This window comes from Pteropus medius, unplaced genomic scaffold (assembly GCF_902729225.1).
Source record: "Pteropus medius unplaced genomic scaffold, Ma_sr-lr_union100, whole genome shotgun sequence".
Classification (NCBI taxonomy): domain Eukaryota; kingdom Metazoa; phylum Chordata; class Mammalia; order Chiroptera; family Pteropodidae; genus Pteropus; species Pteropus medius.
This window is the reverse complement of record NW_024349227.1, coordinates 2463593-2605340: the sequence shown is the minus strand read 5'-3', so window position 1 is coordinate 2605340 and position 141748 is coordinate 2463593. Positions and strand designations below refer to the sequence as shown.

General features: G+C 48.5%; 2 protein-coding genes, 1 long non-coding RNA gene, 1 other non-coding gene and 1 pseudogene across 11 annotated transcripts; 4 read left to right on the top strand and 1 right to left on the bottom strand.

Moving 5' to 3' along the window:
- The window catches only part of LOC120617995 (AP-1 complex subunit mu-2-like), a 4241-nt pseudogene extending 2052 nt beyond the window's left edge, over positions 1-2189 (top strand).
- A 29489-nt stretch (positions 2190-31678) lies between these two features.
- Positions 31679-31797, top strand: LOC120618009 (5S ribosomal RNA). The gene has a single exon (XR_005657123.1). It is a non-coding gene; the product is annotated as a 5S ribosomal RNA (ribosomal RNA).
- Positions 31798-60316: 28519 nt separating this feature from the next.
- On the top strand, positions 60317-105915 carry SOX13 (SRY-box transcription factor 13). Of its 7 annotated transcripts, XM_039881843.1 has the most exons (15): positions 60317-60915; positions 61416-61554; positions 92559-92757; positions 93899-94010; positions 94097-94183; positions 97430-97602; positions 97978-98046; positions 98348-98462; positions 100808-100893; positions 101044-101206; positions 101617-101726; positions 101876-101972; positions 102237-102380; positions 103241-103457; positions 104123-105915. In XM_039881843.1, exons 2-15 carry the CDS (start codon positions 61541-61543, stop codon positions 104382-104384), a joined length of 1848 nt encoding a protein of 615 aa, XP_039737777.1. In that variant the 5' UTR covers positions 60317-60915; positions 61416-61540; the 3' UTR covers positions 104385-105915. The 7 variants fall into 7 exon arrangements, with proteins under 7 accessions (XP_039737777.1, XP_039737779.1, XP_039737782.1 ...); XM_039881845.1 differs by lacking the exon at positions 61416-61554 and having other exon boundaries at positions 60318-60915; XM_039881848.1 differs by lacking the exon at positions 61416-61554 and having other exon boundaries at positions 60341-60425.
- Positions 105916-109273: 3358 nt separating this feature from the next.
- ETNK2 (ethanolamine kinase 2) lies at positions 109274-127108 on the bottom strand. 2 transcript variants are annotated; one of them, XM_039881849.1, is made up of 8 exons: positions 126560-127101; positions 124674-124933; positions 121896-122018; positions 116956-117098; positions 116282-116365; positions 113678-113823; positions 112069-112142; positions 109274-110456 (listed from the first exon to the last, which is right to left on the bottom strand). In XM_039881849.1, the coding sequence occupies exons 1-8, from the start codon at positions 126815-126817 to the stop codon at positions 110384-110386; spliced, it is 1161 nt and encodes a 386-aa protein (XP_039737783.1). In that variant the 5' UTR covers positions 126818-127101; the 3' UTR covers positions 109274-110383. The 2 variants fall into 2 exon arrangements, with proteins under 2 accessions (XP_039737783.1, XP_039737784.1); XM_039881850.1 differs by lacking the exon at positions 121896-122018 and having other exon boundaries at positions 126560-127108.
- Positions 127109-127307: 199 nt separating this feature from the next.
- Positions 127308-136054, top strand: LOC120617980 (uncharacterized). Its single transcript, XR_005657117.1, has 2 exons — positions 127308-128910; positions 129053-136054. It is a non-coding gene; the product is annotated as an uncharacterized LOC120617980 (long non-coding RNA).
- Positions 136055-141748: the final 5694 nt, after the last annotated feature.

The following is a 141748-nucleotide window of genomic DNA, read 5'->3' as shown; positions in this document are numbered from 1 at the left end:
CCTACAAAGCTAGAGTAATTAAGACAGTATGATACTGGAATAAACATTGACCTATTTATCAATGGAATAAAGTGGAGAATCTAGAAATAAACCCATGTGTATATGACCAACTGAGTTTTAATAAGGGTGCCAAGATCATTCAATGGGAAAAGAATAATTTTTTTAACAAGTGCCTTTGTGTGTCAGTTCCAGCCTATTGTTAATGATACTGTTGGCTAGGAGTGCCTAAGATACTTGCCTGGGCTCATATTACTCATAGAAAGCCCCCACAGACATTTCCCCCACTGGGCCAATGTTGTGGATGGAATGACCCTTGTGGTTGTTATGATTTCAGGATGCACTTTAGCAAAAGCCATCAGAGAATTTTGATGAACAAGATTTATTGTTCCCATGTGCTGGAGTATACCACATGCCTGAGGGGCATACAGCAGGGCTGCAGGTAGAGAGAGAGCATGCAGACCTGGGGCTCTACCTCTATTAGAGTCCAAGGGTGGAATGTCTAGTGTTTTGTGGATTCAGCTTATTAGCTAATTTAAAGTATAAGAGCAGGAACTAGGTCATAGGAAAGAAGAAGCAGGGACACCCAAATGGTCAGTTACCTAAGTTACCCAGGGCTTTCTGAAAGAGGAAACTTTATAGGTTGAAGCAACCTAATTCTTTATCTAGTTGTTTTGCTAGTAGTTGTGTCATACAGCTAGCAATATGTTTATTCAAGATGGATGTATTTTGAAATGGATGCCTCAGCAATCGAAATCTTAATGTCAGGTACTTACACTACAGTGATGCTGGGACAAATAGAGAGCCACATACAAAACAATGCATACAAAACAATGCATTTGGACCTCTACCTCACACCGTATACAAAAATTAAGTTAAAGGGCCCTCGCCACCTCCTAAGTCCACTGGCTGCCACCATGTCTGCTTCGGCTGCTTCATCCTCGATGTCAAGGGTAAGGCCCTGATCGGCTGCACTACAAGGGCAACGTGGCCATGAGTGAGATAGAGCACTTTCATGCCTCTGCTCATGCAGCGGGAGGAGGAGGACACCTGGCTCCACTGCTGAGCCACGCTCGGGTCCACTTCCTGTGGACCAAACACAGCAACCTCTACTTGGTGGCCACCACACTGAAGAATGCCAATGCCTCACTCGTGTACTCCTTCCTCTACAAGACAGTGGAGGTATTCTCCGAATACTTCAAGGAGCTGGAGGAGAGCATCCGGGACACCTGGATAAGCTCGTAGACTTTGGTTTCCCCCAGATCACCAACAGCAAGATTCTGCAGGAGCATATCACACAGCAGGGCAACAAGCTGGAGACAGGCAAGTCATGGGTGCCACCCACCATCACCAATGCTGTGCCCTGGCGTGCTGAGGGCATGAAGCACCAGAAGAATGAGGTCTTCATCGACATCATGATCTGTCGATCTGCTGGTCAATGCCAATGGCAGCGTCCTGCTGAGTGAGATCGTGGGCACCATCAAGCTCAAGGCGTTTCTGTCCGGAACGATGGAGCTTCTGCTCGGCCTCAACGACCGCGTGCTCTTTGAGCTCACTGGTCGGAGCAAGAACAAGTCCGTGGAATTGGAGGTTGTGAAATTTCACCAGTGTGTGCGACTCTCTTGTTTTGACAATGACTGCACCATCTCTTTCATCCCGCCGGTTGCGACTTTGAGCTCATGTCCTATGACCTCAGCACACAGGTCAAGCAGTTATATGGATTGAGTCCGTCATTGAGAAGTTCTCCCACAGCCGTGAGGAGATCATGGTCAAGGCCAAGGGGCAGTTTAAGAAGCAGTCAGTGGCCAATGGCTGGAGATATCTGTGCCGGTGCCCAGCGATGCCAACTCCCCATGCTTGAAGACCAGCGTGGGCAGTGCCAAGTTCGTGCCTGAGAAGAACATTGTGATTTGGAGTATTAAGTCTTTCTTGCTGGGAGAGGCAAGGGGTACCTGATGAGTGCCCACTTTGACCCGCTCCCCACCGCAGCATGGAGAAGGAGGAGGAGGGCTGGCCCCCCCACTGGGGTCAAGTTTGAGATTCCCTATTTCACCGTCTCTGGGATCCAGGTCGAATACATGAAGATCATTGAGAAATGTGTTTACCAGGCCCTGCTCTGGATCTGCTACATCACCCAGAGTGGTGAATATCTACTTTGGACCAACTACAAGGGAGAAGAGGTAGGGGCTTGAATTTGAGCCTCCTCCCGCCCCAGGCCCTGATTGCGGACTTTAGAGGGAAGGAGGGAAGGTTAGAAGGGCGTGTGTGAGCAGGCCCTGTTGGCTTAGCAGTTTCTTACTTCCTGCTCCCAGCACCTGGCCCCTTCCTCACCTTGTCCTCTACCCATTGACTGAGAGGGATGGTCTCCCTGCCTCCCTCTGCCTCCAGGCTCCCCCTTCCATTTTTATGTGAAGAAAGAGCAGAGGGGCATGAAAGCCCCCTCCTGAGTGCCTTCTTGCAGTGACCTGCCTTAGGGGGTGTAAGGGGCCCCTCCTCCTTCATCGCTGCTGAGCCCAGAGCCTCCCCACCCCTGGCCCACCCACTCTTCTGCATTATGGGTTGGCATTAAAAAGAATTTTTAAAAAATTTAGCTAAAGGGATCATAGATAAATAGAAATTCTAAGTCATCAAAGGCTTCAGTTAACTTTGTGGCCCTACCTACAAAGAGTGCAGGTTTTTGCTACAGGGTCAAGTGAGAGGCCAAAATAAGCTTTTAATTCGGAACCCCAAAACTGGTACTAATCTTTCATGTATACATAGAAAGGTTTATAGTAATTAGGGAATTCGAGGATAGGAAGATTTTTACGGGAATCCTTTGTGCTCGCTTCGACAGCATATATACTAAAATTGAAGGGAATCCAGTTACAGAAAGCTGGATAAGTTGGTTAAGACTGCTCTTATCAGAACAGACTTATAAAGGGGCAGCCATTCCAAAAAGTTAAAAGTCCAATATCTATAGTATCCTATGAGACTGAGAAATCCCTGATGTTATCTTTTGGTAATTGAACGGGGACAAGCCCTAAATAGCTTGCAGTGTATGAGGAGAAAAGGACTTTTTACTTTGTGTGATGTCATGACCTAGGTAATGCACTTGGATCTGATAAAATTGGAGTTAATGTCCTTTATACATCAATGCTGTCTGCAAATGGAGAAAATCAATTTTGCAAGGCTCTCCATCTGGAGAGCATAACAAAAGTTCATCTTATCGTATAAGAATAGGATATTCTAAGGTTATGGTTGAGTATTTGGGAAAAATAAGAGGGTGCTTCACAAGCCCCTGGGGCAAAAACTGTCCATATGTATTGTTGGTTTGACCAAATGAATACAAATAAATACATGTTAGATTGAACATGTTCTAATGAATATGAGGTCTAGACCTACCACTGTAGAGTAAGTACCTGTCTCAGAGATTGAGGATAGAATGGAATTGAGATTTGAAATTACAGGGAAGCAAGGAAGCACAATCTTGTTAATGGTTCTTATATATTATACAAAGTGGCTGCTGAGTCTATTGGCCTTTTGATGGACAGAATAAGGGATAATTCAAGGAATAATGAGTCTTTTAGGCGGTATACAAAATACAATGGCTAAAGACTTTCAATATCTCTTTTTTATAGAAAGTTTTATAGCAAGTTTTGGGTCAATTCTGGAAGAGCATAGCTGGAAAGATAGAGACCTTTAAGGATTTAGCCTCCTTTATGTGTCTCACATGTGAACTCTTAATAGCCAAAGGCTATTAGGGTTCTCTTCAAGGTCTGAGGTGTTAGTAAGGAAAGTATTAGACTGTTTGTGCCATTATTAAATTATTGCCCAAATTATGGTATTCCAGTTACAACAAATTCACTGGAGTGAAATTATTAAGCAGAAAAATGTTTGACTAGTAAAAGGCCCAAAGAGATAGGAAGTGGATGAGACAAAGGCAGAATCTAAAGCATACTTAAGATACATACTACTGAAAACTTTTTGTTACTCCAAGAAAAGGAATTATAGAAAGGTTGTAGTATTTATGTAGAAATGAAGCATTCTGCTTTTGCAATTGCATGGAAATCTCTCCCCTTTGTGTTAAGGGCAATTGTGGGCAGACCAGAGTAGCTGCTTCTACAGAGGAGTGTCATTTTGGCAGCCAAACCTTTTCCTTTGTCATTTTAGATCCTATTTTCCAAACTAAAGCTGAGAAGTTGTTCTTCTAGTGTCTCTTTTCCTTACAGTATTGACAGATATATTTGTCTAGACTGGACAGAGAGGTGTCCTTGTTCTAGTTCTTCTTAGTTATTTAATCTAAAGAGCTATTAATTTGGTCTATGTATGTTTTTCTAAGTCAAACTATCTTCACAGTTTCTGAAAGATCTTGCGATTTAGAGAAGGGGGCAATATTATCTTCTATTTTTAAACTAAATCTGGCAGGGTTTTTAACCAGATCTTAGAGAAATAAAACAAGAACTGATATAATTACATACAGTACATAATAATTGACAATGATAATAAACAATAAACTATGTTGTTGGTTTATATACTTACTGTACTATACTTTTTATGGTTAATTTAGAGTATACTCTTTCTACTTATAAAAAAAGTTTACTATAAAACAGTATGCTGTGTTATGCCAGCAGCAGACTCATGCATCTCATGTTTACTGTGTCTCTTGATTGCATCATTTTCTCTTGTACTTGATTTAATCTTGTTTTGTACAGTAACATGAGGTGCAGGCTTGTAGCCTAGGAGCTATAGGCTATATCATGTAGCCTAGGTATGTAGTAGGCTATACTATCTAGGCGTGTGTAAGTGCACTCTACGTTGTTCACACAATGACAAAATCGCCTAACAACACATTTCTCAGAAAGTATCCTTGTCGTTAAGTGATTCGTGACTGTATTTAATGTTTAAGATTACTGAAAGTGTAAATTTGTTTTAACCAGATGGAATAATTACTCTGACAAACTTTATTTTAGCAATAATTATTTTGAAGTTAGCTTCAAAGATCTTAGGGAAATAAAACCAGGAACTGATCATTATATTGAGTTAATTAGACACCTGGATCACTTCTAAGATAGAATACTGCAATACTAATTACCAGGTATAATTTTAAGTTTATATGCTTCTTATTTTTATATGCTACAGAAAGACTGTATATTTGAGTTTTTAATGAATGTGTTTATTTCAGCCACCTTGAGAAGTCTACAAATGCTGGTGTGTGACAGAGAGTATACAGTTATCCACTTCTTACTTTTCACTGTCAAAAAAGTTACTGTGATTAATTGCCCCACACATTTTGTCTTCCACACTCCAAAATATCTGATATCTCTTGAACCCATTCACGTCTTTTTATTTTCATCTCAGCCACTGCCTCATCTGCCCAAGCCGTGATTATCTTTCATGTGAACTCTTGACTAGTTTTTAAATTGTCCTTACAATTTAGAGTACTATTTATAGAATTAAAATCAGAATATTATCATATCCACTTCTTTATAACTATGGGTGTCTGCCCATTGCATGGTCTGACCCTATTCTCTCTTTCCAGCTTCATTTTCTATTCCTTTTCTACTCACTCTCACTACTCTTGAGCCACATAAGTTTCCTCTGGCCTGCTGTTCTTTCTACCTGAATGTTTTTTTGCATGACCGGATCCTTTCCCTTATCTAGGTCTCAGATGAAACGTTCCCTTCTCAGAGATCCTGCCTAATCACCCTGTCTAAAGCAGCCAAGCCCCCATCACATTTTTATTTTTATTTTCTTCTCAGTGCCTACCAAGTACCATGATCTAAAATCATCTTAGTCATTTTTCACTTGGTTATTTTGTTTCCCCAGCCAGAATATAAGCTCCATGAAAGCAGGGATCCTATATTACCACTATTTCCTCCAGGCTAAGAATGTGTCTGATGCATAATAGGAGCTCAATAAGTGGAAGAATGTTAGTAACATTGCTGGATCTTTCCATGTGTACCGCCATGCCTACTGAGCTGAAAATTCAGCTCAGTAGGCATGGCGGTACAGGCCTTGGCTAGGACTGCTGGTCTTCCATTTCTTAGCATCACCAATTGTTTTTCTGTTTAATGGCTTTAGCCTCCAGGCTTAGACCCAGAACAAAGAGGTAGAAAAGAGGTTGCAATGAACATATATCTAATCTCCCCAGGAATGTTGCCCTTGCCCCCTAACTGCATTCCATTTCTAGCCTTGGAATGGGAGCCCTCTTTCAAGAAAGGCATGCATGAAAAGAGGCTTGTAGGGGGCCAGGGTCAGGGTTCCAGCAATCCATGATGTTTTCCCCATATTCCGGTGAGGTTTTCAGGACCCCACATTTTCCCAATCAAGTGTATCAGCCAATCTCAAACAAACAAAAAAAGAGAGCAAATCAGAACATTTGGTTGGCTGCATTTGAGCCCGGCGAGTAATTGATTTCTTGATCTGGATTTCAGAATTCGAATTGTGATTCTGCTTTGCTTTTCCACTTCCACTTTGGTCAGCTTGAACTAGAGTTTGTCTTATTGCACCTTGTGAGAATAATCAACCTACTCTGATTAGCCTAATGTTCATTCAACAGATATGTATTGAGTGTCTATCATGTGCCAGACACTATTGTAAGCTCTTGGAATGCATCCGGAAACAAAAGACACAAGTTCCTTGTCCCAGAGGAGCTTCCATTCTAGTGGTATGGACAGTGGGTAGGATAATACTAAACAATAAATATAATAAATTGTATTATATTTATTGTATAGGATACTGGAAAGTGATAAGTAAGTAGTTTATTTTATTATTTATTTATTCACTTACTTACTTACTTACTTACTTACTTACTTACTTACTTACTTACTTATTTTGATAAGTAGGTACTTTAGAAAAAAGAAAACCTAGACGGGAGCAAAGAGATTGGGACAGGGAGGTAGATGGCAATTTTAAACAGATCAGTCTCCTTTAGAATGTGACAGCTGAACCTCCTTTAGAATCTGAACAAAAAGTTGAAGAAGGTAAATTAGATATTCAGCCATATGAATATCTAAGATTTTCAGGTATGTGAATATGGAAGATTTTCAATCATGTAAATCTTCGAGAACAGGGCATTCCAGGCAGAGGAAGCAGCTAATACTAAGGCCTTAAGGTCGGAGCGTGCTTAGCATGTTGAGAATAGCCGTGTGTCTGGAGCAGGGGGAATGGGAGTGGTAGGAGATGAGATCAGAGAAGTGATGGGGGTCAGATCATGTAGGCCTCTAGCCAGTGTAAGCCGTTTGGTTTCTATTCTGAGTGACGCGGGGAATCATGGCAGGGTTTTTAACAAAAGAGTGACAGCACTCATTTAAGTTTTACAAGGGTCCCTCAGGCACTATGTTGAGAATAGACTGTATAGAGTAGAAGCTGGGAGACCTGTTAGAATAGAATAGGGAGATCTGTTACTATCTCAGTAATCCAGGTAAGAAATGATGGTGGTAGCAGGGAAAGTGGTTGTAGGGAAGGAAAAAGTTTCCTTGACTCTTTTAGGGTGACTAGGTGGGTCTGTAAATTAAACGATAAAGATTAATAGGAGGAAAGCATATGTATTTATTTTACATGACACAAGAGCCTTCATAAGGAAATGAAGAACTGAAAATATGGTTAAACCTGAGTGTTTTTAATGTCAGGTTTGATGAAAAGCAGAAAGTCATGGAAAGATACGATAGGGCAAAGAGTATGAGCTAAGTATAGTAAACCGGGGAAAATTTAGCAAGGCCTGTTCATTCAGATTCTTCTTCATGTCTGTGTCCCTTCTCTTGGAGATAAGGATGTTCCTTTCCTCCGGGTATAGGGAGGGCACATCTAACATAAGGGTCTTAGAACCTGCTTCAGAAGAGAAGTGGGGGAGGGGAAAGCCAGAGTAACCTTCCTGCTTCTGCGTTTTCTCAGACTCCTTCGGCTTAAAATATTCCATGTACCTAGGTGTCCTAAGCCCCATTATAGTGAAAAATAATTAGATTCTGGATATAATTTGAATATAAGCCCACAGGAAGAAATGACTGTGGCATCTGAAAGATTGAAAGAAAGGAGTCAAAGATGACTCCAAGGCTATCTCTTAAAAAAACTAGACAGGAGATGGGGGAGGCCAAGGGGAGAGCCAGTATGAGATGCATGTTAGGCTTCCAAGCGGAGAAATTGAGCAAACCATTAGATACACACGTCAGAAACTCAGGAAAGAGTCTAGTGTATGTGTTGGCATATATCAACTGTTTAAAGCCGTAAAACTGAATGAGAGAGCAAGAGTAGAGAAAGAATGGAGGATCAAAGACTGAGCCCAGGAGATGACAACATTTAGAGCAGTGCTGACAATAGAAATATAGTACGAGCCACATTAATTTTAAGTTGTCTAGTAGCCACATTTTAAAAAAAGAAAAGGAACAGGTCAACTTAATTTTAAACTGTGTTTTATTTATCCTAAGATATCCAAAATGTTATCATTTCAACACGTGATTACTAAAAAAATATTTTATATTCCTTTCTCCTAGTAAATCTTTGAAGACTTGCATGCCTTGCGTACTTACAGCCCTTTCACTCAGGCTAGCCACGGTTCTAGCGCTCTGTAGCCATGTGAGGCTAGTGGCTAACAAGTTGGACAACTCAGATTTAGAAGTTTAGGAGAAGAGAGACTAGCAAAGGAGGCTGAGAATAAAGCACCTGTGAGGTAGAAAAGAAATTAATACATCATGACATCTTAGAAGCTGTGTCAGTGGGAGTGATTACAATCTGTGGAAATTATAATAGTTTTAGCTTCCTTGGTGAAGAAGCAAGCTAGGTTTACTATCCAGGATGCCGATATGGGGGAGGTATTGTGAGTATGAGGAGAAAGGAGAGAGTGGGAGAGGGAATAGATTAGGGAGGGAACGGACGATTGCTGGACAGCATGAAGATTCACTGAGACTGATGAACGTGAGTTTAAGGTGAGAACGAGCCAGTGAAGTGAGGTGTTTTCCTCCAGGCACAACGATCCAGGCAGGGTGGGCAGAGCCTGGAGTTTAACCTGGGGAATGGCTTTATGGCCTTCTTGATGCCACTTTGTTTCGATTAATGTGATTCTGATGGCAAATAACGGAAATCAGCTCACATCAGGTAAATCAGAAAAGAAAATTTATTGTAGACATTCTGGATAAGTTCAGAATATTGAAGGCTGCCAGTAGAGCCAGGAAGCAGGCAGCAAGCAGGAATGGAGCTCTGGGCTAGTCTGCCTCTCCCTCCTTCAACATGCTTCCTCCCCTGCTTTTCTAGCCTCCATCCCACAGAAGATGGTGGACCCAGCACCGCCAAGTTAATATCACCTCACCCCCAGCCCGAGAACTGGCAATTGTCTTCGAATTTATATTATCAAGAGAGAAAATTTGATGAAACAAGCTTGAGTCAAATGGTACGTGAGTCAAGGAAAAATTCATGGGGAAATGGCAACAGCTAATAATTTAAAACATTGTCTCACAACATATGTTTGCAAAAACATAACATTGAAAGCTGACTTCTAATAAGTGTTCATAATAAATGAAGTTTTATGGAATAAGGGTATTTAAAAGGGTATTATGGAATAAAGGGTAATTTAAAAAAATAAATGAAATCATGACGCCCTTACAAATGTAAAATGAACACGTCAAAGATTTTAACTCATTAATTAATGAAGCAATAAGTAAGATGTTTTGACCAGTTCAAAAGATAATTCAAAGACCAGACATATATGTAGGCCATAAAATGAATCCACAAATAGATGCACAACTAGCATTTGGGGTTAGTGGGGAGGTAGTAGGAGAGAGAAATAAATTGTCCCTTCACTGGACAAGATTATTTGCATATATATGAAACAGAATTATTTGCACTGCTATGTTATCTATAACTTACAATGTTGTAAAATAGCTCAAAGACAATGAAAGGTACAAACCCCAGAAAATCAGATAACCTAGAAGGGTGTGCTCTAAAAAATGCATAGTTTTCCATTGAAGATATCCGGCAATTCTTTGATCCATTTCAAAACCTTTCGGAATTTTTCATGATAACCGAAAATACCTGAGTTGTTGGTTAGTACATTTCTTCATGATTCTCTTACTGTCCAATACTTCTTGCTAAATATTATTTCAATTTTCATTTTTAAAAATAAAGTTTTATATTTAATTATTTAAAGTTATATGGCATTCGGAGTCATAATTACACACAACAAAACATCAGAAAGCCAGATTCCTTGAGAAATGAGCATTAATTTTACCCTTTAAGCCCCAAAGTTCTATTATCTCATTTATTTTTGTTTTTTCTCAATTGTATTACATCTCTGCTTCTTTAAAAATGTAAATGGGGAGGACTGTTAGTGATACGAGCAAATAAATGCTCCTCTAGGAGATCAGAATATGCCACCCCAGAATATGCCACTTTGGTATAAAGATTATTTTGAGCTGGAAGCAAATGAGAATCAACAGATGAAGAAAGAAGGCTTCTGAGAGCTTTCCCTACCTGACTAAAAGTAGAAACTTCTGAGAACTGAGGACTGCCGTAAATTTCCTCTCCTGGGGGAGTTTTATGGCCATGAAGATGGAAAGCACTGAGATGGATCTGCAAACAAACCTTACTGAAAAACACCCTTATCTTCCATTAGTTTCCTCAGATACTTACCTTCCCACAGTTTGCCACCCCTAAAACCTACACTCATTTTCCTTTGTCTTGCCACTTCTCTACAAATATATTGTTCTTTATTAAGATGCTGTATAAGCCCTGAGTTCATTTTATGTATTCAGAGAAGGAGGAGGAAGTTTCAGCATCCACCCCACCTGCTGTCTTGACCCAGAATTTGGCTCCTGCATTACTAAACAGAGCTGACTTATTTTGATAACATGCACTCATCATTTTGAATCATCCGTTTTTATATAATATTGCAAAAGCCTGATGCCCCTCAGGTATCTGATGAAGTTTATAAAACTATTTGGATTTATCCTAAGTATAATTAATATTAATAAAATTATTATTATTTTTTTAGTTCTTACATCTTCTTTTAGAGATTCCCCCTCTCTTCTTTCAGGTTATCAACTGCCTCTTCATTCTAACACCCAATTACTCATCCATAGCCATCTTCTGCATGTTGCTGGGCCTCTCACTGCTCCCCAGCCACCTCAGAATGATTCCTCCTGCTTTACTGTGCAGAGCAATCGTGCTTTCTCTAGCCCGTGCCTCCAAAATCAGCTTGCAACATCACTTTGAAAACCCACAAGATTATTCACATGCTCTAGTACACAATGGGATATCTCTCCTGACTCCTTTTATTTTTTCAACCGGTTCAGCAAGCAGAAAGAAATGGTAAGAAATTTATTTCCTCATTGATATAAATCCTACTACTGTGTTAGTGAGACTTGTGTTTGACTCCTAATAATGAAGGCCCAAGTACGAGGGCTTAATTTAATAAAAACTCTTTTTTTCTTTTACCCCACTTAAATAAACTTCATAGGTAGGCAGTTCGAAGCTAATATTGTGGCTCTTCAGTCATCAGAGACCCAAGGACTTTTCTAGCTTTCTGTTTAGCCTTCCTTAACATGATGCTTTCAAACTCAATGTCCCTTCGTGGTCTCAAGATGGCTGCTAGATCTCCAGTCATCACAATCACATTCCAGTAGGACAAAGAAGAAAGTAAGAAGGACAAAAAAGGTATAATTCCCACCTGAGTCAGTTTCCTTTAGGAGAAGTTCCCAGACATCTCACCACTTATATTTCATTGGTCATCTCTAGCTACAAGGGAACAATTTTGTTTTCTCAAATAAATTGAATATATTGCCTTTATGCCATCATTTTTGGTTACTCTACAGTGAGTCTTAGTTTACTTTCTGGTTCTCAATTATATTCTAATTAGATGGGATATATCTCAGTTTTTAAAATAAATAAAATATGGCTTTTAGTTCCTTTCGAAGATCAAATCAATAGCTATAAAATGAATAAAACATTGTCAAAAATCATCGCCTATACCAAACTTGCAATACCAACCAGGGAGCACTGTAGAATCGGAAAAATTAACTCAGACAATTGCCAGTTAATTCAGTTTCAGGTTTACTGAGTGGTTTCAGAGCTGACTAGGGGCCAGTTGCCTGTGGAGGGTACAGGGAACAATCAGGACTGTCCTGTCCTTGAGGAATTCCAATTTCAAAGACTCACAGGTGCCTAGAGGCAGGAGGAAGCCACCAAATAGTTTTACACAGAGGAGAGATGCGATCACTTCTATATATTTGAAAGATAGCTCAGACTATGTAGGATGAACTGGAAAAAAGGCCCAAAGCAGGGGATTTCATTCTAGAAGGCAAATATCATTCTGCATTGCTGTGCCTTTGCTGTCCAAAGCACATTCACCTCACATTCTGCACCATGTACCTAAACTATCCTCAAATCCTCATGATCCCCGCCTTTAGGTTTTTCTCACCTCAGACTTCACTTCTATGTCTACCCTCCTGGAAGTCCTGGAAAGTCAAAGGGAGTTTCTGGGGTCAGGAGTCTATGCTGTCTCTGTTTATTCATTCTTCACACATTTCCTGAGCCTGTATCATGCTCTGGGCTCTGGGCTCTGGGCTCTGGGCTCTGTGCTATGGGCTAGGGTTGCAGGTGAATCAGACTCAGTTCTCGCCTTCAAGGCAGGGATAAATTATTTTTGCTTCTTTTTATGCTTAAGAGTATTAAAATCTAGAGTTAATTTTGGCTGAAGGAGGGGGATAGGGCCGAAGGGCAGGCAAAAATCAGAAGAAAATTTAGCAGTCTGGGATTGAGAGCAGTGAAACTGGAGGCCAGACCTATCCTCGGGGCCCAGGACTAGTTTCCCCTAACCTCAGACTGCCCCCTCCCCTTCCTTTTCCCCTTCCTCCTCCTTTTCCTCCTCCTCCTGTCTCCTCTCAGCCAAGCCTGGCTTCCATTCAAACTTTCCGGAAATCCCCTACCCAATTTCCAGCTTTTGAAACAATGACTCTCTGGAGACTATTTCCAATGTCCTTGGAACTGGAACAATGAGAGAGTAGAGCCTCCTCTCTGGTTTCAGGCTACATCCCTGCTCCCAGCCTTCCCCCACCCCAAAGTAAAAGCTTCCTCAGGTCTCCAATCATTGTCCCGTCTGCATAGAGGCAGGAAGTTGTGGGAGGTAGAAGAAAAGCGCTTTCTATTAACTGCTCCTGAAACCTCGAGTCAGCCCCAGCCCCTGAAGTGCTACCTGGAGCCTATCCTCTCTCAGCTAGAACTAAGGAGGAATCTCTCCACAGGACTGCAGCTGGACACCTGAGTGTGCTGGGGGCTGGCAGGCAAGCTCAGGCCTTGATTCCTGTGTTTTTTAAATCTCTTTTGATGCCTTCGTTTCCCCCAGCCACGTTGAGGTGAGAGGACCAGAAGCCATTCTAGAGAGATTGGAGGTCTCGTTCTTTTTCCTCACTGAGCAGCTCCTCTTCCACTTTCAACTCTGACCCCAGGACACCACTGTTGCCTTCTTCCACCAGTTTTGCCAAAAGGGTTGTTGATGGGGGAGGGGGTGCAGGCGGGGCTTTTCTTGCCCCATCCTGGCGCCTGACTGGATCGGGTTACTGGAGGCAGTCTGGATTTGAATGTGCAAATAAACAGAAGTCGCTTTGATCCACGAGGCTGAGAGGGAGGGGAGGAGAGCTGAGTGCCCTGGTCAGAGAAGTGTCGGCTTGGTTCTTTTGAAACAGGGTTTGGGGATGTGGAGTGTGAGCGTGTCCTTATTCCTTTGACTGGACCGAAAACCTATATATGTGTAAAAAAAAGAAGAGCGAGATCCAGAAAAAGGCAGGGACCCATTCCAGGCATTTCAGACTTCCTCTGGGAACCAAATATTCTACTGGCCTTTCCTTCTGTTACCAAGAGGGGAGTGGGCAGCTGGGAGCCCACCCTCCCTGAAGGCTCTTCCAGCTTTGGGACGTCTTGGGTGCACTTGGGCGAGAGAGAAGGAGTGGAACCATGCATTGTGTGTAGTTCACCACGGTTCGGGGTGAGGTGGCAGGTTGGGAGGGGGTAGGGCCTATTGTCTCCCTGGGCACCAATCCACAGCCACAGGCGGGCTTAGAGAGGGAGAGACAAAGGAGGGGATGGGAGAGCACAAAGAGAGCAGGAATGAAATGGTAAGTAAAGGCAAACAAAAGTGAACCGGGGGAGACAAAAGCTGGGAACAATATTCCCCAGGCAATAGGCTCTGGAACAATAGGGACACTGACAGCCCCACAAAGACACCAGTGTCTCCAAGTAGACGTTATCTCAGGCAGTGGTTGGCAGCCCCGCTCTGGCTGCAGCTATTTTCAGTGCCGCTTTTGTGCCATGCTGAACAATATTCCTTGCATGGCTGCTGATAGAAAGATGAGAAGGTTTCTGTTTGATTCTCCTCTTCCTTCCCTCCCCCTCTTCTGTTTCCAACCCCCACCAGCTCCAGGCATGCGGAGCTCAAGTCGCAGGCCTGGTTAGGGCTGTGTGTGTGTGTGTGTGTGTGTGTGTGTGTGTGTGTGAGGGGACCAAACAGGGAGGGTCTCTATCAGGCCTCCTTCCAGTCGCCCTCAATCTTACGAGGATCTCCAAGGAAAAAAGAAAGTGGAGATTCGGGCTGGAGAATTGGGCTGGTGCATAGGGAGACTCAAAAATATTGAGGGAGGATCGTTCAAGGAAGTGTATTCTGCCATCACCAGCAATCACAAGCCTAACCCGAGCTATTCACTATAAAAAGGCCTACTTGGCAAGTGGTTTGCCTCTTGTGGCCAGCTGTTCATTTAATAGCCACGGCCATAAGGGTCCCATCCTGCCCTTCTGACCCTTTCCTTCTCTGTGCCAGCAAGTGCTCCCCATGCCACCCTCAGAGCCACTGCTTTCTCCCATCTTTGTTCAGTTCCTGACTAGCTCTCAAGCTCCTTGCCCTCACCTCTCCCACTCCAAGTTGAGCCTAAGAGTTCAGGATGACTAAACCTCGCTCGGGGAAAGACTGGTAGCACTGGCCTTTCTGAAGGCCCGATGGCCATTCCCATTGGAGCACACATGACCCCCGTCCACAGCGTTAGCCAGTCCCCACTAAGTATTTCTTCTTCCTAGAGAAACTCCGACTTTAGACTATTGGGTCAAAGGTGTCCTTTTCCAGGGCTACCTTGTTCACAAGGCCATGTGCTCTTAGTTTCCCCAGGGTTGTAGCCCACTACAGCTGCCCCCATGGGATTAGAAAGAACCCTATACTTTTTCATCTAACTGATCTTGTTCTTATTCTTATTCTTCTGTTCAGGTTATTTTTCTAAGTGGCTAAACTCATTTCAGATCCCTGGCTTCCTCAGAAATATTGAGACCAAACTCTTCGGGAAGGCATTGATATAAAAATGTCAGGGAGAATGCCTTCCTAAGAGACTAGATAGATACTCAGAGCTTGAGCCGTCACTTAATTTGTGGGATGTGTGACCATCTGTTCAACTTTCTCCATATAAGCAGCTCTCAGAAGGTAGGAAACACATTTTATACCTCTATTGGCTACCTCATGGCATCATTGCATATAATAAGTTCTCAATGAACACTTGCTGAATTAGACCAAATTTGGAGAATCAGCAGGGACCTTAAAGCTCATCTAGTACCTTGCTACTCAAAGTGTGGTCCCTGGACCAGCAGCAGTAGCATCACCTGGGAGTTCGTTAGAAATGCACAGTCCAAGACTTCACGCCATAGCTTCTGAATCAGAATCTGTATTTTAACAAGCTCCCCGAGTAATTCATAGAGTCCTTGAGACTAGTACAGCTTCTCCCTCCCTGCCTCCCCACAACTCCTGCCCATTTCATAACAGTATTGCCATCGAGAACCTAGAGTCATAGAAACTGTGAGCCAGACCAGGCCATCCAGATGGCATCTACAGGAATACCTCTGTAAAGATGGGCTCACCATCTGCGGTAACAAGCTATTCCACAGTTGGAATCAAGTCAGATTGAACAGAATTAAACTGGCACTCGAAGAGCCTCAGGAGTGGGACCTTGCACCTGGTATATGCACCATCAAAGCTTGTTGAGGAAAAGGATTAAGTCATCCATTATGACCCCCACCTTCCCCCGGATGATTCCTGTGATGGGCAATTTAGGGATCAACTGGACTGGGACACAGATACTAAGACATTTGGTCAAACATTATTCTGGGTGTGTCTGTGAAGGTATTTCTAGATGAAAATACATTTGAAGTGGTAGACTGAGTAAAAAACTGCCCTCCGCAATGTAGGTGGGCCTCGTCCAATGAAGAAGACCTGACTAGAACAAAGAGCCTGAGTAAGAGGACACTTTGCCTGCCTGACTGCTGAGCTGGGACATTGATCTCCTATCTTACGACTCGAACTGAAACGTCAGCTCTTCCTGGGTCTCAGGCCTGCCAGTTTTTGGACTAAATATACCATCCACTCTCCTGGGTCTCAGGCCTTCAAACTTGGACTAGAGCTACACCATTGGCTCTCCTGGATCTCCAGCTCAATGACTGCAGCAGACATTAAGACTTATAAACATTAAGCCAATTCCTTATGCTCAATCTCTCTATATAGTTCTGTTCTTCTGGAGAACCCTGACTAATATAGATTTTAATACCAAGAAATGAGGTGCTGCTATAACAAATACCTAAACTTATGGAAGTGGCTTTGGAACTGGGAACCAGGTAGAGGCTGACAGATTTTTAATATGTGCGCTAGAAATATGAATCTTAAGGGTGAATCTGGTGAGATCTCAGATGGAAATGAGGAACATGTTACTAGAAACTGGAGGAAAGATGAACCTTATTATAAAGTGGCAAAGAACTTTGCTGAACTGTGTTCTAGTATTTTGTGGAAGGTAGAAATTGTGAGCAATAAAATTGGATATTTAGGTGAAGAGATTTCCAAGTGAAGTATTGAAGGAGTGGCTTGGTTCCTCCTGATTCTCACAATATAATGTGAAAGCAAAGAAAAAGATTAAAGAAAGAGTTCTTAAGCAAAAAAGAACCAGAATTGGAAGATTTAGAAAATTATCAGCCTACTCATATTGGAAAAAAATGAGAAAGCTTGATCTAATGAGAACCCTAAGGGTATGGCTAAACAACCACTTGATTAAGAGATCATAGGTGCAATTCGTAGTCTTAATCAGCCATCTCAGTAGAGGCCAGGAATGTAGATGTGGTTATATCAGCAAAGACACTGCCAGTGTGAACTAAGGCGACAGAGAAAACAAGGTGAAATAAAGGAGGAATGTTGAACTTTTTAGATCCTATAAAACAGGACCATAGAACTATTCAGCTGTAAATATGTGCTATTCTTCAAGAAAAAAGAAGAAAGACCCCTCCAGTAATTCAGAGATCATCAGGGCTGTCTCCTTGGTTTCAAAGGGTGGAACCATTGCCTTGGTTTCAACCTGACTGAAGCCTTGGGGGCAGGACTTCCCAGAGCCTTAGGGGCAGGACTCCCCCAGCTGGCAGAACTCTGGGTGGGACCACTGCTTCAGTGGGTCCTGAAGGCAGGGCACCGAACCAAAGAGGATTATTCTCCAGCCTTAAGATCTAACGGAATTTGCCTCTCTAAGGTTTTGGACTTACTTGGGACCCATCGCCCATTTCTTCCTTTGGATTTCTCCCACTTGGAGTGGGACTATCTAGCCTACGCCAGTCCACTATTGTATTTTGGAAGTGCGCAACTTGTCTGGTTTCACAGGTTCACAACTGGAGAGGAATTTTGCCTCAGAATAAATGTATCTCAAGTGTCATACATACACGATTAGATGATATTCAGGCGAGATCTTAGACTTGAGTGTTGACACTGGATTAAGACTTTTGGGGGCTGTTAAAGTGGAGTGAATGTATTTCGCATGCAATAGGGCATAAATCAGGGTTGGGAGGGAGGCAGTACAAGAATGCTATGTATGGATTAAATTATGTCCCCCCAAAGTCATATGTTGAAGCCCTAACTCCCAATGTGATTGTATTTGGAGTAAGGAAATAATCAACTTAGTGTCCTATAAGAGGAGACACCAGAAAGCTCACTCTCTCCCCCCACCATGTGAGGATACAGTGAGATGGTAGCCATCTACAAGCCAGAAAGAGAAGTCTTACCAGACTGACCCTACCGGACCTTAACCTGGAACGTCACAGCCTCCGGAACTGTGAGATAGTAAATTCTGTCTAAGCCACCCAGTCTACAGTATTTTGTTATGGAGGCTCAAGCTGATTAAAACGATCCTTAATGATGGGAGAGCAAGAGAGGCCTCTAGGCCTGCACAGGGTAGGCTGAAGGGCTTGGAAGGGCCTCACAGCAGAGGACACACGGAATCGCATTATTCTTTCCAAGTAGAGATGGTAACATCTCTTCTTTTCCTCTGATGTCCTTAGTGCAAACAGGACAACAGCAGTGAGCCCTGTGGGGCTGCTGCATGTTCTACAACTCAATGTAATTCCCGGACCGGGATGGGTACTCAAGATCATTATGATTATCCCAACTCAAAATTCTTTTCTTAGACTGAAAGACTTTGCTGTTGTTGTTCACACAACGGTGCGTCTTCCCAATGTGGAGGGCGGGGGTCAGGGGGGATGTGAAACTTACAAATGAATAAGGTCAAATTTTTATGACTAAAATTAAATTCTTTTTTTTCCTGTAGGTTAGAGAAAAAAACAAAACACCTTTGTTGGTGCCTACTTATTAAAAGCATTATTCAAGTGGTTCTTTTAATCCTAATATGTTAAGTTTCATCATCTTGTGTAAAGAGTATCTTGACTCCTGTGTACTCAACCAATCTGAACAGATTTACAAACTGTTGCAGAGTGTTTATTTGACTGTCTTCCTCTGTCGAAGCACTCAATTCCCCTCAATGAAATGAACAGCAGTGTAATTTCTGATCTGTGGGCAGTCATGTTTTTGGAGGAGGGGAGAGTGGCTGGGGCTTGCAATTTACTGACCAGTCAAACTGGAAAATCAGCTTTTCAGAAATTTCCTTCTGACTCCTCCCAGGCAATTTATCTCGGATATCTTCCACCCTCACTCCCAAAATTTGGGGAAGGCAGAGAAGAGAAGAAATACTAAAGTTTGGGATGTACAATCATTCAGCATATTTATAATTTGTCCTGAATTCTCAGCAACAGAAGATAGAGATAAAGGTGTTATCATTGTTTTTGTAACACTCAACACAGGGCTCTTAGCTCTCCTACTCCACATAGCAGCAGCCATTGGGCAATTCTGGGATAACAAGAGCCTCATATGTTCTCTCACCCCTTCGGTCTATGGCACGTTCATGTGTGTTTTCTGACACGACCTAATCATCCCAGACCAGTTATCTCTGATACATGGCAAGGTCCTCTGGCCAACACACACAGGGTGTCAGTGGGCACAGAGGATGGCATAGTCTTCCAGAGTCTGGGAACGATCCTGTAGGATAAAGGCAGCTAGTCCCATGCAATGGCTCCAAGTTCCCAAGGAAGTTCCACAAAGTGGAAATTGAGTCGCTGCAGGGATAAGCTGGGATGGAAGTCAGGTGGCCTACTCACAGAATGTTAGTGAAAGTAGCAGAATATGCCACCCTGAAATACGCCACTTTGGCAAAAGGATTATTCTGAGTTGAAGACAATTGAGAAGAAGCAGACACAAAAGAAGCTCTCTGCCCTCCCCCTATTTGCCTAAAAGCAGGATGTAAATTTATAAGTGTCCCTCCTCCCTGCTCTATCTGGAAGGACGGGGGTAAATCACTGGAGACAACTCTGAACCCTCAGCTCAGAGATTGAACTGAAGGAATCTACATAACAAACTACTGAAACGAGCCCTACTGTCCATTAGTTTCCCATGTATTTACCTTTCCACCAGTTGCTGCCTTAGAACCTCAGTCCTTTTCCTTTGTCTTGTTACCTCTCTAAAAATTTATTGTTAAGATGCCAAATAAGCCCAAGTTCTAACCACCCATTTGAGTTACCCATCACTGAGTGCTCCCATGTGTATGTGGCTCCACATGTTAATCAACTTCTTTTGTTAATTTTTTATCAGTCTAATTTACAGGGCCCAGCCAATTAACCTAAGAAGAGTAGAGGAAAACAGTTTTTCCTCCCCTATATTAGGAAAATGCAGGGGCCTTTGGACTATTGAGGGAGGTGAGCGTGAGAGTCTTATGAATTGTGGAAGGTGGAGAAGGGATTTCAGCTCCTGTGATGAATATGTAAGGCACACATAAAATAGCTATAAACTTGAGTCTTATTTTAGAGTTAATAATGCAGGGTTTTATTTGTTTGCCATAGACCCTAATTAAACTAGAGTTCTAGCATTATGCACTATCTGCACCACTCCCTGCCCCCACATCCTCCTCCTCATCTGATGGGCAGCTGGAAGCAGGTGGGTTGTCTGTTTCCCTTCTAAAGACTCATTTCCAGGGAGCATACGGGAGGTTCAGGGAGACTGCCGTCTGAACGATGCCTCCTGGAATGAGCAATGTGTGGCCAGAGCCATATGCTTCTCAGATCGATGCGCCATCATTGAGGCACCAAAGTTGCTCTACTCCCTTCCTTAACCCTTAACTTTTGTGCCTAAATCATTCTTATCATGTATTTTGTGACTCTGCCTGCTAGTAATTTAGGAGGTAGTAATTTAGGCTGTGATAGTAGACTAGGTGTCCAATACCAAGGACACCTAGGTAGGAAGTTTTAAATTCTGAGTCGAAATTATCTTTCCCTTCTTTAAAATTCTTTTTAAAACTCAGGCACTCTAGGATTAAGTCCCTGATTAAACTGATTAAGCTCTGGTCATCGAACTCTGCCCCTTTCACGAAACTCATTACCTGTTTGGCACCATATTTATCCACACTCTCAGGTCTTGGTTTCTTTTACTCATTCCTGGTCTGAGTTTTTTCCGTGAGTGACTTGTTACCTTTATTAGGCACCCAGCTTTGACGTGAAAGAGTCCTCATCTACTCCTGCCTCAGAGTGAAAAGCAAATCAACCAATAATTTTTCAGCAGGCATTGTATGCAAGACACAATCCTAGGATGAGTACTGGGAGATCGCAAGGAGATGCAGCAGGTGGAGGCTACCCCTGCCTCAAGTAGTTTACAGCTAGTTGGAGAGATCAACATAATCACATGTTGTGGAGCAAACTGATAGTATGAGATATCAAGACGACAATAAAACAGAAGTGAGGAGGAAGCATAGAATGTTCCAAGAAGATAAAGTCTATGTAGGTAATAAAAGAGGCAATGGAAGTTAGACCTTGAAGCAAAGGTGGCATTGGCCAGACAAATAAGATAAAGACAAATTATAGTCTTAGGAAATGATATAAACAAAGATACGGCAGTTCTGCTGTAAGACTTTTTTTGAAAAACATGAATTTGTTTCATATATTCGGGAGCAATCTGAGTTAAGCATAATGTAAATTCTGCATTTGCTTATGCTTGATATTGCCCTAAGAAACACTAGGTGAATGGGAAAAAAATGCACTAGAGAGAGTAGGACTCTGTGAAATCTACACAAGCACACCCCTCAGATTTCCACCCTTACCTAAGTTCAGAGTGTTATAATCACAGCTATCCATATCTGCTGTTGTAACGTCCTTTCCAATCTCATAACCCTACTTCCACCTCTCTGCAGTAACTCATACGCTGCACCCTTCGAGGTCCACTTCCACATGTAAAATTCAGGCCCAATTCAAGGTATGGTGCCATATTTATTGTAGTACCTATTTATTTTTTAACCATTTAACCTGTGTGAACTCTGCTACCATTTTATAAAGTTCCTGTCTCATGTTGTTGTTACTGATGAAGTTGTTGAGGATTGTGACCTTTAACCCCATTTTTTGCATAAGCCCTATGGTTTTTATTGTGTGACTTTTGCATAGTGTGGTGACCTTTAGGAGCACATATATCATGTTATAGCAGAACTGACTATACAGGTTTTAGAATAAAAATAATACTTGGAGAACTGTGTATAAATGCCTAGAATTATAACTGAATTTATGTAGGAGAATTTCAGACAGAAGGCTGAAATCAGATTCATTAATTCATTTATACATTCATTTGACAAATATTTGTTGAGTGCCCACTATACGCCAGACTCTGCGTGCTGGGGGTATGGATGGCAATAAAGAAAAGAGGCAAAAATCCCTGTCCACCAGAAGTTTTCATCCTAATTGAGGAGAGAGAAAAATAAAATATATAGTATATTAGATTGTAGTCAATGCTAAGAAGGAAAAAATAAAGCAGAAAAGTTGATGTGATCTGTTTGGGAATGGGTTTAGATATGATGTCAGTAGTATTTATTACTGTATACCAAATTATTCAAAAATTTAATGGCTGAGGACAATACTATCTCACGGAGTTTCTGAGGATAAAGAAAACAAAGTGGCTTCACTGGAGTGGTTCTGGCTCCGGATCTTTCATAAAATTATAGTCAGTATCTTGGCTATGAACTTCCAAGGTCAACTCACATGGCTCTTGGTAAGAGGCCTCAGTCTCTTGCCTCTCCACAGGACTGCTCATGACATGGCAATTTGCTTTCCCCAGAGAGGACGATTCAAACTGGAAGCTTTTATAACCTAATCTCAGAAGCGGCATACATACCATCACGTCTGCCATCACATGAACCGACCCTGGTACAGTGTGGGAGAGGACAACAGGAAACCCCGAGACTGTGAATAGCAGGACATGGGGATCATCAGGGGCCATTTTGGAGGCCAGCTACCACAATGACCAGGAAAATCTTCATTAAGAAAATTACCTTTGGACTAACCCTTGACAGAAGTAAGGGAAGTAGCTACTAGGATTTCTGGGGGAAGATCGTTTGCTCATGGAACAACATGAGCAAATACACATGGCTGGTGGGTTTGAAGGACAGCAGGTGCAATAAGCTGGAGCAGAGTACATGAGAGGGAGAGGAAGAGAAGATGTCAAAAAGGTAATGGGGGAGGCAGACACTTTTATCTTTACCCCGACTAAGTAAAATACAAGTTTTGAGCTAAGAAGTGACATGACATGATTGAGGATTTAACAGAATGTATCTGATTGCTATGCTGAGAATAAACCAAAGGGAAGTAAGGGCAGGAACAGGAAGACAGGAGGTGAGAGATGGTAAGAGGTGATGGTTAGGAGGTGAGAGATGATGGTGGTCTAATTCTGAAAACATTTTGAAGGTACAACAGATAGGATTTGCTGATAGATTGGCTGTGGGATGTGAGAGGAAGAGGAGTCAAAGATAACATCAAGATTTTTCTGTCCAAGTAACTGTAAGAATGGCGCTGTCATTTATCTGTGTTCGGTAAGACTGAAGAAGGAGCGGTGTTGGGGTAAATATCAGGCATTCAGTTTGGGGCGTGTTAAATTTGAAATGTCTATTAGAGATCCAGGTGGAGATGTTGAGTAAACAATTAGATAACCAAGGCTAGAGTTCTAGAAAGAGATTCAAGTCAGAGGTACAAATTGGGGAATCATCAGATATAGATGGAATTTAAAGCTCTGAGTTTAGATAAAGTCCCCTAAGGAGTGAGTGCAAATAGAAAGCTGTGTGGCCCAGGTACTGAGCCCCAGGGCACTGCAACATTTGGGACTGGGGGTGGGGACCAACAAACAGGACTATGAAAGGGTGGCCAGAGAAGTAGCATCCAAGCCGAGTGAGGGCATTGTCCTACAAGCCAAGTGAAGATGTCTTTCAAGGAAGACTTACAGAGACCCCCATTGTCAAATGCTGCTGAGAGGGTGGGAAATGTCAACTGGATGTAGCATGTGGGATTCATTAGCTACCATGACAGGAGCAGTGTGGGTGGAGTAAATGAAGACAAAATCCTCATCCAAGTGGATTGAAGATAAAATGAAAGGAGAGAAATTGCAGACTGAATGTTCTTCCAAATAATTTTGTGTGAAGGCACTAGGAGTCACATGGGAGGGGAAAATGGAGTCAAGAGAGGATTTCTTTTTAAAGATGGGAGATACAACAGCATGTTTGTGTACTAAAAAAATGATGAGAGGAAAACGTCAATAAAGCAGAGGAGGCAGAAGGGAGAGCTGCTGGGGTAAAACCTTGAGTGGATGAGAGTAGAGCAGATGCATCTGTAAGTGGAGGGGCTGCTCTCAGCAAGGAGCATGGGCAGAGTCTCCAGCATAGCAGGAGAGGAGGCAGAGCACATGGGCCCAGGAGCAGGGAGCTAGGTAGATGGAGTAAGGACTTCAACTCAGAGTGAAGATGGAGAAGGGAGTGAAGTTTTGGAGGAGATGTGAAAGTGCCCACGAGAGGGGGAAATATGGCACGATTGCTCTGCAGCATTAAGGGTTACAAGAGATAAGCGGTCATCAGTTTAAAGCAGACCAGTCCGCATAGCTGTGTGTTGTTCCAAGCTGTGTTCAGCTGTACGGGAGTAGATGCCGAGTGAGTAGTAGGAGAGTAGTGTTCAGACAAAGTTGTAGTTTAGCTAAGTGAGTATGAAAAAGAATAAGAGGTGTTATGGTTCTCCTTATATATGCTTCTGTAGCTATGGAGACCATGCATGCTGGTTTGCCTGGGGTAGTCCTAGTTCACGCCTGGTTTTCCAAGGTGCTTAGTAATGGTGCCCCTTTCACTTTTAAAACTGTTTTAATTTGTATAATAAATGAAATGGTCATTCTACTTAGCACCAACATGGAGTCACTGACGTTTCCCAAACAGAGCATTCATCACTGTTTAACTTTTTAAAAAACACTAGATTGTAAATACCTTACGGTCAGTGTCATGTTTTGTCCCCTGTATCTGACATAACTTTTACATGTACTCTTCTCATCTCTCCATTAACCTAGCAAAACACAGGTGGCTCAAGACTAGAAGAGCCATCAGAGATCATTCCAGCTTTCGCCAAACTCTCCTAAATCTCAAAACAAAGGAAGGGAACTGAGGCAACTTACATGCCAAGAGGACCTGTCCTAACTCCTGCTTAGAAGGATTACAGGGGCAAAGTCTTGAGCAGGTAAGAGTAGAAGGGAGGCCAGTCAAGACTGAGGACCCTGTAGGGAGCAGGATTTCAAACTCAGACGTTCCAGGTATCTGTTACTGCATAGCGGATCACCTTAAAATTTAATGATTTAAAACAACAGCAATTTTTCAGTATCCCTCACTCTTTCTGTGGCTCAGGAATTTGAGTAGGGGTTGGCTGGACACTTGTGGCTTGGGATCTCTTATATGACTGCAGTCAACTGGCTAGAGTTGGAACAGTGGGGGATCTGAACAGTTCGGGGCTGGCAGGGTAAGTCGCTCTCTTCATGTAGTCACAGGACCACTCCCTGTGCTCTCCTGCTTGCCCTGATTCAAGTTGCTCCTGGCATGGAGGCCTCAGGGTAACCAGACCGCTGACATTCTGGCTGAAAACTTCAAGGATGAATGTGCTGGTGACAGCCTTGGAAGTCACAGCATTACTTCTGTCACAAGTCTGCCCGATGTCAAAGGAAAAAGACATGGAAATCACTTCTCAATGGGAGGAGTGTCAAAGTCTCGTTATAAGATGATCGCATGGGATGGGCAATATCGTTTTGCCCATTTTTGGAAAACATAATTGTGATGCCAGGTTTGGGTTCTTCTACCTCCCTTCCTTCCAAGGAGTCTCGTTGGAAGGCTCAAGACCACATGTTTTTGTACTTTTGGTAACTGTAATCATTTTTATGTTAAAGATCCTTCCCCAAATGAAACTTCTTCCTTGGCACTCCTTCTTGATATGTGGTCATGTGTATTGCCCTGTGTCCAAAGGGTTTAGGATGGAAATTATAGGCTATACCCCCTCAGAAAGAAACTTGTCAGTGTGATATGAACAAACAGCTCCATTTTAGCAGTTCAAAAAGTTATGCGTATGATATTAATGATGGATTAGTTTTTTATTGCCGTGTAACAAATTACCACAAGTTTAGTGGCTTAAAACAACACACAGTTGTTATCTCACAGTTTCTGTGGGTCACGAGTCTGGCATATTTTAGCTAGGTCTCTGCTCACAGTGTCACAAGGCTGAAACCAGTGTCAGCTGATTTGTCTTCACCTGGAGGCTTAGCTACAGGAAGGCCCATTTCCTCCGGTCGTTGTAGAGTTCATTTCCTTGTACTTGTGTGACTGAGGTCCTTATTTTTTTGCTAGCTCTTAGCTGTGGACTGCTTTTAGCAATGAGAGGCTACTCTCAGGTCCTGACCATGTAGCCTTCTCCACAGGCCCTTTAAACATGGCACCAGCATCTTCAAGGCCAACAGTACGAGCTCTGACTTTAGGACAGACCCTGTTCTTTTTAAAGGCTCACCTAATTAAGTCAGGTTCATCCAGCATAATCTTCCTTTTGATTAAAGTCAACTGATCTGGAACCTTAATTACACCTGCAAAATCCCTCCAGCTTTGTCAGATAACATACTAATCTTGGGAGTGAAATCAATCCTATTCACAGGTCCCACCACTCTCAAGGGGAGGGGAATACATAGAACACAGATTCCAGGAGATGGGAATCTGAGGGGCCAGTTTCGAATTCTGCCTACTGCACGTGGTCTTGGGAAGCTTCTGGCCAGTGGGTCTCCTACATCAACCGGGTTGAAGTTTTTTGGATGGAAGGGATGCCCATTAAAGGAAGCAGGAAGGGTGAACTAGAGGGGGAAAACTCCTCCAGCCTCCTTAGCTTATGGTGTGGGTCACGCATACTATAGCTCACCTTAGAATGGTGATTATGACCCCCATTTAATAAACTAACCAAAAGGAAGTTATTTTTTAAAAAGCAATTCATAAAGAGATAAAGAGAGATTAAAATAAATGGAAAATTAAAACTGTAATCAAAGACAAGATAAAAAGAGAACCATAAAGTTAAAAGAAATAAGAAGGAACAAAAAATATGATTAAGAACAAAAGTTTAAGTAAATAAAAGAGTTATAAAATAGTAAGAAAAGGCAGCACATTAAGAACAATTAAACTATGCCAAATCAGTCTACGGTAAAAAGTGAATGATTAAAAGAACCAAATAACTTTTAAAAACTAAAATAATGAAAGTAAATAAAATGTAAGAAACAAAGAAGTAAGGAATTAAAGTTAAGTGTCTAAATATGGAGCAACAACAAATTCAAAAGCTTAGTAATCTCATGCTAGTCAACCAGAATTCTTCAGGCTGAAGCAACCATAAATCCAACATACTTACGTGAGTGTCTTTCTCAACCAGGATTCCTCACCCGAACCACAAAACACAGAAAATTACTTGAGTGACTATTTTCTCAATTCTCCCAAGGATGGTACATCACTAGTACCATTAAAATGCAGTTGAGAAAAATTAATTCACTGAACACAGTGGATGCCTAGAGTATTAGGGCTTAGTTCTCTCACAGAACTGGCTGATCTATGTCAAAACGTATGTAAAAGAGAAAGGATCAGTCTATTTGGCATAAGAGTTCCGTGATGCTTTTGAGAGACTAGTATTGGTGAGAGGTGGAAAATAAAGCCAGATTGCTGGGACATTTTTCCCCTTAAGAGCTGTTCACTCAGGTGATGATTGACTAAAGTACAAGTCACTTTGGATTGATTGTTACTGAAAATAATAAAGCCATCAATAGATTTCTTGACTTCACCCAGAATACTTCAGAGAGGTAGCAGAAGACATTTATTTATTTGATTTTATTCCATCAGCCTCTTTCCTGGCCAAAGGCACAGGGGTTACTCATAAATTGGTATTTTAAAAAAAATAAATAAATGAGGCCTTTCCAAACTCACATTGAGATGGGCCAAAACCGAAGCCAGACCAACCCTTGAGGCTCCTTTCCTTTTTTCCTCTCCAGCATTAAATAAGTGAACAAAAGAATGCTAGTTTCCCACAGTTGGACTTCTCCTGGCCAAGGAACCCTTACAAAAGCCTGGTTAGACTTCCTCAATGCCAGAACAGTCCAACAGGACTCGGTGCCCATCAGAAGGTAATTATGGCACAACTTGCTAAATTCTGCTTGACTTCTTAGCTTCACGGACATGGTTGATCACTCATCCCTTGAAATACTTTCTTATTTTATTAGTTATCTGTGTTGTGTAACAAATTACTCTGAAATTTTAGTCACCTAAAACAATAAGTCTTTATTGTTTCGCAGTTTCCGTAGGGTGGGAATTTCAGAGCATCTTGGTTGGGTGGTTTTGGTCAAAGTCCCTCATGTTGTTGCCGTTGGGATGTTCTCCAAGGCTGCAATCATTCGAAGGCTTGACTAGGCGGGGGACCAACCAAGATGGCTCATTCACATGACTTTGGGCAGGAGGCCCCAGTTCCCCTCTGGTTCTCAGCAGGAAGCCTCAGGCCCTCGTCATATGGATGTCTCATAGGATGTTTGTGAGTCCTCACAATGCCACATAACTTCCCCTAGAAAGAAAAAGGAGGAACTTGCAGTCTTTTTATGACTGAGTCTCCAAATTCACATATTATCACTTCCACTTTAGTCTATTTCTTAGAAGTGAGTCAATAAGTCTAGCCTACACTCAAGGAGAGGAGAATTAGACTCTGCCTTTTAAAGGGAGAGGTATTGTATGGGAGGATCAAACCTATTTCCTCTATCCTGTTAGGTTCATTGGCTGGGGCCTTGCCAATTAAATTGATTAATGACTGATAAACAAGAGAAAAACAGTTTATTAACACATGCAGAAGAAACAGTGATGAGTAACTCAAAGGGGTGATTAGAATTTAGGCTTGTAGCATCTTAACAAAAACCAATAAATTTGCAGAGAAGTGATAAGCCAAAGAAAAAGCGTTTAGATTTCCAAGAGTGGCAAACTTACATATGAGGAAAACTAATGGAAGATAAGGGTTGTTTTGGTAAAGTTTGTTATATGGAATCCTCTCAGTACTGTCTCTGGTGATTACGAGTTTTTATGGGGGAGAGCAAGACTTTTTTGATATTTGTTGTTTCTCAATTGTCTTCAGCTCAAAATAATCCTTATGTCAAAGTGGCATATTTTGAGGTGGCATATTCTGATCCCCTACAGTATCAAAGAATTTGTGGACATATTTTAAAACTGCCACACTTATCTTCTGCAGCAAGACAACCCTCCTGGTTGTCTTCCTGTGTCTCTGACATCTTAATATTCATTTATGGTTCCTTATATTATTCCTATTCTTTGAATGCTGGGTTTCTCGAGCATTCTGTTCTTCTCACTCCACGTTTTCTCTGGACCATCCTACACTCTTATATACCAGCTTTGGGCTAATGATTCTCCAACCTAGGAGTTTTGAGAATATGTTTTGAGAAAGGGCCACATGGCTTTGTGGGACAAATGATCTCTAGTGCAAATATTCTACTCTGCGGCTGTAGTGCAGAAGCAGCCGTAGACAATGCATAGATGAATGTGTTGATAATACTTTATTTGCAAAACAGGCTGCCAACCTGCTGGCTATAATTTTCTGACCTCTACTCTAACTCATATCACCCTCTCAGACCTTTCTCCTGGACTCCAGATACATACCCACGTGTCCTGTGGGCATTTCTTTTTGGATGTCTCAGAGATAGCTCAAACTCTTCTCCCCCTGTTTTGGACTCGCCACATCCAGTTTTCCTCTAGTCTCTCTCTTGTAAGTGATATTCCTATCTGGTCAGTTACTGGATCCTGAAAGCTTGAAATGATCCCTGCTCATCCCTCTCCCTCACCTCCCACGACCTATCAGTCAGCTTCCTAAAATCATCTCAAATCTATCCCCTTGGCTCCATCTTCACTGCTACTACTCAGTTAAGCTATCATTATGTCCTGCCTGAAATACCATAATAGCATCCCATGGTGGGCAGGACAATGGCCCTTAAATATGTCCATGTCCTAACTCCCAGAATTTGTGAATGTGCCACCTTTCATGGCAAAGGGATTTTGCCATTTGTGACTTAGTTAAAAACCTTGAGATGAGAAGATTATCCTGGATTATCTGACTAGACCCAGTGTAGTCACAAGGGTCCTTATGAGCTGAGGCAGGAAGGTCAGACATAGACAAAGGATGTGATGATGGAAGCAGAGATTGATGTGATGCCCTTTGAAGATGAAGGGTGGGGCCATGACCCAAAGAATGCAGGTGGCCTCTGGAAGCTGGAAAAGACAAGGAAATAGATTTTCCACTCAAACCTCCAGAAGGAGCCAGTCCTGCCAACATCTTAACTTCAGCCCAGTGAATCCAACTTTGGACTTTTGACCTCTAGAACTGTAAGGTAATACATTTATATTGTTTTAGGCCACCAAATTTGTGATAATTTGTTATATCTGCAATAGGAAGCAGACACATGTCATAACCCTTCCTCCAGTCTTGCTCTATTCTAGTCTATTCTCCACACTACCCGAAACACAAATATGATCTGTCACATCCCCTTCTGAAACATTTCTGTGACTTCCCTGCATTCTTACGAAAAATTCCAAGCTCCTTTCAAGACTCCTTCAACTGGCCCCCAGCAGTTATGCTTCATAAATTTATGTCATGAATTTTATGCCCTGCTCTCTCCCCCATAAGACGGAATGCTCTCGTTTAGGGGTAGGCTTCCTTCCTTCCTCTCCCCTGATCGATTTCCCAGTTTAGGCATCACTTTCTCATTGATGGCCCCACCCCCATTCTGAGTGTGGTCCCTCAGCTGGAGACATTATTGCAATTTCTCTCTCACAGCCCTGGGCCACTTTATTGCTATGACTTGTGACTTTATAGATGGCACATCTCTCCTGTTCACTGCTCTGTACCCAGCAGCTGGCATGATGGCTGGCACACATCCGTGCGCAGCGAATACCGAAATGGACAAGTGGTGAGGGGCCCCGGGCTGCCCATGGGGAAGAGAGGTCTGGAGCTGACTGCGGGACAGGTGGGAGTCTGAATTGCCCTCATTTCTCTTCCTGCTCAGCCTGGTGGGGAAGACTCTGGGAAGGGGAACTGGGAGTCACTGCCCTCCTGCTACAATTAGCAAGCCTTTCATTCTCCCTCTACAAAGAGGAGAGAGCAAATCAAAGAGAGATAAAAGTGCACGTCCCACAAAGGACATCGAGAAGAGGGGGAAGGAAGGGAGGGTGGTGGGAGAGAGAGGCAGAAGCAGAGAGAAAGCCCTGCGGCCCAAACAAAAGCCTAAAACCAGCCAATCCCAAGGATCAGACAGTGGAGACACAAGCACAGGAAGAGAGCAGGCCGCATGGGGATCGGCAGCCAGGCAGCCAAGAAGGAGAGGGCATGAAGGAAGATGAAACGCCCATGCGAGCGGCCAGGGAGAGGGTGGAGAAGACCCCAAATGGAGATGGGACAAAAGCATAAAAAGACAAGATTGCCACCATCCCATGAGCCACTCCACCCGGGGAAAGCAAAGAGGAGCTGAAAACAAAGGCGGAGCGAGGGAGGCAGAAAGGGAGGGAGCACGGCACCCTGGCCTTCCACCGGCCACAGAGCTGTAAGCATCGGGGTCAGCAGTGCGTTCTCCGAGGCGGCCTATATTTGATGAAAGACATTTGCTTGATTAGTTTTCTTGTGTTTGAATTTTATATATAGATTTTAAGAGATGAACAAACAAAAGCAAGTTGGTCTGGAGCCTCTCAACAGTGTGCTTTTGTGTCCGGCTTCTTTCTCTTGACATTTTGCTGTATGTAGTGGAGATAAGTCATTGTCATTGCTGTATAATATTCCACTATGTGAATGTGCTACGACTTTTACATCCATTTTTATATCTGGTAGAGGATCATAATTCAGGTCAACAATCTCTTATTTGAAAACTTGGGACCAGATATGTTTCAGAATTTTAGAGAGATGATTAAGGTGCATGCAGCTCCCTATGTGGGTCTGTGTTAGAACCCTGTAATCTTACGGCCATGCCGCCCTGAACACACCCAATCCCGTCTGATCTCGGAAGCTAAGCAGGGTCGGGCCTGGTTAGTACTTGGATGGGAGACCACCTAGGAAGACCAGGTGCTGTAGGTTTTAGGAAAAAAAAAAAGAACCCTGTAATCAAACATATCAACGTTTCTGCAAGGAAATGCACAAGTCTTCATCCTATAAATAGCTTCACTCCAGGTCAGGTCAGGTTTTGCCGCCAAACGAGTACAGGCCAGATCGGGTTATATCTCCAAATAAGGGCTGACAACATTTTTGGCTTTCAGGGCTTTTAGATTTCAGAATTGAGAGCTAGGCATAATGTACCTGTACTTTATTAGTCAAATTTGCTTTGGGAAATCTTAGCAGAAAGATGAATTGGATACCACCCTACAGATACCAGCCAAAATCAGAAACAAAAGTCCCGTGTTTAAGCAGTGACACGTGGTTTAGCAGGAAGGTTGGAGCCGGCTAAGTCCGGGCTCAAACCCTGACTCCGAGAGGTGGGGAAGACCCGGAGGTGCTGGCTGCTGCCGCTTCTGAGATTGCCAGTTGCCTCAGTCTATTTGAACATTGTAAACCTTTGTTTTTATAACCGCAGCTCCTAATCTTATAAGTTGTTGATTATATTTTTCTCTTTTATCCTTTTAATCTGTTAGTCCTTTAGTTCTTTTACTTATCTTGATCATTCCTTATCTCTATTTTGTCCTTTATAATTTTATATTACATTCTTTTATCTCATCTCATCTTCTTGTTTTTATCGTTATTGTGCTATCTTTTTAGCAACTGGGCGAAGACTCAGGATTTGGAGGAGCAAGCAGAGCTAATTTGTCCTTCGCCTCTCCCTCAGAGCCAGATTGCTTCGAACTCGGGAAAGTTTTCTTCCTTGAGGAGATTTCTGGGGTGTGGGAGCCCTCAAAATTTAAGCTGAAGCCTTAACCAAGAATTGGTTCTAGAACTTTTGAAGCCTTGGAAAACACTGAGTGTCAAAGTAGGAAACTATTCTAAGCGGTGGGGATTTATTTCTGGGCAAAGATTTCTTTGTTCTGGGAGACCAGACCCTGGGTGCCTAAACTCTTCCTTGTCCCCATGTATAAGTGCTCATCACCCTTTCACAAGCTCAGGAATACTCTGTGGTAAGGAGGCAGCAAGTGTGTTTAATCCTTCTCCTCATGACAGATGTCTCTTTTCTGTAGGGATGTAGAAGATATTGTTCCTGGAAGTCACAGAGACAAGTGAGGTTGTGGTCTTGTTCGAGCTGCTGCTACATGAGGCACAGAGAGGAAGCTGCCAGAAGGAAGGCCAGCCACTAATTCTCCCCGGCCTGGCAGAGATGTCCTTTAACACCCACCTGGGGGAATGCTGACATCTCCTCATGGGGTTATAGAAGAAGACTGAAGAAATCCAACTTTGGGAAGTGTATTGAATGGAGAGAGGCTGGTTAAATCTCTACTCAGAATTGGGCCAATTCCTAGACAATCCCTTCTGTCCAAGGCTTTGCACATTCTGTCAATTGCCCTACGACGAGGCAGACCCCAAGAGGGAGGGAAACCTGAGAGACTAGGCCTGACAGTGCTTTGGGGCTCTGATGATCCCCTAGAAGAAAGTCTGGATATCTTCCCTGCCTCTCCAATCCTGCTCTTTGAGGAAGGAGAAGGCAGGCCTGGGGAGCAGATGAGCAGGCTGGGGACTCAGAGAGCACACCTGGTCCTAACTCATTTTTCCCACATCCCCAGCTTTCGTCTGAACAGTTGCACCAGATTCCAAGTGAGCTGTGAGCAGTTAGGGAGCAGCCTGTGCCCTCGTTTAGGACAGGGTGGTAGAGGGGGGACCTGCCTGCCCAGCCCATCCACCTAGGTCACCGCAGTCAGGACAACAGGGACTTCATGGGGACCAGTCTTTGTGCTGGGCAACATCAGGGCTGACTACTGGAGAGCTGAGGGCTGAGTTGGGGGTTATTTTTAGTGCATTTTTTCATTTAGTTTCATACCACTTTTTACATCATTTTAATAATCTTTTTATTTCTTTTAATTTACTTTATCTTTTTAATGAACTATTATATTATTTATTTTTATCTTCTATTATATTATATTATTTTTATCTTCCTATTTTCTATTTCTTCGCCTTAATAAACTGGGTGCTGGGGGCCCAGTTCTCAGGGAAGAGGTGTGAAGCCACCTAAGCAAAGAAAGCTGGATGCTCTGCCCTCTTGGATTGGACTCCCAAATCCCCTTACAAGGTGAGTCTCGTCCCTAGTGACCCCTCCCAAGTCTTTAAAACTTCAGTCTGTGGAATTCAGGGGTTCCCAGGCCAGAATTCTCCCCTAGGTTGATAGTATATTTACCTATACTGATAACACATTTGAACCAGGCAGATGATGGTCACACATCCTATTTTTATAATTAGAAAGGTAACACACACTCATCATCAAGAAAAGCAAATATAAAAGTGTATGAGGTAAAAAAGTATATGTCTCCCAATTCCCCCAAGTCCTACTCCAAGCTCAGAATAACCTTGGTAACATGATATGTGTGTGGAAATAATCTGCAGCAGAGATATACACATGCCTATTTGAAATTTGGTAAGTAAAGCCAAATTGTCCTCCAAAAATCTTAAGCCAATTTTATCCTTACCAACAGTTTCTAAGAGGGTCCCTTTTCTCCTTTGCCCACACCCTCACCCGCACAGCAGAGGGTCCAAACCAGACCTTTTGAAATCTTTTCTGGATTAGCCCACCCCTGCCCTGCGCCCCTCCCCGCAGCCCAGACAGTTCAGATTCAAGGAAGGAGTCAATGTGAGGTGACCCTTGTCCATTAATCACTAGGAGATGCAGTGTCTTTGCTGGGCTAGGCTCCTGCTCTGGCTTTGCCCCCAGGCAGGCTGGGTGCTGGCATCAGGAAGATTCAGCAACTAAAACACATGCTAAGGGGCTTCCTTCAGCCCAGCCAAAGCAGAAACTTACCTGCTCACTCAGGAGACCGCCAGGTGTGACTGAGAGGGGGCGGGTACCTGACTTCGTGTTCACGTGGGCAGACACCCATGGAACATCAAGTGTGAGCCATGCCTGAAGCTCCGTCTGGACTTTTCCCAAATCCCGATCCTCTCCCAGAGGGAATGGGCCAAGCCTTCCCTCCACGCCCTTCCACCACATCTAAGAGCATCGCATCGCTTTGGGGAATCTTCTCAATATCATGTGTGCGCCTGGCATGGGTCTGTGGTAAGGGAGGTGGGTCTCCCCACCAGCCTGCTGCAGTGGGGTGGGTAGTATGTGGGTGGGCAGGGAGGAGGTGGGTGTCAACATAGTCAGCTTCAGAGATGCTCCATCTGCATATGAGATGAATGGGAGGGCAGCTCAAGCTAGGGGTAAACAGGTGTGGCTGTCAGGTGAGACCAGATGAAGAAGAGCCAGATGAGTAGAGAAGGAAAGTTGCCTATAAGGAGGCCCTCATGGCCCCTGGACCTGGTACCAGCTCTCTTGCCAAGGCCTAGCAGCTGGTTGAAAGGTGGGAACAAGTCACCATCTCAGGCAACTGGTTTGACTTCTTCCTGAGTTAACTAAACAGCTATCTTTGGCCTCAAAAAACACCTCTCAGTTTTATTACTTGGAAGTTAAGACATGTCATCTTTTTCATCTCCTTCAGCAGTTTGGTTCTATTAGATAGGAACCCCAGAGGGGGAAGAGATTAGGGGGCTGTAGTCCGTGGTGCCAAGTGCCTGGATATCATCTAGGGTCCGCCTGGTTGTGGCGGGTGAGGTGTCCCTGACAGGGGTAAAAGGTCTGTTATACTGTAGTTGCCCTCAAATGGAACAAAACCACTCTTTGCAGGAGAGGCTATTTGAATCGACAAACTTTCCTTTAGTTATAGACTGGCTTACCCTACACCAGGGGTCTCCAGTCCCCGGGCTGCGGACCAGTACCAGTCTGTGGCCTGTTAGGAACCGGGCCACATACCAGAAGGTAAGCGGCGGGCAAGTGACAGAGCTTCATCTGTGTTTGCAGCCGCTCCCTAGCGTTAGCATCACCGCCTCAGCTCCACCTCAGATCATCAGGCATTAGATTCTCATAGGAGCACTGGTCCCTGGTGCCAAAAAGGTTGGGGACTGCTGCCCTACACCCATTCCAAACCTCTTTTCCTTTATCATTCTCTACCCTAGAGGCTGGAAAAAATAAAGCCATCTTTTTTGTCTTCTGTAGCTGCAGGAGACCTTTGACAGTATCTTGGACAATTAGACATAAGCAAAACCCTTTTTGGCTTTTAAAAAAATGAGACATGTATCTGGCATCACCCCTTCTCCTTGTTGCCACCCTCCCTTAAATGGGGACGTGAGGCCTGGAGCTATGGCATCCATATTGTGACTCTGAGAGAAGGCCAAGAAAAATAGAAGATGTTTTCTTTAATATTATAATGTCCTAAACCAATGTCAGCTACTGACAACCTCTAAAATTTTTGTTATGTAAAGAAAATAAACCACAATTTATCTAAGCCTTTGTTAGTTGGCTTTTCTCTTTCTTTCTTTCTTTCTTTCTTTCTTTCTTTCTTTCTTTCTTTCTTTCTTTCTTTCTTTCTTTCTTTCTTTCTTTTTTTTAAAATTTTTTTCCCAGCTTTATTGATATATAATAGACAATTAGTTGTTGGCTTTTCTCTTTCTCATCATTGAAAAGCATTCGTAAGTGATAAACTTGCATGTAGATGTTTTCATAAGGAAGGAAGCTTAAAGGAACCCTTAGTCTCTACAGTTGAACAGGGAAGATGAATCACTAAGGCCTCCATCTAGAAGGGAAATACTCGAAAAGGAGTTCTCTCCCTCCCTAGCATGACCTGGACCTCTTGGCTCTGCTCAGGTCCCCCCTGTTGGCCTCACCTTGCCCCCAGATGAAGGGCTCTGTATTGTTCACTCAGTGCAGGATAAATCTAGGCCCCTGGGCTAAGTGCCACAGAACTGAAAAAAGACAGCTTCACCATGATGGTCCCTCTGCCCCTCTATTCCATGAGGATCCCACGATGTGCACCTGAGACGTGAGCCAGGTCTTGGGCCTCACTCCCAGGGCAATGGTACGGCTGCTACAGAGGCATATTTGGCTGTTCTTCCCCCAACCGCTCCTCCCTGGGTTCCTGGGAGCATGAGACCCCATCTCACGAGGCTTGCCAGACAAACTGGGGATTCAGGGAACCTGGAACATAAAGAGCAGACCCCAGGGGATAAGTGAAATGAAAGTACCTAATATGTCCTCATGTTACCACCTCTGTTAGGGGATGTGAATCCCCTAGTTAATCCTCACTAATTGTCCCTCCTCTCTCTCCTTCAAAGGTGCCTCTGCTTCTCCTTCTTGGCCTGCCCTCCAAGGATCCTCTGTCCTTCCCCTTTTCTCACTCTCATCTTTCATTCATTTTCATGGCTTCTATAGCTCCTGGAATCCTAGGTCTCTTTCTCCAGCCCAGGCATCCCTCTTGAGCTCCAGCCTCAAGTACCTATTTCTTGCACATTTATGCTTGGGCTCCATAAATTCAATATGTTCAAAATGTATATCTTGTCTCCAAATCTTCTACCTGTTCATATCTTAAATGGCACCGGTACCCCCCATATTCATTTCCTGTTGCTGTTATAACAAATCACCACAAACTTAGCAGCTTATAACACCACGTATTTATTATCTTACACTTCAGGATGTCAGAAATACAAAATGGCGCTCACTAGGCTAAAATCGAGGAGTTGGCAGGGCTGCATTCCTTCTAGAGGCTCTGGGGACAATCCATTTCCTTGCTTATTTAGGCTTCTAGAGGGTGCCTGCATTCTTTGGCTCATGACTGTGTTCCTCCATCTTGAATGCCAACAATCACATCACTCTATGCATGACTCTGCATCTGTCATCAGATCTTCCTTTTCCAAATATCTTGCCTCCCTCTTCCACATATAAGAATTCTTATGATTACATTGGGCAAAACAGGATAATCCAAGATTATCTCCCTATCACCAGATCCTTAATTTAATCACATCAGCCAAATCCCTTTTGTTGTATAGGTAACACATTCATAATTTTCAGGGATTAGGCTGTGAACATCTTTAGGGGGCCATTATGATGTCTACCACATCCACCTGACTCTTCCCTTTAATAATAATTGCTACCGTTTCCCAAACAGATTTTGTAGTTTAGGCTCTGAGTTGTCTTTTTTCACCCCTAAGTATTTTCATACACTACAGAGACCATACGAAATGAAAAGAGGGCTTTGGACTCCCAAAATTCTACTAGCAGGAAGCAAAGTGAGAAAAACCACTCAGCTGCAAACACGTGCTAGCTTTCAAGAAAAAGGAAGGATGACATTGAGGTCAGAACCAAGAGTGCAGAGGGGAAAGCCAAGAACCATGGAGAACTATTCCATGTGCCTGGCTGGATTTCAGAATTGCTATGGACCATTTCCCGTCTTTTTGAAGAGGAATATATATAGCAGCTATCTTACGCAGCTCCCACATTGTACATAGGGTGTGTTGGGGAGCGCCAGATAACATCTCCTTGTTTAACTGGCTGAGAGGAACATTTATGGGAGCTGGACCTGAGGGTTCTTTTCTGCACCTGGGCTTGATTTAGATAATGATGCTATAATGAAGCAAGATTTTTGGCTCTTTGTGAAAGGGTGAGTATATTTTGCGTGAGGGAGGGATGCGAACATTAGAGCCCAGAGGGCAGAGGTAGCCAGCCTCCAGGATGGCACCACAGTGATCCCTGTTGCCTGATAGTCAGGCCTTTGTGTAGTCCCTCTCACAGTGCACCAATAGCATACAGCCAAAGTGATGGGATGCCACTTCTGAGATAGCTTGTCAGAGACCTTGGCCATTGTTTGGGGTGTGTTATCTGTGTCTCTCTCTTGGATTACTCCTTGTGGGGGAAGCAAGGTGCCATGCTGTGAGTAGCCCTATGGAGAAGCCCACATGGCAAGGAGGAGAGACACTAAGCTAGAAACATTCCACTCAGCCCCTTCCAGAATCCCGATGCTCGGAAACTGCATGAAATAATGTGTTCATCTCATGTTACTGAATTTGGGGGTAACTTGTTATGCAGCAATAGCTATTTGAAGGCGCTAGAGAAATATGAGTAAGGGGATTCCTGAAAGCAATTCCACACTTCAAATGTCCCCGGGCAGAGGAAAGAAACACGGCTGTTGACTGGGGACTCTTTCGTAGTTCTTTCCTCTGCCCGGGGAGCATGATGTTGATATGGCCAACTTTCTCGTCTTTCAGCTCTCTCAGAAAGGCTCTTCCAGCTCCCCAGCCCGAAGTGGTGCCTGTCATTTGTTTTCATGCTTCCTGCAGTAATTCTCTGCTTAGCATTTATCACTCTGATATCTTTGGTTGGTTTTACTATCTGTCTCCATGAGATCAGGGAACTTGTCTCTTGCTCAGCACCCAAAACAGTGCTTGATATAAATAAATGAGTCCAACCAGCTCTCATTTCCTGTCATCACTTCCCTACAGCCATCTCTCCTGTCTGACTGAACTACTGGAAGTTGCTTTTGAATCATTCTGTTTCACACATTGCGATTTCTCCTAGAATGCCTTTCTCCTTTTGTCTTTTGTTCTCAGTTGATGAAAACCTACACATCTTACTGAGAAAGTTCAGCTGCCTGAGTCAGGTGCTCCCATAACACCCAGAGCTTTCCTCACCATAACATTTACCACTCGTTGTTGCAATCTGTTGTCCAGGTGTATGTACCCTGCAAGATGTTGAACTCTGGGGGTTCTGGGCTATTGCGATCACCATTGCATCCCCAGGGACCTGGCGGAGTGCTGGGCCTGTGGTAGTACGCAGTAGGCACTTGGTAAGTAGAGAGATAAATCACAAGAAAGGCGAAGGCCCTGTGAGAGGTGGCTGGGATTGGCTTGTACCCACATTGTGTTACCTCCCTCCCCAGGGCCTTGCTCCCTGCTGGCTGAGAAAGGGGTGGGATCCATTCTGCACCTCTTTATACATTAGTGTTTCCATCTATGTGAAACTCACTGTGTGAAGTGACCCTTGACAGAGCCAGGCGAATTGTAGGCACTGGAAATAGCCCTAGGGGTTGGGCGAAGGGGTGACCTCCATGGCCAGGCACTCGCACCCCAGAACAGCTTTCTATTAATCTCTAGAGACATGCTGCTGTTTCTTCAGCTCCTCCCACGGCGTCTGAAGGGCTCTGTGGAGTTTCCAGCGGTCGTGGGACCTCCGCTCCTCCGCAGGGGGACGAAAACTGCCTTACTGTTCGCCCTGCTTTTCCACCACATATGGTGGGAAGGCCAAGTGGTGGGTGACAGTATGGGTGCTAGAAGGGAACAAATGAATTCGAAGCAGAAACAGAGTGGGGGAGAAGGAGAGGAAGAAGGGGGGCCATTGCTGGCTTGCACTATTGAAGACTCTCCTGTTTTGAAACTCCCAGCACAGCCCCCTGGACGCACAGCATCCCCCATCCCAACATAAAAAGCCCTCTCTCAGAACAAAAGGCCTGTCACCAAAAGCACTTATTTAACAACAATAACAGCAAAACATACAAGGTACAAAAAACATTTTTCTCAAAAATTTTTCCAATTCAATTCAACAAATATTTATTTTCCTGAAAAAGCAGAGATATATAAAGAAATAGAAACATGTGGATTTTTTTCTTGTTTTTGATTGAAAAGCCTATCGGCACAACCAGAAGAACAGCATTGCCCCAGTGAGCCAAAGCACAATAGGAAAGCCTTTTTAAAATAGAAAAGAACACTAATATATAAATATACCAAGGTAATTTAAAACACAGTAGAGCCTCAGTTCTAGAGTGGGGGATGGGTCCCAGGCTCACAGGCAACTAACTTGTGCTCTGTCTTCTGTGTGGGCTGCTTGGGGCAACAGTTTCATCCAGGGTGAGCCTCCACCGTCCTGTTAACAACATGCGATATGGGGGGACTTGTAGAACTATTATCAATAAAGATACACCTAACTAGGAAAAAAAATTAAGAAAGCAAATGGGAGTCCAGGAGCCAGCTTTGGGTAAGGAAAGAACACTCGATTTCCTCATCTGGAAAATGGATTCGATGACCTGTACTGTTCTGTTAGACACTAATAGGCTGTGATTCTAACGGGGTTACTAAGGAATCCAGGGGCAAATATGGTGGAGGAGATAGGAAAAATCCCATTAGGGACCTTATAGGTACCTCTGTTAGAAACGAAGGACCAGGCCAAATGAATTGCAACCCAAAACTCCTCTAAGGACAGCCCATTGGTTCAGTCCAGGTCCTAGCAGGGTGTGTAATCCGTGTGCTATACGTGCATCCTTCGCAGGTTTTGATCACGTGTGAAATTGATCTTTGCCTCCTCTGTGCATATTCATTTATTTTAGTCATGTGTGTCATACAGAACGTGGACTTGGGCAAGTCGTGTGAGATGGTACCAAGTAAGGTACAACTTGCTGCCAGGTAGAGGCGAGAGGCATTGCTGAGCACACAAGACTTTGCCAGGATGGCGTCAGAGAGAGAGAGCTTTACCCCAATGGTGACAAGTCCAGGTGAGTAGGAGACAACTTCTTGGACTCTAGGAGTGGGTTACATGACCTTCAGCCATGACAATAAAGATCAGTGGTGACGTGTACTGTAGCGGCGAGTACATCAACTGTGCTGACTTGTTTAATATTGTTTTGAGCTCTCTGAGTCCCTCCAAGGGTACTGCCAACAATGGTACTGGTTGAAAAGGTGCCACAAAACTGGAGGGAAGGCCTTGGTAAGACGGATCCTCAGAGGGCAGCTTTCCCCAAGGGCTGCCTTCCCGGGCAGAGGTGAGGACTCTCGGGGCTCATCGTTTTCTTCCTGGTCCTAGAGCCCTTGTCTGCCTCTGCTGCCTCTCTTCTCTGCAGCGGTTCTCTGCCCCACCCTTACCCAACCCACACAGATGCACTGAGCGGGGACCTGCCGTATTCTCTGTCCCCACCCCACGCCCACAGACACTTCATTCGTGAAAGCCATTCCATGGCTTAATTATTTGCAGATCTTTCTCTTTTGAGTCTCCCAAAGTCCGAAGACAGTGTGGATAATTAAATCTGGAGGGACCAGGGGAAGAGGCCCACCCCCTGGGGCTTTGGAATTGGGGATGGTGATGAGGTCACCACTGATCTTTATTATTATAGCTGAAGGTTATTTAGCCCACTCCCAGAGGAGCTATGTCAGCTACCCGTCCCACCGCCAGCCTGCTGAAGCTGAAGCTGACCTGCCAGGGACCTGGAGGCCTGTTTTCAGTTGGCTTGAGGTGGACCAGGGATAGCGGCTGGGCTGTTTACTCATTTGCACTCCTTGGGGGCCTCAGCAGCTTTATCTCCCATGCCTAGACTTCACTGCATTTCTCACTCTCCTTGCCAGGGCCACATCTTTTGTCTTTGTGGCCATCTCCATCCCGGGGCCTCCTACCTGATCAGCCATCCCGGGAACCAAAGCCCAGGGTCAGAAAGGAGCCCGTTCCTGCAGGTCCCTGCAGTAGCCTCCGCTCAGTGTTGAGAGCTTTCCCAGGCATGCCCTGGAAAGGAAACTGGGGCGGGAGGAATGAGGTTCCCTAAAAATACCTTTAGATTTCCCAGTGGAGGGGCAAGTGGGAGAGTGGAAGCCAGGACTGTGAACTAACTACCCTGGACATTGAGCTTGGCTCTGTCTCCGAGGTACGAAGGCTTCTGCTGGAAAAATCATCCCTGGAAGAGAATGGGAAAGAGAAAAAATTCTTTTACCCACAAATAAATCTCTAAGGGCTGTCCTGGGTCATGGAGATTAAGTATATTGTTGTTTGCGATAATAATACATTTTATAGTGTACGCTAAAATATTCTGATTTTATTTTGCTCATCAGCATAACCTCGCCTGTCCCGGGCGATAAGGCAGAGGTGAGTCCATTGTCGAAACAAGGGAAATGGGAACAGGAGAAGCTAAATGACTTGCCCAAGTCAAAACCACACCAGGGCCCTGCCCCTCCACCTCAGATCAATTACTCAAGTTTCCTTGTGACAATATGGGGGCGCTCCTCAGGGAGGTCGTGACTTTCACCTGCTGGGTTGAAATTCCCTGGTAAAACCACCTGGAGATTCATCACCTCCCTTGATAGGGAAGTCAAGCTCTCTCACTTCTTTTAAGCAGCAGGTCTTTCCTGGGTCCACCCATGTCATCTTGCTCTAGAGAGCAATGTCCCTTAGAATGAAGGAATGAAGGACTGACCACAGCTGCCATAGCTGCACACCACGGAGTGCCAGGTCTGTGCCAAGAGTCTACATGGATTGTCCCATGTACTTCTTCCAATAACCCTGGGGAAAGAGCTCTCTGATTACTCCTATTTCTCAGATGAGGTGACAGGATCAGAGATGTCAACCTGCCCTAGGTCACACAGCTAGTAAGGACTTCCTGGAGCAAATGTCCTTAACTGTGAAAGATGTGCTCTGCCACGAGCAGAAATTCCCTGGAGGGGATGGGGGAGCACATTTCCCGCTTGTGCCACCCCGTTAGAGTAGGGACATTGATAAGAGAAACCAAAGTACAGTAAAGATGAACGCTGTGCCAGAAAATGTGCATGCAGCTAGGCCCCCTAGAGATCACCTCCTGATGAATGCAGAGTACAGGTGAGGAAACAGAGGCCACAAAGGGGCCGATTCGGCCCGGGTCAAACGGCAGAGCCAGGACTAGAACTCGGGTTCCCTGGCCCAGGCCCATAGCTGCCTCTTGCCCCACCCCAGGTCCTTGTCGGCTATCTCCTTCAGCTTCATGATTTTATCTCCCACTGCTTGCCATGTCAGAGGAGGTCTGCAGCAGGATCTGTGAGCATTGCTTCTTTCCGGCCTATAGAGAAACTTCTTGGATTAGAAACAACCCCCTCCCCCAACACAAGCAAGCAAACAAACAGTTCCTCAAATAATGTGATCTCTAAGCTATGCACCTACAAGAGTGTCCTCGTAGGTGCCTGATACGTTCGACTCATGTGGCCTCCCAAACCCATTCCTTCATCCCCATCCCCATGCCCATCGCCATCCCAATTGTTATCCTTATCCCTTCATCCCTCCATCCCCACACCCTGTCGTTTGAACCAGTGCAAAGAGACACCCAGAGCCTCAGTGGTCCCCAGCACACCACTGGAGTTTTGGTTTGGTTCCCAGACTCTTAAACTCGGTGTGGTGCACAAGAGACAACTCTTCTAGCTCTGGCACTGGAGTCCAGTAACCTCCATCTCACGGGCCACTCCTGCTCCACTACTGCCTGGACTTGGGCCATTTTCTTAACTGCTCAGGCCTCCAGTCTCTGGGGGTTTGTGTCCAAAGGGTAGACATGCCATACCTGGGCTGAGACTGCTTGGTGAGATCTGGGTGGGGTTAGGGCAGCCCAGGAGCCTCCACAGATCCTGCCTGGGAAACCAGCTCTACAAGAGAAAAGAAAAGAAAAAGCCCTAATTTGTAGAGATTGCTGATTATCATGGTGTACGAATCTCTACAATGGCCTATCGCAAGCTACCTAACATTCTCAAACATTTAGCACGCTCTTGAGAACTGGCGTGAGCTAGCTCTGGCACACGTCTCATGCTGCCCACCCTTGGCTCCCAAGATATCCTGGTGCAGGGGCAGTTTTTAATTTTGTCTCAGTCCCTGGCAGGTGTCTGACAGTCTAGGAAAACCAAGTCCCAGACAGTACATCTCCCCAAGCTCCCAGATCCCAGCCACAGGGTAAAGAAGCAAACAGTACAAAGCCTTGATGTCTAAAAGGTTTTTTCTTCCAAGAAGTTCAAAGCAGTTGCTGTGTCTGATCTTACCTTATCCGCCCAGCAGCCTGGGGAAGTGAGGAGATAGCAGGAAGGATTTTTGTATCTCAGTGTCCTCGAAAGATGGGGACACTGAGGCCCAGAAAGCTTAGAAAGATTGGTCAAGGCCACCGGCAGTTTGGAGCAGAAGCCAAAATGAGAAGCCCAATTATGGCTCTTATTCTCAACATCAGGCCCCTTCCCTCACTATGCCTTTTCATGACCTCCCTGCAGGAGGTGGATGGAGATGGAGAAGCATGAGATCTCCCTGTGGTTTTCCCAGACAGAACCCAGGTCTCTACTTCCCAGCTCTCCCGGCTCAGACCACACACCCTTAGCACCTCCAGGGGAGCTGGCCCGACAGGCTTCCCTTGGGGGCATGCCAGCTCTGTCTCTGCTCATTAGCAGGTCTGTTTCCAGGTGGATCCACGTGGGGTCATTAAAGCAATAAACAAGTTCCAGGATTGTCGGTGGGCTGGACCTGGCACCCACGGCTCCCTGCATTGTGTGGAGTTCCAGCGGGCCCACACAGCCCCTGAAACAATGCCTCACTTCCTCCCAGGAAGCTGCAGACCTGAGCCAGTCTCCTGGGCTCGCCCACATGCTCTGGCCAAGCCATTGTCTACAAGTTAGACGGGTCCAGCCATTCCCATGACCAAGGTAATCGCATCCTATTTGCCATGTAAAAGTAGGAGGACCAGCCCTCCGAAGGATGCTGTCCCTGATGGGAGACCTGTGGTCCCACTCCCATCTGCATTCCGTGCCTCTGCCTTTCCCTGGAACAGGGTGCAAAGAAACCCTAATCAAGCCTTTCAGCCCTTTTGGCACCCCTTTCTTCCTATGTTTGCCTACGATTTCTCCCTATACTCCCAAAGAGTTGTATATATCTCCCCAGATAGTGGCTGAATGGTGGCAGGAAATAGGGTCCATCAGTAATGTGAGCAACAGGGAGGTCATCCAGCCCTACATGGTCACTGGCCTGGCAGGGAGGAACACTGGCCAGCCCAGGGTGTTCTTTCTCAAGAAATTCTAAGGTGTCTTTAGTGGGGCCTTTACCACAGCCACTGTCCACCTGGAACTTCATGCACAGGCCAGAGACCCTGGTCCTCAGGATGAGAGGTACTGAAGTCTGAAGGCAAAGGTTCCAGAGGCTCTGTGTGCAGTCTCTTGTCCTTGCCAAGACCCAGCAAAAGCTGGGGAGGCTGATGTGTTTATTTGAACACAATTTGCGAAGATTGTTCAGCTTTGTTCCAAGCCCTTACCTGGGGAAGCACAGACACTCTGGATGAAGAAAGGTCGTGACTGGGAGTGGCAGGTGGGAAGACGTGCTGGGAAAGGAACCTTCCACAGAGAAAAGAGTCCTGCTATGGCTTTGGGTAAAGATGTTGGAAATATGCTGAAGAGAGATGGGAATGAGACTGAGACCAGCTTCGAACCACATTCCTTCAATGCAGGACATGGCAATATTGCCCTTTTTTTACCCTTTTAAAATTAACTTCATTGAGATATAATTAACTTAAAGTAAAATACACCATTTGAAATGTACAGTTCACTGAGTTTTGACAAATTTACAAACCGACGTAACCACCACCATGATCAAAATACAAAATATTTCCATCGCCCCCGGAAGATTCCCTCTTGCTGCTTTGTAGCTGGCCTACCCCAGCCACCGGCCCGGGCAACCACTAGTCTGGTTTCCATCACTATAGAATAGTTTTGCAAATTTCGAGATTTTCATATAAACAAAGGCATAGAGGAGTATGGGCGCTTATGTGTCTGACTTCACTCGGCTGTTGCGTGTATTGGTAGTTTTTTTTTCCTTTTTATTGCTGAGTAATAGTCCAAGTGTGACTTTACCACAATTTGTTTATCCATACTTGTTAACAAACATTTGGATTGTTTCCAGTTTGGAACTGGAACTTCTTTCATTATTAGTGTAAAAGTTTCTGTGAATATATATTTTCATTTCTCTTGGGTTTATATCTAGTAGGAGAATTGTTGGGTTGGATGGTTAGTGTATGTTAACTTTATAAGAAATTGCTAAACTATTCTCCAAAATGATTAGAGTGGTGTATGTGGCCACCAGCAATAATGAGCGTTCTGGTTGCCCTGCACCCTTGTTTACACTTGGCGTAGTCTATCTTCTTTCCTTTAGCCATTCTAATAGAAATTAGTAAAATCTCATTACGGTTTTAATTTGTATTTTCTTGATAACTAATGATGTGGAAAGTGCCTGTTGGTCATTCATATATTTTCTTTGATGAAGTGATTGTTCAAATCTGTTGTCCATTTTTTAAAAATTGTGTTGTCTTCTTATTATCGAATGTAAGAGTTCTTTATATATTCTGAATATGTCCTTTGTCAGAAATATATACTGTAAATACTTTATTCCAAGCTGTTACGTGTGACTTTCTTTTTCATTTTCTAAAAGTCTCTTTCGAAGAACAGAAGTTTCTAATTTCAATGGAGTCAAATTTGTTTCATTTTTGGTGTCCTAGAAATCTTTTCTAACCCGCAAGGGTCACTAAGATTTTCTCCTATGTTTTCTTTTGGAATTTTATCATTTTCGCTCTTATGTTTAGGTCTATGATCAACTTCTAGTTTATTTTTTAAGTATTATGAGTGTTGAGATCAAGGTATTTTTTTCCCATAAGACTACATAGTTGTCCTAGCATCATTTATTGAAAAGATATCTTTTCCTTTTTAAGTTACTGTGGCAGCCTCGTCAAAATCAATTGACAAAACATGTGTGGGTCTATTTCTAAACTTTCTACTTTGTTCATTTATCTATATGTCCATCCAATACTACTAAACTGACTTGATTACTATAGTTTTATAGTAGCTCTTGAAGTTAAGTAATATAAATCTTACTTTGCTCTTCTTTTTTCCAGATAACTCAGGATATTCTAGATCCTTTGAATTTCCACATAAATTTTAGAATAAGCCTGTTGATTTCAGGAAAAATTACTGGGTGATTGTCTTAGTCCCCTCAGGTTGCTGTTACAGAATACCATCAACTTACGAAAGGCTTAAACAACAGAAATGTATTTCTCATAGTGCAGATTCAGTGTCTGGTGAGAGTCTGCTTCCTGGTTCATAGATGGCCATCTTTTCTCTGTGCTGTCACTTGGTAGAAGGGGCCAGGGATCTCTCTGGGAACTTTTTAATATCCTATTTGTGAGGGCTCTGTTCTCATGACTTAATCACCTCCCAAAGGCCCCACCTTCTAATATAATGTTTTGAGGGGGACACAAATATTCAGTCTATAATAGTGATTATGACTGGGATTACATTAAATCTACAGATGAATTTTGGGAGAATTAACATTTTAACAATATTGAGTCTTTTCATCCATGAACATGGCATTAATTTCTCTCCACAGATTTTGTAGTTTTTCATGTAAACGTCTTACAAATCTTTCATGAAATTTATCTCTATGTCACGTTTGTCGATGCTACTATAAATGGCAACTTTTCATTTCATTTTCCAATAGTTTGTTACAAATATATAGAAATACAACTGATTTTTGTATGTTGACTTGTATTCTGCAACCCTGCTCAACTGACTTATTAGTTCTAGTAGTTTTTTTGTAAATTGCTTAGAGTTTTCCACATACATATCATTTTAGCTGTGAATAAAAGCAGTTTTATTTCTTCCTTTATTGTCTGTATGCCTTGCATTCCTGGACTATCACACTTGGTCTTGATGTATTCTTCTTTTTATATATTGCTGGTATCTACTTGCAATCCAGCAGTATACTTCTCTATTTCTTTCCTTATTATATCTTTATTTGTGGCATCAGGATAATACTAGACTCATAAAATGAGTTAAGAAGTGTTCCTTTCTCCCCTGTTTTATAAAACAATTATGGTTAGTATTATTTCATCCTTAAATTTTAATTGATAGAATTTTGCCAGTTTTTAAAAAAATTATAAATTCAAGTCTTCAATAGAGAGAAGGCTATTCGATTTTTCTATTTCTTCTCGGGCTAATTTGTTTAATATATGTGTTTCGAGTAATTTGTCCATTTCACATAAGTTGCCAAATGTATTCATAAAGTTAATAATACTCCCTTCTTACATTTTTAATGTCTGTAGGATCTGAAGTGATGCTCCCTCCCTTTCATTTCTGATATTGGTAATTTGTGTCTTTCCTCTTTTGTTGTTGACCAATCTAGCTAGAGGTTTATCAATTTTATTGACCTGTTCAAAAAACCAGCCTTTGCTTTCATTGATTTTCTCCATTATGATAGAAGATAGGAGTGGGAACCCGTGCCCTCCTATTTCACTGATTTCCATTCTTATTTTTATTATTTTTTTCTTCACATTACTTTTTGAAGGCCATAGGAGGGCACGGGTTCCCACTCCTATCTTCTATCATAAGTAATGGAACATCTGAATGGAAAGGGGTCTTAGACATAATCTTGTCCAATCTCTTTCATTTTATAAGGGAACAGAAATCCTAGGGGGACGGAATTTTTCTCAGGCAACTTAGTTTTCTTCCAAGGCCAACTCATTTATTCATTTATTTAATCCTTCCTTTATTAATATATTCTTATTCGTTCATTAAGACATATTGGTTGAGCTTATACTATGGGCCAGAGACTCTGTTCTGTTCCAAAACCAAAGATGAGTAAGTCATAGTCTCAGCTTTCAAAGACTTCCAGCCTAATAAGGGAGACAGCAAGTAACAGACGATCACAATGCAGTGCCAAGAGCAATACCAGAGGTGCTCTCAGGGTTCCATAAATGCATTGAGGACAGATGACAACGTCTGATGGCTAGAGTGAAGACGAGGGTGGAGGAGACTTTTAAAATGGATTCAACAGGCAAAATGGACTCCCTCTTTTTCTGTCCAGAAAGAATTTTGTGAAGCTACTAAATATTTGTTTAAAAAGGCAAATAGAAAACAATACAAGTCTCAATAAACAGTCATTGATTAATCAATTAGCTAATTTTGTGTCCAGTGTCATGCTAGGAGGTTCAGGAGAATACAGATTACGCAGATAACTCAATCATGCTTTCCAGAGAATAAATATTCTCTCCGATTTCTATTTACTAATTCTTTTGCAGGTGGCCAATCCCATTTGAAATATATTTCAAATCTGTAGAGTTATCAATATTGACATTCTTACCTATTATGTCTTTACCTATTGTTGCAAATAAATTACCCTGACTTAGCAACTTTATTGTCATATTACACAGTTTCTGAAGGTCAAGAACCCAGCAGTGGCTTAGCTGAGTGTTTCCGGCTCAGGGTCTTGTAGGTGGTCACTCACGAAGTTAGTGGCCGGGGCTACAGTCTCTGAACACTTGACTGGGGCTGGAGGGTCTGCTTCTAAGTCAGTCACATGTCTGCAGGCAGGTGGCTTCAGTTCCTCACAATGTGGGTCTTTCTACAGGGCCACTGGACATGGCAGGTGGCTTCCCCCAGAGCGAATAATCCAAATGCCACTCTGTCTTTTATGACCTCTTCTCCAAATCACACATTGTCACTTCTGCCTTATACTGTGCATTAGAAGTGAGTCACTAAGTCCATCTTACACTCAGTAGGAAGGAGATCACAGCATGGCAAATTTGCACACCAAGAGGTGGGGATCATTGGGGGCCATCTCAGGTGTCTACTCACCACAGATACTCTCATAGACTGACCACAGTTTTAGAGACCTGGAAGCTTAGTGACATTAATATTGAAATAGCCAATTCACCTTTGCCTCATTTTCCACATAGAAATGTAAAGAAAAGGGCCTAATTCTTAGAAGTAAACTTACTTTGTAGAATCTACTCCTCTTTATAGATATTATACAATTACATCTTAAAGTAAGAAGTAATAGGGGTTTTTACTGATAACCAAATTCAGCCCCGTGTCGGGAGAAATACCTTAGCTATCAGGAGGTAACTTCAAGGAATCTTCTGGAAGGATGTTACCATTATCCTTTGGCAATTTAGGATTATGCAGGATTATGATTCAATTTATTTATTTTAGAGATTGGAGATGCAGCAGTAAACAAGACAGAGAGCAGTGGGGATGAGAGGTGTTATGGACTGAATGTTTATGTCTCCCCCAAAACCATATGTTGAAGTCTTAATCCCCAAATATGATGGTATTTGGAAGTGGGACCTTTGGGAGATAATTAGGTTTAGATGAGGCCACGAAAGTGGAAACAGCTCTCTTCACCACGTGAGGATATAGGTGGTCATCTACCAGCCAGGAAGAGAGCTCTCATGAGGAACTCAGTTGGCTGGAACCTTGATCTTGGATTTCTAGTCTGCAGAACTGTGAGAAATGAATTCCTTTGTTAAGCCATCCAGTCTATAGTATCTTGTTATAATATCTCAAGCAGCCTAATATAAGGGGTTACTGTAACCTGATTAAGTAGAAGCAAGCCTAAATTCACAGCATCAGGATGCTGCAGTTATCAGTAATGAAGGAATCTGTAGGCTTTTGCGACAGTCTCTGTGTGCAGAGGGGCAGGGCTGATAGAACAGAGCTTTGACCACTGGAGAAGTTACTGAAAATGTGACTGGAGAGCATGGAAGTAAACATTTTAAGGGCCAACTTGGAGTTCTAAGCCAATAGAAAATTTGGAGAAGAATCACATTGTTGGCGGAGGAGTGGGGTCAGGGTCATGGTGTAGATTCCACTGATGAAAGGTGGGGATTTTTTTCTTAACAGAATAGGTTCTTCGGCTTGCATAAATAGTTTGTCATGAAAAAGATTTAAAGTTGGAACAAGTGCTAAGACCTACCATACTTTTCCAGGACTCAAGAGAACAGGAAACAGTGAGGAGGATTGTGTAGACTCAGAGGTCCAGCCATGAAATAAGGGAGATCCCACCCCCTCATGCACCCTGGTGACAAGGAAGAGCTCTCGTTCTTGCCTCCAGAAGTAATCCAGGAGGGATATATCTAATTCTTCTCTAAAAGTTCTTAGAAAGATATGATTTCAGGCTCATCTCAAAATAAAGAAAAGTTTTAGGGGAGACTATATGCTAAATTAGGGAATTAATTCAGCTGTTGTAACAAACACCGGTGTCACAGTAGCTTATAGAAGATAGCAGTTTATTAGTCTCTTCTGTAATTATCCAAGAATAAGCAGTGCAGAGTGTTATGGGGGCTGCATAGTCAGAGAACCAGACTCCTTTTTCAATGCCCTTCTTTTATCTGATGGCTTGGAATAGCTGCCACAGCTCCTGCCACCATGCTCACATTCCATCCAGCAGAAGGGAGAAAGACAGAATGGGAAGAATATACCTTTTCTTGCTAAGAACATGATCTGGAAGTACCTATATAACTTTGTGCAGGTTCTATAGAGCAGAACAAGGAAGTTGTATGTATCACTTCTGCTTAGGTCCTATAGGGCAGAACCTAGGCACGTGGCCGTACTTAGCTGCAAGGAAGACTAGGAAATGAGGTCGTTTGATTGGTTGTCATTTTCTCAGCTAAAAGTTGTATTACTCTAGATGGGAAAAACAGATACTTGGGGGACAGCTAGCAGCCTCTGACATGATAATCTTCCTGTAATCTTGCCTAAAAGGAAGACCAAGCAAATAAGTCACAGTCAGGTAAATATTCTCTCATTAGACTATAAACTTTATAACAGCAAAGACCCTAGTTCCTTTTTCTCTTCACTTTATTGTCATTGCCTACCGCAATTCATAGCACACAGTAGGTTCTCAATGTGTATTTATCAAATAAATAAATAAAAGAGTTTTAGAAGACCCTCTTGTGCCTTTTCCCAGGGACTTTTGTTGCAAGGATCAAGACTAGCTGGATTCTCATTAAAATTAAACCCAAGGAAGTACGTTGAGAGCCAAAGTGAAATTTCCTACCGAATGCCCCAACCCTGGCAAGTAGTTTGGTTTCTTTATAGCCTTGGTCTAATGTCTAGTGATGGCGAATTTTAGATGACATGGTGCACACAGAGCAGTTCGATGGCAAACGATGTGAGAAAGCCAGGCTCTTCCGGCCTTTCTAATGTGTTATCACTATAAGCAAACCTGGTATCTTCCTGAGAGAATTTTATCCCAAGATCTCCTGTACTGCATCAATTAATTATTTTAGATGAGAGGGGCCTGCTTTGGATGAATGGCTCATCTACTGGGAAGTGCTGAAGGGCCATCTCAAGCAGGCAAAGCCTTCAGCCTCAGGTTGGGCCTGGGTTAGCCTCACAGCTCTTCCCTGAGGGCTCTGTGTTCAGCCTTCACATTCAATAAGCTGAAAGAATCAAAAACAGTAAAATGTGGAAGATAATACAACAGTCGATAAAACAGATAAAGTAAATTAAGAAGAAATAAAAGGATGGTAAAAACAGTAAAAAAAAAAAAAAGGCAGCAGGCAAGTTGATATGACCTAAAAATAAACCAAATAAACTTAAAAGAAATGAAAAGATAAAACAAAGACACAATAAGGCAAAGGTTAGAAATAAAAGATGGAGAATAAAAAGATAATACAATAACAATAAATCTAAAAGATAAGATGGGATAGAAGAAAATAGTATAAAACAGCTAGAAGAAAGACAAAACGGAGATTAAAAATGACTGAGATAAGTAAAATCATTAAAACCAGAAAAATAAAAGACTAAGAGATTAAAACAATAAAATGTAGTAAACCAATACCAAAAGAAATAAACAATGTAAAAGAGTGGGCTATGGGGGAAGACAGTAAAAGATTAATTTTGTTTCAAGATAAAGTAATGCTACAATGCAAGTACAAAAGCCTGCTCCCCGTGCAGATGCAGTCTGAGTCCAGGCAGCCTCAAGGTTGTGCAGACTTCCCACCCTCTAAGCATCCATGTTAATTTGTTAGGGCTGCCCTACCAAAGTACCACAGACCGGGAGGCTTAAACAGCAGAAATTTATTATCTCACAGTTCTGGAGACTGGAAGTCCACGATCAAGGTGTTGACAGGGTTGGTTTCTCTCAATGCCGTGAGGAAAGGATTTGTCCCAGGTCCCTCTGCTTGACTTGTAGATAGCCATCTTCTCCCCTGTCTTCCCTTTGTCGTGTCTCTGGGCAAATTTCTTCTTATAAGGACACCAGTCACATTGGACTAGGGTTCACCCTAATAACCCCATTTAAACTCATTTACCTCTGTAAAGACCCTGTCTCCAGATACGGTCACATTCTGAGGTCCTGGGGGTTAGAACATGAATTTGGGGAAGGGGGTGGACACAATTCAGCCCATAACAGCATCCTTGCAAGGAACCCCTGGGAGGAGACCCTCTAGGCAGAGAGATGAAGACAGAGAGCAAGACCTTTGACCTCTTGCCTGGTTTTGGGTCTCTGATGAAATTAACTTTTTTTCCTCCTTGATTTCAGTTTCTGATTAATATTTTTCATTTTACTTAGACCCATAGGGCAGAAAGGCTGAGCTCTAGACGGATAAGGCTCTGGAGTCCCTAACCCATTTTCTGTCCTGATGTTACGGTTTTGGGGAGCAAGAAACATCCCTGCAGCCAGTGTCCTATGGCTAATGGAGAGGCCCACCCATGAAGTTAGGCTGGTATGCTTAGCTTCTCAGGCCACAAAAACATTTGTTCTGGCTGGAAACATTTGTGAGATCATAGGTGCCTTCTAATTACCCAGCTTAGCATATACTTCATCGTCTTCTGCCTTTTTCTAGCAGGGAAGCCCAGGAAAGCTGGCCACCAGAACACCTCGCTCATAGGACTGAATTTTCTGTACTTGGTTTCTTTCTTGCTCCAAAGATGGAGCTCAGAGCTGTGTGTGGTAGAGAAAAGCCTGAGAAGTCTTCCTCCCCTCTTCCTGGAGAAAGAAGCACAGAACCACAGAAGAAGCAAGCCAGAGATCGCCTAGCTCAGTCTCCTTGTTAATAGTTGAGGAAATAGAAATCTAGGAAGGAAAGACTTCCCCCAAAAGTAAGTGTTCTCATCCCTGCCCCATTCCCCCCACTCTGTGCCCCTACGCCCCGCCCACTCCCAACATACACGAAGTAGACAGACAGAGCCCAGGCCCCAAGTTGTCTTCTGACAGGGCTGACTTGAGACTGTGCAATTGAAGAGGCCCCTGTGCTCAGAAGGGCTCTGAGCTTGATTTAATGCTCTGCTATCCCCATCTTGAATTCCTAAAAATTTTGGAATGAAAGATGCTACATGTCATTTTGCAGTGGGCCTTGCAAGTATTGTGGTGGCGACCCTACCTCCGACTCCACTTCCCGCTGTGCTGTGATGAAGAAGCAGCCACAGCCACTCAAGCTCCTTTTGACCATGAGCGTCCAGAGCAGACACTCTGGGCACAGTTTTAGCACTAGAGGAGTCCTTCAGAACAGGAAGAGGCGAGGATGCCGCAGGTCCCAAGGCTTTCTCTTGGTCTTTAATTCCCTAGCAGGTTTTTACCTAGAGGCAGCCACCTCACATCTCCAGCCTGCAGACTTGGCCTGTCCCAGCCCTGTTCCCTTCAAGATCCCCAGTTTCCCAGCAGAAACCCAAGGGGGTGGTAAAGGGGAAAGATGAAAGGAAAGTGAAAGTATCAGCCTCTCTGGATGGCCCCTTCTCCTCCTCCTCCTCCTCCTCCCCTCCCCCCTCCCCCCGTTTGCCATGGAGACCAGAACAAAGCATCTTTTTCCCCTCTTTTCTGGATTGTTAATTGTCTTTACTTCATGGTGCCTTTGTTAATTGTTGCCAGTCCCTCCCATGATGAGGATCTAGGCTTCCTCAAGACCAGAAAAAAGGTTAAAAAAAAAAGTTAGGTGGTGGGGGTGGGGCACCATAAGCAGTTAGGGAGTGGAGGTGAAGGACTGAAGAGGCAACATCAAGATTTTTTCAATTGTCCAGGCTTCTGGGAAGAGAACACATCTTTACTCCTTTAGCTCCCTCCCCCAATCAGCTGCCTTTTCAGGTGGGGCCCAATTACCCCCAATGTGGGAAGAGACAGGAGAGAATGGAAAGAGAAAAGAAAACAACCACCGTATGTGTATATATGTGTGTGTGGCTGTACATGTGTGTCTGCACTGAACCCATGTGAAGCTGACCAGTGAGATATGTAGCTTGATCTTTACTCCTAGTGTTTGAGACTATTAATAATTAAATTTACAGAGAGAATGCTATGGAGGTGAGACTGACTAGTCCAGTCCTTCCCCTCTCTCTCAATTCCCCGCGGTAGCTAAACATGTGAAGAATGGAGTGGAGGTTTTGGAAGAGTGTGTGTGTGTGTGTGTGTGTGTGTGTGTGTGTGTGTGTGTGTGTACTGAAGTGTATTGGAGGGTGGTGGTATGAGTTGAGTCCTCTCCTTTGGAGAGAGTCCTCAGTTGGGGGACAGGAGGCAGAATGACGTATAAGGAGCAGAGAGCCATTTCTACTTCTAGGGTCTAAGCTGTTGAACACTTAAGTGCTAGTTTATATGGTTCAGATTCTAAGGACCAGAATACTCCATAAGAAGTGCAGATGGTATAGCAGAAAAAGCATGGATTCGAGGGTCACTAAACTGGATTCCAATGTCAGCTCTTGCCCCTTCACCTCGTGGCACTAGAAACTTTCCTTCCACCCTCTGAGTGTCAATTTTCTCATCTGTGAAATGCAACTGTCCCCATCTACATAGAGCTGTCAAGTTAAAGGAGATCATGTGTGACTTAGAGTTGTCAAGTTAAAGAAGATCATGCGTGTAAAGTGCAAGCCTTGGCTAAGACGCCGCCTCTTTCTGTGTACAAAGAGAGAAGCTACAGGAGATGTTTCTGGAAGGCTGATTCCTTCCAGATCTGATAGTCTCAGACTCTTACAAGCAAATGAAACATTCTGTGAATCAATCTATGACCTTCTTGATTAGCTCCCATATCCAAGTGTGACTCTGGAAAAACTCAAGTAGAACTGAGTAGAGGCCCGCCCCCCCTCAGGCGACGACCTAAAGGGAATGCCTGACTCTGAAAAGTTGCTGTGGGCGGCACCATGGTGCAAGACCCATCTGAGCTGAGCGCTTCTAATGCCCACGTCTGGCTACAGGTATCTAAGAAAGTAATTCTTCAGTCACTAGGATGAAGAGTTGATACCCAGACGAGCTCCACTAGGCTGGGTCTAACTTGGCTTGACCTGACTGACCTACAAGCACCCTCCTCTCGGAGGCGTCACAGAGAAAATGGTCCGTGGGTAGGTGCAGGCGGTCTGGGTGTGGGGAGGAGCAGTAAGGGCTTCGGACAAAGCAGCGAGACAGAGATTTCAGTGAGGATCTGTGCTTCTCCAAACTCCTCAGCTCATTGTTTTTCTCAGAGCTTTCTCTCCCTCACCCTGCTCCTGGAACACTGAGGAAAGCAATTCACACCATTCTGTGAATTTTAATCCTTTGATTACTTCTCTCGAGGACATTTGCATTTAACTTTGTCTCTACCCTCACAGGTTAAAGGGAGTGTGGGGAACCCCAGCACCTTGGGCACCACAGTCCCCACCAGTGTCTCAGGATCAGGCTTGATAGCCACAGGAAGTGGATTGGAGACGCACTGAAGCCAATCAAAGTCTTCGGCAAATATTTTTTGAACATCTACAGCAGGTCCTCAAATAATGTTGTTTTGTTATAATGTTGATGAGATGCCCTAAGAAGTTAACTCTTGTTTATATCAATTACCCTATGGTAAAATTGGTTTCTATAACTAATTTTGCTTAAAGTTGCAGAATCTGATGACGTCATTAAGTGAGGACTTAACTGTGCTCTGAGCTCTGCAAATTAAATGGAAAATAGAGTAGACAAAGTTCTTCCCTCATAGAGACTACAGTCAAAATGGGGAGATAGAAAAAGCACAAGAAAACAGAAAAAATAAGTACCAACTGTGGTATGAAGTGCTATGAAGGAAGCAGGGGCTAAGGATAAAGGGTAGAGGATGATTTTAGATGGAGAAGAGGAAAGATGAAGAGAGGGACATTTGTGTTGAGACCAGAGGATGAAGAGGAAGGAGTCTGCTTTGGGAAGAGCAGGGTTTACGGAAGTGCTTTCCACGTAAAGGGACATTTATAGGATTTGAAGTCTAGTTTAAGGTGGCTCTTTCAATGTGGAAGATCTGATTGGGGCTGGACAACATTTCTGAGATAACAGTTTAGGATTGGCAGACACAGAAAGGAGAGGGTCTTGAAAAATAAACAACTGTTTGATAAGCTAGCGGTTTGCTAGGTTAAGCAAACTATTGTCCCAAGGAGGGGACTATTTGAGCAGTCTATTGTTCAGATAAATTGATTTTCAGGAAGTTTCTGAAACAAATAATGAGGTTACTTACTTGTCTATGGTCTTATCTTCTTGGGCAAAAAATTTCTGGAACAAATATTAAAGACATGTTGATGTAAACAGCCTTAGTTAAATTATGTGGCTGCAGGTGGTCTCAGTTCTAAGAAGCTGTGAGGCTGTGATAGTCTAGCCAAGATGATGATAGCCTGGGCTAGGGTGGGGACAGTGAAGACAGAGAAGTGGATGGATTGGTATATATTTTTGCAGATAGATCAACAGCATGCACCAGTTCGATTAGACGGGAAAGGAGGAATCAAGGATGACTCTCAGGTTTTAGGCCTGAGCCACTGGGTAGGACATAGTACCATTTACTGAAATGAGAAAGACGGTGCATTGTATAAACAGGCTTGGGAGCGGTGGCTAATGTTTCACTTTTGAACATGTTAAGTTTAGGGTGTCTGTGAGATCCTTGGGTAGAAGTGTCAAGTGTGTGTTTGGATAGTTGAATCTGAAGTGCATTAAACGGTCTTGGGAATTTAAATAAAAATTGGGAATGTCATCAGCATATAGTTGTTATTTAAAGCTATAGAAATGGATAAAAGTTCACCTAGGGAGAGAAGGTAGAGAGAAAGGAAAATGGGTGCAGGAGAGAGCCCACAGGAAACATCCACCTGGAGACAAGGGTGGAGGAAGGAATATAAATAAGGGAGGCCAAGAAAGGACAACCACTGAGGTCGGGAGACATTCAGGAGAGTGTGGAGTCGTGAAGTGAGCGTTTCAAGGGGTGGAGGGTCCACTGGGGTAAATGGTGTAAATTTGACGGGTGTTCCTGGGAAGTGGTATGATAGTGTAGAAAGACCTAGAATCTTCAGAGTCAGATAACTTCCATCACTTATTGGCTATGACCTTGAGCTTAATTCTTCTCACCTCTAAAATGGGGATAGTGATCCAACTAACCTCAAAGATTTAGGATAAGTTACTTTATTACTGTATATGAAAATAGTACCACTCGTAAGACATAGTAGGAAGATACTTAAAAATATCTCGATTTAGTGGCAGCTACGGGGAAAGGTCGACATCTGTGAAGTGAGATATGGTGGATGGGGTGTTTGAGAGAGGAGAGCCCACTGCCTATCTCTCTGTTCTTCTTCTCTCAATCTGCTGTGGCTAACTGGAACATTGGAACCATGTGACAGATACATGGAAGGTCCCATAATGAAGGTAGCCATTGAATCTTGATCAGGAGCCAGAGAAAAACACCCAGATATATGGCAAACACAGCCATGGTGGCTGGTGGCACCTGGATACTCTAATAATTGCTGAAATGGCTTCATCCATAATCATCCAAAAGCCAGACTGTGAAGAGTTGATGTTGACTTCTCCTATCTCCTTACCCCGACCTGTTTCCTCCTTTCCATCTTCCCCACCCCTGGCTTAGGCCTGTATCACTTTTACTCTGGTTATTGCCAATGTCTGGTCCCTGGCCTTCCTGCCTCCAGCTGGAATCAGAGGCCCTATTTAGAATCTCTTAGTGACTCCCTGTTCCCTTCAATCAACCTGATCAGTAAGTATTTTTCAAGGGCCTGCTCTTTGCCAACCCCTGGCTGGGCACAGGGATCTAACAGTGAGCCCGAAAGACACATTCCTGCCCTCGTGGAGCTTACAGTCTAGTGGTGGGGAGACAAGCAAATGAATGGTTTTCATACTATCTATGATTGGGGGACTTCTGGAGCCCATACACAGATGAGGCACCTGACCTGGATTTGTCTGTTAACAAAGGCTCTTGAAGAGTTAGTTGATATCTGCACAGAGACCTAAAATGCGACTAGGAAGGCGCTAGGAAATGATAAAATCCCATGCCCTTAGAAGGTCTGTATGCCTAGCTGACCATCACTTGCTGAGACTCAGGCCACCTACACTGTGGTCATCTTGTTACTCGCAATTCCAGGATTGCCACTCCTTTAACCTACTCTCCTCCCGCGAGTCTTTTAAAGACCCCCTTCACATGATACTTTCCCCAAGAAGACTCTGATCTGGACCCCCACTTTAGTCCTTTGATGGGCCCCATGTCCCATGTGCTTGCCTAACCTCGCACTCCTGCATTTCACTGTAATTGTATGTCCACTCGTCCGACTCCTTCACAAAGCGGGACTCCTGAAAGGGCAGGGCACTCTCTCATGCATCTCGGTGTCTCCTTTACCCAGCTGAACCTGGCATATTGTAGATATTTAATAAATACATTGACGCCGCCCCCATGTAGAATAGGTCAGGCAAAAAAAAAAAATAAAGGACTTGTTTGCGAGTGCAAAATGTTAGAACTAGGGACTGGTCTGAGACTTCAGGAAACTGTCCAGCTGCCGGTGGGATCAGGTTCCTAAGAGAGGTTCTGAAATAGGGGTTTTAAAAACCCTAAATCGAGGCTCTCTGTCTGGAGGGGTAAGGATGCTGGGAATTGGATGGATAACTTTTTGGGTCTGCTTAGGTAGCGACCCTCATACCTGGGCATTGGGAGTGGCAGAATCCACGTCTTTCTTCTATTCTCTCTACACCCATCCATCCCCGCCGCTCAGAAGCCTTAGCTCTTCCCTTTCCACCAGAGGTTTCCAGCTGTTGATGGCAGGATGGACCTGGCTGCAGGGAGGAGGAGGGAACTCTCTGTCCCTCCCTCCTTCTCCATCTCCCCACCCTCCCTCCCTCCTCCTCCTGCTGCCGGCTCTCTGTCTCCCTCCCTCTTTCTCCTCTGAGGCTGTGGAGTCGCCTCGCAGCCGCGAGCCGCGAGCGCCCGGCTCCCAGTCCCGGCTTGGAACTGAAGTGTGTGAGTGCGGGTCCTGGCACCCACCCCGGAGCGGCGGGCCGGGTCTGAGGCCGCGCGCAGCGGTCAGCCGCGGAGGCCCCGTTCGAGACCCAGCCGGGGCGCGGAGAGCCAAGCGGCGGGCGGGCGCCGCGTCCGGGCGAATCCGGGGCAGGACCGCGGAAGGCAGGGAGACGGCCGCAGCAGAGGGCAGAGGGCAGAGGGCGGAGGGCGGAGAGCGGCCTGGCTCGCGAAGGGCGCCGCCCGGCCGGAACCGAGCTCTCCGCGGGAGTCTGCGGCCGGCAGCTGGGCGCGCACCCGGGCGGCCCCGAGTCCCGAGCGAGTCCCCGGCCAACGGCGGGGGGCGTGCCCCTCCCAGCCCCGCGCCCAGCCCGCGCGCGATCGCTGCGTGGCCGGGCATGTGAGCGGGAAGCCCGGGCTGCCAGCGCCAGGACGGCCGGAGGAGCAGCAGGAGCCGGAGCAGCGAACCCAGAGCCCGGCGCCCCGTAGAGTAGTAAGTGCGCCCCTCCGCGCCCCCTCCCGCCGTCGGAAGTTTGACACTCGCGCCCCCACGGTTCTGGGCACACGCCTGCTCTCAGCTCCGCGAGTTTCCATCCTTTGCAAAGTTTTCTGAGGAACGACAGACCCCCCCTGACCCCTTCAACGCCAGACGGTGGGGGCTCCTCGCGGGCAGACCGGGTCCTTGTAGAGAGGGGTGGCTGCCTGGCGAGTCTGTGGGCGGCTGTGGGTGGCTGTGCCTCTGCGCACCGAGCCAGCGGAGCTTGCGGGGCCCGCACACCCGCTCCTGGCCGACTGGCACCAGGTCTTTCTCACCAGCCTGTCTGTGCACCCAGTTCAAGGATTTCCCAGCGGGAAGCCGAGGCGACCTGTGCGCGCCCCGAGTGCACCCGGGGCTCGGGTGCAGGCGCCGGGACGCGGATTCCCCCATCCCCCGCCCCGCCCTGGTGTATGGGGTGCGGGGCTCCAGCCACGCCAACCTTCCCACCCTTTCAGGTCCGTTGCCCAGCAGACCAGCCGACCGGCGGGCGCTGTATCCTGTTTGTTTTCTGCTCCGGCTGCTCTCGTCTCGCCCCACTTCCACCTCCCACCTAGCCTCCTTACCACCCCCACCTCTCGCCATGGGATGTCGGAGGTGAACCTTTTCATCCCTATTTCATCACAAGAGCAAATCGTCCCTGGGTGTGTGTGGGGAGGCTGCTCTGTTCCCAGAGGCTCGCCATTGTTTTCCCACCCCGCGCGTTCCGTACGTAAACACACACACACACACACACACACGCACACACACACGTGTGTGTGTGCGTGTGTGCGTGTGCGTGTGTGTGTGTGTGTGCGCGTGCGCGCGCTCGCCGGCAGCTTCGAGTCCCGAGACGCGAAGGGATCGCCCGCGGGGTCTCCCAGCTGCCCGGCTGGATCTTGCAGCTGGAGCTGCTCCATTACTTCACCGGAGCTGGGGGTGGGGTGGGGTGCAGGAACGTGGGGGTGGCTTTAGAGTCCCGGGCGGGGCTGCGAGCTGTGCCTAGGCGGGAAGTGAATTTTGAACTTCAGCCCTGGACCTTTCCGGGAGGACCCCAGCGCACGAGCGGTGGCTCCCGCGCTGGAGGGCGGACAGCAGCTGCAAGGACTCCAGCGGCGTTCCTGGCAGCCGCCTTCGAGACAGGGGCTAGGAGAAAGCCGGCGAGTTTTCCTGGGAAGTTTGCTTTGACTCTGTGGGAATTTCCGGGCAGGGCGCCTCAGCGCTGGTGAGGGGGTCTGGCGTTAGACATCCAGGGAAGATCCTGCTGTTCTGGGAGGACTTTTCAGGGACCCTGGTTTACGCTGACTGGGCTCCCTTAGGAAGTGACGCTCCAGATGCTGGGATTCAGCACACTTTGGTCCTAATTCCTCACCTATGGGCATCGTGGGCTCCGGCGAGTCTAATTTTTCTAGATTTTCCTTTATGCAAAATGGGAAGAGTTATGCATACGTCTTTGAAATTGGCATCTAATGACTAGTTAAGGGGTAGTGGTTTGGAAGGCATGAACTATAGGAGGATAAGGAGCCCCCCCCCCAATTTGACCACTGAAAGCCAAGTATAGCTTAGTGGTTAACTGTCACTGGCGACATGATTTTAAGCAATTTAACCTTACTGCTGTGTGCCTCACTTTGCTCTTCTGCAAGCTAGGTTTAATATGAACAGTACCTACCTTATTGGGTTCTTGAAGACTAAAAGTCTTAATAAAATAAAGCTCATAGAACAGTGCCTGGCACATAGTGCTGGCACTATGTTCTTGTCATTGTTTCTAACCTGACCTTGTACAGAGCCCAGAAGAGCACTTTGGGACTGTGTTCATTTAATCAATTATAATAATTGTCCACTTCTGGGGAGGAAGAAACCTCACTCTTCTCACCCTTTCCTAATTTTGGCTCCTCAAATCCTACCTATTCCTTGTTTAGTTCCATCTTATTGAGTCTCTTATCTCCTCTGCACCCCCCTTCCTTCTTCCTCCCTCTCTCTGCCTTTACAATTTTTGTGAAAGGCACTCCTCCCATCTCTCAAATCAATTTGGCCCAAATTGCAGTGTGGAAATCAGGCCCCAGGAAGGAAGTGTCTCCACAGGGTGTCCCCTGAGTACTCTGGCCTGGGCTGCTGGCTCAGGATTGGATGTGCATTTGTGTCTCTGGGGCTGGGTGAATTTCCGGGGAGAGGAGCCCAGGTGTCTGGGTCTCAGGGGAAGAGTCAGATGGGATGGGCTGGGGCTGGGGCTGTTCCTGGGGGAGCGGTGATGTCTGGGTTGCCTGCTTCTGAGGCTCACTTGGGAACTGGAATGTCCCAGCTGCCTGGGCAGAATGGTTGTGGGATTTTGGATACCTGACAGTCCACAGTTTCACCTCCAACTCTCCACTTGCATGTAGAATATTTTCTAGGAATTTGGGTTTTTCACAAGCTCCCTTGTCCAATACGAGACTCTGAAAATACGCAGCTCACGTGAGGGGCGAGGTGGGAACAGGAGGAAGAGCAGGCTGCTGCTGGCCACCCACGCTGTCTCAGACAATGGGCTTCTCTCTCTCTCTGACCCTCTAACCCCCTCCCCAGGCATTGAAGATGGCCAGGAGGTTGGTTCTTGGTGCTTGGAAATCCTGCAAGTGGGCGTTTTCAGTGATGAGAACCAGCCAGTTTAGTCCTATTCATTCCTTTAACAGAAATTCGTTGAACATCTATTATGTGGGGCTTCAGGGGTGAATAAGACAGGTAGAATGCCTGCCTTCAGGGAGCCTTCTTCCTAGTAAGAGGGAACAGGCCATGCATAACTTGAAATAAGTAACCAAGACAATATTAGATCCTATATGATGTGAAAGAAATTCAACAGGGTGATGTGACAGAGAGCGTATATAGTCGGGGGCAGGGGTGGCCCTAGATAGGGAGGTCAGTGAAAGCCGCCCTAGGGAGAAGACTGCTTAGCGAGAGGCCTGAAGGATGAGAAGGAGCCAGTGGCACAAAGACCTGTAGAAAGTCTGGCAAATGAAAAATCCCTGAGGCCAGAATAGGGTTTGCAACAGCACTGTGGCTAGAGAGGGAGACCAGAGGAATCAGAGGAGGCCAGAGCCTGGTCCTAGGGACCTGCTAGGAGTGACTGGTTAGGAGCCTGAATTTTATGGCCAGGTGATGGGAACCCATTGGAGGGGAGAGACATCTGATTTATGGTTTTAAAAGATTATTTGGTACACAAGAAATGGTAATCAAAGTCGCCCCAGGGGAGGGAAACAGCGGCTAAGGAATGAGATGGAGGGAAAATGGTGTTTTCACTGTAGACTCTTTTGTCCTTTCTGACTGTAGTACCATGTGCATGTATCAACTACATGCCGCCCCCAAAAAGAGTAGTTAAAAAAGAGTAGCTTATAACCTGGAAACTGTACTTAGTAAGTGTAAAAAGTGATATAAAACTATATAGTATAGTACCAATTTTGTAAAGATAATATGTATACATACGCATCGTGCACACATACATAGAAAGAAGACTAGAAGGCTGCCTTGAAATGTTTCCAGAGGTTAATTCTAGATACTGGACATATGGTGATTTTTACTTCCTTCTGTATCTTCTGTTGACTTTTCCAATCTTCTACAATGGTCCTAAACCGCTTTTATAAGTGGGAAAAAGATGTAAAAAAGCAGCTTCGGCTGCTAAGCAGAGGATAGCTTGAAGGGGAGCAAGGATGGAAGCAGAGAGGCCAGCTAGGAGGCTGATTTGGAACCGAGGTGATGCCTTGGATTAGGGTGGGCCAATGGGAGATTGTAGAGCAGGTACAGCCAACAGGTCTCACTAACACACCATTGCCTGATATGAGGCTCTGCTCTTGCCTGGAGACGGTGGGCGTTCACCCTAACTCAGATTTTGTGATCAGGAGTGTGGGGATCCGTTATGGTGAAGGACCATTTCTAGTGCTGCCTTGGCTTTGGAAATGTCTCAGGTTCCAGCAACATCTTTATCCCCATCTTTCCTCGTAGTAGAGCGCGGCATCCTGAACATTTTGCTAGTTGGATAATTAGCAGATCAGGGCCACATGATGTATAAAGTGAGATGGATTTAGAGCCAGTGCATGGAGGGGTATGCGGTATATAACATCTCTGAGCTTGTTTTCCCGTCTGTGAGATATGACAATAACATCCAATGCCTGCCTTCTAATACATGGAGGCTTCCCCGTCTGATCATGTCTGCAGCAGGGCTCCAAGAATGGTAAGGGTCTTGAGTTTGCTGTTGCTAGACAAGTGTTTGATTGGGCTACGCTTGATTCTGCAAAGGTGTTCCTCTCTCTGGAGATGCTTCAAGGCTAGCCTTTATTGGGCAGCCCCCCAAGTAGGTCGCTAGGTAGCAGAAACTGATGCCTCTGGAAAAAGTGGAATTCAAATGCAGCTGTGTCCATGTGCCCCTCCCCCAGCTACTTTCAGGGGTGAAGCTGAGTGTTTGCAAAGGGCTCTGTGCTGGGAAGGCCCCGCCAGGCCCACAGTAAATCGTGCTTTGAATGGGAATTATTTTTGTGCTCAGTGTTTGCTTAAGAGGTTCACTCCTGCCTGAACTCGCTGTGATCCTCACCCTTTGCTGGTCTCCTTCCTAGAACCTGGATGTTTTAGCCAAGAAGACTATCACAGTGCCTGTTACCAGGCAGGGAAATCAGGGTCCATGAAGATCTCTTTCATGGCTTTCAAGCAGGAAGACATGACCTGAATTGGGGTCTTTGCCTGGGTAACCCCATTTTAACTGCCCCTTCCTTAGTCCTTCTTTCAGCTCCTTAGAAAGACTTGATTGGGAGATTTGTTACAGACCAGCTTATCAGGGCCACCTTCAACCTCTGCCACCTTCTCTGGTTGGGGTGATGCTGCTTCTTTTAAAAATTCAAATACTTCCTCTGAGCAGTAGTGATATGGTAGTTATCTCCTAAGGGTGGGGTGGAGCGGGGTGGAGCATACTGTTCAGCCTGGTGCCTTGGAGCTAGCACAGAGACCCATGTATCTATCCCTGCTCTAGCTTCATGGTGATGAAGGCCCTTGTGGCTCCTCCAGGAAAAGGTTTGTGTCTACTCTGCATGGTCCATGGCATGGAACCTCGCAGTTCCTACCCATGACTCCATGCACGTTCTTGGCTCTCTTACCTCTGAAGACCCTACTGGTCCTGTGACTTGGCCTATCTGAAAGGGGCCGGAAGCCCTGCAGCCCTTCAGCTCAATCCTAGGTGTTATCAGGGAGAGTTTTGATGTACTCAGAGATGGAACAGCGCCAGTGGTCAGTTAGACCTCCAAGAGGCTGTGAGGTGAGGAGGAAGTGGCTGGGGTTTCCCCGTCTCCTCCCAAGGTCATCTGTGGGCAAACCCAAGGACTGGGCACAGCCCGAGATATGCTGTGTGTGACTGTCATTTCAATGTGAGTGTGCGTGCGGGAACAAGCTAGGAGAGCACAGGGGCTGAGATTTGTACCCAAAAGTTGAAGGTTCCAGCCCGAAGTGTTTTTTCTTTTGGTGGGGGTAGGGGTGGGTGGAAGGGTATATAGGGAAGGAAAGAAGTAGGGACAGTCTCTCCAGCTGCCACCTTTTTTCCTAAATAGCGTCACTACCCAGGTGCTTTTGGGAAGCCTGACACAGACCATCAAACCAAATTCAGATCCTTTGATACACAGCATTCAGACTCCCCTCCCCTCAGAAGTGGCCTTAGCATTTAAATGGTCTTGGCATGAAACCCCATAAACAGCCTAAAGGATTGTGGCCAGGTTGGGGGAGGAGCTTAGTGTTACCCACCCACCTCCAACCTTGTCTCCCTGTGTCTCTGGGACATGTCCAAGGTAGGGTTTTAGTTTTTAGACTTGAGGGGAGGAGAATGGGCAGAGGCCACAGACTGAGCAGGAACCTTCTGCCCCTTCCCCTAGTGGTTTAGGTCTGTGATCCCTGCCAGGCCTGGAGCTCCCTGGGGGATCCGCCCCAGAGGAGGCCAGACTGTTCTCCTCCTTTCGCCCTACCTCCCCCATCCCCGCCCCGGCTTGACTCAGAATGGAATGTGCAGCCTGTGGAACAGGATGGGGTGAGAACTGGTTCCCAGAGGGCCTGGTCCCGCCCCTTCTCCAAAGTGGGTGGGGGACCCTGGGGCTGACTGGCTCCTTGGCACAGCTAGAGGTTCCCCTGCCAGTCCCAGGCCTGTGCTGAGTTGGGGCAGAGGTAGATGACATGGGGTTCAGGTCCAGCCATTTGAAGGGACAGCCAGGGGGTTTCCTTTTAAGTCCAAGATGAGGGTAGGTGGCCGATTAGAGGCCAGGTGAAGCAGGCAAAGCGGATCCTCCCAACTCCCACAGCTGGGGTGGCCTGCCCTGGACCAACAGCCTTTGTTGGCTTCTTTTTAAAAATTGCGGTTTATATTTATTTTGTTATTTCTATATTTCTGTAGTTTCTAAAAGTAGTACAACAATGTTATATTTTTATAATCAGAATGGCAAGGGTTTAAAATATATGTAGAATTGCCAGACAGTGAAACAAAAAGTAGTTGTCCATTTACTCTCTGGAAGACCAAAAGGAGTTGAGGCTTGACCAGCACTAGAATATTCTGCGGAAGAAAGGATCCCTGGCAGGAGGAGTAATAGTGGGAATATGCGAAGAAGCCTGTAGGACTGGACTGATACCCTTTCAAGATGACAGTTGAGTGGGCCCCGTGGACCCCACTGATGGGCTAGGCTGGGGTGGGTGGCCCAGGGACCCAGGCCCTTGAGGCCTCCTGTGTTGGCCCTGGCACCTGGGAGGTGGCAGGAAAGGGAGTGTAGCCTTGGCTTAAGTTGCCCTCATGCTGACACGAGAGAATTAAAATTAACTCTTGCCTGGCTACACAAGGCAGGCCTTTCACTCTCACTGTGGAGGGTGAGGGGAGTTTTCTGTTTAAGTGTGTGGGATGTGAAGCTCTGTCAAGTCTTCGCCCCCCACCTCCCAACCCTATTGAAGGAGTCTGAAGTCATTCACCCATCCCGTGAGGCTTTGGTTCCAGGCCTGTCCCTTGAGGGGTGGGGTGGAGTGGGGTGGAGTGGGGAAGGAAGGGCAAATAAAAGGTTAGTGGGGAGGGGCTGGAAGGACGGCTGTGTGCAGGTACAGCCAGGCTGTCAGAGGCAGGTGGGGTGAGGGGAGTGGGGAATGAATGGGAGTTGTTGAAAGCAGAAGGGAGTGGCCCCTTCAGCCCCTGCCATTTCTCTGGCTTGCCTGGCTCTTTTTCTTGGCTGGTGGAGAGAGTGTGCGAGTGTGCGAGCATGCGAGCATGCGTGTGTGCGTCCATGTGCATGAGCATATGCGCATGTGCATGTATGTGTTTAGGCAGCCAGTTGGGAGCTTGGTCAGCCCCCTTCTGACCCCTGGGGAACCGGGCAAAGCCTCTGAGAGCCCAGGGAGACAGTGGGGACATTAGACCAGTGTCAAGGAGGAAAGGGGAGAGTGGACTGGGAGGCAAAGAAAGAGGCAGGTGGGTGCCATGCCGAGGAGAGGCAGAGGGAGGCCCTCCTCTTGTCCCTCCTCCCGAGCTCCAGTCTCCCATGTCCTCTGAGCCCCACACGATTGGGGTTTCAATCCCGGTCTATCTGGGGAGCAGCACACAGTGGGCAATCACTCTCCATCCCTCCCTTCTGTCTCTGTAAGCTCAATTTCCTCCTGCAGTGTCCTTGTGAGCATGGAACCGCAGCCGCCCCTCACATCAGGAGTGGATGATGTGGGAATCTGGCCAGGGCGAGGGGCCAGAGAGAGGAGTGGGAGGGAAAGAGCTGGTGGTGGGTCAGTGAGGTCCCGAAGCTGGGGCTGGTGGGACAGGGAGGGGAGATGGGCTCAGCCTTCACCCACAGGTACCTTAGACAGGAAGCAGGGTCAGAGAACTGAGAAGGGACTTGTGTCACATCTGGTCTGGAGCAGAGGTACACAGCAGAAGAGCTTTCTTTTTGGTATCTGAGGAAGTGAAAGGATGAACTTTACTGCTGTCTGACAGAATTACTGTAACAAGTATCTAAGTCTGAGTGAATGAGGCTCTTAGAGTTGTGCAGTGCACAGTCTGCACAGTTGGCCGTGAGGGCCCTGTCGGAACTGGCTCGGACCATTCAGGGACTTAGCGTGGGTTTTTTGTTGTTGTTGTTGTTGTTATTGTTTTTTAATTTTTTAAAATTTTATTTTTAATTACATTTGACATATAATATTATATTAATTTCAAGTGTACAACATAGTGATTCAACATTTATATATCTTACAAAGTGATCACCACGATAAATATAGTGACCATTCATCAACATACATAATTCTTAGGATATTATTATTGACTCTATTCCCTATGCTGTACATTACATCCTTGCGGCTTATTTTATAACTGGAAGTTTGCATTTCTTAATCTCCCTTCCCCTTTTCCACCTTACTTCCCACCCCCACCCCCTCTTCTCTGGCATCAGTTTGTTCTCTGTATCTATGAGTTTGTTTCTGTTTTGTTTGTTTGTTTACTTTGTTTTTTTAGATTCCACATATTAGTGAAAACATATGGTATTTGTCTTTCTTTTTTGACTTATTTCACTTAGCATAATACCCTCTAGGTTTACCCATGTTGTTGCAAATGGTACAATTTCATTCTTTTTTATGGCTGAGTAATATTTCATTGTATATTTGTACCACTTTATCCATTCATCTGTTGATAGACATCTATGTTGCTTTCATTCCATATCTTGGCTATTGTAAAGAATGTTACAGTGAACATAAGTGTGCATATTATTTTTTTGAATTCGTGTTTTGGACTTCTTTGGCTGAATACCCAGAAATGGAATTGGTGGGACCTATGGTAGTTCTATTTTTAATTTTTTGAGGAACTCCCATACTGCTTTTTATAGTGTCTGCACCAGTTTACAATCCCAGCAGTGCGTGAGGGTCCTTTTCCTCCACATCCTCGCCAGCACTTGTTGTTTGTTCTTTTTGATGATAGCCATTCTGACAGGCGTGAGGTTGGGACCTATGGTTTTCATAATGGAAGTTTTCTTCTCTTCCGCTAGCTCTGCTTGGCCTTAGAGCCATCCTCCTCAACATGACACCCCCAATCCGGAGGTGATTCTTGGCTATCGTTTACCCCTTTCTGGGCAGTGATTGACTTGGAGCTTGGGGAACCAGAATTGAAAGGAGAGCCGGTGTGCAAGCTTAGGTTGGGTGTGTTGGGCAGTTTAGAGTGGATCTGGAGTTGGACCATAACCATCCTTCTTGTGGAATCAGAGTCCTGTTTGAATAATTGGCCACAGGTATAAGGGACCTTGAGATTCCCAAGGCAAAGCTGGATGGGGCAGGGAAGGCTGATGGGCGAATGGGGAGAAGAGGTTCCTGCCTCCCCTGACAGCATCCCCTCCACCAGGCCCTTTTGCTGGCCTTCTACCCACAGGGTCTCCTCTGTGTCCTACCTTTCTCCATGTCCCATTATGAAAACTCACCCATCCCTTGCCCCTCAGGATCCTGCCCCTTGATATCTGAAGAGATTGCTGGCTAATTGGATTTAGCAACCTAAGTTCAGGTGCCGGTGACAACAGGGAACTACTGAAGCACTTGAGCCTTCTCACCAGCCACAGGGCCTTATTAGTCCACGAGGTGACTCTCCCAGTGGGAACTTGGAATAGAGGTGGAGTGGGTGTTTGGCCTGTGGGAGCCTGCTCAGTTCATCCATCCGCTCAGCATATGTGTAGCGAGTGCCCGCCTCTTGGCTGCTAGTGCCCTGCTACACTGGGCTAACAGACCAGCATAGCCCTTACACAGTTTCGAGGAAGATAAAGAGAAGTAAATAATTGATTAGATACTGACTGACAAGAGTGGAGGTAGGGAGGTGCAGGGTGGAGTGCTTTGGGAGCACTCAAGATGGGTACCACAGCCAGATTTGGGCAGTCAAGGAAGGCTCCCTGGAAGAGGAAACAAAGACCCAGAGAATGAGGAGATAGCTTGGCTAGAACAGGTGAGAGAGAGGAGAAGGTTGTGAGGGCAGATCCCCTTGTTTCCCAGAGGCTCCACCTGGGTCTCCAAGAGCATGTCAGATGACCATCCTGACTTTGGGAGGGGGTTAAGTAGGGGGCATTCGAAGACAGGGCGGCTAGGGGCTCCTGGTGCCCAGAGGCCTTGTTCAGCTATGAGTCGTGTGTGCCAGGACACGGGGACATGGGTTTTGCGGTACACTAATATGTAGGGATGTGTGGGGGCTGCTTGTGGTGTGGTGCTGTGGGTTCCAGTGGGACTAGAGCATAGTGCAGTGTGTGGCCCAAGCAGCCCAGGGATTGGAAGCCCAAGCCTCGCCCAGGCAGCTGCAGGGGGTGCAGGATTGCCAGGACCAACTGCAAATTAGCCAGGCTGGCGTTAAATGCCTTTGCTACTTCTCTTTCTCTCCTCCCCTCCCGTTCCTCCCTGCCTTCCTGAAAATCAACAACTGTGTCAACAGCGGGGTGATTGTGCTTGGCCGGCAGCCTCCAGGGCTGCCAGGACCAGGCAGGTGCTGGCAGGGGCTGTCGGAGCCCCACGCTGGGAGCAAGCTGGGCCTGGCTGCCAGGGCTGCAGGATAAACAAGGCCGCACACAGGCTGGCCAGGAGGGAGGGAGCCCATGGGCAGGCAGGAGGGAGAACAGGTGTCTCAGGAGCACTGCAGACACAAAGGACCTCTTGTCTCCTCCTCCCTGGCCCCAGAGAGCAACCCCCCTCCTCCCTCTCTCAGGCCCAGTCCTGAGACCAGTGGCCAGGTCAACTAGGGGTGTGGGGAGTGAGGGAAGGGCAGGTCCCGACCTCTAGACTCCCCCTGCCTCTTGGTGCTTGTTTTTCTTGCTTCAGATGAGGTAAAACCAATCCTGACTGGGGCAGGGTTGGAGTGGGGGGAGTCGGGCACACTAGCCACACCCATCATGAGACCTCAGTGAATCTCAGTTTCCCCACTGGAAAGCCAGAAAGACCCCTCACTCCTGCTAGGGTGCCCAAGGAAGAAACGGATGGGAGATGTGAAGGGCACCTGGCGCTTTTGGGAGGAAAGAAGCACTGAATGTCAGAGGTGATGGAAGATGGGTTGACAAGTAGGGAGCCCTGGGCCAAGGCATTCCAGGTGGAATTAGAGGCTGGAGGACTTTGGGGTGCAGCAACATCCTTCTTCTATACCTCGTTATGAAACAAACCTTTACTGAGCACCTGCCATGTGCCAGGCACTGTACTCGGGTTGGGGGAGGCAAGGAAAAATAATACAGTACCAGCACAGACCGGCAGATTCTGCCGCCGACTGCCTGTGTGGTCTTGGGTAAGTAACTTAACCTCTCTGTGTCTCAGTTTCCTCATCTGTAAAATGGAGGTGATAATAGTCACTGCCTGGTGGGGCTGTCGTGATTGTTAAGCATGTTGTATAGTAAGCACTATATAAGAGAAGGCCATTACTGTCCCTGTGTCTCAGAGAATCGGGAGCAGAAATCTAGCCAGAGCCTGGGAACTAGGCAAGTAAAAAACAATTGCAGTCCAGTCAAGTACTGGAGACCTGGATGTCCAAGGGCTCTGGAATGCCCTGGAGAAACAATCAACTTTGCTTCGGATTACTAGGGAGTGATTTATGAAGGGCCAGGACATCTGAGCTGGGCTTTGAGTGAGGTGTAGGAGTTTTCTGGTGAAGAATGTAGGACGGGCCTTCTAGGTAGAGGCACCTAGTGACCAGAGCGTAGAGATGTGAAAGTGCAGGTCTGTACCTGTATTATAGATGGTGAGGACAACGGCTGGAGGGGTGCCTGGGCCAGGCTGAGAAGACTTCAGGCTCATCCCAGCTTGCTTCGAGGGGGAGGTGCCAATTTTGGTTGTCACACCGTGTCTTTCTCCTCGTTTTTACTTCCTCCACACCATACATTATGAAAAACTTAGTCTCACTCACTCTGTAGTATCTTTAATTTATAGAGAAGCAGGATTGTTTAGTGAAAACACCACAGAGTTTTAGAGTCAGAAAGTTCTAGATTTGAAAATTTTGGATGTTGAATCTTGATATTGGGCCATATACCTAATTTCTTTAAGTCTCATTTTCCTTTTCCACAGAATGGGGTAATGGATCTCCCCTGGGGCTGGGTGAGTGTGGGATAAGAGAGAAAGGTGAGCCAAGTACTCACGACCCTCGGTTGCATAGTAAATGGGAGCTTTGAGGATCACTCCTTGTGTGGTACTGTCCGTGTCAGGCCCTTCCTGGGCCTCGGTTTCTGTATCTGTAACGCGGAAACGACTGTGTCTCCTTCCTTCCATGATTTTTGAACTGGTAATAGGCCGTGGGCAGATCAGTCACGCTGGGAGGCTCCAGACCAGAGGGGCCGGACGCTGGCCTTCCTGTGGCAGCGCGGGGCCTGCAGGGCTGAACTGAAGGGAGCTGACTCCACAGCGGCTGTAGCAGCGGTTCCAGGCTCGGTGCTGCTCCCTGTGCATCAGGCAGTGGGGCCCCCGCCCTGCCTTTCCCACAGGGGTGAAGCACCTCAGAGGCCCTCTGGCTTCTTCCTGTGACTGCAGAGCTGGTGATGAGGGCTTGTGGGCAGCGGGGGCCAATGGGCAGACTGAGACTCTGGTCTAGCTTTGGCTTATGTGCCCTCTGGCCTCTTGGAAACTTGCTTTTCCCATCTGCAACTTGGAAAGACCCATTGTGACCCCTGCCAGGATGAAATGAGAATGCTGGGCTGCTGTGGCAGTAGTCATATAAGGACAATGACAGCCATCTTGGTCATTTTTGTTGCAGTTTTAGAACTCCAGATGTGGAGTCAGACGCCTCTCCATAAACCTGCGTTGTCACTTGGTGCCCCCACCCTCCCGGTTGGCCTCCCTCCATGTGGCTTATGTCAGGGCTGCCTCACAACACCTGTGATCAGGAAGGGCTGAGAGTATCTAACTGCCCATCCTGTGGGCGAGGAGACTGAGATTTGGAGATGGGGACTTGTCCAAACGGTGGGGCTTCCTTGTCCTGCACTGGTTGTCTGCAGGGGTGAGCTAGCTGGTCCACACCGTGTGTCTGACCCTGTGAAGAACCGGTGGAAACCCACTCTGGGATTCGCTGCAGAGCCCCCTGGCCTCCTGCGGTTGCTTTTGAGGAATTGGTGATAGGAAGGGCCGGGGCACTGAGGGATGTCTAGAGCCCATAGGGTCTCCTGACATTTGCAAGGAGCCTATCCCGAGACCAGGTTGGAAGCATGTTTGCCTAGGCAGAGGCCACTATTCTCCTTTCCACCCTCACTTGCCACTTCGGTCGTGCCCGGTGTGAGCACATGTGTGTTTTGTCTTCTTTGTCTGTACTCATGTTTCTCAGGTGGCTGCAAGGTGAGGTGAGGCCAAAGAGAGAAGTTGGTGCAAAGGGGAATGCTGGGAGGTGTGGCTGGGGACAGTACTCTGGGATGCCCTGACCAGGCTGCAGATAGCTTCCTAGGTAACCCTGAGTGAGAGGGTTAGAAAGAAAGAGCAACAGTCACACTTGGATTTTTTCAAGGGCATGTACATATTTACATGCAATTTGTATATAACCAATACAGCGAACACAATTTTATAATCTATCTCCCGGCATATTCAGATCTGTCTTTTATACCATTGTTCTTTGCAAATATGGCTGCTTCTGGCTTTTTGCTCATCTATGCCTTCTTACTCCTGTCCCATTTCCCCCAATGACCCTTCTCAGAAGGCAGGAGACTGAGAATGGAGTCAGCTCCAGGTCACTTTCTACATATCTGCCCTCCCTGGGGGCAGCACAGAGGGCTGGACAAGCCACTGATCTTCAGCAGGGACGCACAGGCCCAGTCAGTCATTCTACCACTCCCCGGCGGCTCTGCAGTCACAGGAAGAAGCCAGAAGGCCTCTGAGGTGCTTCACCCCTGTGGGAAAGGCAGGGCGGGGGCCCCACTGCCTGATGCACAGGGAGCAGCACCGAGACTGGAACCGCTGCGAATGGGTACCGGCGAGCCTTCGCACGCAGGCGCACAGTGCTTGGGACTTAGCAGGTGCTCAGTAAATGTGAGGATAAAGTGAAATTAGAGACAGAAGGATTTCCTCTGGGCCTGGCTGTTGTGCTTGTGACCAGCGAGTCTAGTGTGGAAAAGGGAGCACCCGGGGGTTCTGGGGTGGTAAGAATCCATTTCTCTCTCTGACTGTGGCCAAAGGAGGTATTTAGTTCTCTTCTTGGCCTTGCAGGAAATAGCGCTGGGGGTGAGAGAAGCCCAGGCCTTCTATTATTTTGTTTTCCAGATTGAGAATATGTAATGAGCAATTTACGACACCCAGGTCTCCAGCCAAGCACATTCTGTTCTCCAGTGTTGAGGAGAATCTTAGGGGCCATGGCAAGAGGCTGGACAGGAAAGAGCACGGGTCAACAATTTCATGATTGACTGTGTGGCGTCCTGGCCTGTGCTAGGGGACAGTTTTAGTGCAGGGCCAATTCAAACCCAGCCCTGTGCAGGCAGATGCCCTTCTGTATGGCATGGCATTCCCACCTGAACTCAAATGGCTCTTGAAAGCAGGGCAGGTAGGCTCTCCTCTCACACTCATGCCCACTGGGCCTCGGGCTCCAGATTCTTCTCTGAAATGGGGTCAGGGCACTGATGTTTAGAACATCAGTCACTGTAGGGTTTGTTGAGATGGCAGGGCCCGGGAAGACCCCTATGAGGAACGGAGAGCAGCTGTGTGCTAGAGGACCCCGGAAGAGGGGGAGCTGGCAAGATGACCACCCTGTGGAAAGTATGGCGCACATGCAAAACAACCCCCTTTCTGCAGAAGTGCTGAGCTGGTGGAATTTAGCTCGGTGGCTGCGAGATCGGGGCAGTAGATAGAGCTCTGCGGGTGCCTGGGCCGTGTGTGCAAGGTTGTGTGGGGGACAATGGAGAGGGCAGGAGCAGCACCTGGGGAGACTCCTCCACCAGGCTGGCCTCTGCACTTCCCCGGGCTTATCACACGTCTCCGTTCCTGGAAGCAAGTCTCCTTCCTCCATCCGCCCCTCACGTAAGTTGGTTTCATCCTTTCCTTGCTGTCCCCTCATTCTCCTCCCAACTCTGGCTTGGACTAGAAGTAGTTACGTTAACCTTTCTTCAGGGGGTGGGGAGATTTCTCAGGGTCAGGGCCGGTGGTGCCTGGTCCCCTGGCCTCGGCCTCGCTGCTGCGAGGGTCTCAGGCTGCTCTGAGGAGAGTGAATCTCTCAAGTTGTGGATTCCTGCAACCCAGCGGGTCTCTAAGCTTGGTGCCATTGCTTGATTGGGAAGGGCCGACTTGCTGGAGGGAGAAAACGTTTCTGTGGGACTCTGGAAGGAGCCAGGGTAGAGAATCTGTGCGTTGAGCAGTGGGGAAGATGGACGTTGGGCACTGAGAGAACAGGCCTGGTTTCCAGCTGTGAGGTTTGGACCATTATTTTTATCCTCACACAGCTGATTGCCACTCAGTCCTGAAGCGGGTACTTGTCCTCTGTTCTCAGGTTGACATCCTTCTCCCTGGCTAGCTCAAGGCTGTTGCTAGGGTTCATGAAAGGATGAACTCGGAGATTCAATTCAGCACAGATAAGTTCAGTAAAGTGTGTGTGGAGCACATACTCTGGGCCCAGCACCAGACTTGGCTCCACTAGCAACCCCGTGGCCTGCTAAGGCAAATAGTAGTGGGGCACCTCTGCACCAGGGGCTTTGAGGGGTCCTTCTGAGGGAAAGGGAGGGCCTTGGCTTAGATGGAAATTACCAAGGTCGTAGCAGGCCAGGGAGCTAGGACTTTGTTGATAATGAGGAACCAGAGAATATTTCAGAGAACTTTCAGGATGGTGGCTCATTCATTCAGGCTGAAACTTCTCTCTCACTGTTCTATGACAAATTCTAACAGATCTCTGTTCTCTTTCTTTCCTTAAAGACATTTTGCTGCCTTCAATCATGCTAAACTGTTTAGCGGTCAAGACAACTGTACCTTCCCTGCCAGGGCTAGTCGGATCCCAGGGTGTGGGGCCGCACCGGCAGCCCTGGGTGGTGGGGATGTCCCTTTTCCCTGTCTTCCCTGACCTATGCCACCCTTGGCTTTGGTCCCACTGGGCCCAAGTGCACGAGTATGGGTGGCCAGCTTTCCTGGGAAATCTAACATGTGCCATTTCTAAACGAATGGGCAAATTTATATTGTTTAGAAATATATTGAGAAATATTAATCTCTATATGTCTTTTTAAAAGGCAATGGTTTGATATGGTTTTGAACAAATGAGATAGGGAGTTGGGCGAGCTTTACCAAACCCTCATTATGCAAAGGCACTGGGTGAGGCTGGCGGAGAGGAGACCAGACCCTGTCCCGGTCTGGAGTGGTGAGACGAAATCCTAGGAGACCACGCTGCACTGTGGGAACAAAGCCTTTCAGCAGAGTTGGCCGGGGCAGGACTGATGGTGTCGGTTGCGTCTCCGCAGCCTTGGGTTAGGGAGTCTCGGGGTGAGCTGGAGTTCGACAGATCTAGATTTGAGTGCTGGTTTTGCTTCTTCTAAGCTGTGTGATTTCTGGCAAATACCAGAACTTTCTTAGGGCCTACTTTTCTCACAATGGGAAAAGAATAATACCTGCCTCACAAGGTGAAAAGGATTTAATGAAGTGGTGTATATATTACAGCACTTAGTACAGGGCCTGGAGTGTAGGAGGCACCGGTAAGTGGGAGCCGATATTAGTACTGTGGCCACTGTGCTGGTGGTTGTTGGGGCCTGTGCTGGGGTGCGATGATGCTGCTCTCCTGGGGCCTGCCTGGGTGCCCCTCGGGTCATGAGTGTAGCCTCTGTAGGATCCGGGGAAAGAGAGTGTGGTGGGGATAGACGGCCGGCCGTGACACCTCCCTCAGCCTCCCTCAGTATTTCTTCTTCAGATGTGACCCACAGATATGCTGTTTGGCCCTGCCTAAGTTACTTAGCTTCTTTGTGCTTCAGCTTCCTCAACTGTAAAATGCGGCCGACAATCAGTCCTGCACTTTGGGAGGATTAAATAAAAAGGATTACGTGGAAAGTGTTCAGAGCAGCGTCTGCCACAGGGTACTCTTCTCCAGGTATTTGGTGGTTACTGTTGCTGTGGTTATTCTGTTACTGGAGCGAAGCATTCTCTCAAAGAAACAAGGGTGAGAGCTGCTCGCCGAGTGTCCGGGAGCTGGGAGCAGGGGTGGGCTGGGGTGGAGACCCCGCCGTGCTGGTGCCAGAGAGCAGCCCAGAAAGGGAACTCTGTTTCTCACACACTCGCTGCGGGCTGGGCGTTGTCAGGTGTAGTAGAAATGACAGTTTGGTTCAGAGTGCCCTGCCTTTTGTTTTTTTTGCTCAGTATGGTCCCTTAAATTGGTCTCTAAGGGGGTCAGTTCTGCACTAAGCAGGACAGATTTTTGTAAAACCGATGAAATTCACAAGTAGTTGGGATCACCTTGAGGCTGGAAACCACCACATTTACAAAAGCTAGCTGTAGTGATCAACAGTCTTTCACTAACCTTTGGACTCTGGGTGCCCAGGAGCTGCCCGCAGGAGCCTGGCAGGAAGCGAGGGCTGCCTGGTCCGCACCCATGTCTATGGTGAGAGGGTTAATTGGGTTTGGAGTGCCTCTGGACAGTGGTCTCTTCTCCCAGAGCCTTGGGCTGTGATTTTGAGCTTGAGGTCAGGCAAACCCTAAGTGGGACTCTGCCTTCGCTCCTTGGCTTCAGTCGCCTCATCTATAAAATAGGTTTTGTCACTGCCGAAAACATCTGTGAAGTGCTCAGCTTGTAGTGATCACTCAAAAAATGGCAGGTGCCGTCAGTATCTTTCTGATGATTTGACTGCAACCTGAAGACAGAGATCAGGGGCTTAGCAGCACCCATATTTATTTCACAGCGTCAAAGGCTATGGTGCCTCCCCCACTTATAAGATTATCTCTGGGGGGAGAAGGAAGAATTCACTCCACAAGCAAATAGAAAAACTGAGACCTAGGAAGTTTGGGTGGTGTGTCCCAGATCTTACAGTGAATGAAAGGTGTCCGAACCCCTCCCCCATGTATGGGGCTTTATAAACCAGCCGTCAAGTATATGAAGCGCTTTGACATTTAGAAAATCACTCTGCTAAGGCTCCCAGCAATCTCTTGGTGTGTATTTTGACTCCCAATTCACAGATAAGAAAGCTGAGGCTCAGAGAATTAAGACCGAGTTTGTGGGAGAGCTAGGGCTCAAACTCAGACCTCTGCCTCCAGATTCAGCGCTCAATTCCACCGTGCACTCAGAATTCTCACCTCAGCCTGTCTAGACCCTCTCTACAATTATTTTCCCCGTTCCATACTGGTGGGTCTGTTAGGGTGGTGGATAGTCATGAGCCGGCAGGAAGAGGGTTAAATTCCTCCTAAGCACAGTGCTGGTTTTGAGCTGGCGCCTCTAGTGACCCCATCACTGACCCCCATCCCCTGGGTCAGGGCAGCAGGCTGTGGGGGAAGGGCAGAAAGCCTCTAACAGCCCAGTGGGGGCAGAGGGCGGTCCTGGGGAGGCAAGGGTGGGAGAGGAGACGCTCATCCTTGTTCCTCTTTGGACAAAAATGGACAAGATGCTGGTGGTTTTTTGGTTTCCATAGGAAATCCGTAAGGGTCCCTCGTGGTGGCCTGCCATCGGAGCACGGGCAGCTCTCAGAGACACTGGAAATGGTGTGATGTGTTCTTAGTTAAGTGGGAACTGGGATAATTTTAACAGTAAAGGCACCACTAATAGAAAGTGGAAATATCAAGTGAACCTTAGGGCTGGATGAGACTGGTCCCAGCTCGTCATTCGCCGAGGAGGAAAGGGGTGATTTGGCGACCCACAGAAGCCAGCATGTGGGATAAGGGGGTGGGTCACTGCAGACTGAGAACGCTGCCCATTTTCCTCATTCTCTCCTCAGGTGGCCCCTACCCCAGTCACCCCCGCTGTTAGCACAGACCTTCCCTGGGGACCCTTGTCAGGGAGAACACCGAGAACAAATCTAGAGAGAGGCCCAGAGCGGGGAGGATAATTCTCCCAGGGTTGTTTGGCAAGTCGGGGGCACACCTGTTCTGGAACCAGGTGTCAGTCCAGTGCTTTCCTTGAAACCACCACCCTAAGAAGGACATTCGAGTAAAGGATTTCTGGGAAAGCCAAGGAACCAACGTGAAGGAACACTAAATCTCTTCCTCTATCCCCATCTTCCTGCCCCCAGATCTCTTTACCTCTCTGCTAAGGGACCCTAAATACACCTTGTCCCTGCATGGCAGGTGGAAGCCTTGAATCCTAGAAGCGTGGGAGGCTTCCAGGGGAAGCCTTCTAGCTAGTGGGCACTGTCGGACCCTGGCCTTTTCTAGACACTTCAATTAGTGACGTTAATTATGGCTTTGTGAGCATGAGCCCACGCTCTCCCTGACGCTCGGTCTGACATTCGTCCCCAGTCTGTGAGGCTGTGTTTATGCTCTTGCCTCCGCCCATCTGCAAGATTAAAGGTGCCGAGAAAGTGCAAATTATTAGCAGTTTTATGTTCATCTTTTTGTGTGTGATAAATATGCATAACAAAATTTATCATTTTGACCATTTTTTAAGTGTACAGTTAAGTTGCATTAAATACATTCACATGTAGGTTGTGCAGCCATCACCACTGTCCATCTCTAGAACTTTGAGTCATCCCAAACTAAAACTCCGTACCCATTAAACAGTAGTCCCTTCCTGCCTCCCCTGGCAACTTCTACTCTACTTTCTGTTTCTATGAATTTAACTATTCCAAGTACCTCTTAAAAGTGAAATCATGAAATATTAGTCCTTTTGTGTCTGGCTTATTTCATTTAGCATAGTGTTTTCAAGGTTCATCCCTGTTGTGGCATGTGTTAGAATTTCCTTCCTTTTTAAGGTGCATGATATTCCATTGTATGTATCTACCGCATCTTGTTTATCTGTTCCTCCCTCCATGGACACTTGGGTTGTTTCCACCTTTTGGCTTTTGTGAATAATGCTGTAAAAGCATTGGCATACAAATCCTTCTTCGAAAACCTGCTTTCGTTTCTTTTGGGTATATACCCAGAAGTAGAATTGCTGGATCATATGGTTATTCTATGTTTAATTTTTGAGGAGCTGCCATATCGTTGTCCACAGTGGCTGTACCATTTCACATTCCCACGAGCAATTGTCCACATCCTTGCCAACATTTAAAAAAAAAAAAATAACCACTGTAATGGGTGTCAAGTAGTATCTCATTGTGGTTCTCCATCTTTTTAAGGAGAAGTCAAGGCCCTAAGTAAGTAAGACATGCTGAGACGGGTCCTCCCCATTGCAGAGGCAGTCAGAGCTTGGGCCCCAGCTTTCGGGCCCATCATAGCTTCATCCTCGATTCTCTACTCCTTTTGCCACTTTGTTTCCAGTTCATCAGCAGGAGGCAGGTGAGGTCCTTCTGTTGCCTTGCACTGTCCACTGACTGTCAGGGCCCTTTCCCATCTGTCACAGGAGCAGAAGGGTTGTGACCTGGTAGAGTCCTCTCGAGGGGAGAAGGCCTTGGGTGAGGAGGAGTTTTCAGTAACATGAGATTTAAAAGTTGACCATTTCAACCATGGGCATTCATTCGGTCAAGTGAATCGTGGTGCAGCCATGGCGTGGAAGTTGTGCAACCATTACACGTGGCCTTACGAAGAACTTTTAATAATTTCCAATTTTCAGTGACCTGAAAACTCCCCTTATATATTCTATAAGTGTTGGGGGGGGTGGGTGGAGTATAAAAACTTGCTTATGAGCTCAATGATGAAAAAGAAAATGATGCATAGAAAAAGGTTTGGTGGCCATATGCCAAACTGTTATTAGTGGCCTCCTCCAGATCAATGGGAAATGGGTGACTTGTTACCCATTTTCTGACCTCTTTATGTTATAAATTTTTGTTCCTTTTGTATTCGGGAAAAAATTGATAAGAAAATAAGAATGACTGCAGCCATTCGTTAGGCATATGTATTGCAAAATTTGTGAAGCACATAGCTCTCTCCTCAATGCTCTTGAGAGTCGAGCGTGAATGGGAAGCTAAGGGAGCAGGAGTGGAGATGTGGGGACAGATGGCACTGAGGGATGGCCAGGAAATAAAGAAGAAGTGATAGTAACTAAAGGACATCAAGGGCGGGGCAGCCTGCGCCCTCAGGAATACTGTCCCTAATTCACTCAGAAGATGCTGTGGTTGGGCCCTGGCTTTGCATCCTTTTATCTCTGCATGTGGTTGTGGGTAGGGGCATTGTCTCCCACCTGCTTTGACCTGGTCTCCTGGCATGGTTGGCAGGAGTGAGTGAGGCCGGCAATCTGTGAAACCAGGGCTTCTTTGGTCCCAAATTTGCCTTTGACTTCTCTCACGCCAACCGAATTAGGACCTGCCCCTGGATCCATTGACCCCTATCATGTGAGCAGCAGTGGCTCAGCAGAGGTTAGGGGTTGGGAGCAGGCAATTCATTCTCCAAGAACAAGTTTCCATGGCCCGTGGGACCCCAGGCAAGTGGAGGAGAAGCTAGTATAATCCAGTGCTTAAAGGAAGGGACTCATCAGCCAGTCTCTGGGTTCAGTGTGTCTTTGTCACCACTATGACCTTAGGCAATTTCTTAGCCTTAAACCTCTGTGTCCTCATTGGTAAAACAGAGATGATGATAGTAATTATATCACAGGGCTGTTGAAAGAATTAAGAGCTAATTCCTACAGATGACACTTAGCATATTATGTGCTCCATTCCTCTTGTCTGGTTGAGAGATAGATTCTTGCACTAGACTGCTCAGGCTCCAGTCACCTCTGTGCCTCAGTTTCTTCATCTATGAAATGGAGGTAATAATACCATCTACCTCAGATGATTATTGTGAAGATTAAATAAGTCAGTATAAGTAAAAGCGATTCAAACAGTGCTCCGTACAAAGCAAATGCTCAGTGATTCAAACAGTGCTCCGTACAAATGCTCAGTGTTAGCTGTGATGGGGAAGGGGCATTTGCATCAGTTGTTGGTGGCTGGCATCTACCAACTCATCTGATTGTCCCAAGAGTGCCATCGAATTTGTTAGTGCCATCACTCACTTGTTAAATACTTTGAACGTCAGTTATTATTTTATTATTATTAGTGTTGTGGGCTCCGGATGTTAAGATCCCTCCCAGATCGTACCCCATTCCACCCCTTTGCCAAATCTGGCTCATTTCTTGGTTGGAGTGGTCCTGCCTCAGTTTGCAAAGGTGCTGGTGCTGGAAGGTGGAGTCCCAGGAAGACTGGGGTACAAGCTGGCTGCTTTTGGGTTGTGTGGCGAGCATTTTGGATGAATTCAGACTAATTATGACACTGTTCTCCTGCCTTTGCTTCCCTGCTCTTTTGAAAAGGAGCCAAAGCCAAGAAGAAACATAACCTATAAATAAAGGAGACCATGAAAAATAATAAAAAAAAGGAAAAAAAAAAGAAGAAATCTTGCTTTTGCGGCAGGCTTGGCTGCCGATGGGGCAGATAATGGGAGAGGAAATGCGGCCTTTGCAGAGAAAAAGAACGGAACACTTTGTGCACTGGAAGAATGAATGCTGCCTGAGCCCAAGCGGGTTTCCGATGATCGAGCTTGTCTGGGGACGTGCTGGTGATTAGGCTGATGTGGGCATGGGAGGCGGCCCACCCAGAGCCCTGCAGCGGGGAGGGGAGGCTGAGGGAGAAGCGGCAGGCCTGAGAGGCATGTCCAGAGGTGAGGCCAGTGCGCCCAGCATGACTGCAGGGCTGCCGGTCACTGTGTTCCTCCTCCACTGTCTGTTCAAGTTGGGGAGCTAGGCGCTGGAACCCGTCTGGAAGCCCCCAGGCCTTCGCTGGTGGTGTGTCTTTTGTGGAGCCTTAGGGAGGTACATCCCAGGGGGGATGAGGCCCAAGTGGATATGCTGATTATTTGCATGCTGACCTTAAGATTCAAGGCTCTACTCCTCTCAACACTGCCTGATGGCCTTCTTGGGGACCGGCGTTTACCGACTCTTTCTGTCTTGTACCACTCACCCATCTCTATCACTGACCCACTTTCCTTACGCTGCAGTGAATGGCTGAGGCAGGAGGAGGGAGAGGAACTAGGGGGGGACTCAGACACCTTTTAGAGCCCTCAGGGACCCCAGGGTGCAGTATGGAGGTACCTATGTTAGGAGAGGGCTGTGGGCTCACGGATATGTGGAGGCCAATATTTGAAATGCCTTTAAGAAGGACCTTTGAAACATAACACTGGCTTGGGACTGAGTGCTCTGGTTGGCAGAGGTTCCCTGGAAACATTCATTCATTCATTCATTCATTCATTCGACCACAACAATACTAAGTGCCAATCTGCTTTGTGCTAGGCACTGTGCTAAGTTATTTTATGTGCAATACTTATTAATTCTCCAACAAGCATGAGAGGTAGGCATTGTCAGCCCCCTTTACCGATAAAGAATCCGTGGTATAAAGAGGCTAAGTCTTAAGTATTAATTGAACACCTTCCTACTCAGAGCCATGTGGAATTGGATGGCTCCCCACTTCTAACCTTCACCCTCCGGCTCTTGATTATGATGATAATGCCCTTTACAGGTGTTCCACACAGCTGTGTGCTGTGCACTGGCCTTTGCCTGTATTATATTGTTTCTTCCTCATAACCACACTGCTGGGTATATGTTATCAGTCCCACTTGCAGATAAAGAAATTGGGGCCTTTTGAACCACGCTTCTCTTGCTCAGCCCCGCTTCCACTTCTGGAAGTGTACTTTCTCTTCTAATAAAACTTTTCTACTGTAAAAAAAAAAAAGAAAAATAAAGAAATTAGTAGGCTTAGAGAGGAAGTTGGCCTGTCCATTCTGCTGGTGAGAGCAGCACTGGGGTTGGAAGCAGTCGCGCATGTCGCCAGAGCCTCCGTTGACACCACATACAGCCCGGCTCCCACTTGTCCTGGTTCCCTCTGTGGTCATCCCTCTAGTTTCTACAGGGGGCCGCTGGGGTTAGTGAAACAACACTTTACCTTCTTAGACTCTGGAGGAAATGAGGGAGCTGAGGGGCTCGTGAGTTTTACAGAGCTTTTGTGTCATCAGCCTGGAAGGGAAGGCATGGCGGCTCGGCCAGATAAAGCAGTGGCGCTGAGTATGTGGGGTTTCCTTGGCAAATCTAGGTCCTTTCAGCCTGTCTGCTCCATGTGACAACCTATGCAGGGTTGTGAGGCAGCACCGCAGAGAGAGGGAGACCCATTGGGGGTGGGGTACGGTTGAGAAGGAGCAGGAAGAGGGGGGCATGTCCATGCAGCGGGTGAGGAGGCTTCAGGGAGCAAACTATTTTTTTTGCTTTTGGCAAATGTTACATCCAATCTTAATAATTTTTGGAGATAGTTATTATTTGTTTCATTTTAGAGTTGGAGAAATGGACACTTCCCCATGGTAACAGAGTCTCAGGTAGAGCCAGGCCTCAAACACAGGTCTGGGTAACTACAAAGCCCAATTTTCTTTTTGCTGTGCCAGGCTCCTCCCAGCAGAGCTGGAGGGTCGCACCCTGCCTGTCCCCTGGAGAGCCTAGGACAGGCCCGCCTGCTCCCCGGAGCTCTGGGGGTAGGAGGAGAGACATCCCTTCCTGTTTCAGGTCTTTCTCCCCTCCTTCCCTCCCTGAACATATGTTCCATACCAGATTCCTTAATTATATATTCTAACCATAAAGTAGGTATTGGAATCTCCATTTACACACCAAGAAACTAAGGTTTTCGGAGGTGAGTCTTTTCTGTAAGTTCCCACAGTGGCCTCAGTTCTTCGGACTAATTCTTCCTTGGCTGTGACTCAAGTCGAAAACAAATAGAATCCTGTAACTGGTGAAGCAAGTGGCAGATCTATCTTTGCTGGACCAGACTCTGTTATTTATCTAGGGTAGAGGGAGAGTGGGGCCAGGGCATCAGAGGCCTGGGCTCAGATGCCACCTCCACTGGCCTGGGGTAGGTAGGACAGGGAAATGAGTGGCGAGCCCTGCGTTCAGTAGTGAGCCCAAGTGACTGCTCTGTTATGACATACTTTTTTATTGACCTTCCTTCCTTTGGTTAATATTCACAGATGTCCCCAAAAGGAGGCCTTTGACAAGGCCAGTCAGCCCCAGCTGCACCATTTCTGTTGTGTGCCGGCACTGGGCTGGGCACTGCTCATGCAGAAGACCAGACACACTCCCCTGTCCAGGGCTCAGTCTTGGGCCTGGGCACTGGGAGACAAGGACAGGACCTGCAGCTGCTTCCTAGCACTGTGGGTGGGCTGCTGATGGGGCATGGGAGGGGCTAGAGACCGTATCTGATCTCGAAGCAGGAAGGCCCCCAGAGAAGGGACTCCTGGGGACTCTGTTTACCTCTTCTCAATTTTACCCAGGCTATGGGGCAGGCCACATCCTTATGGGAACCTCAGCAGCACTTCCAAGTCTGTTAGAGACCCCCTCTGTCCGATCTGTCTCTTTCTGGGCTCTCCCTCTGGGCCAGAAGAAGTTTCAGGTGCCTCAGAGGCCTGACAACCAGATGGGGCGGTGGATGGGAACATCAGAGCTACGGTCTCTCCCCAGCTCCTTCAGTCCTTTGTGCCCTTGGGCACGGGGCGGGTGGTCAGCTGAATCCTGGCAGCCTGTGAAGATGCTCTGTCTAGAACTGGGCTTCTGTACCAGAGATGGGGGGAGGCTGCCTCCTCTTACAGGTGGGAGAACAGGAGCTTGGGAGTTCACAGAGCCTCTGTTGACTGGTGGTGGCTGCTCTGCCAGGTGACTACTACCTTGGCCAGCCCAGGGACTGGGAGCGTTGGCTGTGGCCCCCTCCTGAGCTGGGCTAGACCAGCCAGGAACTTGCTCTGGATCTCATAAGCTCCCAGGCCCAGAGAAGCCGGAGAGGGTGAGGGGGCCACTCAGGAAAGCTGTGTCCTAAGCCTGCAGCGAGCCCAGCTCCCAGCTCAGAGTAAACATTAGAGATAGGATCGGGCGTAGCCAGGAAGGGTGGCAGGGTGCGGCCTGGAAGAAGAATGGCAGGATGTGGCACCGGGGCACTGCTCTGGGCACCCACGCCTCGGGCTATTGTTTAGGGCTGCCTGAGGCTCTCAACTCTCTAGGGCTTTGAGAGGAAGTGCCATTCCCCTGGGACTTGGGGCTGCCCCACCCCTGCAGTGTGGACCTCTCCCTGGTGATGCCCTTGGCACCACCCCCTCAGGGCCAGCTTGGGACCGGGAGCCTGCAGTAAAGGGGCCTGGTGTGTGCACAGTGGGGAAGCATCACTGGCTTTCCTTGGAGGGTCTGCCTCTCTGTTCAGGCTGTCTTCCTGTACCCTGGGTCTGAGTCAGCCGTCATGCTCCGATGACTGGAATTTATCTCTGTCTTTATCTGCATCTAGATATTTTTGGGGGGGGAGGGGGGGCGTCTTTGTGGAGGGAGAAAGGGCTGAGTGAAAACTCCTTTGATTCCAGTCCAGATGGGCCGCTTGTTGGCCGATTGGGAGAGGAAGTGGCTGGTGATTTGTTTTGAGTAGAAAGGGGCTCGGTGTGTGCGCCTGTGGGTGGCTGGGGGTTAGAGGGGCCGGGACAGGGTTGGTTGTAAAGAGGAGAGAAAGGAGGTGGCACCTGTGGCACTCTGTGGAGGGCAGGCACCTTGTGCCTTGTCCTAGGCACTGGATTGGGGGCCCCAGGGCCTCTCGGGCACCAGCTCAGAGACTCGAGGCTCTGCAGCATCAAGGGTGAGGATGGCCGGCGCCCTCTCCCTAATTTAGGGGCCTTCACCTGTGACAGATGCTCAGGTGAGATACGGTGGAGGAGAAGGAAGGCAGTGGAGGCCTGTGGGGTGGGTTCCCGAGCTGGGAAGGGAAGTCAGAGCAGCAGTGCTGTGCCGTGTCCCAGCTGGTTAAGGTCTTCTGACTCTGTAGTCCTAAAGCAGTACTGCCCAAAAAAGCCTTCAACTTAGGCCTCAGTTTCTCCATTTACAAAATGTGAGTAAGGCTGGGCAAGAAGAGGGAGGAGATTGGATCCACAAGAGCACTTCCACTGAAGTGGGAGGCCAATGGAGTGTCCTGTGGGCTTGTGGCCTCGGACCAGGGCCTGGGTGGGAACTGGGGGAGCCCAGTAACTCAGAGACTCCTGTACATCAAGGGTCTTTTGGCTTCTGGGTGGCTGGGGAGAGGGGCAGGTGTGCCTGCTGAACTTAATGCCTCCCGAGAAACTATGGGGATCGTCGAAACATGGAGCATGCTTGGTAAGGAAGGGGTAAAGGAACTTGAGGGGTTTTTTCAGTCTCTGGAAAAAAAGTAACTTCAGGGAAGACTCCAACAGGGTCTTTAAATCTAAAAGGTATGGAAAATGTTTCTTAATTATTCCAAGGTAAAAACAAAAGGAAATGGGCTCGCTTTGCTGCTGGAGGATTTAGGTCACTCATAAACAGAGCTTAGATGCTAGAAAAAGGCAGCTGAGGATAACAGTACGAGAAGTAGGGGTATGGGAAATAAATCGCAGCGAGCAGCATCTATCTAATAATGAGGATAATGGTAACTGTCACTTATGATGCCTCAGTCTGCCTCGTGTTATGCTTCTGAGCTATATTACACAATTATTGTACGAATATTTATTGAGCACCTACCTACTCTGCTCCAGGCACTCTGCTAGACTCTGGAGCTACGCTGATGAGCAAAACTACGGAGTTGGGTGGGTTCTCAGGCTACTGGATGAGTCAGAAATAAATTAGGCATGTAGTCCTTTAAACACTAAGAGAATATAAAACAGGCACACCTTACAGGGTCTGGAGTTTTACTGGAAGGCTCATCCCTTCATATTGTTTTGTTTTTTTTTTTTAATTTCCATTTTAATGAGGAAGAAACAAGTTCAAAGAAGTTAAGACACTTGCTCAAAGTTGCACAACAATTAACTGGGCAAAGTTGGGTTTCAAATGTACTCAGGTCTGTCTGACCCCAGAAGTTTTTCTCTCAACCACCTGACTCTAGGAGCATCTTGAGCTATGTGACAACTTAATGGATGCTTACCCTGCATTATTTAATCTTCTTGTATCTTTAATGGACACCTTTATTATACCCAGTATATGGATGAGGAGACAGAGGTTCAGAGAGGTTAATTAACTTGTCCAAGATTACACAAGTCAGATGGTGGCAGGGCAGGAATTTGAACCCAAGCCTAAGAGCCCGTTTTCCAAACTCCGTTCCATTGACACCTCCCCACCCTGACCCTAGGTCCCCTCGCTTTACAGACAAAGACCATAGAGGTGAAGCAGCCTGCACAGAGACACTCAGCTGCAGAGTGACAGAACAGGGCTGTGTGTCAACTCTGCGCCCTCCGCCTTGTTGTCTTTTCTCTGTTTAGTTTATCGCATACGTCTTTTGCTCTGCACTCTAAGAGCTGGGATGGTTGGGGTCCAGAGCCTGGCACCTGCGCTCCTCAGAGAGACTTTTTATCTGTGTGGGCCTCAGACTGTGAAGGGGCAGGAAGGAGCATCTCTTCTCTAGCAGGCCTGTGCTCAGGGAGGGCCAGTGACTCTTCCTAAAAGGTGAGACCAGGGACATGCCTTCCAGGAGGAGCCTGTTGGGCCTGCACTGTTGCTTCTCCATCAACAAATAAATAGGCAAAGGGTTGCTGCCGAGAGCCAGTCCCCAGATCCGGAAGTACGTCGAGTCTGAGCCCAAGCCTGTGGGAGTAAAGGGCCCTTGTCTGGGCAGCAGGCTCTGGCAGGGTTATCTGGTGGGCACCACGCCCTAGTGAACAGGCTGACACCTCCCAACCAGCTTGGCTGGTCACCAGGAGCCATTTTCTTTGTTACCAGAAGCTGGGCCAGAGGCCAAGATGAGCCATGGGGAGCCCCAGGAGACCAGCTCCCCAATATAATGATAATCCAAGTGCCCCACTGGAGGGACTCTGGGGGAAGGGGTGAAGTGTGGGTAGAAAAGTCCACTGAAGCTCAAAGGAAGATGTCCTAGTGTAGCACTGCCCAACAAATATAATACTAGGCACACGCATCGCTTTAAATTTTTTAGTAGCAACATTAAGAAGGGTAGAAAGGAACAGGTGAATGAATTTTAATGTTTTTTATTTAACCCAACATTTACAAAATATTGTAAATTCAACATGTAATCAATAACCAATTATTAACAGGCTATTTTACATTCTGTTTTTTCATACTAAGCCTTAGAAACCTGGTGTGTTTCACACCAAGCACATTAACATTGGGACTGGCCAAGTTACCAGTGCTCAGTAGCTGCGTGTGGCCGGCCAGTGGCTGTATTGGGAGTGCCGTCCAGGAGTTAATTAGGACAGAGAATCACTTCCTCTGCCTCCACCTTCAGCTGGAGGGTGGCCGCAGGATCAGCGACCAGCCCTGGGGAGACGCAGCCCAGTTCCACCCAGGCCTTGAGGCCTTAGACCCTCTCATCAGAGCTGTGTGCTGCCGCTGTTGCTGAGGTCTCTGGGCTATAGTGGTAAGAAAAGCTTTGAGGTAGGGGCTGGAAGGCCACGAAGTTGGGACAGAATGTAGGAGAAGAGCCCTTAGGATCCAAGTCTGGAGTGAGGAGGTGACCCGGTGGCCTGCCCGCACGGAGGCCAGCAGAGTGGTGGGTGTGGGACAAGGTGGCGCTGAGCCGGGCGGGATCAGAAGCCCACAGGCCTGCATTGTTCGCCTGTCACACTTCCTTTGGCTTTATTGCCTTTGTCCAACACCCTATTGTCTGGTTTCCTTTTGTCCCCCTTTCAGTGCTGCTGCCTTTTATTTCCCAGCCAGCCTGGTTGTTTTCATTTCTTTTGTCTGAAGTTCCTGAGAGGAAGGTTTTATTTTCAGCGGTTTGATTAATTCACAGCTTGAGCCCGGGGTTTGTTTGTTATGTAATTGCTGCCCTCAGCTTCAGGATAATACCCTTCCTCGACTCCCCCCTCCCCCACTGTGGGCCCCGCCTGCCAGGGCCTGGCTCTGCGCCCCTCCCTGTGCCCGGATGGGCTGAGCTGCCTGCTTCCTGGACGCTCTCCAGGCCCCTGAGTGGTGGGTCGGGACGCCCGAGTTGGACCCCAAAGCCCTGGCAAGCTGGGCAGGGGTCTCTTCTTTTCTCCTGGGTTTACCTTCTTAGAGTCAGGTACGCTCCTCCTCACCCTGCAGTGCCCTGTCCTGGGTCCTACAGCAACCCCCAGGGTGCCCTGCCTTTTGTACGTGGCGGGACAGTCTGGGCTGGTCTACAGGATGGCATCAAACAGAATGCATTTATTTCAACTGTAATGTTCCTTCAGTTATTTACTGTGAAATGCCGTTTATGTATTGTATATGGCACACTGTCATTCATTATACATTACAAGAAATATTTAATTGTACAGAGTTGATGCAATGTACAAATATTATAGTGCACCTGTAGTCTAAGAGATGTTTTACTGTATCTGAGTTTTGCCTTACACTCCCCTCCTAAATTCTTAAAGCCTATGTAAAAAAAAAAAATTTATTTTTATTTTTATTTAAATTAACAATCCTCCAACTAGTCTGTATCAGAATCACTGGAGAGCTTGTTAAAAGATCCCTGGCCCCACCTACAGATTCCGGTTGAAGATGACCCATGACTGTCTCTCAGGCCTTCTGGCTCCTCTGACTCTGTGAGGTCTTGTGCTGCATCCCAGCTAGCAGTGGTTTAACAGACACCACATCAGTGCTTACTGGTACCAGGTAGTGTTCCGGACACTGTGCAAATAACAATTCGTAACCCATTTTATAGTTGAAGAAACCGAAGTATGTAGAAGTTAAGTAACTCACCCAAGGTCACTTAGCAGCTTATTGAGTGCCCGAGGCAGGACCCATGCATACTTGGAACCTGCCTTCTGTCCATTGGTCTTGTCTCAGTGACTTTGGAGGAGGAGTGGGGGAGCTATAAGGGTATGCTGCTCTGGCTCTGAGCCTGACATGACCACTGGAAACCACTACCAGGGACCCTGTGCCTGCTCCACTGCTCTAGATGTCCCTGGCTGTGGTCTGGCAAGTGGGGAGGCAGCAATGGGAGCAGTGGATTCAGAGTCTCTGTATAAACCAGGGATTGCAAATGCCTACCGGGCCCGGTTCTCAATGAGGGATTCTAGCTAGATAAAAAAAAATTTTCCTTAAAGCCACTCATCCATCTCTCAACCTGTTATTTTCCCACTTTTGGTAGGTACATGGGTATAAATAGTGCACTTTGATCTTGCCTCTCTAAGAAAAAGAATAACCGTGTATTATTCAGGATAGCTGATGGTTTCCCTTTTGGGGAGTGGTGGGGAGTAAGGCAAACTGGCCTGTCTGTAAGGGGTACCTCATTTATAGCCAACTGTTGCTATGTACCAACTTCAAGAGAAGTTCAGATCCAGATTTTATGTGATATCTCTTGATTTTTAAATTTTGGTAACTAATTACAAATACATATAAACATATACAAACACACCTATATATATAATCTTAGCTTTATTGGGGTCAGAAATAGCCACTTAACAATCTCTAGCCTCCTTAAATGGACCCATTAGCCCACCAGTCCCAACATTACAGCAGGCAGGGAGCGCCAAAAGTTGGGCCCCATCCTCTCTACAGCTTCCTATTAAAAATAAAAAAAATAAAAATTAAAAAAAAAACAAGGACAGAAGAGTCTTTTCTAATTTCCACTATGGGTCCCCAGTGGGAGCTTCTGACTTGTGTGTGTACCTGTTTGGGGCCGGAGGATGGAGGGTGGGGTCGATTCTCCCGGGCCTCAGGACTCACTTCACTCACCTTGCCCCTCTACCCTCAGGATGTCCATGAGGAGCCCCGGCCCTGCCCAGCTGGCCCTGGATGGCGGTGGCACCATGGTGAACTGTACCGTCAAGTCAGAGGGGAAGAAGGAGCCTTGCCATGAGGCCCCGCAGGGCTCGGCTGCTACAGCTGAACCCCAGCCTGGAGATCCGGCCCGGGCCACCCAGGACGGCGCTGACCCTCAAGCTCCAACCCAGGTGCCCGGCACTTTCCCAGGAGGGCGCCTGAGTCAGTGTCCCCACCAAACCCATGCACCACCTCGTCTTCTCCGCTAGGCTAGGCAGGCACCTACCCCCTAGTTGGGCGGAGAGGCAGGCAGAAATGTTCATCTCTGGGCAAAACTTAGGTGAGTGGGGAGCGGCTGCCAAGTTCAGTCGGGCCACCTGTCTGAGCAAGATGTGGACTCACTCCTGCGCTCACTCGCCTGATAGTAATGCTCACCTGTGTGACTCGTCCTTACCCCTGAGGACTAGTTGGAGAGATTGGATATACAAGCTCAAAGTTTGCCTTAATCTAGTAGCTTTTGCATGTGAGTTGAGAAAACCAGTCTTATTATTAAGGCCAGAATTAATTTCTGTTAAAATCCTTAAAATGAAGGAGCTGAACTTCATGAACAGTGAGGATTCTTGCAGCTCTTAAAAATTCTATGATTGCATTAAGAGGTATAAATAAGAAATATGTAATTAAAAGCCAAATGAGGAGAAAATTAGAGTTTTAGGTTCTGAGAAGGGCTCCATCCTGAGGCGGTCAGGAGGCAGAGTGGCGACTGTGGGAGACTTCCTAGAGGAGCAGGCCCTCGAGCTGGGCCTTGGAGAATAGAGAGGACTCAGAGGAGAAGAGGAGAGGGGATGGTGTGTGAAATGGCTGGGGCGGGGTCCCCGGGAGTTACCGGCCCAGCTGGAGCAGTGAGTGTATGTAAAGGAGTAATCATTAATAGCTGGCTTTTGGCCTCAGACTCTGCAGTGGCAAACCTCATCCACATGCATTAACTCCCTTGATCCCAGCACAATTCTGTGACAGGGGAGGTATGAGTATTTTCCGCTTTCAGCAGAGGAAAGTCAGGTTTAGAGAAGTTCATAGACTCATGTGGGATCAAGCACCTTATGAGTCACTGAGCCTGGGCTGAGCCAGGTCTCTTGTCTTTAAATGTTTTGTTCTTTTCAGTAGATCAGGCAAAGCCAGAGCAAAGATAGGAAAGGTGGGGACGGAAGGCGCTGCTTGCGGGGGCCGGTGGACTCCAGGATTCCCTCAGGGTGTACATGTCTGGGGTACTCCGTCTTTGCTTCATTCTGCCCCTCTTCTCTTGGAGGTGACAATGACATTTAGTGTGTCTTACAGGACTGCAGCTCACCGGAGAGCAGTGGGTGCCCAGAACCCAAAAGACGAGGAGGCTCTGAGGCTGCTTGTGGAAGCCAGGAGAAGCTGGACTTCAACCGAAATTTAAAAGAAGGTAAGGTGTCTGCCTTAGTTAGAGGCAGAGGCCTGGGCAGGGGAAGTCTTAGGATGGCTGCTCCTTATCTCTTTGGTATCTTCTAGTCGTGCCAGCCATTGAGAAGCTACTGTCCAGTGACTGGAAGGAGAGGTTTCTGGGAAGGAGCTCCGTGGAAACCAAAGATGTCAAAGGTGAAGATCATGGGGATGGGCAGGGGAAGGATGTCTGACCCCTGGCCATGCAGTCCGGGCCTATAGGGCAATTCTTAGGGCTCTCGGTGCCCTCAGACGTGGCCTCTGCCACTCTGGCTCCTGCCTGGCCCTAGGGATCAGCCCTTACCTGGGGACCAAGCACTAGGTTTAGCTCATTCTCATGTGGGAGAGGTCTGGTAGGAATCAGATCCCATGGGCACGGGACACTTGTGACCTTGGGCATATCATTGCCATTTTTTACATGTAACTATAAAATGAGCCTAACATTCTCTTTCACTTTTGAAAATTAATTCCGGGCCAGCAGGACCTCACTAAAGGGATTAAAGGGCTGTTTAGTGGAGTCACTAGAATGATAATTTTCTCAGTGTGATTGCTCACACTTACAGAGGGTACTTTATTTTTGAATTTTTTTGCAAGAGAAAAATAACCAACTTTAATACATACATATGTATGGGAACCCCTTACCTCCATGAAAGATTCAGAGATAGAAAGGGAGCCTGGGCATATAAGACATCCTGAGCTAGGGGTGAGGTAATGCACCTCGGGGGCTTCAAAGGGTCATTGCAGGGTGATAAAAAGAGCAATGTTTGGTTTGCCCTGCCATATAGGTGGGTCAAAAAGAGTTTGCCCTGCCATATAGGTGGGTCAAAAAGAGGTTATCACAGATAATCTCTTATGTGGGCCGGGCCCCTAGTTCAGGTTCTTCTAGGTAGGGAGAACCTATCTTGGGAGGGAGGGAGAAGTTTCTCCTGAGCCTGAGACTGAAATTGCCTTTAGCTCAAAATAATCTGCATACCACTGAGGCACAGCTCAGGGGTGGCTCGTTCTGAAACCCCACAGTTCCTTCCTCTGACACTTCCCTGAAAGTTTCACATTCCAGAAACTGGGCTAAAGGACCATTCTATCATTAAACCAGTCTCAGTCTTGAGAAAAGTTCCATTCACTTTAGGTTGTGTCTCGTTTCAGGAGGCAATGATGCTGGTAGGCTCCAAAGTTAAGCCTATGGTGTAAGCAATCAGATATTTAGTAAGAGGCATCTCTGTGGAAACAAAAGGAAAACAAAGGTTAATGATCGGAGCTGACTATACTCTCCATTTCTGAGTTCCAAAGGTGTTTGGCTTGCAGCATCTTCAGATGGAGTGAGGGCAGGAAGTGACAGTCTGATAGATTTGTTCTCCTGGTCTGCTGTTTGAATGTCTCTGGTGATCTTTCGGCAACAGGCACGAAGTTTGTCTGCAGATGAGCTGTTGTGATTTCTCTGAAGTTTATATCAGGCTGTCCCACTTTAGCTTGTATGGTCTTGGAAAAGGGCAGTTTTCGTTCTCAATGATTCCAAATCAGAGGGTGGGAAAATGACAATGTTAGTTTGGAAGACTGCCCCCAAGTATTTGCGAAAACTAGAAAAACTTAGGATCCAGTCCAGTTTATAGGTAGAAAAATTTAAAAACCTGAAAGACAATGAATAGCACTAGAATCGAATTTCCACAAAGATATATTATAGTTTCTATTGGAACAATTTTTCTCTAAAAAGTCACCCCCAGTTTTATCAAAGATAGCAAAATTAAGACTGATTTATTTGCAAAATAAGTCTAGTTTCAATAAACTTGGCCCAATTATTTGTTTATGTCCAGCAAGAATAGTAATTAACCACACAGGGTCTTTTAAATCTGCTTTGCTGGAATTTTTCATAAGGAATCTTTAGCGCGAATGAATTTAACAATGTCTCTCAAGTCCAGAAAAGCCAAGCAAGGACTTGCCATTAGATGTTACCTGCATTAGGTTTGGGTGAGTTCCTCTCTTCTCGAGTTTCCCCAAATATCCTGAGGTTCCTACACCTGCCCAGAAGGGATATTCTTCGCTCACATGATAATGCTGCTGGGAAACATATGAGCAAGTACCAGGCCCGCGTTTCCGGGGGTTTTTATTGGCTTCTGTAAGTCCATCTTAATTCCTTAAAGATGTCTGGTTATATCTGAGTCTATGCATCTCTCTCAAATATGACATTCCAGTCAAAACCTTGGTAGTAAAATCAGTTTCCAATTGTGTCCTATTACAAAGAGAATAGCTTCTTATTGAATTTATGCAAATAACCACATTGCCATCAAAATAAGACTCATTTATTAAGAGTTTCCAAATTCTGGAGGGATCAAGTAGGGAGAAAAATATAAAATATTTTAATACTGCTGACAAAGGTATAATTTACCAAATTACTAAATCATAGGTAGTTTAAGAGAAACAAGTTTCCTTTTATCTGGAAAACAAAAGATTTAAAAAATCAGCAATCTCAAACGAAAAAGTCAAAAAATTTTAATCCCTTTCATCAGTTCATTCAGTCCTGTATAGTTACATGTGTTCTGCTTGAATCCAGCTTTGCCGTTAGTTCTCTCAAACTTGACTGATCATTGAGGCTGATAAGGTCAGTGATCATTCCAAGAAGTTTGCAAGGCTGTCCATGGTTCCTATGATTTGCTCAGCGAGGTGGGTGTCTCGATCACAGAGTGCACTCTAAAACAATGCAAATGCTCAGGCTCCACCCCTACTGACTGAATGAGAACCCCAGAGGATGGGGGCCTGAGCATCTGTAATTTTCAAAGGCTCCCTGAGTAACTCTGATGCATATGGTCTGCGGCCTGGCACTTCTGCATCTGACATTAGCTAAATTGGAGGGCAGGGAAGCACTGACAGTTGTTGGTTGAAGGCCAGGTGACAGGTCCTATACTAAAAGCTTAACATTTATTATCCCTTTAATTCTTGCAGCAACCCTGTAAAGTGAAGATTAGTGTACTCTTTTGTAGATTGAAAAAAACTCAAGTGCAGAGTAGTTGGTAACTTCCCCAACAGCTCCCAGGCGCGATGGGTTGAAAGGGGAATTTGAACTCTGATCTGCCTTGCTCCAAAACCTGAATATGTCCTGCCAGGCGCCTCCTGTGGACGGTTGTCTACCCTGACCCTGTGGCACTGGACACTCAAGGCTGACATGCTCCACCATCAGCATTTCCAGGGCTGAAATCAGTGATTGATGGTGATACTTCTAGGGCACATAGTTGTCTGTCAGATGGCAAGATGAGTCCCTCCGCAGCAAGGCATATGTCAGCCACTTCTGCTGCTTGGCCCCTCATAAGGGCCCTGGGACATAGCACTTGCTCAATAAACGTCAGTTATATGGGTGGCTGGACGGATGAACAAACAACATTTCTCAATGGTGGCTGTTTCACTATGGAGCAGGGACCCAGGAGAGCCTGGCAGAGAAGGAGCTCCAGCTTCTAGTCATGATCCATCAACTGTCCACCCTGCGGGACCAGCTCCTGACAGCCCATTCAGAACAGAAGAACATGGCTGCCATGCTCTTCGAGAAGCAGCAGCAGCAGATGGAGCTGGCTCGGCAGCAGCAGGAGCAGGTAGACCTTGCTTTTTGTCTGGCTATTTTTTACAGGGGAGGGGTCTATCAGGGCCCAGAAGGGTGTACCTTGGGGGCAGACCCAGCCAGTACAGGTTGACGCCTGGGGCAGGTAGAGGAGGGGGCTGCAGGCAGGGAGTGGAGGGGATTGAGGGGCCCTGCCCAATCTCTGCCCCTGGCCTCTGAGGGAAGGGTGAGCTCCTGTCAAAAGGAGAATCAATTTTAAGAGTTGGCTCTTCTGCTTCTTGCCCTGCCCAGCTTTCTTCCGTGTTTGCACTTCTGGAGGGCACGGTGTGGTTGGGGCTGGAAGGCTCTGGGTGTTGGGGCCCCCTGGGCCTATGCTCATGCCCCCTTTGCCTGATCTTCCCTCTGCCAGATTGCTAAGCAGCAGCAGCAGCTAATTCAGCAGCAGCACAAAATCAACCTCCTTCAGCAGCAGATTCAGGTGACAACAGGGGAGGGCTGGGGGATGGGAAAACTGGAGGCCAAGGGGTTGACACCAACCTGGAGAGATGCTGAGGCCCAAAATATCTTTCTCCTCAGCTGGGACCCAAGGGCAGGTAGACAGGGGCTGAGGGCAGGTAGACAGGAGCCCACGGAGGTGGTGTGGGGTCTCACGGATCCTTTGGAAGACTGTCTACCCCAGGCTTCGTAGCCCTCATCCCTCAGTCTACCTTTTGTCCAGAACTAACTGCAGCTGGATAGCTATTTGGACCCCCAGGGACTCAGGGTTTCTTTGCTCTCAGCAGGTCAACATGCCTTATGTCATGATCCCGGCCTTTCCCCCAAGCCACCAACCTCTGCCTGTCACCCCAGACTCTCAGCTGGCTTTGCCCATTCAGCCAATCCCCTGCAAACCAGGTGAGTGTGGGAGGGGCAGTCCTGCTACCTGTTCTGAGATTAGGGAAGAAGGCCCCCTGCCACTCTCAATCCATTAATTTGCAGTGTGGACTTCTGGGCCTTGGTTTGGCATCTGTCCAGTGGAAGAATACTCACTTGTTTCTGAATGTCACTGAGAGAATGAAAAATAGCACTTTGAAAACCATAAAGCGCTTTCCAGATGTAAGCGGATGTAGCCACTCTAGGTCTAGTTTCCCCAGTTCTGGTACATTACTGCACCAGAGTATTAATATTTCAAACATTAACTGAGATTTATGTGTCTCCCAAATTCAGACTTTTGTTCTCACACTGCTCTGGCCCCGCCCTCTTCTGTCCCGGCACCGAAACTCAGCAAACACAGACTGAGCACTGAGCACGTGTTGTCGGGTGACTGTGGGGTGATAAAATGTGGACTTCGAGCACGAGGAATTTACAGTCTGGGGAGGGAGAAAGAAGTATGCCAACAACCGGGGACTCTGGGACGATTTCTTGAGGAGGTGGTGCTTGATTGGGTTCTGGGAGAATGGACTTGGGAGCTGGGAGCTGAGGGTGGAGGGCACGGGAAAGGCCGTCCTGGTAGAGGCCCTGCAGCCTGAGGCAGGAGGCCAGAGTTGAGAGGAGCATGTGACAGGGTAATGGGGACATGGCTGGGGAGGCCAGGTGTGACTGAGCACGGAGTCTGGGATTTATTTTGTAGAATGTGGGGCATACTTGAACATTGAATAGAGGATGTGCTGTCACACAGGCTGTGGGTGATAGGGAATGAATGGAATGGAGACCAACTGAAAGCAGTAGCGGGTGTGGGGCTGTTGAGATGATTCTAGCAACAGGAGATGACAGTCCGAATGAGGGCAGTGACGGTGGGATGGAGGCCATGCCCATTGATTCCTTGTGAATGGTCATGGGGACAGGGCAGAGAAGCTGCCTGTAACAACTCCAGGAAGAGGGGGCACAGCTTTTAAATAAACTCCTTGGCCCACCCTCCCTATGGCACGTGAGAGAGAAGGCAGGAGAAATCCAGCCGGTGAGTTCCTAGTCCCACCGCCAAAAGCCTGTGGACCAAGGGCACAGTTCATTGGTCAGCCCCACTGATTCTACCTTAAGGGAAGATTCCAATTGGGGTATGTGGGGGGGAGACTGGGAAGGGGGTGGGTTGAGGGGGGAGGACGGGGCAACGGGCACGAACCATTACAACTCCAGGTGAACATGGAGCAGCAGAGCCGCAGGAGTGAGGAGGGGAGGGGCCATGCACTTTCTGGACGAGGGACGTAGGAAATAAGCTGTGGAAGACCTGGACTGGCCAGGCTGCCACCTGCTGTGTTTGCTCCAGAATGCCAGTAAGCAGGGGCCTGCGGGCTACCAGGTGTCCCTTTCAGAGGCTGAGTGAGAAGTGCCTGTCCCCAGCTAACAAGCCTTAGATGGTGCCCCATTGCCTCCAGCATGGAGTCCAAACTTCTGAGTTCAGCCTTCACAGGCTTCTGAGCCCACCTTGCCCATCACGAGCCAACCAGTCTCATTCCTTACATCTTGTTTTCAACACCCCACCACTCCATCTCCCCCTGTCTGCTACCAGCATTAGCTCACGTCTCGGCTCCCCCAGGAAGCCTGCTGCAGTCGCTCCATCTGGAACAAAGTTCTCTCGAATGCTACCCATGCAGTCTATATCACCATGGGCCATGTGGTTAGTGATTTGTATGCAGGGCTATCTCTCTCCATCTGAACTGTCAACTCCTGGATTCTGGGCCTGGTTGAGGAGTGAGTTTGGCGAGGGAGAGGAGAGGTCACCGTGCTGAGGAGAGAGGACTGTCGAGTCGGGACCCAGGTTCAAACCTCGGTGCTCGCATTGATGAACTGTGCGGGTAATCCATTTAACTTCTCCAAGTCTTAGTTTCTTTATCTGTAAAATGGAATGATGTATTGAGCACCTGCTATGCACCACACACTGAGGATTATTGTGAGATAAGGCACAGGAGACAGGCTACAACAGGTAGCTGCTTTTGTACCCTGCACATAGGTACAAAATACAAATATCCGAACAGTGACTAGACGGTGCCCCTGTTGTCATTTCACCATGGGTTTGGAATGCCAAGCTCAGTCAGTTGGGAAGGGCATGGCAAGGTGACGATGCTGATCAGTGTGCAGGGCGATGATGGGTGAGGGCGTAGGAGGTCCTCAGCAGCGCTGTGGGGCTGAGGAGGACAGCGGTTGGAAGCAAGCTAGGCCAGCCCTGAGCCTTTGTCCACTTTGTGCCGCTGGGACCTTGTCAAGCAGGGTGACTGCTGTTCTGTGCTCATCCAGGACTTTTCTCCTTGCCGCCTTTTCCATAGTGGAGTATCCGCTGCAGCTGCTGCACAGCCCCCCTGCCCCAGCCATGAAGAGGCCCGGGGCCATGGCCGCCCACCACCCCCTGCAGGTACTGTCGCACCCGCTGGCCTGGGGCTCCTTCCCTAGCTGGGCTGGCTGGCCGCCGCCTCATCTGTTCTGGGTATGCCTGTGCCCTCTCTTCCTCTGTGGGGATCTCCGTTGGTGTCATTCACCCTCTGAGCTCTGGGTCTTCCCCTAGGAGCCTTCCCAGCCCCTCAACCTCACAGCCAAGCCCAAGGCCCCTGAGCTTCCCAACAGCTCCATTTCCCCCAGCCTGAAAATGAGCAGCTGTGGACCCCGCCCCCCCAGCCATGGGGCCCCCACGCGGGATCTGCAGTCCAGCTCCCCCAGCCTGCCTTTGGGTAAGTGTTCTACCTCCGCACCTGTCCCTTCAGTCCTCTTCCAGCGTCCAGTCAAGACAGCATGATATGGCCTTGGGCATGGCCCTTCCTTTCTGTGGGTTAGACTTGCTATAGTTGGCCCTTTTTAGTTTCAGCATTTAGCATCTCAGAAGGCCCCCTTCCTCCTCTCCCCCACCATATCTATCTGGGCTCCCTGGCCTCAGGAATTCAGACCCCTGGCTTGCACACTTTCAGGGGGTGCTATTGTCATTTCTAGTTTGTTGGCACAACAGCCAGTGTAAATGGCGCCCCCTTGGGGGTGTGCGGTGCAACAGCCCTGTGGAGAGCAAGAGGGAGCGCAGGAGGGGCATGGCATGAACTGGGGTGACCCCTCAGTTCCTTTCCCTTCCTTTCTTTTCCTACCCCCATAGGCTTCCTTGGTGAGGGGGATGCTGTCACCAAGGCTATCCAGGATGCTCGACAGCTGCTGCACGGCCACAGTGGGGCCTTGGAAATCTCCCCCAGTACCCCCTTCCGTAAGGTATGGGCCCCTACTCCCTGCACATGGGAGCAAGGGACACATGGCGGCCGGGGTGGAAGACACACAGCCTGAGGCCCCTGAAGGGAGGGGTTAGGGAGAGAAGTGGGCAATGCAGAGGCTGATGTACAGGTTGTCCCTGTCAACCCTAGGACCTCATCAGCCTGGACACATCCCCAGTCAAGGAGCGGCTGGAGGAGAGCTGTGTGCACCCACTGGAGGAAGCCATGCTGGGCTGTGATGTGGATGGTGAGGGCTCTGGGCACTGGGCTGTTGGGTACCACTTCTGCTTCCCACCAGGACCAGGGTGGGTCAGGTGGTGTCTGTCTGCTGTCCATTCTCTCCTTTTATCTGTGACATCTCCTTATGTGTGCTCTGAGTCCCTGGCTGGGCCTCTGCTGACATCTTGTTGCTGGTCATCCCTGGGTGCTGTGGGACATTTCTTTCTGCTGGCCTGGAGGACTTTCCTTACCCCCAGAGCAGTTGCCTTGCTGACTCCATCTGCCTCCCCAGGCTCCCGCCACTTCCCTGAGTCCAGGAACAGCAGCCACATCAAGAGGCCCATGAATGCCTTCATGGTGTGGGCCAAGGACGAGCGGAGGAAGATCCTCCAAGCCTTCCCAGACATGCACAACTCCAGCATCAGCAAGATCCTTGGTAAGGGCCAGTGGGCAAAGTCTGCAGGAGCTCTCGGGGTTCCAGGAGCCAGAGTCCAGCAGGACCCGGTTTCAGGAGCCAGCTGGATCTACTTGAGGCTTGCTCAGCGATAGCCCATGCCATGTTGAACTCCAGTGTGGGAGTCAGTGGGGATGTGGGGTAGTTGAGTCCTGGGGTCTTGGACTATTTATTGTAGGGTTCTTCTGCTAGTACCTGCACCCAAGAACTCAAGGAGTATGTGCATATGTGTGTGTGTGTACATACACGTACATGTAAGAGAAAGCTCCTTCCCCCACTCTCCCTCGCTAACCTCTTCCACTGTTTGCCAGACCCTTGGAGCTGGCTCTGGCAGGAACAGGAGAGACTGGTGTTCTTGGGTTGCCAGTAGAAAGGTTTTTTAAATGCTGTGTCCTATTGGAGGCCAGAGAGGAATTAGGGCAGGGCAGGTGGGGCTAGAAGAAGGCAGTTGTTTTCAGCATTGAGTCTCCTCCGTGTCTGCGCAGGTCTCTTATAAACACAGACACCAGGTACCTTGTCTTGAACATGGAGCCTGTCTGTGTTATTGGGGGACTGGGGCAGCTGCTCTTTTTGTTTATGTAAGTCAGGCCAGAGGCCTCTCAGAAGTTGCTGGGATATAGGCAGGTGCTGTGTCTTAAGCTGGCAGTTTGATGCTCATATACATGCCAACTTCATTCATTCGTTTGCTTGACATCCAAGGAGCAACCACATTGGACCAGGTCCTTGCTAAGTGCTTGCACATATATCTGGGTACCAAATATAGCAGCACCTCCAGGGCCTGCAGGGGGCTTGGGATGCTCGGCAGAGCCCAGGGTTGACTGTGCCTCTGGGGGCTGGGCCAGGCTCCCGTTGGAAGTCCATGACCAACCAGGAGAAGCAGCCCTACTATGAGGAGCAGGCGCGGCTAAGCCGGCAGCACCTGGAGAAGTACCCCGACTACAAGTACAAGCCGCGGCCCAAACGCACCTGCATCGTGGAGGGCAAGCGGCTGCGGGTGGGCGAGTACAAGGCGCTGATGAGGACCCGGCGCCAGGATGCCCGCCAGAGCTACATGACCCCGTGAGCAGGCCCTCCCCAGGCGGCTGAGACTGTGTGCGTGCATGTGTGTGTGCAGCTCTTGTGAGGGGCTGGGTGTTAGTGTGTGGCTTGCCTTTTGTGTGACTGCGGGGCTGGTGTGCATGTGTGTCTTTTGGCTATTTGTATATATGCATTGCCTGTGTGGCTGGGCCTTTGTGTGTGACTGCAGGGGTGACTATGACTGTGATGGGTACCTGGTTGCTGATGCCATAAATGTGTGACTGTGGGGAACTAGTGTGTTTCTGGGGAAACATGCCTGTGGGTCTTATTTCTGACAAACTCAGTAAAAATTCATGGGTACTAGAAACCAAGGTGCTCATCAGACAGAGGATTCTGACTTGACCAAAGCAAGTACACTGGTGGGTTCCTTTAAACAGGCATTTGAATATACAGTTTCCAAAAGTGGGATTCATACGTAGTCCTCCAGAAATATCTTGAATACGCCTGTGGCCCTGAAACTGAATGTGTGTGGGGGGCTGTAGCTGACAATGAATGTGGCCATCAGAAAGCAGACCAGGGAGCAGAGTGTGTGTCTCAGAGCCAAAAGGGTGTAGGGTGCGAGGGCACAGCCCGAGGAGTCCTGGAGGGGAGCTAGGAGGGTGCGGAAGTGAAGGTGCCTCCGTAATCCGCCTCTTGTCTGCCTGCAGCCCTCAAGCTGGCCAGGTGCAGATGAGCTCCTCGGATGTCCTGTACCCTCGGGTGGCACAGCCTCTGGTGGAACACTATGTGCCCCGAAGCCTGGACCCTAACATGCCTGTCATTGTCAACACCTGCAGCCTCAGGGAGGAGGCAGAGGCCTCGGAGGACAGGCACTCGGTGGCCGATGGTGAGATGTACCGGTACAGCGAGGACGAGGACTCGGAGGGCGAGGAGAAGAGCGACGGGGAGTTGGTAGTGCTCACGGACTGATCTCGGCTGGCCGGGCCTGGCCCTCCTCCTGGGGAAGACCTGGCCCCGAGCCAGCGGGCACAGCCAGCCAACCTGGACTCTGTTGGTACTTGGACTCGGGCATGCCCGGGAGATGGCACAGTTGTGTACTTGTAGATACAGGCCCCTTCCCCATCACATATGGGCACACCTGAGGAGCTGTTGGCCTAGGTGGGCAGGGCCTGATGGTGATGAATGAGTGGACCAAGTTCCTTGGCCCTTGGGGCTCATGGCCAGGGGACACTGTATGACCTGTCCCCTTGGGGGCCATATGCATTGTTTCCATCCTTGTCCTAACTGGATCAGCCACCATGGGACCAACCCCTCGCCCTTCCCCCATTACACACACACACCCCAGATTGCTCCTCTGTCACCAAGATGACTTTGTACTTTGTGCAAAAAGATGTCTCTCACTCTATCTTCTGCCAAGCCTATTGTGCCTCTGGCTGCTGTGTGTGCGTGCGTGTGTGCACACGTGTACGCACGTGTGATTGTTTTCATCTGTTCATTCGTTGCACAAGATATTTATTGAGTGTCTGCTATGTGCCAGGCACTGTTGCTAAGTTCCTATGGGTGTGTCTCTTGATGCCCCTCTTGCTTCTGGAGGGCTCTTTCTGTGCTCTCTTCATTCCCAAATTGCTACCTCTTTGTCAGTCTGGGCGTCTCAGGTTCTGTGCATCCTTGTGTGCGTTTCTGTCTTTGTCTCTCTGCAGGGCCCTGTTTGTGTGTCTCTCCCTTCCTTGGTGTCTGACTCTGCCCCTCTGCCTGCTAGTCACTCTGGGTCTCCGAAGGCCCCTGAGCTGCCCTTGGGCCCACCAGCCGCCCTGACCTCCCCTGCCCGCTTCTTCCCTCTGACTGCTGGTCGGTTCCCACGGAGACATTTTTAGCTCCGAGCAGCATGGGAATGTGCTCAGCCTCCAAGGGGCTCTGTCCTGGTGCCCCAGACCCTGGTCCCAACCTGAGTGCCAGGAGCAGGGGCAGGAGGATTGATGGTGCACTCCCCCCGTTCCTGTCAGTGACAGAAGCCCTGGAGCAGGGCTCCTATGGCAGCTGGTCTCCATTCCTCCCTCTTGAACAGGGGATGGGAGGGCTCCCCAATCTCAGAAGGGGTTGGTGAGGAGAAGACTGGTGCTCCATTCCCTCGCCCAGCTCGCCCCCCGCGCCCCCCGCACCACTCCACACTGGGGAAACTTGCCTCCTCTGTTCCTGGTCACTTTCACGTTATTTCCCTAAGAAAGTTAAATCGCTTTGGCACCTGACTCCAAAGCAGGTCATGGTTGGAAGGGAACCCCAGATCCCACAGGGGCAAATGTGGAGTCCATTTTCTCCCCTCCCCCTTCCCAAAGCTCAACTTCTCTCCAGGCTGTTTCTTTTTTTTATGACTGTAAACATAGATAGTGCTTTATTTTGTTAATAATAAGATAATGAGTAACTTAACCAGCACATTTCTCCTGTTTACACTCGGGGAAATTTTTGTTTTCTGTTGGCATAATAAAGGCAGACCTTTTCAGAATCTGGCCCTTGTGTGGGGGAAGGGGAGGCTGGGCCAAGTCAACAAGTCCTGTATGTACCCCCAGCCCAAGCACCACTGCCCCCTGGTGGCAGTTCGAGGGAGCTTCAGGTGTGGGGCTGGGAAAGAAACATCTGAGGCAAGGGAGGCCCAGGCCAGATGCCGCCCCCTCAGAGCACACTCTCTGAATGAGACACTGCCCTTGCCTGGAGGAGGAGGGCCACACCTCACCACAAAGTGCCCACCCAGGTCCTAAGAGGGCGATGGTAGGAGTCAGGAAGCTTGGGTTCTCTCCAGAACTAGCCGCATGGCCTTGTGTGTGTTGCAGGGGAGCGGGGGGAGGGGTTGTCATGTCTCCTCTTCCACATTGAGCTCACCTGAAAACAGGGTTAGGCCTTATCCATGCTTCCTAGCCTCTTTTGGAGGAGCCCTTTGAGAAATCTAATGAAAGCGGTGGACCTTCATCTCAGAAAAGTGCTCACGGGGATACCCCAAGCCCATGTATGACCACCTAGGATACTGATTAATGAGCAGGGTAGGGTCTCTAATGATGTATTTCAGGGCTCTATCTATGACCTTTGCTTTGAATGAAGATTACAAAGAACTACATATCACACTAGGAGGAATAAGTCCATTAGATCCAAAAGGGCTGGATAACAGACTAAAACTCTCAAAATGCATATTAACAAGGATTGATAAAAAGACCAATTCTTGTGGTTAAAAAATGGATCCTTTTATTATAGAATGGTGGTGACAAAGCCGAATGGCAATTCTTGTGAAAGTTAGACTTGAGTTGGATTAATAGAGGCATGTGTTCACAAAAAGGGAGGTGATGGGCCAGTGTACAGCACACAGGCCTGGTCCCAGGTGCGCTATGGCAATCTTAGGCCTTCAATAGGAAAGACCCTTGTCTTTCTGGAGGGGCCCAGGGACAGGCACCCTGCACAGAAGAGGACTGGAGGGAGCCTAGTGGACATGTATGAGAGGCATGGTTGAAAGGGCCAGGGGTGTTTAGTCCAGAACAAGAGGAGACTAAAATAGGACATAAAGGCAAGACCACTTTCTTCAAAGCTGTCAAGTGGGCAACAATAGTCTGTAGCTCATGAGGTAGAACTTGGCTTCTTGATGCATCTCAAGGGTCAATATTTTGGCTTAACATAAACAACTTTTCGATAAAGTTGTTCAAAGTGGTAGTAGACTTCCCAACACAGGAAGTATTCAAGAAGAAGCTCGTGAATGCTGCAAATGGGATTTCAAAATTGGAGAGTGGTGGTTAGAAGTTAGGTGTGGTTGATTCCAGGGAACAAACCTGGGACTGAAGTCTGTAGGGCCCCAGCCTTTAGATCTAGGGAGCAACCCAGCTGCTGACCTTTGCTGGTTTCTCCCAGCCCAGCCTCCCAAAGCTTTGGGCTCTCTCTCCTTGGCCCCCTCCACCCCATGTCTCCAAAGGGGAGGGAGCCCAGCTTCCCTGGTCCCTTGCAGTTATGGTCCTTGGGAAGAGAAGTGTGGTGGGCTGCAGCGCCTGCCCTCTGGTGGTCACATGGAAGTGTTGCTCATTTCAACTTCTGTCCACCTACCCCCACGCCCCCAGTCTCCACTACCACCCGTACTGTGTTCCAAACCAAATGTGGGCAGTCGAGTCTGGTCAGGACACTCCTAGCCAGGCTCCCCCTCCCGCCAGTCCCGAGTTCTTCCTTCCCTATTCTCAGGTCCTGTGTGGCCTCTGGAGCCTGAGGCCAGTACTGCCCACTTCCCACTCCACCTCCCGCATCCTGCCCTCTTCATTCTAGCTGCCGAGACAGAGCCACGTGCCCTGTATCCTTTTAGGTTGGGAAAAGCCCTCCATGGGAACCTGTAGTTGGTGCCCTGGAGCCCAGCCCCCTCACCCCAGGAGAGGCAGGACAGGGTCTGATGGGTTTCAAGGCCAGGAACAGTGTTCCTGTTCATCGCCAGCAAGGCTTGGCCACGAGCTCATTCTTTGCCCTGTGTGCCTCTCTGGCAGAGGCCAAGGGTCAAAACCCAGGACAGATGAACTTCTGCCTAGACACACTTTGCTCACAGTGCCTGCTGAGTCTAGGAAGACTCTTTGAGGCCTGGTGCTGAGCAGGGGGGTAGGGGTGGGTGCAAAGGTGCAGTTAGTCTGGAGTGGCAGTGAAAGGAGTGAAGGTTGGACTCCAGGGCTTCGTGGGGGAGGGGCATACCTAAACTCCCTCCCCACCCCACCCCACCTGTCCTCCCCCATGGAGAACTGAGGAATGAGGATGGTTTTTCAAAGACACCAGTAAGATAGTGCCTGCAGGTTAACTCCCTCTATGCAAGTAGTGGCCACGGGCCTTAAGTGCACAACATAATACCTGGGGGCCCTGTCCCAGCCATTCCCTGCTCACCACCATGACATCATCTCTAATGCTATGACATCAAGGCCCCAGGAGGCTGGAGACAAGCTGCCTTCACAGCGGTTATTCCTGCCCTCAGCTCCAGAGGTGGGGAAGGTGGACACTGCCATTTAGTCCACAGGAAGGTTGTACCATGACCACCCGACTCCACGGAAAACCCTTGGGGGCCTACCCTGCCCAGCCCTGGCACTATCCCTATGCCGGGACACCTTTCCCCATGTCCTCCACTGGCACCCCCAGGCTCAGTCCTGCAACCCATGACGGCCCAAACACACTGGGTCACTGTGACCTTGAAGGTGGCTGCCAGCTTAGTTCTAGTGGTTGCCATGGCACCCTGCTACTTTTGCAGGCAAAAGCCAAAACAGCCAGAGTCCACCTGGCACTGGGCACCTTCTGGGGGGCCCTGGAAGCAGCTGCTGCCCAGTCCTGTGAGGGCAGCCCTGGCAACCCAGGCTGCTGAGGAGGGCGCCTCCACTCACCTCTGAGCTCCTGTTCTCCCCTCCCTCTGGCCTGAGCAAGTGACAGACTGGTTTCAGAAATCACCCTTGCCTGCTGTCAGGCAAAGCAGTTCCCCACCAACACCCCAGAGAAGAGCCAGAGAGGACCAAGGAAGAAGTCCTGAATACTCTCCTTCAAAGTCTTACTAGTTTGTCACCTGGGTAAGGCCAAGTTCTCGGAATCCACAGCCTAAGCTGCCTCTAAGCAGCACTGTCCCAGGCCAACTGATTCTAGCAAGACGGTCAAAGTCAGAGGGGCTGTGAAACCACCAACCCTGCTCAGGTATGCCCCAAACCAGGAGCCCGGACCTGGTAAGTCAGGCACATGGAAGGCATGGTAGGAAGAGTGCAGCCCAAGGGGACCCTAGAGAAGAGGCCGGAACACTCCACGCACCCCCCACCGCCACATGTCCCCCACCACAGGTGTACTAGTCACACCCTCCAGGTTAAAGCCTCACCAGGCACAGAGTGGTCCAGAAATGGCCATTTTAATGCAGAAAATCAAGATAAGTTACAAATGAATCACTTTATGGGCCCCAGAGGCTGTGAGGGTAGAAAGGAGGTGGAGGCCCTTGGGAATCAGGGGCAATGAGCTCAGTGAGCACTTCAGGGGATTCTAGCCAGGCTCTCGCATGCCAGGCGAGCCCTGGAGGTTTCCGGCCCCTGCCCCTTGACTCCCGCTCGTCATTCCTAAGTATGGAGACCTTGGGTCAATGTCAAGACAGAAGGTGAACATGGAGAGACAGATCCTTGGAAGTGAGGGCCTGGAAGGCAGGGGGAAGGAACAAGGCAGGAGGCTGCTGGCTGTTGTCCCCTCCATCAAGCCATAGCTTGAAAGAGCCCAGCTCTGGAGGCCCAGGACATCACCACTCCCTTGCCTTCCCTCCCAGCAGGCTGCAGAGAGACAGACACAAGCACAGAGCAGAAAGGGCACAGGAAGGGAGCACAAGTCCCCAGGCTGAGGTTGGGAAGGGGCTATCTGATTGGATCTTGCTTGGAGAAAGAGAGATCTCAGATGAGGCAGCTGCTGGGGGGCTAATGAACCCAATTCTAGATGCGCCCCGCCTGCCGCCCCAAGATACATACATCCATCTGTCAGAGTTGGCATGATGCTGGTTTGGGCTCAGCACCTCTCACGTGGGGCCTGTTGGGTGATGGGCTGGAGGCTCAGGGCGCTGGAGGTAGAAAGGAGCCCTCCCACCTTCCCTTCTCCCCAAGCCAGGATGGTCAGCGACACATCTAAGGCAGCCCAGATTCCGGTCTGGCCTGGCACTGGGAACACTGGGAACACTGGGCTTCCCAAGGGTGGTTGTGGTCTGGTCCCTGGCTGGCTACAGGCACTTTCCCCCAAGTCTGGCCAGGTAAAGGGGACCCCCAGAGCTGGGTCCATCAGCCTCTCGAAACAAGAGAATGTGGTCACAGCAGCACCTACTTGGGGCTGGTGGCAGGAGTGGAGTCTTCTTGGACACCCACCTGTCCCCTCTCCCACCTTGTCAAAGGGTGTGGACCCCAGAGCAGAACCAACCCCTGGAGAACTGGCCTGCCAGGCAGATGGGGAGGGGAGGAATGGGGAAGCTGTCACTTTGGCATCTCCAAGGCCGACACTTGAGGCTTCACCTTGAAGTACTGGTTGAATCGGATCACCGCGTACCTGCCAGAAGACAAGGGAGGAAGCTGGGGGTGAAAAAGGAAGCCAGGTGGGCCCTGCTGGGGGACTCACGTCATGAGCAAAGTTTCTCACCAGCTCAGCCCATCTAGGTCTAAGCAGATCCACCCCAGCCCAAGCTGATTTTTTTTTTTTACTTCAACTATAATTTTATTTTTCTTAGATCAGAATGGAGCGACCCTTCCCCAAATGAGATCACTTTTTTTTTAACAGTTTGGTAATGTTAAGTACATTCATACTGCCAGGCGACAGATCTCTAGGACTTCTTCATTTTGTAAAACTGAAATTCTATACCTCTTAAACAGCAACTCTCCATTTCTCCCTCCCCCAGCCCCTGGAAACCACCATTCTACTTTCTGTTTCTATGAATTTGACTAATTCAGTTACCTCATATAAGTGAAATTATATAGTACTTTTTTTTTTTAACAGGATTAGCATAATGTCCTCAAAGTTCGCCCACAGTATAGCTAGCATGTGACATAATTTCCTTCCTTTTTAAGGCTGAATAATATTCTATTGTATGAATTTACCATACTTTGTTTACCCATTCATCCGGGGATGGTTTGTTTCCACCTCTTGACTACTGTGAATAATGCTGCTACAAACGTGGGTGTGCAAACATCTCTTAGAGACCCTGCTTTCAGTTCTTTTGGACACATATCCAGCCCTGAGACTGCTGGATCAGATGGCAATTCTATTTCTCATTTTTTGGGGAAGCAGAGTCGTTTCCCAGAGCAGCTACGCCATCTACATTCCCAACAGTCCTGCACAAGGGTTTCAGTTTCTCCACGTCCATGCCAACACTTGCTATTTTCTGTTTATTTGATAGCGGCCGTCCTAATGGGTGTGCGGTACTATCTCACTATACTTTTGACCTGTATTTCTCTAACGGTTGTGAACTCTTTGAAGCCAGGGTAGTGATTCATTTTTGGCTGAGGGAAGATGGGGAGGAGACAGGCAAGGAGAATGGACCAGATGGAGGAAAAAATGATTCCTGGTCCTCAGGGACATAAATACCTCTCATGATGGAGGCCCTGGGGAGGAGTCAATATTCAAGTACTGTGTCGATACAGCCCGTAGTGCAGCACTAGGGGGCATCGGAGGAGGAGATGGGTCTGATAACCCCCACATGGTAGGCACTAAACCACCAAGTGACTTGAGTGAGTCACTTCCACTCTCTGGAACACTGTGCCCTCTGCTATAAAATAAGGACTGGACTCATGATCGTTCAGATGGATTTGCAACAATTCCATTCACAACCAGGCCCTGTGGGACAGTTAAAAGGAAAAACCTGAAAGAGAATCAGGATAAGGGCACTGGAGTGGGAGGAGGATGCGAGAAAGTGTAATCTCCCAGCAGGCAGGCAGGCAGGCAGGGAGGGCATGAGAACTTCAGGCTCCTTCCAAGTGCTGCTCTGGGCTCCCGGCCTCCCCGGAGTAGTGACCTCACAGCCACGGGTTGGTTGGTATGGGAGTGAGTTTGTGGAGGCGTGGACTCCGGATGTTCTACTTGGGCTGTCCTTTGCCCCACATCCTGGGCTCAAAGCTCTTTCTTTTCTCCTTCCCCCATCCCGCTCCCAACTTGTCCCTGTACTCACCTGAGGAAATCAAAGTTGATGGTAGAAAACTGGTTCTGGATGAGGGCCCAGAGTGCCCAGAAAAAGTGAGATGCCTAGAAACAGAATAGAGAGGGTCAGCACGGCGATCCCCCAAGCCTGTCATGGACCCTATGTAGTCAGAGGGACACAGTCACTCAGGAAAATACAGAACTAGGACACTGGCAGAAGCAAATATTTGGGGGCTCCGCTCCTTCCAGAAAAAGGCAAGCTGAGTCAGTTCTACCCACCCTGGGAGAGGATTGGCTGGATGGTGCTTCTAGGGCTTTCGGCTTATTCCCCAGCCCAAGCAGAGTGCCACCCCTGGCCTGTCCCACATCAGGGCCTCTCCTTAAGTCTTCAAGGCCCATGTATCCAGGACGAGATGAAGCCTTAAGTCGAGCTCAGGCCCAGCTGGCCAGTGGAGGGGCTGGTACCTCTCACCAGTGCCCTAGCCACATGGCCATCAGGGGTCATGCTGGAGGAACCTCCCTTCCCAAAACTGACCTTTCCCTCTCTTCCATCAGGAGGCAGGGTCAGGTTGGAAAATGAGTGTAGATGTAGGAATTAGCAGCCCAAGTGTGGAAACTGACTAAGTAGTCAATTGTTCCCTGTAGCCAGAGGTGCCCATGGGGCCCAGGTTACCCCAGGTTCAAGAAGCAAGAGAGCCATGCTTCCTGCTGCCCCCGAGCAAACGGCAGTGACAACAGTACTTTCCCAGGCTGGGGTCCCCCACCCAAACCCAAGTCCTGCTTGCTCTGGGACTGGCAGTACGGTACCTCCGTCCATTTTCTTCACTTCTTAGGACTTAAAAGGGGTGCAGATTAGCAAGTATGAATAATTACTGAAGATTTAGCAGGAGGAAGGCAGGGTGGGACAGTTAAAAGGAAGAACCTGAAAGAGAATCAACTCTGTTCCAGCGAGGAGACTAGAACAGGCAATGTAGAATCCCAGGTGAACAAGACTTTACTTAAGCTCTACGACAGATTGTGAAATTCAGGGCAGCTGACTTGTCTTCTTGCTTATGTACGGGTTAACAATAACAAGACTAGTTAGCAATCCCCTGGGCACACACCCGTGGAGACGTGGCATGAGCCATGTACCCTGGATAAGTGGCACTCAAAATCAAGAACTGACAGCACAGTAATTGGAGCAGGAAGAGCCTAATGGGAAAGACAAAGAGTTCTGAGTCAGCAGAGGAAGCTAAAAAGGAGGATTAGAGCTTATATTCTCCATCTTCTCCAAAGGCTTTAAAAAAATGAGGGGATATGTTTAACTGCAGCATGAAAGACTAAGGTTAGAGACTAGAAAGAACTGAGAAGCTAGACTCTTTCCTGGAAGTGGTTCCCCAGGAAGGAGAGAACCTAGACTTGATGGGGTGGGGGAAGCAAGGAACAAGAGTCTTAGTATTAGGGGGGCTGCCCAAGGTGGAATATAGGAGTACATGACGGGGTGGGGTGTGGGGTATGGGAAAGGGAATCTCCAGGACCTCACACCCGGCCCCAGGCTCTGCTTCCTCCTCCACAAGACTGTGAGAGGGCAGTGGGGGTGAGTCCAAGTCCCTCCTCCCAGCTCCTCCTTCTCCTGCCTCCTCCCAGTCACAAGCACTCACCAGGGCAAACTTGTTGACTTGTACGTAGAGCCTCTCCACCTCCCTGGAGGTCACGGCCATCCCCTTTTGTGCCTGTAGGTAGTAGCGCAGCCATTGCAGCTGGGTCTCCCGTACCGGGTACCGGCAGTAATTGACTTCATTCACACCTGATGGGGAGGCAACACAGAAGGTGTTGGGTGATGGCCCACCTAGGGGTCTCCACCAGCCCAGGTGTTCTCTGTGCCCCTGAAAACCTCCATCTGCTCTGCCCTGTGGCCTGTGACTAGGAATGCAGCTTGTCTGACCACCTAACTTACCTAATATATAGAGGGTCAAGCCTCGCCCCAGCTGGTGGCACTGCTTTCAGCGGGGCAAAGAGGCCAACTAGTTGAACAAGGGACAGTATTGGGAGTGATGGGGAGCCCCTAAGGCAGCATCACAGTCTCCTCATGACCTTTATAAAACTAAGTCACATAGGAGGCACTTGGTCACAGCACTGAATTGGCCTAGTTATCTTGGGTCCAACGCTAACCTCCAGTTAATCTTGGACAATTCCTTTCCTCTCACTGGCCCAATCTCTTCATTGAAAAAAAGGGGCTAGACTTAACGTGTGCATCTCAACCATTGCTTCCTGGACCAGTTGAGCTGGCTACTTAAAAAACATCACCTGGAAAGCTTGGTAACAACACAGATTCCCAGGCATCTTCCACCCCCGGTCCTGTTCTCCAGATGATTGGGAAAAATAGACAGAACTCGATGACCTCCATCCCTTCTAGGCACTTCCTTGAGTCCTCAAGCCGCCAGCCCAACATGCACCAGCCACATCCTGGGCACGGTGGCAGAGGCCCTGGCTTCAGAGCTGGTACAGAAAGCAGCATTTACTTAAGATAGAACCAGGATTGGACCACCTTCCCCAGTTTCTTCCTCTTCTTTCCTTCCTGTCCTTCCCAAGCTTCCCTTACATTTTTGGAGAAACACACTTGGTCTCCTAGGTCCCCAAGAGGATGGCTGGAAAGAATCTCCTTGGGCAAATGTAGAAACTAAGGCCCAGAGAGAAGAAATTTGCTCAGGGTCACGCATCCAGTTAGAGGCAAGTTCAGGGTTGGAACTCCTATCTCCCTGCTCCCGAGAATGCAGAAGGTCCCTCTCCCTAGCTCTCAATCTCCCCCTCTGCCCTCCTCCTTCTCCCATGCTCAGTTCTTCCTTCTTCATTCTCGACTTGGAAGCAGGATGCAATCTGCCTCTGAAGAAATTCCAGCTGGACTTTGCTCTGTGTGGTGGGTGAGGAGGACTTAAAATGCTTAAGAATTATCCCCTCTGGAAAGGCTAGTGGTTCAGGCCCCGTGCCCGGCCAGTGCCAGCCTCAGCCCCGTGCCACCCCCACAGTTCAGCTGTTCAGCCCAGCTGAGGCCCCATGGTCCCTTGGGTTCCTAAAGGCAGCTGGGGGCCACTCCAGGGAGTTATACCCTCAGGTATAATTCAGCACTTGACAGATCTGGTCACCTGAGGTTCCAGAAGAGACATGACTGAGCTAGGGAATGGCTGACGCTGGCCCAGTTGGTGGCTCTACAGGTGCCTCGCCTATCCTAAGCCCCAGGGGCTGGCTACGTCATGCTGAGCACCTCACACTGCCATCCTGGGGATGTCTCTCCAACCTGTGTCTAGGGGCTAGCTTCTTCAGTCCCATCTAATTGTTTCTTAACAATTAAGCCTTCAAGCTGGAAAAACCTGCTCTGCTTCCTTTACACAAATGGTCCTATTATACATACTGTGCCTTGATAGTAATACTGCCTGGTCCTAGGAAACACTTCCCTCATTCTTCCTCTTTCGGTCCTGCTCCAGTCTCTTGGGCTGCAGGAAAGCCTCCCTTCCTAATACCACAGCAAATACCAATTAACGCTTAGTACGTGCCAACTGTATGTGTATCTCATATCGGTACTACAAAGTGAGTACTATTATTATGTCCATTTTACAGAAGCACAGAAAAGGTAAGTAACCTGCTCAGGGGTCAGACAAGTAGTAAGCAACAAAGCCAGGATTTGAAGTTGAGGAGTCAAGTTGCAGAGTACACACTTTTACCTAGTTCCACCTAGATTACACTCAACAGGCCACAGGGCAAGTAGCTACTTGCAGCTTATTCTGCTTCTTATCTGCATGCTGGGCCCTTATTTACAACTGTGCAAGCCGTATGGGTATAAAGGAGCTTGAACAAGGGGGAAAGTGGAGGTGGGATTGTCCTGTGGTGGTCCAGCTGGCATGGGCTGCATATACCTAGAGAAAGGGTCTTCTTCTAAGTCACACGCCAAGCCGAGTATCCTCAGGGATCCTATCGTGGACATGTCTTCCTAACTGCACCAAACTGCCATATGAGCTGGCAGGAGGTGCGCTCTGTGTAAGGGGTGGGAGGGGGGCGGGTCCTGCCTCCCCCAAGGGAGTTGGAGCTCTCACGAGACAGGTTGTGTTTTCCCCAAGCTTGGATATTCGGCAGACAGGGGCTGTCTAGCCTCCTCCCCACCCCCACCCTACCCCGAGTAAAGAACCCCATCTCAGCCGTCCCTTGGACCTGGCCATCCATCATAAGGAGGATTATCTTGGACACAGGCCAAACAACAATACCCCTCTCACCTGCAAACTCATTGAAATGGTTGCCAATGTCGAAAGCTTGGTAGTTGTAGCCAGCGTATTCATAGTCAATGAACCGCACATGACCTATGAGGTAGAGGAGAGGCAATGAGGGCTGGCCCCCAGGAGATCTGGACATAGGGCCTGGTCAGGCCTCTAGACCTCCAGGATGTAACCACTGCCTCTCGCTGGTCTCTGCAGCAGCCCGGCCTTACCCAACCCCTCAGTGGCAATCTTCTAAGCTGTTTCCTTCTGTCTATCCATTGTCTATTTGCTCCTCCCCCAACTTCAGCTGTCCCTCTCACAGCTGGATCCTCAGACGCTCCCCAGCTAAGGACATCTGTCCTCAGCATGGTTGAGGACCATGCTAAGTGGGTGAAGCTCTCTTATCAGGATCACGAGCGGTTCTCCCTTTAGGAAGGCTTGAGGCAGCCGAGATGTCCTTGGAAGCCCAAAACATCATCGTGGGAAGAGCTTGGGTTCTCTCATGTTGAAGACCTCCACAAACCATGATTCTGAGTTCTTTCTCGGCATAGATTTTTCTAAGTAGGAATTTGTTTCCTTTTCCGTTTCTCTCCTACAAATTAAGACCTAAGCAAAAAGGTCTCCTTTTACTTGTCCAAGTACCAGCCTGAGGAACAGAACCCTGCTGCCAGCCAGGGCCAAAGAAATCATACCTTTGGTGCTGTCATAGATGATGTTCTTGCAGAGCAGATCATTGTGACAAAATACGACAGGGGAGTCCAATTGGGACAGGTGCTCCTTCAGCCAGGCCAGCTCCCGTTCCAACACCTCTATCTTAGGGACATCTGTAGAAAGGCTGTATAGTGGCAAGAAAAGTGGCTGGTGGAGGGAGGGCTGATAGTAGACAGGCAGGTGCTTGGCCTCAAAAGCCCTAAGCTCTGCCCTCTCGTTATTTCTTATTGCAGAGGGAGGACCCTAGACAAATGGCTAACCTTTCAGACCCTCACTTTAGTCATCTGTAAAGTGGCACTAAGGCTTCCTACCCTTTTGATGTCCCATGGTTACTCTAAGAAGCCGATTAGCTTAAAAGCATTTTGCAAAGCACCAAAATCTCTGACTGAACAGTGTCCCTGCTACTTTGTGAGATAGGAAGGAAAGAAAGGAAGCATGAGAGAGGACAGGGGAAGTGAGGACGATTCCAGACTAAGAGAACAAGGGCAGCGGGGCAGAGATGCAAACAGATCTGCTCTCAAGACCTAAGAAAAATTCCTAGGGGAAGAGGTGGCTCTCCAAAGTTCCTCAAGTGGAGGGATCACAGTGTGCCAGGGAGAGGCTGAAAGCTGGCATGCTCTTGAGGAGGCAGAGGTGTGTCCTGGTGTGTCTCCCTCATGCTCTAGCAGCTGGCGTCACAGAGATCATGTAGTCTAACTTCTCATCACATAGACCACTCAGGCCTACATAAGAAAGCAAACAAGTTGCTTCTTGGGCTCTCTCCTATGAGGCCAAGGAAATATTAGGGCCTTTCAATGAAAAAGCACTTGCTATGTAACTTCCCAATATCTTGCCCCTTCCACCTTGAACTAGGAGTGTTTCCTTGTCCCAGACCCCTGCCATACTGGGCATGGGCAACTTGAGGGCAGGAACAAAGATGCATGGAGACCACTCCGCCCCACCCCATCCCACTGCACACACAGGCATTGCTGCTGAAAGAAATACATTTTGAGGAATGAATGAATGGGTCCATCGGAGGCCACAGGGAAGCACTGTGTACAGAAGCTCTGAACTTTTGCACCCAGGAAGCACACAGATCTGTGTACACTGAAAAGTCAAATAGTCAGCGGAGCCCTTAAAACTCCAGAACCACCAATGGGAGGAGGGGAGGGGGCTAGGGTTTCATCTCCATTCATGTGTCTCCTGTTTGCTCCCTTGTCCAGGGGTGCAACAGTACGAGTGGGTACATGAGAAGGAAACGGGTCCTCCTAATGCTTCCAGGGGACAGCCCTGCCACCCCCTCACCTGGCCCAGAAGCCAGAACACAAGAAGAGTATTTGGCGACCAAGGTATTCCCAAGTGCCCCCGGAAAAGGACTATCAGCAGGATCCCTCCCAGGCTGGAAGGTCAAAGCTAAAGAGGATCTTGGGTCTCTAGTCCAACCCCATGGGGAAACTGAGGCTCAAGGAAATGCAGTCTTCCTCTCAGCCTAAGGAAAGCAATCTCTACTTCCTCTCTACTTCCTAAGGAAAGCAATCCTCAGCCCATCCATGGATCCAAAATTAAGTGGGGCCTCCTAACTGCAAGGGCCTCAGTGCCCCGCAGAGCCCCTCGGCATAGGCGGCTCGAAGTCCGGGAATCTGTTAGGACTGGTCTGGGGGAGACCTCTCACCACTTGTTCCCACCCCATCCTCACTGGAGTTATCTGTATCCATGGGGCTGCACAGGATGCATCTCCCTCTTGGCTCTCCTGAAGAGGCTACCTTTTAAGATTCTTTTTTCTTGGGCTGAGACCATCCAAAGATAAGAATTAGGAGGCTTTCTTTGGTTTGCCTGGGTCTCAGCTTGAAAATCATGGCTTTGACATCCATGATTCCCCAGGCCCTGACCTCTGTATGACCCTGCACTACCCACCCCAAGGCCATGCAGATTGTTACTGTGGGAACAATCCAAGCCTTCTACCTCCCTCCCCCGACCACCTGAAACATAGCCAGCACGGCTTTCTTCAGCCCTGACACCACCACATTCTCTCAAGGCTGTGGGGCGGCAGAACAGTCACCACCGCCACATCTCAGAAACCTTCACACCCCAAGTTGGGCTGTTCCTCTGTCCCTCAGAGGCCGCAGGAGATGAGTGAAGGGGCTGGGGTTTCCTCCTGATAAAGAGACTGATGCCTTGCAAGTGTCCACTGGGCTCTCAGGATCCGGACGGTGGAAAGACTTTCCAAGTGTGAGCTTACATCACCTTTGCCCCCACACCACTCAGCCCATCTGAGTCTCTAGATGCCCCTGAAGCTATTATCAACCTCACATCCTCCTAGCTACCCCGGACACTTCTATGCCCACCCAAACACCAAGGTTACCACATCTGTTTCCACAAGGTCTCGGACTCACGCCCCGCTCCCCAGTCCATCCCGCCCCCCAAGCTGCCTAGGGCAGTGTTCCTCCAAATGTTTTTCTTTGATCCCTTGCCTCAGACTCACCAGGGGAGCCTATGAAATGCAGATTCCTAGGGTTGAACTTGAGACCTCCCATCACTTCACAGGGTCAGGCTGGGAACCTGCACTTAGCAATTACCCAGGGGAATTCTCATGTTCAAGTGTGGGGAACCCCAGTGCTAGATGTTGCCCATTCAATTTCGACACGCCTCCAGCTGCTCTCCCTACCTCAAATCCCCGTTCCCCTAACGTCCGCCTAAGTCTGTCCTTCACAAAGCTAGAAAAGCTTTCTTTCTCCACATCAGAGTCCTGACCAGGTCACTGAGCCCAACCCAAACACCTTCATAATGACTTTCCACTGCTGCTAAATTGAATTTTCACTCCTTAACCTGGCATTGAAGACTCCTCACAATCTAGGTCCAACTCACACAACCTCTGCAGCCTCATCTCTCACGACCCCTCCCAACCCCTCCTAAAAGATCTGCTCCAGCCAACTCATCTACTTGTAATCCATGAGCAGTTTGCCTCCTGCCGGTGTGACCTCCCTTCCTCTCTCTGCCAAGAAGACTCTCCCTGGTTCTTCTACCCTTGGCATGTACTACATACCCTGTCTTCGTCTATATCTCTGCATGGATAGGTCCTATTTACTCAGAGGGTTCCTGAGGTCCTGTGGGCAGGGCCAATATCACTTTCATGTTTTTTTGTTGTTCTAAATCCCAATCATTCTTTATAAAATGAAGAATGGACTAAATCAGGGTTATTAGGCAAGCTATTAAGCAGGGTTATTATGGAGCTCAAGTGCTTCATGAATCAGAGTGATTGGTCACACACCCTGCTCTGGGGCAAGGTAGGCAGTTCAGGGTAAGTATCATCCCCTAAAGCAGGGGTCCCTAACCCCAGGGCTGTGGACCAGTACCAGTCCATAGTCTGTTAGGAACCAGGCTGCACAGCAGGAGGTGAGCAGTGGGCCAACCAAGGAAGCTTCATTTGTATTTGCAGCTGCTCCCTAGCGCTGGCATTACCACCTCAGCTTCACCTCAGATCATTAGGCATTAGAGTCTCATAAAAGCACCGGTCCCTGGTGCCAAAAAGGTTGGGGACCACTGCCCTAAAGAGCCTCAGAATAGTTAAGCAACCTGATTTCCCCCAAGGTCAAAGGTACACAAGAGTAAAGGGAGTTGGTCAGCTCTTCTCCAGGTATTACTCTCCTCCCAAAAAGGTCACCCTTCTCCCCAAAGGTTATACAGTGACAGCAGAGTCAAAGGAAGCTGCAGCAGCAAGGGTTATGCCTAAGCAACAGGCCTGGACTCTAGTCCCTTAGCTGCAACTGATTGCAATGACCTCGGGCAAGTCCCATCTCCACCCTGGACCTCAGTTTCTCTATCTGTCAAAGTTGTGGTCTAGGTGATCAGAGGGTCCTCTGGCTCAGACACCAGAGGATCCTGCTCTCCATGTGCTGTTCTAGTCCTAAGGGGCAAGGCAGTCCTTGCCCCAGAGATAACACTCGACATAGAAGGTCTGAACATGGCCCATGCTGGACAAATAGTCCGAAAGCACTGCTTAACACCCTTAAGTGGGAGGATCCAGATAAAGTCATCGTGTGTATGAGAGACAAAGATACACAATCGGGACAGAGTTCATTACTGTCTTGTCATCTTCAAAGAGGGAAGGAGATACTCTGCCCCCAAACCTGGGTACCCCACTCCCACCTGAAACCAGGATGATGTTCAAGCCTTTTCTGGAGGGGGCAGGATGACACCACTCTTTCCTCCTTGCCCCTATCGTTTTCTCAGCATTCGAGGGGATGCTGGCGAGCCAGGTATCTGAAGGCTGGGACAGGTATCGGCTGGCCGGCCAGAGCATAAAGGGAGGTTCTGGGAACCCTGCCTTATCTGGAGAAAGGTGATGTCAGGATGGACAAAAAGAGCAGAGAGGAAACAGCAAGCTGTGAGTCAGAACAAGGTGGGGAACTGGGTCCCCAGGGGTGCATGGGAATAGGAGGCATCCAGGCAAGTAGCAGCAGTCCTGATGTCCTAAGGGCTTGTCAGCAGATAAACTGCCTTCTTCTGATTGACTCTAACTCAGCCTCCCCCCATTCTCAAGGGCCGGGCCCTCCATCCTCACTGCTCAGAAAGCAGCTCAGGTAGAAGGGGCCCTGGGCTAAGAACAGAAGCCCTGCCTCTGACTAGACCAAGACATTGGGCAAAGCTTAGTCTCTGAGCCTCAATATCCTGTAAGTAAAGTGGAGAGATACTGTCTCCGACCCTAAGCCCTGCCACAACCAGAAGACTCGTAGAGAAATAAGCACATGGGTCTAAAACTGTGACTCTAAGTTCCTCAGATTTACTCAATTGGCCCAACTCTGCTTGGAGACAGAGGCTTAGCAATCAGGACTGAAACCCCTAAATCTCCTGTGAGGTGGGATGGAACAAAAAGATGGGGAGGGGAAATCATATGAAAGCGGTACACACAGTAGCAGCCTTGAACCCTCCCAGATCTCTGTACCTGGGGCTGATCTCATTCTTCACAAGGGTGAAATAACTGTGCATCTTGTGCCAGAGGGTAGGCTTGGGCAGGCTGCCGTTGGCATGGATGGTGTGAATCTTTGCCATTTCTAAGGCGATTAGCCTACAGCCGAAAACAGAAAAAGTAGAGTATCAGTGTGGGGCGGGCCCCCCACTCAGCCCCTCCTGCCCAGAAAGGGGCCCTCCAGGGTCCATGAGAGCGCTAGCCAGAGGGCCGAGTATGGAACTATTACATATTACAAATCTTTTCAGAGCTCACAGTCTCAGTAGAAGGCATGAAAATGAGGTAAGACCTTTAGCTCAGCAGCTCCCTTTCCAGATCCAGAGCTGGGGCTGCTTCAGGCACCAGAAGGGCAAAGCAGTAGGCTGTTGGCTACAGGTCAATGACCCAGGTTATGTACCCACAGCAACCTCTGAGGACAGAGGGGTCACCTGGAAATGGGAGTGGTGCCCCTCCTCCCCGCTTGGACTCTGACCCGTGCCCTGGGGGAGTGGTGAACACAGGGCACCAAGGGATCAGGGAGTGGTGATGCCAGGCAGGGAAGAAATGCCTGCGTCTTATCAGCCTGGCCAAGGTGGGAGGGAAGCAGGAGGGACCAGGGCAGCCCCTTCCTCTGCAGCAGGGAGTTGATGCTGGCGGCTGGGTGCCAAGGACACAAAACAAACCAGCGTTCTATTTTCAAGTTCTCCTGTGGACATTATCCAAGGTCCCAGGAGAGAAGGAGGGGGTGGTGGGGAGAGGAGAAAACATTGCTGGGGAAGGTTGCTGGGAGAGGGTGGGGGTGGATGGAGGACTGACCAGTCAGAGTGGGAGGGCCCTGATAAGGACCCCAGCCTCGGAGGCCCTGTGTCCCAGCTGCCCCTCCAATCCCCCACCCCAAGCCTCTGCCAGCTCTCCCTTCTGGAGCCCCATCCCCCACCTGCTGCCAAGCCTCCAACATTCAAGCTTCCTTCGCCTCTGCCTGTTGCTCGAATAATAATCACTGGGAAAGACAACAAAGGCATTGGCTGTTTGAAACCTTGTAACCGAGCTATTCCAGGGACACCCCCTCCTCTGCCAGGTCCTAGGAAGGGGCAGGCCATCACCCTACAGGATAGCAGGGCAGTCTAGAGTCTTCTTCTGAAGGCCCCAAGGCTCCCACCTCCTAAAGGGTGGAGGGGGCAAAGGCCGTGGCAGCAGCCTGAGTGAATGAGAGATGAAGGCAGTAATTTCAGAGGCCAGGGCAGGAGGGAGCCTGCCAGGGTTTGGGTGAGGTGGGGAAACAGACCTGAGACCCTGGCCTTTCTTTCCCAAAGGAAGATTCCAAATAAAGCATGAAGAGAGTGTTTCCTTGAATATCAATAGGGCTGTTGTCTGGAATAGCAATGACAGTAACCTCAGCACTCAGCATTTTTATGCTGCAAAGCCTCAACAGGCGGAGGCTGGGAGGTGTGGTTCAGGGCAACATGGGAAGGTGCCTCCCAGAGGCCTTCCCCACCCCCTCCCTCTGCCTTTTCCTCAGAGATCCGCCTTCACCCCAGAAAAATAATGGTCTACCTTAGAAAAAGTATCAAGGAAAGGCTACTTCTTACACTTTTCCCAATTTCTGGCTCTCCCCCCAAATGTAAAATTCTTATTATCGAACCTAAATTCATCTTCAGTCTTCCTGACAATGGTAATTGCTTCCATGAGACACTAAGTGACAGCATCAGAGTCAAAGGGGTGGTGGAGCCTGGGAGTGGTGAGGACCTGCCAATATTTGAGCTTATTTGCACAAGAGCAGGGAGGAGTCTGTGGCGGAAGCCAGGACAGGGCTCCCCAGACCCCATCCTGCTCTGACCTCACCTGTCCAGACTGGGCACCTATGGAGCTGCTCAGCGGGAGCCTGAGGATCCTGGGCAGGCCCCTGTTGCTGTTCTTGTGTCAGGAGTAACCCTCAGCCCACGTGGAGCCTCATTCTGATCCAAGTGCCCTGTACACACTGCAGCGTTGGAGGCAGGATGGTGGATTCTGCCTGCCGTCCCCACCCAGCACAGTTAGAGGAGAGAATACACCATGGGCTCTTCTTTGGTTCTCCCCCACATTCCAGGCCCCACAGCCTCAACATCTGCAGGGTTTGAAGGTTAAGTCAGTTTCTGGGTCCTATACATCTAGGCATTTAATTGGGAGCTGCTCTCAAGAAACCATGGGTTCTGTAAGCCTCTGGAAGCCTGGGCAGCTCCCTAAACCTGGGTTCCTACCTTGTCAGGGATTCTGAAAGGAGCTCACACTGGGGGAGGAATGATAACTCTGGGCTGATAAAACCATGCTCAACCTAGGGCCATTCTCCTAGCATGCCTGAGCTCTTGGCAGGAGGGGAGGGGCAGGAAGCCCTGACCGCTCCAGGGATTTGGCTCAGATTTCACTTCTAAGGCTCTGAGATGTTTCCAGGTCAGACTTGGGGCGGGCAGAGGGCTGAGGCATGGACCAGGAAGGCCATCTCTGCTGCATTTAGGAAGCCGGGTCCTTTGGTCCCATGTTTGCCAAAATTCTCACGTGCCTCCCACAAGAACTCATCCTTCTAGCTGAACCCACTAAAAATCTATACAAAGCTATAGCCCCTTTTTGCAGAGCAATGCACATAAGCACACACTTATTTTTCATGCAATTTCAGAGATTTCACAGATCTTATAACTCATTCATGGACTCCACTCTACACCATGGAAGCTGGCCAAGAATTTCAAAGCCCAAAGCCTGAGGGATCATGGAGATGAGCAGTACCCTGGACACCCTCCTTACCTGAAGAGCCGGGGCTCACGGATGTGCTCAGGCCCCAGGGCCATGCCTCGCATGTATTCATAGCAAAGCCCGTTCTGGAAGGTACAGTAGAGTTTCGGGGCGCAACCGTGTGCTCGCAGCAGCTGGAAGTTCCTGACTTCATTCTCCCGGTCCACCAGCAGCTCCGTCCGCTCCCCGTACACCCGAACCAGCACACAGTCCCGCATGTCTTCCTCCACGTAGCAGGCCACCAGCTTGTTGGTGATACCATCAGTGAAGCGCTAGGAAGGGGAGAGGGCAGCACAAGGGTGTGTGGGGCAGGCTGTCTGCTCTTGCCTCATGACTATACAGCTCTAGCACCTTAAGCACAACCACACAGAACGCTGAGTCCTTTATCTCCTCACTTAATAAAGAGCTCACACTGCTCCTAATGCTCTACCCTGTCCTCAAGGCCTAGGGTAGACTAGAGAGTTCAAGAAAACAATGGCAGCTTGGGCTCAGCCCAGGCACCCTCACTTCTCCTGCGTCTGCCTCCAGTGGATGGGATTTGGTGGTAGAGGAATCTGCTGACCACTTGGGTAGAAGCCCCTCCAGCTCCTTCCTCCTCCATCCTGGCCCTGAAAGAAACCTTCATGGACCAGAATGTGGCAGAGGAGGGCCCAGATCACCCAGGATGAGTACATCCCCACCCAACTGCCTCTCACCGCCTGCAGGCAGAGGGCTCTTTACTGTCCCTCCTGTCCCATCCAAGGTACTAAGGTTGGCACCTACCCCAGGGCCTGGTAGTCAGAGCTCCTTAGGGCCTTTGAATTTCATACCAGAAGAGATAGCAGACTGTGGGCTGGGAGACCAGGCTCCCCAAGGGGTGACAAGGAATCAATCCTGGGATTTATGGGGCACAGTATGACAGCTAGAGCGGCCTTAGAAAACAATTGAACTAATTCTAGGTGGGGAAACTGAGGCCCAGATAGGGAAAGAGTGGCAGACAACATGTTAAGCCAGTACTGGAATCAACCTCTGGTCTGCCTGATGCCTTGACACTTTTACACCAAATTGAGCCTTTTATTTTGAAAATGCTTTCCTAAAAGGACTCTGTCAGCCTCCACGCTTGGTCCTGAACCTCACTTTTCCCCTTCCAAAAGGCCCATCAGTATGGAGCCCTCACCACTCCAGTACAAGCTACAGGTGCCCCTCCCCCCACCCCCCGCAGGACAGGTGCCCACCTCCAAGCCCATTCTCCACAGGCAGCTCCCAAAGGAGATGGGAGTGTGAGCAGGTGACGACTAATGGATGCAGGTCAGATGGGGAGGCAGCCCGAGGCTTCTCAGTGGGGGGCTCTGCCGACCTCAGTGTACCTGAGACTGTGCCCGGCTGGTGGTGAGGAAGCGCCCGGTGTGAGTGAGTGTGTGTGTGGGGGGGTGGGCGGCGCGTTGCTGAGCCAGAGCCGGGGCGATGGGGAGGGTTCCACACAGCGTAGGGACTAAGAGCTAGCCGGAAATTCCGGGACCGGCAGGGGCCGCTCAGTTCCTGGAGGCTTTCCTCCCCATGGCGGGGTGCAGAGGGGCAGCAACGTGTGTGTGAATGTGGGGGATTTCCTGAAAAGTTCCTGCCACAGCAGGTTTTAGAGCCGGCTGGGTACGCGCCGGTGGGCAGCAAGAGGCAGCAGCGTGCCTCCACAGGGGGTGGGGCCCGCAAGCACAGCACGCTGACAGCGGGCAGGTGGACCTCCGGGGTGCCAGCCCGCAGGCCAGAGAGGAGGGGTGTGTGTGGAGGGCGCTGGAGGTGGATGGAGAAGGAAACGAACACACAAACCCCCATCCCAATGCTCCTACGCAGCAGCCGCGCCCCCTGGGACCGAGGCCCAGAAGGATGCGCGGACAGACGTCCCCGGACGCCCGCTCCGCTACCTTGGTCTGAACTTGCTCCGGTTTCCAATGCGGCCGCAGCTCCTGGATGAGGCGCAGGGCGCCTGGCAGGATGTCGTCCTGGTGCACAAAGATGCCGAAGCACGGGACGGCGGCGGCCCGCAGGGGGCCAGGCGGCTCCCGGCAGCCCGCGCCAGCTGCCGCCCTCTCCTCCATGCCCCATGAGCACTGAGGGCCGGGCGCCGGCCTCCTCAGGTAAAAGGGCGAGCGCGGCACGGGAGCCGAAGGGGGCGCAGCCATTCCCAGCGGCCGCCCCCTTGGAGCCGCTGCGCGCACGCTAGCCCTGGCGGGGGGGCCCGGCGCGGGGGGCGGCGTGGTGGGGGAGGGGCCGGGGGCAGGCCATGACTCGGGAGCCCCTGCCCGCCGCGCTTGCAGCCTCACAGCCCACCGCCCCAAACCGACCCGGGGACGCCGGGGCCGGCCGCGATTGTGACATCACAGGCGCGGGCCGCAGGGCGGGGGCCGTGGGAACGCCCCCTTCCGCCCCCGCCCGGCCCCGGCCCGCGGAGAACACAGCCTGCCACCCCCGGCCTCCGCGGCCGCCGCTACCTGGAGCGTGGGGCGGGGTGATGCCCCCCGGGAGGCCTCGACGCGGGGGCGGGGCCGGGGCCGTGACGCAAGGGCGGGGGCGGGGCCGGGGCTGTGACGAGAGGGTGGGGGCGGGTTGGAGCCCGGGCCGCGACGAGGCGGTGGGGTGGGGGTAGGGTGGGATGAGGATTTCCCACCCCACCCAGGGCTTGCTCCTTGACCTCGAGGAAGCAAGGTGGCTTCCTTCTTCCCACCTCAACTAGAGCCTCTTCCTCGGAGAGGTCCAGGAGAAGGCTCTTCCTGCGCCCCCACTCCATTCTGCAGTAGGGAGATCCGGCTGCGACCAAGAGGTCAGCTTGGGCGGCCCACCTGTGCCCAGCTCCCTGCTTCCAGCCCCTGGACTTCTGGAAAAGGCTCTGCGGCCCCTGCCACATCTCGAAACGAGCACCCAGGCAAGTATCCCCCTATACACACACACACACACACCCACACAGCAGATGGAGAAGGGACATTGGGTAAAGATGCATGCTGGGGGTGAGTGTACCAATGGGGATCTCAGTAGTCACCCGTCCCGTGGGAGAGCTTTCACTGCCTCAGCCAGAAAAGTCCCTACAGAAAAGGGGCCCTTTTCTGTTTCTTCAAGTTGTCCTTTCCACCTATGCAGGAACCTCTCAACCACAAGTCCTCATCATTATTGCTGACCAGAATCCATCTCTGTCCAGAAGAACCTCTGCGATGATGGAAATGTTCTATATTTTGTTGTCTAGTGCAGTGGCCACTAGCCATATGTGACTTTAGCATTTAAATATGGCTAGCATGTAATTTAATTTAATTAATGTAAATAACCATTACATTATATTGGCTATTATATTGGACAGTGTAGGAGATGATGGGCAGCGCTGCCTACTTAAGGTCATGGAGCCCCAGGATGTGCAGCTGGAAAGGGCAATGACTCTGACCCTTTTTGCAATAAGAAAAAAAAGCCAGGCAGGCAAGCAAACTTAGAGAATCATGTTGGTTCTACAGAGGGATGCTGCCCCTTGCAGAACCCTCGAGGACCCCTGGGTCCCACACAATCCCAAGAGGCTGCCATTTTAGAAGTGTGAGATTTGCAGGTTAGGCCACTCAGTGCTTCACCCTTTTTGGTCAAAAGAGGGTGAGCAGCTACCACGAGGAGGGACAGCATCAGTGACTTGAGGTGGATGCTTCCCCTCTTTTCCTGAGCTATACATCCCCTGCAGACAGCCCAAAGGATAGGAGTGGGAGAAAACTTCAGCTTGTCCCAAGTCTCTGAGATGAAGAGAGCAGCCTGTGCCTGGGAATGTGGCCCCATGCCTGGGTGCGGGGGCCCTCCCTGTGAAAGCGCATCTGCATGTGGGAAGGTAGAAAGCTCCTAGGGCCCGAGTGGGACAGGCTGAGTTCCAATCTTGATTTTTCACACTTCACTGAGCAATCTCAGCCAAATGCCTTTCATTCTCTGATCCTCAGTTTCTCCCACATGTATCAGTTAGATCTCTAGTGGTCTACATTTTTAGGTGATGGTGCCTTGGACTGCAGTGTAAATGGCTCCATGGGTCGGGTTGGAGGTCTGCAGTGCAGGAGAGGCAGGCCTAGCTAGCTCAGCAGTGCAGAGCCTGAGCTTGTGGCTGGCCTCCATGAGCTGGGAGCATTTTTCTGATCCACAGCCTACTGCTCCAGCATTAGTCTTGGTCCTTGAGGGACTGCAGAGGGCAAGGGGCTGACTCTCTGCAAACTTCTCACCCAAGGTTGTGTAAATAACTCCATTTGAGCGCTGCAGACACCCGGTGAGTATGTTTGTCATTCTGTGCCACTTTCCTGTCTGCGCATGACCATGCAGCTGCCCCTCCCTCTGTTTCAAACCCTAGTGGACCCAGGTGCAACAGGGCTGTGAACATGAAGTCTTTATTCTGTTTGTCCCCAATGCAGGGAAGAGCCAGTGCTGGGACAGGGCAAGCGTCCAGGAGGAGCTCCTTGCCTTGCGCCCCAACATGAGGACACAAGCATAAGCAGGGACATTACCAGAGAGGGTTCCAACTCCAGACTAGGACTGCGGACAGACCGCCAGGGCAGCAGAGGGCCTCAGTGGGCCAAGGCAAAGCCAATGCGGTTGTTACGCCGATCAAACTCTGTGTAGAACTTGCGGATGAAGCTGGCACCCAGGACCCAGACAGGCCCAGTGGGTGGTGGGACGTCCAGACCGTGGAGAGCCAGTGTGCACAGGTCATCGTTACTGTAGGGGTCCTGGCAGGAAGCACGAGGGTTTCCCCACCGCCCAGGACATGACCATTCTGCCCTCACCTTGCCCGACTCCAGGGGCTGTTCTCAGCAATGTCCTTCCTCCTCTCCCCCATCCACACCACACCTCTGTGGCAACGACCCTTTCAACCCATCAGAGATCGCACCCCTCCTGGAAGCAGCCACTGTGCTAAACACTGAGTACACAATGCAGCAGGCACAGTGCTACCTTCACGACCTACTGTCTGGCAGAGGTTCTGATCCTAGTCAAGTTATTTAATATCTTTAGGTCTACTGGGGATAAGAAGGGGATAAGAATACAGAAGTGTAGCATTACTGGGAGCATTTGATGAGAAAAAGAAAAGGTGCCTATCAGAGCGATTCCTATACTTGCACATTGGAATCACCTGGGGAATTTTGAAAACTGATGCCCAAGTGCCACCCCCAGGGGTTCTGATTTAGTAGGTAGGGGATGTGGCTTGCTATTGGGATTCTTAAAAGCTCTCAGATGACTAACAGCCAAGTTTAAGAACTTCTGGCCTAGTAATCTGTCACCGTGACTTGTTGAGGGCCCCTGTCCCCCCTTCCTGCCTGTCACTGAGGGGCAGACTGGAACCTCACCTGTAATACGTAGTCCGCACTGGTGAGTGTGTAGGCTCTGCCTCCGAGGTGGAAGGAGATGTCAGGGAGTGTGGGCACCTGGTTACAGTTCACAACATACTGGGGGGAGGGTAAAGGGAGCCCCTTTGAGTATTGGAGATCTCCCAGCAGACACCATTCTGTGCTTGTGGCCTGCCCCCACTCCCCCAGGGGAGACCTAGCCACACGTGAAGAGAGTAAGAGGTGAGGAGGTGAGGGCCCATTAGGGGCCTCATTTGGGACCTAATGCTGCCGGGGTGACTTGGGGCCCTGGACCAGGTGGCGCTCCCCCACCCCTGGCACCACCCCTCCAGCTTCTTACTTCATCGGTACTCAGCTCCTTGGCGCCCAGGGTCTCCATGAGCAGCCTCAGGGAGCTGGTGGGACCTGAGATGTAGGAGGCGCCAGTATCCACCACCACCATGCAGCCGTCCTCACAGAGCAAGGTGGCCGACCTCACAGACACCCTGGGAGAGGCCACATCAGACAGAAGGCTGAAGGGGGGCTACCAGGCCGCACGGCTTTCCTGAGTGAGGGTGGGTGATGGGAGGCCATGCTGGTGGTCTGGTGATGCAGTGAGGGGTGCATAAGGTAGGAGGTGGAGGAGGAAAGGTGCTGACCCCTCCCTCAGCATGTGCTTAGTGACCCTCCACCTCCTCTCAGTAGGTCCCCTCTCCTCTGTCCCTCACATCTCAGTGTTCTCTAGCCTTGGACAGAGCAGGCAGAGAGCAGATGTTGTCTGTACCTTAAGAAGTGGCTGCATTGGAGAAAGAGCAATACGGAAGACTTGCCCTTGCCCGCCCCACCCCCAGCAGCAGGGTTGAAGATGTCTGACCCTTTCATTTTGATCTGCCAGGAGCCAGTCTTGCTGATGCTCACGTAGTGGAAATTGCCTTGGTAATACTGGGGATCGCTGCCTCCCAGCACAATCTCTCCCCCCAGCAAGTGGGAATTCCTAAAGGAAAGATCAGAGGCTCTTGGAGACCCAGTGGCCCCAGCAATGGGGGAAGTTAGGCCCCGGTGCAGGTTGGGGCAGAGGAAGGCAGGGATGGTGAGGCTTGGAAGCTGCAGCCCATGCCGCCACCTTTCTTGCCCCTCCCCCATCCCAGGCAGTGGTGGTTCCAGGTTAGTCCAGCTGCACCCAATAAAGCATCTCAAGTGAGGTCACAGAAAAGGAATGGGCACCAGGACAGCCAGTAGAATGCACACAATGCAAATTGCCCCCCCCACTTGGGTTTGGGTTGCTGTGGGTTAAGCAGGTACATGGGAGGGGACTTTGGGGAGCTATTGGGTGGGGGTAGACGGGACATGAGGAGAGCAGGGGCAGAGCGGAGAACGTCAGCATCCAGCGGAGCCTGGGCTTGTGAGGTGAATTTTGGGCAGGTGGTGGGTGTGATTCTGGGCCAGGTACTCTGGAAAGTCCGGGCCGTGTGGGGGGTTTCATCTCCTTACTTGGAATTTCTGCAGAGAGAGACACAGCAGAAAGGAAGCCTTTGTTTCTGGAGAGCCTCACCAGCCAGGGTGGGTATTTTGCATTCTTTTACCCCTTGGGCAATGGAGTCACCAAGAGGTGAAGTCACTTGCCTAAAGTCACCTAGGCAGTGAGTGGGTTATAGGGGGACTGGAGCCAGTGCTCTTGGGGCGCAGTCTGAAGCTGATCCCCCTTGCATTTCTCTTTTCCATGAGGCACAGAGCCCCCCACAGCTCAGGGCCCACCTTAGGGCTGCTTTCCAGTGTGCGTGCGTGTGTGCGTGCGTGCGTGTGCGTGCGTGCGTGTGTATGTGTGTGAGAGATAGGGTTTCCTAACAAGAGTCATGTGTACACGCACATGTGTGCACAGGTGTGTAGGTAGCTATGCACATGCATTTGTACAAATCCAGTACCCAGTGGCCCTCCCCCAATACTTAAAGATGTTTTTGAACGTTTCCTCCATCAACAAAGCTCGCCTTCTTCCCTTTACTGGATCCTCCCTTCCATGGCCTTCAGGCTCCTGTGCCTTCCATTATTATCTCTTTAGTCCACATTTTCAATCTCTCGCTTTCCATCGCCTTCCATCCACCTGCAAGCATGCTCAGGAATCCTCTAGCATTTAAAAACACCCACCCTTCTTTTCTCTGCTTTTCTCTTCATCTTTGCCTGCACCCCCACCTGACATTCCCTTCCCTGTTGAATTTCTCAAGGCAGCCTACATCTGCCCTTCTGGTCCTGACATCTACACTCACCTCTTAACTGCTCGCCCTCTGGGCTTACTCCACCTCTAAAGCAGCTCTTTCCCTGTCTGACCTGGCTGCAGACCCACTTGATGGCCTTTTCTCAGTGCTTTCCTTTCTCTTACCAAACCGGACACTTTTCTCCGTTTTACTTCTGAGATTTCTTTGGAGTCCGACCCTCCTCTCTGTCTCCACTGCCACTGGCCTCATGTTCTTACTCTCATGATTCTTGTTTCCAGCTCATACTGTCTTTCTAAACCCAACAGCTTCCCGAAGTCCAGCTACACTGCACATAAGCTCAGCCTAGAGTTGAAAAGTTTCTTCAGTTTTGGCCCTGTGTTACCTGCTCATCACATTGTCATGTTTCTTGTCCACCCTGCCAGACTGTAGGCTCTGTGAGGGCAGGACTCTGTCTTGTTTATTGTGTTCATGGCTATACCCTCAGCGCCTCTCACAGTGCTTGGCACATAGGCCTAATATTTGTCGAATCAATGAATAAGCAAATAAGGAATTAATGAATAAGCGACATCAGCTGTCTCTTTGTGAGAGGGGCCATTGGCCCTCACAGGGAAGGTCCCTAGGTCACAGCATGCCTCCCACTCCACATTCTGCTCTTGTTCTAGAGCAGTGCTATCTAACAGAACATTCTGCATCGACAGACATGTTCTATGTCTGTATTATCCAATATGGTAGCTGCTAGCCAGTGTGGCTGCTGACCTCTTGAAATGCGGCTAATGTGACTAAGGAATTGAATACCTAATTTTATTAAATTTTAATTAATTTAAATTTAAATGTTAGCTTTTATATTGGATAGCGCAGCTCTGAATTTGAATACCACGTAATCATGGACACATTCAAATCTCGCTCCAAACTCTCCTCTTACTCTCTCAGCTCTCTTGCCTCTTTCCCCTCCCCTGCCGCGGCTCCTGGAGTCCCAGGCCCACCTACTGTAGTAGACAGAGAAGACGTCCTCCTTTAGCACCCTCTGGGAGAGAATGTGGTCAAAGACGGGGGTGACTCCTCCAACGGCCTGTGCGGGGAAGCCCATGCCCAGAACCCCATCAAACTTGGCCAGCATGAAGGGTATCAGGGGCAGCTCTGTGACCTCTCCAAACGTCTGTGTCACTGTGATTCCGCCCACCTGTGGGAGGAAAGATCAGAGGAGACCAAGCCCACTGCCCATCCCTGGCCAGGGTCTATTCCGGGCTTCCACACGAGGGGCCCCAGGGATGCAAACGGTTCAAGGTATAGCAATCATTTCATCATTCCCCACACATATCTCTCCTAATCTGCATCTAGGCAGGCAGTGGAGTCCAGAGAGAACTGGGGTTGCCCAGGGACTGGAAGGGGCAGAGACTGAGACGGCAGTACTGCCAGGCCATGATAGAAGAGACGCCAGGCGTGCCCACACCCCAGCCCGAAGGCCCCGCTTCCACCTCAGCAGGACTGGATCTCAGGCCCCCACCCCCTTTATAGGATAAGGGTTTCTGCAGCATGTGCATGCTCTCTTTCCCCCTGATTTCACAGACAAGGGGAGGGCTTGTACTGATTTCCTTCCAGGTTCCATGAGTAGCCCTCCTGTGACTCTGACAGAGCAAGGGCTGGAGAAACCCCAGAATGGGGACAGGATCAGACACAGGCCAAGTGGAAAGCAAAACCAGGCCCTATCCCTAGTCCTAAACTCAAACTTTAACTATGACCTTAAAACCTATGCCTGACCCTAAAACTAACCCTGACCACAGTGTCAACAATATCACTGATCCTGACTCTGACCCTGATTTCAGTCTAGGGTCTGGTGAAGAGCCTAGTCAGAGCTGGGTGATCTCAGGCAGGTTACTTTTTTGGAGGCTGTGGGGCTCAGATAAACTCTGCGTGTGAGTTAAATGCAAAAGCCTCTATAAATCACCCATTGTTGAGCCAGGAGCTCGCGTTTGCTCTGTCTGGCGGCAGAGCTTGTCCCCAGCTCCACATGGGCTGGATGGCACCTTCCCCAGGTATGGGCCCTAGAGTGGCAGGACAGTTCTGGAGACAAGAAAGGCAGGGGATCTGTTGACTTACAGTCACCGTGTCTTGGCTCAGGAAGCCTTTGACCTTCCCGGATCCATAGTGGATGGTGAATTCCGTCCCATTCTCCATGTAGCTGGAGGATTCCAAGGAGTTGTAAAGGCTGTGAATCTCTAGCAGAGGGACATAGGCTCAGGTCTGTCCAAGAGAGGCCCAGGCAGCGGGCCTTGGAGGCAGGTGCATGGGGGTGTGGCCTGTGTGGTTGAAGGATTTAGGTGCAGGTGTGGGGTGGCTCTGAGGTCAGTCAGAGGCTTGGAAAAACGTGTGTCATCTATCAAGGACTGTGTTTCTTGAGCCCCTGTTATGTGTCCATATCTGAAAATTTTGTCTCAAATGAAACATTTTAAAGTAATTTTTAACACTGAGGTGGGGAAAGATTCTGGTCACAGTAAGCACCCAAGAAGAGGTTGTTGACTAAGGGTAGGGATGGAAGAGCCCATGTGCCTGGAGGGTCTGAGACTTCAGTCCTCGATCTCTGGAACGGTGAGGAATGGCCTTCTGGGTTGACCGAGGGCTCCTGAAGCTTGCTATCTCACCTTGATGGCCACATCAGGAATGTGGGGGACGTTTCCCTCTCCTCTTAGGGGCAATGGGAGCAGAGGCAGAGAGGAAACAGCTCAAATGGCAGTAGGAGAGATTTAGCTGGGCGTGAGGCAAGACTGCCCAAGCGGGCAGGCAGGGGCTTGGGGAGAGGTGCCACAGGACTAGGGGCTCACCACAGGCTGTGTAGAGAGGGCTGCACTTGGTGGAAGGTACCCAGAGGTTGGCCGATCCTGTGTCAAAGACGACTTTGAAGGTCTGGGGTGGGGTGCCAATGCCAATCTCGCCATAGTACTGAGTCTATAGGGGTGAAAGAGGCAGCTGGAGGGCTTGGGGAGCCTTGGGCCTTGGAGTCTCGCCTAATACCCCCCTTGGCACTCGGGGTGTTGTTAGGCAAATCATACACCTTCTGCGGGTTTCCATTTTCCAGCAGGGCCCAGGTGGGAGGCTTAGCATTGTCTTATGATTTCCCAAGGAGTAAGACAAGAGGGCAAAATAAAAATACTGGAGATGAAGTAGGAAGGTTCCCCACCCCTTGAGCCACTGACTCAGTAAAGCAGTCAAGCTGCACTGAGCCTGATCCCAAAAGCTTGCATCTGCCCCTTTGGCTGGGGCACCTCAGAACCACACACACCTCCTGCTCCCCAGTGACGCCTGGGCTTGAGGCCTAGACCCTGGATTCCCAAGTTCCAAACCTAATCCTTCCTCTGAGCTCTTCCCTGCCCTCTGTACCTCAGCCTGAAAGCTTACAGGCTTTTCAGCTGTAAAAGGGGAATTAGGTAGGGTGTTTAGTGCTCCTCAGCAACTCAGTCAAGTGGAAAGAGCCAAGAAAGCCTTAGGCCTAAGAGAAAAAGGCTGCTGGAGGAGCGAGGGCCCAGGCACTCACATCCAGGTAGTTGGTGAGAACCACGGGCGAGGTGCTATTGCTGAAGGAGAGTCTCTTGGGGAACTGGCTTCCATCAGCCCGGAGCCTGGCCACGTCCACGCCGCGCTCCTTCAGGCTTTCTCGGACCGAGGGCATCTTCTTGAGGAAGATCCTGGCCCAGAGCGAAGAAAGAAAAAAGAAGAACTCTGTACTCCTCCGTAATGTAGTCTGGAGCATCTAGGACCACAACCGCTAACCTTGGCTGGGGTACCTAAGAATCACTCTTGTGCTCTTAGGCTTGCGAAGGAGAATTCAGAAACCTCCGTGAGTCACCTGCACTGGTATTAAATAACCCTCAACCTTCCTCTTGTCTAATTTTGATCACTGCAAGGCCATTTGTTCATTTGATCGTTCATTCATTCATTTATTCATTCATTCCATACTCACATGTTGAACACCTCCTCTGTGCCTGCACCAAGCTGGGGACCAGAGATATAAAGATAAAGGTCATTGCTGCCTTTAAGGAGCTCCATCAGGGTGTAGACAGAGGAGGAAACATGCAACATCTTCCTCTAAGGAGAGGAAGGCTGGGAGTGCTCCCCTCAAGGCTGGACAGGAGGAGGCAATGCCACATGAGACCTGTAGGTGGCAGCAGACTCCTGAAGCAGCCTGCGGGGCTCCAGGATGCCTGGGGCAGGCGCCCATCCAGGGCTGTGGGGTGGAGTGGACCAACTGTACTGGGTGGGGCAGGGAAAGAGGCTGGCATCCCCAGAGTGCCTGTGTGCCCTGTCCTTGGAAAGATGTGCCTTCCTGAGCCTAATCTCAGCCCCTCAGCTTCTTGTCCTGACACCTCCCTACCACCTTTGGGAGGCAGAATTAGAGATTTGGGAAACTCACGGCATACTCAGCTGCCACGTCCCCACGTAACAACTCTGCAAACTAGCGTCGTCCTCACTTTATGATGAGGAAATGGAGGTTCCCAGGGGTGACGTGGTGGAAGTGATGGAACAAAGAGTCAAGCAGGGTGTTTGCCCTCATTTCCACGTAGGGTGCCCCATATTCTGATAAGGAGGCTGTTTGCCTGGAAGATGTCCCTGGCTGTTGGAGGGGTGAGGGGAGGGTCCCTCTTTCTGCCAGTCCCCCTGCTCTTGCACTCCCCTTTCCTTCTCACACCCCTGCATTCTATGTACCCCATTGTGCCCGTGAATACGAATACCATTTTGATATTTCATTTGCCTGTCAGTGTAATATTTTAATGGACATGACGTCACATTCATAACACAGTTTACTATTCAAAAAGTATTTTTGCAATTATAATCTTATTCAATTCTCAGCCATCCCGTGAGGTGGGTAATTTTATTATTCCCATTTTACAGATGGGAAAACAGAGGAGCAGATGAGTCTTGACCCCAAAGAGGGTGTATTTTCCACTATTTACTCTTAACAGCCTCTGCTCTGGACCTTCTCTATTACCATTTTCCTCTCAGAAAGTCCCTTTCTTCCCCGCCCCCTCTCTCACAGTCATTCCTCCTTCAAAGCCCAGCATGCACCCCCGCTGCCAGGACGCTTGTGCATGAACTCCAGTTCACACTGACCTCACCTTTGCTTAGGTTCCTGCTTCGTGCTTCCTGGGTGCTCACAGCCAGCACTACGCAACTGAATGCTCGCAGAGGTGGTTCTGTCCGGCGGTGAGGGCATGGTGGTGTGGGGACATGCTGGAATCCCATACTCCCTGTGTGATTCTCAACAACTTACCTAGCTTTTCTGGGCCTTGTCTGAGACCCCATGAAGTCCTCTCTAAAAATGGACTTAATAGTAGTACCTACCTCAGAGAGTCACTGCACAGATTAAATGAGCTGCCTATTGCTCTATAAGTGTAAATTGTGTATGTAAAAAGCCATGAAAGAACCTTGAGAAGGGGGTCCTTCCTTCACATCTCCCAAAGTGTCTGGCATGACGCTTTGCCCATAGCAGGTAGCAAAATCCTCACAGCTGTGTTCCAAATTCCTGACTTCCTATCCAGTCCTGGCCCCATCCCACTCTTCACTTTTTGAAGAGAGCAAGATTGTTTTTACCTCCCTCTGCCTTTCCCCTGGGGGTGGGGGCTGCATCCAGGCACGTGCTGCTGGGATGTCCCCAGCTTCTCACCTCACACCCCCAAACCAGCAGTTACTTTTCTGGGAGCCTTGGAGCAGAAAAAGAGGCTTTGGAAACAAAAGGCCCAGTGTGTGTTGAGGCTCAGCCTCTCCATGTGACCTCCCAGAGTCTCAGTGTCCTCATCTGTAAAGTGGGATTGGGAGGATGACATGAGATGAAATATGTGAAAAGATCCTGTGAAACCCCAAGCATTTGACAGGCTTAGCAACTATGACTGGTCGCAAAACCTGCCCTCTCACCTGCAGGTCCTCTGATCCATCCGCACTCCCCAGACAGAAACCCCTTTCTCCACGAGTCCCTGTCCCACTCTGTCCCACCCTCTGTCTCCCCTCTGCAGCCTCAATGAGTCGCTTGTTTCCGCAGGGCCTGGCATCGCATATGGATGTGAATCGGGTCTTTCTTCTCTCTCCTTTGGGCTTCCTTAAGCCTTTCTTTTGACTTTTGTGACAACCTACCCTGTAGAACTATGACTGCTGGGTTTTGACAACATCATGCTAAGGGCTTTACTTTTGTTATTTCATTTAATCGTCAAAGCAGCTCAGTGAAGTAGGTGCTGTTATTAACCTAACCCTGTTTTAAAATGGTAAACTGAGACCTAGAGAAGTTAAGTAACTTGCCTCTGGTTCCAAAGCTAGTTAGTTCTGTTAGTGGAGCAGAATTTAAACCAAGACAGTTCAGCTCTAGAAGCCTTGAATTTAAGCACTGTATTGTGCTTATTCCCTAGTAGACTTAACCATACCACACGCTTCTTAATAATTAGGCCATGAGCTCCTTGAGGGCAGGGAGCATGTCACAATCATCTCTGAGTTCCTCCACAGTGCCTAGCATGGTGATCTGTGCAGGAAGCAAAGGCTCTGAGCAGGGATCAAAAGACATGGCTTCCACGCTTGACTGGTTGCCACTACTGGCTATGTGACATTGGGCGAGTCACCTGATCTCTCTGAATGGGACCATGCCTCCCTGCCCAGCTGGTCATGAGGACCAGGCGACAGCACATATCTGAAAGCCAGAAGTGTTTGATGAGAACCCCTGCACCCCTGCCACCTTCTCTAGCCCGAGTTACCGTCTGAGGGCGCCAATGTCCGCAGGCAGACCAAAGGTACAGGAGCCCCAGAGCACCAGCAGGAGTCCCCAGCAAGGCATTCTGCTCCATCCGTCCATGCTTCCCAGGGGTCCCTGGCTCTCTCTGGGATCCACTGAAGGCTTGTGGCTCTCAGATCTCTTCTCCTTTTATACGCTCCCCACGCGAGATGGTGGCAGTTTGGCTCTGCCCTGATTTATTACCCTGGGGCAGATGGCAGGGCAGCCAGTAGTAAACGCCCCCGCCATGGGACTGAACTAGGTGGGTGAAGGGTGACCAGGTTTCCAGCACATAGTCCAGGAGCTAGAGGAAAAAAGACTGTGGGAACACAATGCTGTGCCCGGTGACGCCAGCAGCCCTGTCTCTGCCTGGCCCTGCGACCCCCAGAGGGAACAGAGGCTGATGAGAAACAGCACTGCTCAGGAGCAAGGTCAGGGCTCGGACAGGCATAAAACCTGCGTTTCTAATCCCTAGCCAGCCTCCACTCCCATGCCCTTGAAGCTCTATCCTCTGTATTAACCTTGGCTGTGTCCCCGACTGGCTTCTCCCAGACTATATCTCAGTGTTCCCATCTGGGCATGAGTGACTCCTCCTGGCTTGTTCCATGACAGAGCCAGACTGAGGGTCTTCATGCCGCCACCATCCAGGCCTCTGTCATTTCAGTTATCACCACCTCCTCCATGAAGCAGGCCCTGATTTAGTCCAGAATTGACTGCTTTCTCCTGTGGGCTCCCACAGCATGGTACAAGCCCTCCCATGAGAGCGTGGACCTCAACTGTTCTGCATCAGTCATTTCTGTATGTTTGTGTCCTCCTCTTACCCAAAGTGGTGCTTAATTCTAATCAAATGAGTGAGTGAGTGAACTGCGATGGGCAGGGCAAAGAGCCCTGGGCTAGTTGTAAAAGGGACCTGAGTTCTAGTTCTGACTCTACCATTGTGTGACATTAGATCCCATCCCTCCCGCTCTGTGGGCCTCAGTTCCTAAACTTTTTGCTAATGTGTCTACTAATGAACATCCTCATCTAATGATGGGAAATTTGGTGTTTCTTGATAGAATCTCTAACTGGAGAATTTTCAGGCACTGTGGTTGGCAGCAGGGGAAGGATTTAAGGGCAGGGGGAGACTTTTTAGAATCCCTTAAGTGAGAAATCTCTTGTCAGATTACAAGAGTGTTTATTACTCGTTCATATAGGCCTTGGAGCTCTTTCATTCTTCTTTCAGTTATTAGAAAATATTCATTGAGAATTTTTTATTTGTCAGACACCTGTCTAGATGCTGGAGTTACAAAGGTGATAAAAATAAACACAGTTTCTGCTCTCGTGGAATCCATGGTCTTTAGGAGAGAGATTATTCTCATCACAACATAAACGTAAAATCCTAACAATGTCTAGTACCAGTCAGGGAACTCAAGGAAATTATACTTGAGTTGTGAACTGAAGGCTGCACAAGCAGGCAACGAATAGCTGAAGAGGGAAAGAAAAGAGTTCCAATGGGAATAGCACGGGCAAAGGCCCTGAGGAGAGAGAGAACATGGTGAGAATAAGGCCCTAAAGAACACCCAACGTGGCTAAACAGAGATGAGAGGGAGGCGTGCAAGGAACGGGCTGGAGAGGCAAAGATGAGAAGATCTAACACTTAGGCACTAAGTGCTGAATGCATTTAATTCTCGCAACTGCTATATGAGGTAGTACCGTTTTTACTCATCTTATGGGTGTGGAAACTGAGATGCAGGACGATTCAGAAAGTAACTTGCCGAGGGTCATGCTGACAATAAGTGATGAAGTCAGGCTATGAATTTAGGCAGTATGACCCAGAACTCATTACATAGCTGACTCGAGTGTCAAAAGCTACAAGTTCTTGAACACCATGCTATGTTCACCCTAAGAGCAGTGGATAAACAGGTTAAGGAGAGGAAAATGATGTGTTTTATAATTAGATATGTTTGCAAAGACACTGTGGCTGCAGTGTGGCCTAGCAAGGACTTGGGAATGGTCCACAGTCACATGGCGTATACCAGTTAGGAAACCATGGCATTAGAACTAGCTTGGACCAGGGTAGGTGGGCATGATGGAGGTAGAGAAGATTGGATGGGGTTGAGAGAAATTTAGGAAATAAAATCCTCAGGACTGAGTTATGGGTTGGATATGAGGAGTGAGGGGGAAGGAGGTTTCTGGAGGCCTGATGAAACGTGGGGTACGGTGGAAAAGAACCAGGATTCCAGAAGGGAAGAGGGTCAGGGAGACCATGAGTTTGAAGACCTGTTGAGTGAAGGGTTCCTTTGGGATATCTCAGGGCTGACATTAAATGACAGGTGCATTGATGGACCTGGGTGAAAGATTTGTGTGTTATTTGTAGTTGGTAGTTGATGTCACAGGTATGAATGAAAGTAGGCAGGGAAAAGGGTAGAGAGCAAGAAGACCCAGGACTCCAAGCTTTAACGGACCAGCAGCGGAGGAAGAGTCTGCAGAGGACAGTAAAGAATAGAGGCCAGAAGGCAGGAGGAAGCCTTCAGGTGTCCCTGGAGGGAGGAAGGAGAGTGGTGAGGAGGGATGGTGAGCGCTGGTGGTGCTGCCGCTAGGGCAGGTACGATGCAGGTTAAAACGCAGACGTGCAACAATGGGCACCGTTAGTGGAGAGGGACGGAAATCCAGGCAGGGACGGATGGATGATGGGAAGTAGGGAGATGAAGGCAGTGTAGTACATACAGCAGCTGTTTTGAGGAGGTAGGCTGTAACGCGGGGGAAAGGGGTGATTGCTGGAGGGGAATGAGGACAAAGTGAGGGTTTTTCTCTCCTCTTTTCTTTTCCTTTCTCTTCTCCTCTCCCCATCCC

Coding starts and splice junctions, on each gene's coding strand:
- SOX13 (XM_039881841.1), top strand. CDS start 75,755: ATGGAGAGGGCAGGAGCAGCACCTGGGGAGACTCCTCCACCAGGCTGG. Junction 94,011..94,096: donor CAACCGAAATTTAAAAGAAG/GTAAGGTGTCTG, acceptor GGTATCTTCTAG/TCGTGCCAGCCATTGAGAAG. Junction 101,973..102,236: donor GCTGGGCTGTGATGTGGATG/GTGAGGGCTCTG, acceptor CTGCCTCCCCAG/GCTCCCGCCACTTCCCTGAG.
- ETNK2 (XM_039881849.1), bottom strand. CDS start 126,817: ATGGCTGCGCCCCCTTCGGCTCCCGTGCCGCGCTCGCCCTTTTACCTG. Junction 117,099..121,895: donor AAGAATGAGATCAGCCCCAG/GTACAGAGATCT, acceptor GCCACTATACAG/CCTTTCTACAGATGTCCCTA. Junction 110,457..112,068: donor ATCAACTTTGATTTCCTCAG/GTGAGTACAGGG, acceptor GTCTTCTGGCAG/GTACGCGGTGATCCGATTCA.